The sequence below is a fragment of the Aedes aegypti genome, chromosome 2, assembly GCF_002204515.2.
Source record: "Aedes aegypti strain LVP_AGWG chromosome 2, AaegL5.0 Primary Assembly, whole genome shotgun sequence".
NCBI classification, from domain to species: domain Eukaryota; kingdom Metazoa; phylum Arthropoda; class Insecta; order Diptera; family Culicidae; genus Aedes; species Aedes aegypti.
Window position 1 is genome coordinate 86,913,904 of NC_035108.1, and position 144,179 is coordinate 87,058,082.

Genomic DNA, 144,179 nt, shown 5'->3' on the forward strand with positions numbered 1-144,179 from the left:
TTTTTACAGTTGTTACTACGTACTAAACACAAACATTTATTTTTATTTTAAGTAATATGCTGCATAAATAATATTCAAAATTAACATGTTCATAATAAATTGATTTATTTAGCTACTCTCACTGCTTCAGGGCAATATCACTTTATTATTTTACGACAATTCAGCTTTCACTAACCCTCCTCAATTGGCTTTCCCAATACGAACAGTGAAATGTCAATCGACACCGGTTCAAGTCTTACACGCCGTTTCAGTATTGCTGTCGCTTTTGTTTATTTATCCAAGGAAAAGAGCCACGGCAGCACTGTCTGTCAACCGATTCAATTTCCCGTGCCCGAAAGAGTGCATCCGCAAAACGTGCATGAAAACGGAAAATCGCCACAACCCATGCAGAAAGTTTATTGAATTTAATTTACTCTGTGCGACAGTTCTGGCAGTCCCCCTCTGCTACAGTGACCGTGCCGTCGTACCTCATGGTTTACAGTGTTGGGCAATATATTTGCAACTTTATCGATTTATTCAAATGAAATGGTCAACTTTGGGGGACTAGATCTGCGTTATTTCTGGACATAGTCTAAATATCAATATATATTTCTAAATTATTAATGGGACAAGCACCAAAATATCGCTATTTACTAAATTTGAATTCACTTAATGTATATCCGTTTTCTAAAATGTCGTAGCACGTCTGGTTTTAAAGATTTTTGACTTTTATGAGCTTCATTTATTTCATATATATAGAATTTGTAGATACTAAAAATATAAATCAACAAACTTTGTGATACTTTTGATACCTTTTTACTTTTCTAACAAATAAATATTGTATGGAGGTTGTTATACAGTTCACAATTATGATTTGACCGATACTAAATCAGGAATTTTCAACCAAACTATGTCTCATACAAAAGATCTCCCTCGTATTAGGCAATCTCAAACTTTCTGTAGACACATAATTTGATCTTTTAGACACGCGTCTTCAGATTATTTGTACATCCCGCCTAAATGTTCCCGTTAGTTTGAAAAAAAAAAATCTGATATCTAGTTCTCTGAAGTTGTATGTTAAATCAGAAATGTTGCAAATGTATTGTCCAATACTGTATCTAATTCGATGGCCATCTCGTTTGCCGACATCCACGACATTAACGACGACGAGTCAATTGGGAATGTTCTTTTCGATATAAATATAAATCTAAACAGCAAACAAACTTCCCGATTAAACTTCGACGGAGAGCCAACCGCACACACGACCGGCAAGACCCAGAGGACAAACTGCTTACTGCTTGTCGGCAGCCGTACTCCTCCGTAGCTAGAGTGAAAATGTGCGATGGGAAATTTTCTTCCGCAAATAATATAAAACACATGAATGATATGAACATTATAGAATAAATAAAACTTATTTATCAATATCCTGGCTGGAGGGCATAATAACCGTTTTCTATACCATTGCGATCGATCGCCAGACGGACCAACGACGATGCAGCTTCGCTGCTGTGGTGTTCGTCGTCGTCGGTGGGAACAAGTGTGGATTAAAGATATGCGATATTTCGAATGATTTTGTAAAATACGGCGGAAACAAGATTTCATAAAATAACAAGAAACCTTATGAAAGCTTTTTTTTTTTTTTTAATCGGAAAAAAATTTTTTTTTCTTTATCACAGACGAAACAAAACGGAATTTTGCAAAATATAGAACTTAAAAACTAAAATATACATTAAAACTTTTTCAAACCGACGTAAGCAACTTTTATTTGGCTGTAAGAAAATCAATTAAGAAGAATAACAACCTGTCTTTCCCTTCTTATCATTTTATTGTTGTGTACTTTGCATTAATTTTGAATGCAATTAGCTCACATTCGAAAACTAGGGAGGTTTCATTATTTCCCACGAAAATTTGACGACAAAATTATACACCGTTTTATTCAACTTCTTACGAAGTTTTTGTACCAGTGTAAAATCGACTCAAAAACAGGTGAAATGAACTCACCTCTTAAAATTCTGAACTACTACGGCAAATGAATTTATACCAAATTGGAATGATAGTGTAGTAAAAAAAACTTCCATATTTCGTTTCGTTATGTCATTATCAGTATTAGAAATTCCATGTATCGTTTCGTGTGAATATGCAAAAACAACATATCGTACACCCTTAGACTGAGTCTGTGGGCTGTGACGTTAGGATGTAAGCTGGAAAGAGTCCTTCCGAAGAGCACTCGTCGGATTGTTCCTTCCAAGTACGTCTGCTGATTTAGAAAATTTGCTCGGTTTGCTGGTAAGACCCCGAAGCCGTGTACTCTAGTAATACTGCACGAAGATTGCCTTTCGTTCGGTGGTTCATATCTCTGCCTCTGAGCTCCAATGAAGTTTATTAGAAAATTATTTTCTGTATATGTTTGATATTAAATCTCGAAGCGGAAACGGCTTTGCCATAGTTTCTGCTTAACTCCACCCCGTCGTCCCATCGATCTTCAAATCCTATTCGATTACTGCAAACGAACTTTTCAATCAAGCTCCACAAAAGAAACGGATAAAAGTTGGATCGTCTCGTTTGGCTTCTCGATGCCTTAAACCGGAATGCTATTCACGATTGCTATACTGCCACCCCCGCACTCAACGGAGGCAACTCAACGGGATGAATCGGTTTGGTTTGGGATATGGGAAAAATTTCCTCATGATGGGTTACAGTGTTTACTTCACTGCCACTGCAGGAACAAATCCCCTCAGGGTGAGAAGGCAGGCTTTGGTTGGTGTTCGGTGGGGAGCTCGAATGGTTTGCGGCAAATGGGTAACTATTTTGCTGGTTCGGTAAATGTGATGTAACTAATAATAAACACGCATCTAATTAGAAGTAAATTGATTTCATTTCGAGCGTGTTTTGCTTGCCTAATAGATTTTCCTTTGGGTTTCTTTGGAGATGGAGTCGAACGTTTTTTGCAGGGAACAGTTGGTGAACGTTTATTAGAAGAAATTGAAGCAAATATTTGAAGACGTCAATTTATTATCATTTTCACGATTGAATTTTGAAAAAGACTCAAACAATTTCTAGAAATCAATAATTAAGTTCAAAAGAAACACGTTTGGGCAAATTTTTAACATTTAGTCCAAATTCTGGTGATGTTTCTTGGAAATGGTGCACTTAAAAGTAGAAGGAAACAAACGGAGAGAAAAATAGAAGATACTAATGAAAGCTAAACTAATTCGAAAAGGAAGCCCTGTAATAACTAAGAGGCAGTATGGTACGTATGGCAGTCTAACACAGATGATTGACTTAGTTGAGGCAGAAACTTAGTTGACACTGAAACTAACCCGAAGCCACCCAGCAAAGATAAAAAGTAAAATCAAAATAATACTATTATGGCACTTTACAACGGATATCCTTCATCTGAGCTACAATCAAATAGTATGAATGTCTTGTTTTACGAGATAAGTCGGAGTTTTTGCAAATTTTGACTGATCCGGAGCTATTACTTGAACATACTGTTTATAAATGGCACCAACTTCTTTTTAAACAACCGTTTGCTCTCCAGTTCGTATAAATCTAACTCCAATTCCAATATCGCGGTACTTTTGGAAGATCTGCCATAACGTTAAGATTTGGTTGGCAGAGAATTGATCTTGATTTCTACAACGGCTTTTTTATTTACCCGTTTATGCTAAGTGTGTTTTACATGTTTAGTTGTTGTAACTTAAAATATTTTTTTCTCTGTTCAGATGCGCCACTGTGACCATTATTTAGATCTATTGTGGCATTACCCGTATCCTTAGTGTATTGTGCATGTCGCATTACTCTATTTCCATTGTTGGGATGTAACCGTTTGGTTAAAAATGATTGATTTTTGTTTCATATATATTTGTCGTTTGGGAATCTTCACGTTTCTCGCGTAAAAACAGAATAAAACACCACAGAAACGTTAGGGTTTGTGCCGCTGTAAATGTCTTCGTCCGCAAACCATTCATGGTGGACTGATGATTCATATACGGTCCTCCGGAAATCTAGGGGGTTGGTGTCAGGCCCTGCAAGCCAGCCGTAAAAAAACAAGCAACGAATAATCAACGAGAGAATACGAACCGGGACAATCGGCGAAGACCACAGCGACGTAAAGGGACTAGCGATTGGAAGCTCGGTACGTGGAACTGTAAATCTCTCAACTTCATCGGAAGCACACGCATTCTCGCCGACGTGCTGAAGGACCGCGGATTCGGCATTGTAGCATTGCAGGAAATGTGTTGGAAGAGATCAATGGTGCGAACGTTTAGAGGTAACCATACAATCTACCAGAGCTGCGGCAACACACTCGAGCTGGGAACAACTTTTATAGTGATGGGTGTGCAGAGGCGCGTGATCGGGTGGTGACCGATCAATGAGAGAATGTGCAAGTTGAGGCTCAAAGGCCGGTCCTTCAACTTCAGCATAATAAACGTGCACAGCCCTCACTCCGGAAGCACTGATGATGATAAAGACACTTTTTACACGCAGCTTGAACGCGAGGAGATGGAACAGCTGTGCCGGTCACAAGAAACACGCAAGTTCTATCAGAAGCTCAACGCATCCCGCAACGGCTTCGTGCCGAGAAGTGCAGGGATAAGGATGGGGGCATTTTGACGGACGAGCGTGAGGTGATCGAAAGGTGGAAGCAGCACTTCGTCGAACATCTGAATGGCGCTGAGAGAACAGGCAATTAAGGTCAGGACAACGGAGGAAATGCCTTCGTCGGTACTGCGTAGGATGGAAACCAACCAGCCCCTTCTTTGAGGGAGGTTAAAGATGCCATTCACCAACTAAAGAACAATAATGCAGCTGGTAAGGATGGTATCGGAGTTGAACTCATAAAGATGGGCCCGGAGAGGCTGGCTATTTGTATGCACCGGCTGATAGGCACATTTTGCGAAACAGAACAGCTACTGGAGGAGTGGAAGGAAGGGGTAATATACCCTTTATACAAGAAAGGCGACAAGTTAGATTGTGAGGACTTCCGAGCGATCACCATTGTAAATGCGGCTTACAAAATATTATCCCAGATCTTCTGTCGTCTGTCCTCTGTAGTAAACGAGTTCGTGGGAAGTTATCAAGCCGGCTTCGTTGACGGCCGATCGACAACGGACTAGATCTTCACTGTACGGCAAATCCACCAAAAATGTCGTGAATACCAGGTCCCTTTTCATCGATTTCAAGGTGGCACACAAAAGTATCGACCGCGTAGAGCTATGCAAAATCATGGACAAGAACAGTTTTTCCGGGAAGCTCATGAGACTGATAAGAGCGACGATGGAAGGTGTGCAAAATTGTGTGAAGCTTCCAGGCGAACACTCCAGTTCGTTTGGATCCCGCCGGGGACTACGACAAGGTGATGGACTTTCTTGCCTGTTGTTCAATATTGCACTAGAAGGTGTTATGCGGAGAGCCGGGCTCAACAGCCGGGGTACAATTTTTACGAGATCCAGTCAATTTATTTGCTTCTCGGATGATTTGGACATTGTCGGCCGAACATTTGAAAAGGTGGCAGACCTGTACACCCGCCTGAAACGCGAGGCGACAAAAGTTGAACTGGTAGTGAATGCGTCCAAGACAAAGTACATGCTAGCTGGTGGGGCCAAGCGTGAAAGGGCTCGCCCAGGTAGCAGTGTTACGATAGACGGGGATACGTTCGAGGTGGTCGACGTGTTTGTCTACCTTGGATCCTTGCTGACGGCTGACAACAACGTTAGCCGTGAAATACGGAGGCGCATCATCAGTGGGAGTCGGGTCTACTAAGGCCTCCACAAAAAACTGCGGTCAAAAAAAAATTCACACCCGCACCAAATGTACCATGCACAAAACGCTCATAAGACCGGTAGTCCTCTACGGGCATGAAACGTGGGCGCTGCTCGAGCAGGACTTGCAAGTACTTGGAGTCTTCGAACGGCGGGTGCTTAGGACAATCTTTGGCGGTGTCCAGGAAAATGGTGTGTGGCGGCGAAGGATAAACCACGAGCTCGCCCAGCTCTACGGCGAACCCAGTATCCTGAAGGTGGTCAGAGTTGGAAGGATACGATGGGCAGGGCATGTTTTAAGAATGCCGGACAGCAACCTTGCAAAGATGGTGTTTGCAGCGAATCCGATCGGAACAAGAAGGCGGGGGGCGCAGCGAGCTTGGTGGGCGGATCAAGTGCGTATCGTTTTGGCGAGCGTGCGGCAGAATCGAGAATGGAGAGATACGGCCACGAACCGAGTATTGTGACGTGAAATTGTTGATTCAGTGTTATCTGTTTAGATGGTAACTAAATAAAGATTTCTTTTTGAATTGGCTATAATCATTTATGAATATATTTGCGAAAATGCAATGCAAATTTTCAGAAATATTTGTTATGCTCACGTTTTTTGCATGATGTTCATTTTACCACCACCAGCTATTCGTTTTACCCACTTAGTACAGGTTAAATTAACATTGGCATCGCCTTTGCTAGCGATAAAAATATGTAAAAATTAAGCTTTTTTAGTTTGAATTCGTGTGGCTACTATAGATAACATCATTATTTTTGACGTTGTGCGTTAGAACTATACAATCCCTCGTTTTTTTTATCAGAAACAAGTTGATATCCTTAAGGTGTTCATTTTACCACTCCTTCTCATATGTGGAACGGAGTTCAAGAAACGATTTATTCGATGAGGAGTGGCAGGAGGTATTGGTGAAGAATGATGCAGCGCGGATTGCAGTGCAGCATGGTACGCGGCAGAACGTGGAAAGATACACAATGAAGTTGGAACAGCAAACCTGCCTATTCCGGAACAAAAAGCGCCGCCTGGAAGAGGTAGAATGCCAAGAGATGGAATTACTGTGCCGTTCTCAAGAAACACGGAAGTTCTATCAAAAGCTCAACGCATTTCGCAAATGCTTCATTTCACGAGCTAAAGTGTGCAGAGATAGGTATGGGAGCATCTTGACGGACGGACGTAAGGTAATTGAAAGGTAATAGCAGCACTACTATGAACACCTGAATGGCGCAGAGGCAGGACAGCAAAGGTGATAGTTACGTCAACACAGCAGACAGTGGAAACCAACCAGCTCCCACGATGGGGAAAGTTAAGAATGCCATCAAACAAATTAAGAACACCAAGGCCGCTGGAAAGGATGGTATTGGAGCCGAACTCATCAAGATGGACCCGGCGAGGATGGTCGCTTGTCTAGGAGACGGAATAGCTACCGGAGTGGAAGCAAGGCGTTATATGCCCCATCTGCAAAAAGGGTGACCAACTGGATTGTGAGAACTATCGTGCAATCACTACCCTAAATGCCGCCTACAAAGTGCCATCCCAGATAATCTGCCGTCGTCTATCACCTATAGCTAATGAGTTCGTGGGGAGTTATCAAGCAGGTTTCATCGACGGCCTCTCGACAACGGACCAGATTTTTTCCGTGCGGCAAATCCTCCAGAAATGTCGTGATCACCTGGTTCCTACATACCTGTTAATCTATTTCAAAGCGGCATACCACAGTATTGACCGTGTGGAAGATCATGAACGAGAACAGCTTTCTCGGTAAGCTCACAAGATTGATTAAAGCAACAATAGACGGTGTGCAAAACTGCTTGAAGATCTCGGGCGAACACTCCAGTTCATTCGAATCCCACCGAGGACTACGACAAGGTGATTGACTTTCGTGCCTGTCGTTCAATATTGCGCTTGAGGGTGTCATGCGGATAGCCGGACTTAACAGTCGGGGTACGATTTTCACGATTTTCCGGACAATTTGTCTGCTTCTCGGACGACATGGATATTATTTGAAGAAAATTTGAAAAGGTGACCAAGGATGGAAATCTAGTGATCATGATAAAACAAATGATGCATCGTGGTTGTTCTTTATCATGCGAACATAGCAACAACGACAAACCCTTAGTCGTCAAGCCATCACAACAAACTCCGCTCCGCGAAAAATGAATCGCTCGACCTGTGAGCTGACGATCGATTGTTCGCGAATCAAAGTCATAATTTTGGAGGATTTTTCCGATTGGACTCCAAGATTTGTCTCCTAGCTTGTCGTTTTTAATCTGAAAGTCAATCGCGCGTGGTATGTGAGAGAGTTTATCCGTGAATTTTGAATTTTTTTTCTTAATTCGTTTATTTGGAAGGCTCAGGTGCCGAGGGCATAACGGAGTGAAATCTTTTCTTTTTTTACATTGTTTACATTTTAAATATTGTATTTATTTTAAAAACTATGTTAGTTTGGGGAAATTTTAAGGTTAGTGAATACATTTATACAACAGGAAAGGAAAGGATTCGGGATTTCTTAAGCTATTTAAATTACTATGTTGATGGGACAGGATATCCAGATCTGTAACGAAACTAAACAGAAACGTTTGTGGGAGACGCGACTAGAAGAGGACAATTTGAAGGGAAAAACGAAAGACAGGGAACGAACGACAATCAAACACGGATATTGATACGCTTCAAAAACAGGTAGATAAAATTCATATATTCCAAATCAAGGCCCGCCAACACTTTCCTAACAGGTTTCTGCTGTCTTCCTCGGATCTGGAGAGTTTCAGTCAGTTCAGATCTGATGCCACGATGCTCACCGCATCCCCATACGACATGTTCGATATCCTGGTAAGCCACGCCGCAAACACAGAGATTGCTTTCTGAGAGCCCAATACGGTGGGTATGCGCATTTAATGAATAGTGATTGGACATAAGCTGACACATGACACGAATAAAATCATGGCTCATGCTCAACCCCTTAAACCATGGTTTTTTCGACACCTGTGGAAATATGGAATGCAGCCATCTACCCATTTCTCCGCCTCTCCATTTCTGTTGCCAGCTGATCAAGGTCTCCCGACGGGCCAATGCAAAAAATTCATCGAAGGCGATTTGACGCTCGTAAACATCGCCTTCTTTAGCGCCTACCTTAGCCAGAGAGTCCGCTTTCTCATTGCCCGGAATGGAGCAATGGGAAGGGACCCAAGCAAGGGTAATAGTGTAAGAGCGATTTGACAAAACATTCAAAGCTTGGCGTATTTTATTCAGGAAGTACGCTGAGTGCTTCACCGGCTTCATTGATCTAACAGCCTCCAGAGAGCTTAGATGTCGGAAAAAATGAAGAAGTGCTCGGGTGGGAGAGAACTGATGTACTCTAAGGTGTAATGTATAGCTCCTAGCTCAGCAACATATGCAGAACATGGATTTTGAAGCATGAAGGAGGCGCTATGAAAAACGTTGTAAACACTGAAACCAGTGATATCATCCATTTTTGACCCATCAGTGAAGAACTGTCGGCTCTCGCTGACATGCCCGAATTTACTTGCAAACATGGGAGGGATAAAATTTGAACGAAAGTGATCTGGTATACCATGGATATCTTGCTTCATGGACAAATCAAATACTACAGAGGAACAGTCGAAGTCTAGGAAGTTGTCACGATTGGTGTTAACCAAAGATGGGCTGACCTCCAGTGTCATGTACCAGTAGTACACACTCATGAAACGAGTTTGAGGGTTATGTTCAAGCAGCTTTTCGAAGTTTTCAATTACCAATGGATTGAGAAACTCGCAACGGATAAGGAACCTGAGTGTTAACTCCGCGAAACGATCTGTCAGGGGCTGTACTACTGCAAGTACCTCTAAACTCATTGTGTGAGTCGAATTCATGCAGCCTAGCGCGATGCGAAGACAGCGGTACTGAATCCGCTGAATCTTCAGCATATGTGTTTTCGCCGCGGATTGAAAACAAAAGCTACCATACTCTAAGACCGACAAGATGGTTTTTTGGTACAGCTTGATCAGATCTTCCGGATGGGCTCCCCACCATGTTCCGGTTATAGTTCGCATGAAGTTGATTCGTTTTTGGCATTTCTGTGTCAGATACGCAATGTGTTTCCCCCAGGTGCATTTGGCGTCGAACCAGACCCCGAGATATTTAGAAGACAAGCTATGAGTGATTGTTTTACCCATGAGTGTAAGCGGAAACTTGGCAGGTTTGTGTTTCTTTGAAAAGACAATCATCTCAGTTTTCTCCGCAGAGAATTCGATACCCAGCTTTGAGGCCCAAGTAGACAAATTGTCCAGAGTATCTTGTAAGGGTCCTTGTAGTTCGGCTGCTGTTGATACTGTGACAGAAACAACACAATCGTCTGCAAGCTGTCTTAACGAGCAATTTTCCATGAGACAGTCATCAATGTCTCTCACATAAAAATTATAAAGAAGGGGAATCAGACATGATCCCTGGGGGAGATCCATGTAGCTAAATCGTGAAACTGACAAGTTGCCATGAGTAAAATTCATATGCTTCTCAGACAACAAATTGTACAAAAAATTGTTCAAAATTGATGAAAAGCCACTTGCGTGGAGTTTGTCGGAAATGACATCAACACAAACTGAGTCAAAAGCAACTTTAATATCCAAAAACACTGAACCCATCTGCTCCTTTTTGGCAAAGGCAAGTTGAATTTCAGAAGAAAGCAGCGCAAGACAGTCGTTCGTTCCTTTGGCTCTGCGAAAACCAAACTGCGTATCTGACAGCATGCCATTCGATTCAACCCATGTATCCAGTCGAAAGAGAATAATCTTCTCTAACAACTTGCGAATACACGACAACATCGCAATTGGGCGATACGAATTATAGTTCGACGTGGGTTTCCCGGGTTTTTGGATGGTTATTACTCTCACCTGCCTCCAGTCATCCGGAACAATGTTACACTCCAGAAAGTGATTAAACAAGTTCAATAGGCGCCTCTTTGCGACGTCAGGAAGGCCCTTAAGAAAATTTAACTTGATTCGATCCATTCCTGGAGCGGAATTGTTACATGAAAGGAGAGCAAATGAGAATTCAACCATCGAAAACGGTCTATCCATGGCGTCCCTATCCAACGTAAATTCTCGACGCACGCGATCAACAGGAATGGAATCCGGACAAACTTTCTTAGCGAAATCGATAATCCACCGAGGAGAGCTCTCTCGATCTTCATTAACCGACGATGTATTACGCATTCTTCTTCCGACGGTCCAAAGCGTTCTCAACGAGGTCTCACGCGATAATCCTTCCACAAAATGACGCCAATAACCGCCTTTCTTCGCTTTAACTAAGCTTTTAAACTTGCGTTCAAGGGAAGAATAGCGTTCATAGTTGTCAATTGAACCACGTTTCCGAAAGTCTTTAAACGTGGCGGATTTCTCGCGATAGAGTTCCTTACACTCGTCATCCCACCACGGATTGGGAGGCTTCTTACGAACCGACGGACCTGGCACAGGACGGCGTGAATTTTGAATTGATTCGCATTAATCGCAACATATTACAATATCCGACAAACCCTTTGTCCTACGGCAAACAGTTCATCGGATGCTCGATATATCTATGATCATCGCGCGTGGTGAGGTGTTGAAATCATGTTGCTGCCAGAGCGACGGCCCTCTTGGACCATTCAGATACCGTGTTGTTTGTCGTTAGAGCTGATTTTTTTCCATCCTTGAAGGTGACATATTTGTTCACCCGCCTGAAACGCGAAGCAACAACAGTCGGACTGATGGTGAATGCGTCGAAAACAAAGTACATGCTGGTGGGCGTAACTGAGCGCGACAGAGCCCGCCTAGGAAGCAGTGTCACGCTACACGGGGATTCTTTCGAGGTGGTGGACGAGTGCGTCTACCTTGGATCCTTGCTGACGGCCGACAACAACGCATCATCTGTGGAAGTCGCGCCTACTATGGGTTCCAGTAGAAACTGCGGTCAAGAAAAATTCACCCCTGCACCAAATGCACGATTTAAAACACGCTCATTAGACCGGTAGTCCTCTACGGGCATGCTCGGGGAGGACCTGTAAGCTCTTGGGGTTTTCGAACGCCGGGTGCTCAGTACGATCTTCGATGGCGTGCAGGAGAACGGTGTGTGGCGGCGAAGGATGAACCACGATCTCGCCCAGCTCTACGACGAACCCAGTGTCCAGGAGGCGGCCAAAGCTGGAAGAATACGATGGGTAGGGCATGTTGCAAGAATGCCAGACAACAGCCCTGAAAAGATGGTGTTTGCAGCAAATCCGGTCGGAACAAGAAGGCGTGGGGCGCAGCGAGCTAGGTGCATTGACCAGATGCACCAGGACCTGGAGAGCATGGGTCGAAGTCGAGGATGGAGAGAGGCGGCCATGAACCGAGTGAATTGGCGATATATTGTTGGCGAGGTTTTATCATGTTGATTGATGTAGAACCAAATAAATAAAAATCACTAGGCCACAAATAAATATATCGAAATGTCTGATGCGATAAACTTGGTTTAGGCTTTTCGAAAATAATATTGAAGTAGATGCAGTATAAAAAAGATACGGGTATACCACATAAGAGTGAAAATTGGGTCGCGGTGGGTCATCCCTAACAGTAAATTAATGTCTGTAATGCATCTTCCCCTACGTTTTAAGCTATTAAAATTAAATGTTCATAATTTTAGGCTCCTCATAAATTGAAATAAGACGATACTGTGTTTAATTCACAGGATTTTTCCATTTCTCATACTTCCCTCACAAATTTCCTCAGGTTTGACATTTCTGTCGAAACATTCCGACAACTTCTAACGAACTTAATTAACATCTCATCTCTAGCGAATGAATCTAATTTAGTGATACATTTATTTCCGCTCATTTGAGCACACGCTCCGAAATTACTTTAATAAATAGCAATAAAAAGCCATTATACAAAACTCGAAACGCCTTCCTGAATGCTTGCCCTTCTCCCAATTCTATTGTCAGTCATTTCCCTGTCTGTGTTGATGCTCGCATTGAACCACGTCAAAGTGAAGATTCTTCAAATTGAATAAAATAATGAAAAGAGCAACGATTTCCAGCGCAAATCGTGTCCCCGTCCCTTTCAGTAAAATAAAGCACCAAACGTACGTACGCAGTCGATTCATCCTCAATCGTTTGCAAATCGAAGCGTACCTGGTCCGCAGAAAAAGAATACCGTAAAACGGGGTAAAGTTGATAGTTTTTTGGAAGAAAAATCTGGAATATGATGGCAACTCCAAACAGTGATCCTTCAACATATTGGCCACATTTTTGCTAAAAAAAACTTATGTCGAAAATTTGAAACAATTTTAGTTACAAAAAATTTGCAATTGATTGTATAAAACAGACTTTTGTCCCACCAGTGGGGCAAGAATTCAAAATTAGAATGAAACAAAAGTTTGCTAATCGTAACACAAAACTTCGTTTTTGTTATGACAGGATTACCTTCTATAGGGCTCCGCATTATCAAAGACACCCCGTTTTACGAAACGTCGAAAAATATAAATAGCGGGATAATTCCTTTTCCACCCGCGCCAATAATTGCAAGGAACCAATTCCAAAGGCCTAGCTACGAGCTCAGTTTTTTCCTCGCACACCCCAACTCCAAACCGAACATTTTGTTCTTTTTGGGTTCAGCAGCTCTCGTGAATGCGAATTCCACTTGATGCTCGCACGAGCCATATAAATAAAAAGCCACTCGATTTGCCACCCACAACAATCAAACCCCTTTTTATAGGAACCGTTGCGATGGGGTGCCTTTAGTACCCCTTCTTCAGTAATGGTGGGTGAGGCTTTGCCTTTTTGTAGGATTTTTCCTCTTCTGAAAATCCTAACGATGCTGTCGTCATCGCTTCGCCATTCTCGTGCCTGCCGTTGTCTGAAGTGATTTATTGCAACGGGGCTGTTGGGATGGTCAAAACTATAGATTTTTGGAATAAATATCCCATACATTGGATTTTGAGAATATCGAATTTAAATTTGATAGAATAATTCAACAATAATTACCAAATTGTACACTTCAGGTTGATTATTAAAACTCCAAGTCTGACAATCTTCCTGTAAGAGCTAGTCTTCGTTACTGCAGCATCCTGTGACTAATATTATACGACATTTTCACATCTGATCAACCTGAGATATTACACTTTTACAGGGATATTAAAAATCGTTGTTTGCGGACTTAATACATCAAACTTTTATAAATGGAAGATTTTTCTCAATGATTCCAAAACTCATATTCACCCATAATCCAAAATTTCTTCATAATCACTGTAAAGGAGATGTTACTTTGAAAAGACTTTTGAAAACGAACATGTTAATACTAAAGAAGCTTTCGGTGACATCAATGAGTGACGCGACAAATAAGTGTTACATTATGCAACGCTCCGAATAAAATATTTTTGAACCGAGTTTCGTTTTTTCTTTAATGAAAAATATGAAACTCTAGAATAAAACCCTGGATATTTAGTGCAAGTATAGCCATTCTGGGCACAAGGACACCTGGAACCTTTTTCAGAAGAAAAATATTAAAAAAAATCAAACGAACTAAATTCTACTCGCTCAGACTTTTCGGTCTTGGATCGGATCCTTTCTCAGGGATCTTAAATGTTCATATTTAATCATATATTTATATAAGCCATTCCATTCTAGTGGGTCACCGAATTCCGTGAAAATTTGGTATATTGTTCCTTATCCGAAATAAGGATACATGTGCAAACTTTGAGAAGAAAAAAAAAAAAAAAATCTATATGGGATTCGAACTCTCTGAAGCGGCAGCGACACGCCTGAGCTCTCTCGGTTGTCTTGCCATATTACAAGATGACTGACGAAAGTTGAACACTTTCTACCCAAGATGAATCTACCGCAGATTTTTTTCGGAGGTTGGCAGGTTCATCCAGAAGTGATAGAAAGAACAGTCAATAATGCTGAGCGTCCTCTCGATCGCATGATTGTCTAGCGTGGCTGGGATTCATGTAAATTTCCACCGGATTCAACTGAAATATAGTTGGAAAGGCTCTGGATTGGTTGACAGATGACCAGATTCGCTTCAGCTTTTGGCTATAGCTTGTAATTTTCAAATGCCTGCCACAATATTTCGTCTTTGTCCGAATTATGTGCTGCCTAATATTCATAAAGTTTTGCAGTGCAGCTCGTTTTTAAATACCTTGGACGACTTTCGAACTTTGGCCTTCATTATAACCCAAAATATTTCCACCGTACGAATTTCTGTATTTGGCGGGTTGGTGGTTTTTGGTACCAAAACAACGTTATTGCCTCTGTACCAATTCAACGTCGATCGCGCGTAATGGCATGATGACAAATTCGGCCAAAATAATGTCTCGCCTTCATGAAACCGCAGGAAACACAAGAGACGCTTCTGGAGGCACTCGGTGCGGTAAATTTCGCTGTTGATGGTACACGTTGTAATGTACGGTGTACTCAGTTTATCGCATTGGCATTTGGCATGCCGGAGCAATTATTTTTTGGCGAATTTGTCCATTTTTTTCTGTTTTATGTCTTCCAGAACATCAAAGCATGATTTGGCAACGTAGAACTCCATCCCCGGTATCTGCTTTGCGTTCAAAAAACTGGATATTCCATGCCAAATACCGAAAATATTTTTTTTGTCTCTCGCGTTACGTCCCAACCGGGAAATAGCTTACTTTTCAGCTTAGTGCTTTTATGAGTGATTCTACAATTGTTTACTAAGAGCTTTCAGCTGAAACGGGGCTTCAGGAAATCCTCAAGGAATTCCTCTAGAAAAACCTCCACGGATTCCTTCAAGATTTCCCCCCTAAAAGATTTCCAGGAATTTCTTCAGAGATTGTTCCAAGAATTTAACTGGTAAAGAGATTTCTCCATGAATTCCTTTGAAGATTTAACCACAAATCCTTCCAGTAATCCAGTGATTTCTCCAGGAGAAATTTTGAACGCTACCAGAATTTTTTGACCGGATTTGTTAGGGTTCTCCAAATACTTTCAGAAATTCATCCAGGAGTTCTTCCAGGGGTCCTACCAGAGATTTTTTTTCTAGGAATTCCTCCTATGATTATTTCAGGGAAATCTCTGCAGGGTTTCAAGTATAGATTACGCTAGGTTTTTTATTTTGACATGTTTCCATAAATTCATTCAAGAATTAACCTGGAAATTCATTCAAAATACAACCAAAACTCTTTCCTCGCCCCTAACTGGGGGAGCGTAAAAAAAGAGAGCATTATTTGGAATTGGAGCATAAAAAGAGATGGCGACTTCCGGTTTGTGAAAATCTTTTTAACGCTTCAACGATTCGTTTTTTACTGTTCGTCACCAGAGGTGTCTATATTTTTTGTGTTAAGTTTTCATCTATCTATATGGATGACTATTTGAAGTTACATGAATCGCATCATTTACCAAGGTGAATCCTGATTGTGTAGCTTCTTTTCCCTTCCCACTAACAAAACCTCCTTCCTGTGACAACCATGAAGATGCAGAGGTATATTCGGACTTTAGTAACTATGGATGTCACACTAACATTCCTTCTCATCCCAGATGACCGTAAGGACGTGGCCGGCGCCGTTATTGACTTTATAATGTTTGGTATTCTCGAAATTGTACTCTGAAGATGGTAAGCTACTCCCAAGCTCCGTCTGTTGGTTTTTAGTGCAACTTTGATTATTCTGGTCTATCACGGAGTAGCAACTACGAATTGTACGGTCGTCAATGCTCATGCTTATGCTTAAAGGCAGGTCTTAAGGCAGGAGAGTAAGTTGGAATTTTTGAAGCGTAAAAGGAGGGAGCATAAAAAGTGAGGTTCAGCTGTATTCCCCCATAAATTTCGCCAAAGATGCTTCCAATTATTTCTACAATATTATTTCAAGGAACTCCTCTCAGGAGGACTCTCTGCAGGTATTCCTGAAGCAATACCCGGTCCAGTCTTCGGAAAATTATTTGAAAGTATCTCTGGAGGGTTACCTGGGTCAATTGCTGAAGGAATATCTGTATGCATCTCTGGCTCAGTAGAAATCCCTTGGGAAATACCTGGAGAAAAAACTTTGGTCATTTCTTGAAATAACTGAAAAATCACTTCAGAGTCTCAAGAGAAATCCCTGAAGAAATCCAAAGAAATTAGTCTTGGATGAAGCCATGGGTTTTAGGAGAAATTCCTGGAGATATCTCCGGTAGAATCCATGAAGAGATTTTTCTGGAGAAATCCATGTAGACATGCATAAATTTTCCTAATATAATGCATGGAAAAGTTCTTCGTAGCCAAGTAGCTAGTAACGTCAATCGTTTAGGCGTATTGGGCTATGAATTGTGGCTTCGATTACTCCTGCAGTCGGGGAAAACTTTACAACAGAATCTTATTAAATCCTTTTCTTATACTAATTATATCACTATTTACTAATTTACTAATTCTATCACTCTCTTCTCGTCAGCTAGCGCCATCTCAGGATTTAGTTTTTCATTATAGCATTGAATATATTACAAAAACTGATAAATTGATCAAATTCAAGCATGGAACATAAACGTTATGAAAGAAGTTTTGTGCTGATCAAACGAATGCCGTCAGACTGAAAACACTTGTGACTAATCACTATCTCTATTTATAGGTAACCGTAACCGCAAATAGGAATAGTAATTCATGGGAAAAAACTAGGATATATGTGAGTAGGAACTAACCACTAACACCCCCAACATTGAAAAGGTAAGCACATATCCTATTCCATTACCCTAAAATACTTCTACAAAGGAACAACATTATCAGAGATTACTACAATTTTAATAATCTGATAGTGTCGGTTAAAGTTTTCAAATAACGTCAAGAACAAATTTCTTTTTATAACAGATCCTAGCAATGACATATTATCGGCGCGGTAAAGAATTAGAAACAGTTTATTCGCCGTGGTTAAATTTTGATGGGGGTTGAAATCCAAAAAATGACCACTTGGTTAATGGACAGCCCCTTAGTATAATCTGTACTTGTAATTGCTGTGCGATGTGCGTCAATGTTGCAGGACATTGTTTTCATTATTATGCGGTCTTCAGCCCTCGGCGGTATCATCTTAAAAAGATATATGAATCATTCCGTTGCTGGTTTCGATCATGTTACTAAGAAAATAGTGATAATATAGTGAGATGGCGTTATTGTTTCGAATAATTGTGTGTGGTTAATGGTAGTAAGCTACAAAGATGGTGATTATTAGAGTGATGATAGTTGGTGATATTGTGAAAATTAGTGATATAAGCAACAAGAACCCTACTTTCATTTTAATGAAGATAATGATATTGAGTGTTGATATGATTTATTTTTTACAGTGATTATTTTTTAATGAGAAGTTTTATACTTTAAACTTGATGAAGCAGTGTTGTGGCATGGTTATAGATGTGATGTTAATAACAAAATTGGTATAGATACCCGAGCAGAAGAAAATAACTACTGAATACCAAATTGAGGTATTCCATACCAGAAAATTTCCAATACTTACAACCTAAATGAGGTATGAATGAGCCCTACATAAGAGGTAAAATACCTCAAATAATACCTTCTGTATATTCTACAAATACCAAGCTTACAATTAGATCAGGTATTGTGATACCTAAATAATACGTGATGGATTTTCATATAAAAGTGAATTTTTTCAATAATAGTTCAATACCTCCAGCAGTCCTCAATACCTATCGAATACCAAAATGAAGTATTTTTAATTGTTTTAAACATTTTTTTCAAATACCATTATAATACCAGAATGAGGTATTGACAACTGAACAATACCTAATTATGGTATGATACCAAAATAAGGTATGCATAAGTTATTGCGAGTTATTCTCTCCTCCTTGGGTATGATGTTAGTAAAAATTTTGTTGATAATAAAGATGGTGATATCAATACCAGTGAATAGTGCTATGAAGTAATCTAATAGTTATCAAGTGAAGTGATAGTGTGAAAAGAACGTTTCCCACCAACTACCGTAACTTTCTGAGACAGATCGCAACAGTGTCTTCTTGGAAGCCATCTCTCCGTGCACGTCTGGTGAACTGCTTCAGAAGGATTACGTCATCTTTCCTATCTAAAGTCTAGTTTAGAGCTTCGAACAGTATTCACTGTATGGCTAGCAACATAAAAACAAAAAAGATTTTATGTCAGGAATTTCTCCAGACAAAACTATGTAGTGATTTATAAAGGGATTCCTTTAGCAAAATCTCTATAGTGATTGTTCTAGGGATTTCTTCAAGGTTTACTCCAGAAATGTCTCCAATGACTCCTTCAGGAATTTATCCAAGGATGCCTTTAGATATTTTTCTAGAGATGTGATTCCTTTAGCAATTTACCCAGGTTATCCTTTAGAGATTCGTTCAGCAGTTTTTCCAGGTATCCTTGCAGAGATTCCTTCAGCAATTTACGTAGGTAATCCTTCGGAGATTCCCACAGAAATTTAGCCAGAGATTGCTCCAGGGAAATCTCTACTGGGTTTCCTCCAGAAATTTCTCCAGTAATTTCTTCAGGATATTCTTTAGAGATTACTCCCTACAAATTTATTATTGGGTTCCTCTAAAAAATTTTCCAGAGATTTCTTCAGGAAATTCTTTTTCCTGCGAGACTCCTGAAAAGTTCCAGGAAATTTTGTTTGAAGAAATCTTTGACTTATTTTTCATGGAATCCGTGAGAGAATTTATGGGAAATTTTCTGGAGGAATTCCTAGAGGGGAGTAATTTATGTAACGAATAACTCAGAGGTTTTCCTGTAAGTATTTCTGGAGGAACCTTTTGAGGAATCCCTTAAAGAAATGTGTGAAGTAATATATTTTAGAGTCCTTTTGTGGAATCCCTGGTAGAACCCCTTGGAAGAGCCATAAGGAAACCTCTGAAGGAATCTTCGAAATCTTTATAGGGCTGACTGGTGAAATTTATTTTTTCGTTATGAAACATAACGAAAAAACATGTTGAAAAAACTTCAAAGACGAATTTTTTAAAACTAGGTTTCCATCACTTACACCCCTTTGCTTCTAGTTCCCTCATTTGTAACTCTAATTCTTCTCCTCAATATTACGTCCTGATTGGGACAGCGAATGGTCATCAGAGTTCTAATAGCATTTCCACAGTTACCAACTGAGTACTTTCTTTGCTAAAGTTGATATTTTTGTCATTCATAAATATATCGTGTGGAAGATAGGATGATACTCTATGTCCAGGGGAGTCAAGGAAATTTCCATAACGAAAAGATCCTCGATCGGTTCGGATCGGATTGGATGGGCTCCTGTTTTAAAGTCGCGGACTTTACACAGAATTAAGGATGGACCGTTAGGTTAGGTTGAGTTTATTGAAACAGCTTTTTATTGGTTGGTAAAAAATGTGGAATGTTGCAACAAAATGCTAATAATAGCTGAATATAGTTGTACCAAATTTGGATGAGAGTTTTGACTATTGACTCATACAGAACACCTAGTTATCTATCTATCTATCTATCTATCTATCTATCTATCTATCTATCTATATAAATAAAAATTGAGTGGTGTTTGTATGTCACAAAATGGCTTGACAACGAGTCAACGGATTTACCTGATTCTTTAACTGTTGAATTCGTCAAGGGTTCTGACGTGTTTATGTATTGAAAAAGTTTAGATTTATTCTCCGGAATGTTGAAAAATTGCCAGAAAACTAATCTGTCACTTTGTATGGGAGCGACTCTCAACAGCCTACTAGATGGCGAGACAAAGTTTGCCGGGTCAACTAGTATGAAATAAATGTATTTATTGAAATGGTACTAATAAAAAAACTTGCCAGAATATTGACATCCCTAGCGGCTCCGCGAATACCATCGCGTTTTTAATATTTTCCATTTAGAGATTTATTATGATTCAATTGAGATGCTATTATGTCGTGTATTTGAGTTGAGCGAGATGGATTTTCCAATCGTTCACTCGACGCGCAATCGTAGTCACTTGTGATTGAGCTAAAGGACGGCGGTGGTGGCTTCTAGATTTTTTCCACTTCTTCTCTCAATTCAGTACTTTTTTTTCCAGCGGCCTTCTCTTTGCATGCCCTCGTTGTCCATTTGCCGTCGTTAAGTGGATCGATTATTGTTCAATGTTGTTTGATTCCGACGTTCGGTCTCGCACCGGATTCAGTTCCGAGCCACAGAGGTCCTGCTTTTTGAACAGCTGTCTAAACATAAATTTCGTTTACTCATTTTTTACTTAAAGCTGTGACATTTTTCAAAAAACACATTATTGCGACCAAAATTTAAAAAAAAAATGCGTCGCCGGTGGTATTCCACCCCACGACCCTCAGCTTGGTCTTGCTGAATAGCTACACGTTACCGCGACGGCTATCTAGGCCCATGTTATTATTTGAAAAACAAAGTCAAACAATTATCTACGACATAGGTTCCAAAACTTTTAGAGTGCGCGATCCACTTTGATGTTAAGCGCCTGCTTCGCGATCCACCAGGAAAAAAGTCTCAACAGTTGAACGTTCCGTAAGAAATCACCAAAGAGTCTGTCAATTTGTCGAACAAACCAATGAATGTAGTGAAAATAATAACATCTGGAAAGCTTAGACAAGTAGGGTAAGCGTTGCCTTAGTTGTGGGTGTTCCGATAGTTGCGGTAGTTCGGTTTTCACTGATTTCATTTCATTAGCCACAGTACCGACACTGCCAATCGATTATTGGCTGTTAATACACAGAATAGCTGAAAAGAGCGTTCAAATTGCTTCAAAACTGATGAAATACACTAAAATTGCTAAAACTTTTCTTACTTGTACCAATAGATGCGGTAAAGTGTTCCCATAGTGAAGGATCCCATAAGAAAACAACGGATACCGCAACTATAGGAACACAAATCAAAAATTTACCGCAACTAAAGGAACAGTGTACTAATAGTGGAGGTATTATTTTTCACTGACATGTCGTGGATTACTGCGATAAAATCATTTTTGACTCGATACCGACTCATCTAACCATACTTAAGACCAAATTCCATGGTTACTATGATGGTCCCCTCAAACAGCTTTCCGAAGCTTTTCTGTTCCATAACTCGATATTTACATGAATCGATGGTCCCTTCAGACATCGACTCATGGAGGTTTGACTGTAGCAACTGGTGCAAAGCAAATCGATCATTGGGACAGTTTGTTCAATTTAATTAGAGAATAACATGAGTCGAATAAGTCGAGTCTAGTACACGACACTGAAGACGGCCTTACAGTTTAGGTCGAAATACGCGTATCTGTCAAAGGATACAAACTCTAGTGGAATTAAATGGTATAGTACTAAATTCGGTTTTTTCATCTACTTATAGGTATTCTACTAAACGGCTCGCAGATTTATTATGAAATCAGTTGCCATAATTCAAGAAGACAATCAAAAAGCTATAAAATGATTGCAGCGAAGTGTTTTTTTTTCGTGACCCACCAAAAATCAGTCTACGACCCCTCAGGGGGTCGCAACCTATAGTTTAGGAAACTATGATCTACGAAATTAGAAAGATGAAAACACATGCGACAATTTTAAAATAATTTTTTTTCATGGTTATGTGCCCATTTCCAAAAAAGCTATTTTATTTGCATCAAATCTCGTGTTAAAATTGTGTTCAGCATAAGATATCTTACTCAAATGCTCCTTAAAATGTAAGGAACAAGTGAGAGTAAATTATTTGTGCCTTCTTGTTTACCTAAATATTCCCTTTTTTGATGATTGAGAGCCTAAAATGTATGGAAAACTGCAATTTTGCTAAAATTTTGCTCAATGGCTACAAAAAAAGGAACTGTGCTCCAATTAGGATCTGCAACCCTAAGACTTGTTACTCTATACTTTTCATTACCAAAATATTTGCGTAATTTTGCCATGACTTATTAAATCTGGACCACTGTGGAACCACGCAGATGACTACTGGCTGCGGAACAGACAGCGAAGCGACACATTGCGTCTCCCTTTGGCTACTCCAAAATGCGCAGTTAGTGTGTACCGGATTCGCAAAGAACCGTCCTCATCGGTGAAATGGCAAAAGGAAATTGAAGATTTGTTCGCGATTTTCCTGACGATTATCATGATGATGATGAAAATTTTGATTGCCTTTCAAGCGATGCGGTGCGTTTGACTATAAGCTCGCTAGGACGAGAGAAAGTCAAAGGAAATTGGTTGGTGTGGGTGACGATGCTGCATTGAGTATTTTTAATATTTCGGAACCTGATTGTTGGTTGAGTGAATAAATTATAAATCTATTTATTGTGATTGTTAAAAAATTTTAATTAGGAAAATTTTTATCAGAAATAAAGGCTACGGACTAAAAGCATTGAAATTTGCTAAAAAATTACTTAATATGGGGAAACCAGCTTGTAACACATAAATAAAAATAATTTGCTGCATTTCAATTTTAGTCAATTGTCCTAATTGCAACCTTCTTCCAGTTATAATTCAGAATGTAATGGTTTTTGAATTTAAGATCAGCGAGGAGCTCTCCGTTTGAAGAAGTGCTCCAGTCATCGATATCATCATCGCAAGCGTATATTTCAATTTGCCGTATTTTCAATTATTCACATCAAATCAGATATTGTATGATGCTACAAATTATAAATTAACTATTTAGTTCACATCTGTTGGCCCTGAAAAGCGATTCGAGTAACACGGACACATTTTGACGGCGCACAGGTTGAAATCCTCCTCGCCCGAGGTTTGCGGTGGTGATGACGATGCGCGCTTCTACAAGTGGCTTTGGCTGATTTTCTTCAGGCATCTCACAAAAATCTTGCGTTAGCGCACCGATTCCTGCAGGGCTAATTCTGAAAGCGCGAGCTAAGCTGAGCGATTTCACAAATTAGACGCTGGATTTGCAGCAGCTCGATGTTCAAGAGCTCTGCGGCACAGGTAGCGATGAGCTGAGCAGGTCGGCGGAGCTCTTACCAGCTTGAAAGCGAAGATGGAATGAAGCCAAATTCGACGAAAAAGGTATGCTTCATACCCTTAGAATATCAAATGATGCTCCTCCTATTTGTATTCTTCGCTTTTTGATCTTGCAAATAGGCTTTATGAAACTGAGACATTATAGCAAGTATGAGGTAAACACATTAAGAAATATTACACAAATAACTTTTAAGACCACATTTGTTGGCCCTGAAAAGGGCGGATTAAATTGTTGAATTCGAGTAACACGGACAAATTTTGATTTTCAATTCTGGAGGCGCGAGTCAATATAGAAATCTTGGGCGATTTCACAATCCGGACGCAGCTTGATGATCAAGAGCTCTGTGGCACAGGTAACGTGGAGCAGAGCAGGTTCGACGGAGCTCTTACCAGCTCAAAATCGAAAATAGAATGAAGCCGAATTCAATAAAGGAGGTATGCTAATAATTCCGCCCCTAAATTTAATATAAAAAAGTGTAGTACTTAGAGTAGCAGATGATGCTCCTCCTTATCGTATCCTTCGCTTTCTGATCTGGAAAATAGGTTGTATGAAACTGATGTCTTGGCAAGGAATGTACAAGATGAGCATTATGCTGTGATTGCATCCTGACGGCACCGCAGCAGCGTCCTCGGAAACATCCTCAAATTGCCGTATTGTCAATTATTCGTAATAAATCAGATATTGTATGATGCTACGAAATTAATTGAGATTATAGCAAGCAAGCACATTAGGTAATATTAGACAAATAAATCTTTAGTTGTTGACTCTATGACACTACTCCGAACGCCACTACCTCGAATGGGTCACTACCCCGAACGGCATTACCCCGAATGCATAACATTTTGAGGCTTATGCTAGTTAGAGAGTGGGGAGATAATTGTACGATTCCTTATGAGTATTTAACGAGTTTAGCTCAACTATGTATTTTTCAAATATCAGAAGATAAAAAAGCAGCTAGTTTTTAGCAAATATTTTTTTCATACTATGTTTTTTTTGGATTTGTCCTCTAATTTTGGTGAGATTCGCACGGCAACATTGCAAAGCTTTGAAGAACAGCCTTTTCAAAAAAGAAGGGTGATTTTATTATGAAAATGATAGCTACAATAATCACAAAATTAAGATGTAGTAAAGTCTCTTATTGGAAATTGGTACCCACTTCTTTTACTCATTTTTGTAGGTGTCAGGCTACTAGCATTAAGATCTCCGTAAAGATTTTGTTTCGTAAACGATGGCGATGGATGATCACCCTGAGATAGTCACTGCAAGTGTTGTTCTATGGAACACGCTTAAAGACAACCTGATAGACAATCGTTCCGCTATAGCTAGGAAACGTTAATACACTTGTACATGTTAGAAAAAACGGCGGCCTCTGATTGCCACTACAGTAACAACTTTCGTTGATTTGTGGGATCATTAGTTTAGAATTTCGATGAGATAACCACATATATATTTTTTTTTTGATTCAAGACAATGAAGAAATTATTATGGCAGAAAAGTGGTGCGCAAATCCATAAGAGACCTGTCTGTTTTTAAACAAAAAAATAAAAGAAGGGGAAATTTCTGATTAGAATTATAGCAGGATTCACTTTAGTGAATGCCTTCAGGATATATTCCTTTAAAAAAGCTGTTCTATGTGGAAATACTAGTGACTAGCTTATCAAACGAATACTTGAAAGAACAGCCTATTTAAGAAAGAAGGGCAAACATCTGGTGAAATGTTTGCAACTATGACGTGAATGATCACTGTAATAACGTGATGATATGAAGAAAGGAAGATATTTGTTTAAAAACAAAATTGAATTATGAACACCACCAAGAAGTCCAAATACCGGTGATCACGCAGCTGTTCAGCAAGACCATATTGAGGGTTACGGGTTCGAATTCCCCGGTGGCGGATCATATGCATTGAACATTTCCTTGGCGTCCCTGGGCATAGAGGCAAATGTACAAGAATGGTAAATTGACAAGGAATGCTCTCAGTCAATAAAAGGCTTATTTTATAAAAAGCCCATTCACAAATTTCATAACCCTGAAGGAGGCAAAAAATGTTGTGGGTGGTTGTCTTCAAAATGTTACAGCCCATACACAATATGTAGATTTTCCATACAAAAAATGGTATGAGGGGGTGGGTAGGTGTCAAAAATGGCATTTTTTGGCGTTATAAAATTTGTGAATGAACCCCTGAACTACGAAAGTGCCCACTGAGCTGATAAACAGGCACAGTCTCAGAAAGAATTAGAGGATGATAGTTGCCAACAAAATATTTTGAATGAATAACTGACATATAAAAGAAGGGAAAATATATAATGAATATTTTACCGACGAATTTTACGCGCCATTAATAACCAAGTTTCATTAGAGACGCATTTTTTGCCCGCAAAATAAGATACTGCACTATATCTCATGCTATTCGGGGTAGTGACGTTCGGGGTAATGACCCATTCGGGGTAATGGCTTTCGGGGTAGTGACCCACTCGGGGTAGTGGCGTTCGGGGTAATGGCGTTCGGGGTAATGGGATGGAGCCCATTTGACTCTATGACACTACCCCGAACGCCACTACCGCGAATGTCATTACCCCGAAAGCCATTACCCCGAATGGGTCATTACCCCGAACGCCACTACCCCGAGTGGGTCACTACCCCGAAAGCCATTACCCCGAATGGGTCATTACCCCGAACGTCACTACCCCGAGTGGGTCACTACCATTACCCACGCCATTACCCCGAATGCATAACCTTTTGAGACTAATTTTGATTTGAAGGTGGGGAGATAACAAAGCCACACTGCAATGCTCTGAAGAATAGCCTACTTTAAAAAGAAGGATGAGTTTATTATGAAAAGGATAGTTATAATATGCAAACAATTAGGATGTAGTAAAGTCTCCTTTTGGACGCTGCTACCCACTTCCTTCACTAATATTATTTTAGATGTCAGTCTACTAGCATTGGAATCTTTCAAAATATTTTGTGGCAATTGAAGATCACCCTGATATTATCGCTGCAAGTGTTGTTCTATGGAACCGACTTTAAGACCAACCTGATAGACAAATGTTCCGTTGTGACATAGAAACGCTCATATACTTGTACATATTAGAAAAACGGTGGCCTCTGATGGCCGGTACAGTTAAAACTTTTGTTGGTTTGATGGTCATTCAGCTGAATTTCGATAAGATAACCACAAAAATTAGTTGTATTTGATTCAAGACAATGAAGAAATGATGATGGCAGAAAAATGGTGAGCAGTTCGATAAGAGACCTGACTGTTTTAAATAGGAAGATTAAAGAAGGGAAAATTTCTGGAATATCCTTTTTCTTATCTTCTTGTATTAAATTAAGGCAGGAATAACTTCAATGAATGCCTTAAGGATATCCTGCTTTTCATAAACTTAGCTGTTCCATACGAAAATATTAGAGACTAGATTATCCAACGAAAACTTGAAAGAACAGCCTTTTAAAGAAAGAAGGGTAAATTTCTAGTAAATGCTTACAGCTATGACGTGAATAATCACTTTGACAACGTGATTCTATGCTACAACCTGTATTCATAAGAAAGGGAAATCTCTGTTTAAAAACATAATTGAATTATGAACACCTCCAAGGACTCCAAATACCGGTGAGCATGCAGCTGTTCAACAAGATTATATGTTCTGGGTTCGAATTCCTCTGGTGGCGGAGGAAATTTATTGCATTGACCATTTCCTTGACTCCCTTGGCACAGAGACACATGTACAAGAATGGTAAATTGACAAGGAATGCTCTCAGTAAATAAAAGGCTTATTTTATTGAAAGCCCATCCACAAATTTCATAACGATCAAGGGGGTTGTTGTCAAAATATTACAGCTCATACAAAATTTGTTGAATTTCCACAGTGGGTGGGTGTCGGAAATGGCCATTTTTGGTTTTATGAATATTGTGAATGGACCCTTGAATTGGGTAAGTGCTCACTAATCTAAGAAACAGGTTCTGTACCAGAAAAAAAAAATAAAAAGAAAATAGTTGCCTACAGAATATTTCGAAAGAATAGTTCACATATGAAAGAATTGAAAATATATGATGAAAACCATTAAGTTTACATTAGAGACACATACATGAATGGTCAATCTTTTATAACAGTATGGTCATCATTTTTTGTCCGCAAAACAAGAAACTACATTGTATCTCATACTATTCGGGGTAATGGCTCATTCGGGGTAGTGGCGTTCGGGGTAATGACCCATTCGGGGTAATGGCTTTCGGGGTAGTGATCCATTCGGGATAGTGGCGTTCGGGGTAATGGCGTTCGGGGTAATGGGATGAAGACTAATGATAAATATAACATTGTTTATTAGGCTGATATAAATATTAATTTTCTTTTATATCCGAGACTACTTGGAAGGTACGAGGGGGGGGGGATAAAAATAAATAAAGAACAGAAAACTTAAAATAAAAAAGAAATAAAAATTATTTTCGAAATTTTATTTTTAACGATTGTTGTTAAACATTTTCCAATCGTCATATGGATCATTATTTTACCTGGTTTTTACTCTAAAAATTTTAAAAAACCTAACTGATGTCAAAAAAATGATGAATCTTTGTTTTTCTCCCCTTCAAAATTTTTGGATTTTTGAAGGGGGGGGGGACATAAAAGAAAATTAATATTTGTATCAGCCTTATTTCCTCTAAAATATTTTCAATTAACGAATCCTTTAACATCTTGTAGGTTGCTTCCAAAATATTTTGCTTAAGTCGAATCAGAAACTGTTTTAACTGTTCATGTTTCTGTCAACGATACACGGTGTGCTGGAACACACATATTATCGAACTTGCATGAACCTCCGATCTTTTTTCACTAAAAGTTAGCCATGATAGTCAAAGAAAGCTTGCGGAATATTAAAAATTCTTTCATCGGCAAAAAATTGAAAAAAGTCGATTTTGGTATTTTTACCCTTCTCGTATATCTGAGTTCATAGGAGAATATTAGAGTTACGCTAATATAATGACTTTTTACGGCTTAATGACCGATTTGACATATCTTTAACATGAATGAATTCTTAGATGTTTCAAATTAAGCATCATTTCCTACATACACTCACACTATATGGCCAGCCCATGGTGGTATACCGTATTTTGTATAATGGAAATTTCACTTTTCCTCCAGAAAAACTCATACGAATGCTTTGTACTCTTTTTTCTGAATCAAATCAGTAATATATTACGTATGCGCCATAGTTTTCTAATCAGAATTGGAATCCCCAGAAATAGATACACATGGCAGTATAGGCTGTATTCATGTGCTTATACGCGCAAAAGTCTTGAAAGAGGGTTCACTATAACATGATTAACAGTAAATGGCTTATATAGCCTTAATGCGGTCTCAAGCTCATCGTGATACAAATTTTGTGCAGTCACTAATCTACTCATTTGCAATGCGCACATTAAATTTGGGATTTAAGTGCCTGATTTTGAATAAAAGGGCTGGATTACTTCGGGTCGACATTATGTCATCACTATAATTATTTGCCATAAGATGAATAATAAATGTGGCGAAGATGACAAATCGATCCAACGCAATCCAGCACTTTTATTCACGACTTCCCACTTATGGAGGGCACATTTTGCGAAATAGACATAACAATTTCAATAACCACCATGGACACATAAATTTTAGTATCATAAAACGAGGTATCTTTGATGATGCGGGTAACTTTGATAGTGCGGGATTCGCAACGTACTAAACAAAATAACAAAAATTATGTTATTCAGTTGAGCAAAACGAATGCGAAACTAAGCATTATCAGTGTGACACTTCACCTCTGAGCTTTTTTCGTGCCAATCGAGAGTATTTGAAGCATCATATTCGAATATTAAAAAAAATGATGAGATTCTAGTACTTTAAAAACGCTCACAAACAATCTGTTTTACTATCACTATTTCATGAAATTATAATGAGTTTGATACGTATGCTTGATGGCCTAGCTATAGTAGAACATGAATCCGGTATCGAACCTCATAGCGAAAAACAGTTTTACAATTTAGAATCATTTTCGTAATCAAAGTCACAAATTCCCCTATAACATTAAAAGCCTAGAGGTATGCAACGCCTCATGTAATTTACGGGATTCATTCGATTTATACTCAGTCATGTTCCAAAAACGATTGATTTATGGTGAATTCAATGTCGAAACATGATTATCGATACATATCTATTCAGAGATATAATTTCATACCCATTATTATTAACTTATAATGGAATTTGTCATGTTTGTTTTGCCTAAAAACACTTTTAAAGGTGTTTTTTGTTCTATAAATTATGCACTTGAATTGATAAAATCTAATCCAGTTTCTCTATTAACATTCTCCAATCCAATTCAAACTGTGATGATGTCAAACAATAGTTTGTTGTGGATTTTCATGTGCTTATCTACTCTTTATCAATGTTACCCCATTACCAAAAACTGACTTTCGATTATATGAGAAACTATAGATTCATTAAGATTGAACCGTTGTGCAATCTTTCATATGCAATCGATAACTAACAAACTAGTGCTTGTTTTACAAATAAAAAACCAAATATTTAGATTTTCTCTCAAAAAACTATCAAAATTACCCCGTTTTATGGTATGTATTTAGTTTTAAGTATGTGAATGTAACTAATGATACGTTAATGATGTGATGTTTTAGCAAACGCACCCAACCAGAGGCTGCAAGATTTCAATATAAATCTGCATGACAACTTTACAAATATTATATAATATTGTTACTCATACAAGAAACATAAGACTATCCTAGATTTTTTTTATGTTCACATCTTACATTTTCTGTATAAACCCTGTATATGTAACGATATATTACAATATTTGTATGCGTTCTAGTTTTGGATGTAGATACACAGTATTCAGGTTTGCGTAAAATTTTCCTCCATCTTTCAATCAAAACAAATGTGAATAACAAGACCGGCTAGAGTGAACATACCATACAAAATTGAAACAGTACATTGCCCTATATAATTGTATGGCTGTTTATTTTAATGGTTGCATGTGATTATACAATTGTCTATTATCTTAAAAAAAGCTTCATGTTAATAAAATGCGTAAAAATGCGATGTCGTTAATAAACGGCATACCACCATGGGCTGATCACATTGTGTGAATGCAGGTAGAAAATATGCTCAATTTGAAACGTCTTGTAATCGATTCGTGTTCAAGGTATATCAAATAAGTCTTTGAGCTATTGCAATGCATCAAAATTAATGTAACTCTAATATTCTCCTATTAACTCACATATGAGGGAAGAATAAAAATACAAAAATCGACTTTTTTTAATTTTTTGCCGATGAAAGATTTTTTAATATTCCGCAAGCTTTTTTTGGCTATCAAGGCTAACTTTTAGTGAAAAAAGATCGGAGGTTCATGCAAGTTCGATAATATGTGTGTTCCAGCACACCGTGCGATATTTTACTCGAAATTTTGACTTAAGAGGTGCTCTAACTAAATATGCATTTCTAAAAAAATTACCAAATGGGTCACGCATTTTGGCCAACCGCACGCTACGGCACTGTCTACATACTTGTTTCTCTTGTTAATTCAAACATTTTTATCAAAGAGTATATTGTTCTACATCCTTTTGTTTCAAAAATAGTTCAAAATGAGAAATTTATTATTTTTCACAAAATGGGGCATTTGCGATAACTTTGAAGTGGGTGTTCAAAATTCTGTGAATTTTTCACTGCACAAATTTTATGTTATTTCCTAGTTGCGGTAAAAATTTCAGCCCAATCGGAAATCAAGGAGATTCAAGTCATCAAACTATATCATCATTTTGTATGGAAAACGGTAATATGATTTTTTTTCGCCGGTCACTGTAGCTACGACAGAAATTCAGTCCATTCTTTAACGATTATCGAGAGGAGATCAGCGCTTCACAACCGTTAACCACAATCATCAGTACCTACATTTAATTGAATTTGAGCCATGGCGAGTCCAGTCGAAACGCGTCAGCATGGTCTCCTGGAGCACCCATTTCAGTATTCCAGTTTACATTTCGCATGTTTAGTAGAATTCTGAAGTCATTTGATACCTACTTGTAGATTCATCAGCTCGAGGACGTTGACGAGACTGGACCAGCCAGCCAGGGAATCATCAACTATTGTATGTATCAGTTCGTTCCACCGAAGAATGGATCCATTGAAGTTCATCCTTAGTTGAAAGCCAGTAAAGCCTGCTTCACACAACTAATTGCAGATCTGCAATTCCATCATCATCAGTAGAAGAAAACGAGTGCTCTATCAGGCATTCAAACCGATGGAATTCAGTACCACCACCAACGAAGAAGATGGTAACCCAGAGCGGCATCCGCGACGAAGGGATCATCGTGTGTTCACGCACAAGTTTAGTCACAAACGATAAAATCGGATTAGATTAACTGTACTGTTGTGTGACCGGTTCGCATTTACACTCAAGTGAGGTGCACTTATGTACTCTAAACACTTCTAGTACTTTTACCGCCAAATTAGTCTACAATGCACAATTATCTAACAGTGATAGGTGACTGACCGCATCAGACTTACCTTGAGAAATAGTAAGAACAATCAACCGTCAAATACTTTTGAGTAGTTATCGTCTTCTCAGTGCTCATTATCGATTATGATTGTTATTTGTCTGACCGATACCGACCACCTCAAACGCTCTTATGTGCGAAAACAAACAACATGGGCTTCTTCAAAACATTTTTAAATTTTTCGAACTTTATCTTACACAAAATAACGCTCTTAAATGAATCCAAATTCCGAGTTTTTTTTATGTGGAAGTGCAGAGGACTCCTCGGCTTCCATAAAGCAAGTGACACGTCAACATATCTCTCCCATCTCCAAATTGACTTGCATTCGGACGCTGCCAGCCCAATATTGTTTGTTATAGTAATATTATATTGATATGTTGGTGATTACAATTTATTACGTTATTTTGAATCGATTTCACCAGATGTATTAAAAACATCGATTTGTATTTGCGAACATTTTCATCAATTTACTATAAAAAAACATCTTTGATATTAGGATTATTGAAAGATTTAAGTGTGATTTGAACTTTTGGCCAAAAATTTGTAATACCACTAGGCTAAAATAGGTCATAACTATTGCATTGAATTGAGCTGCGTACAATGGCTCTATATGTACCTTTGATTCCTTCAGACAGGTTCTTTTGATAGTAACCCTCACTAATACACAGCTTGCTCTCAACGAGTCAGATCCTGTCTACATCGGACGGCCTTACTTCAATTACCATAATTAGCGTAATAATGGACGCGCTCAACAATGTTTTGCCCAAAAGTCACTTTCGAAGCCATAAAATTTTATGACCCACCTAAAACTGAAAAATTAATGAGAAGGAGTTCCAGCCGACAACCCATTAGGATCGGATATAACCCTTTTTCCCCTTCAGTCCTAATTTGCTACCTCTATGCAGGATTACCATATGGAACCACCGCCAAAGTGCTACCTCGATTCCATCGTCATCGATTTTATTGCAGCTTCTTCCTTTACTCTTGCACTGCAGGTCTCACCTTTGCGAACAATACCACTGAAAATTATCCGGGAAGAGGATTTTGTGGTTGGATTAGTTGTTATCAAAACAACATTAACAGATTCAGTCCAGACGAGGTCCCATAATAAACCCACCAACGCAACGCAAATGCTAGCAAAATGGCAAAATGGACAGTATCTAGCTACGGACAGAGCTGTTGTCGAAATCCAGTGCAGACGACACAAAGGAAGGATCCGATAATTTCTTGAGAAAACAAAAGATTACAACATTGCGGGCCAGCATATAGTTTCGGAGGGCAGTCAGTCTGCCGGCTGGGTGATGGCAAGCCAAAGCTCAATGTTGATGGAAAGGATCAATAACCTTCGTCTCCAGAGGGAAAAGGTCCAAAGGCTCCAGAGCTGCTTTATTGCTCTCGCACTTTGTCTACTGTCTTTGTTATTCTTTCGCCTGCCAAGGAATGAATTTGAAATCTGCAAGCATTGAGGCTATGTTTAAGATAGTAACTAATGTAAAAAACGGAAGTGGTACGAACTGGTTTTAATAGTACATGGATGGTAATAGAATGGATTACCAACTGGTGAGCTCGTTTCGTGCTTGTGATACCACTAACTTGTATCGTGGCAATGTTACATTTATTTAATCGTTGAACAAACCATGGATGATAAGTCACTATAAGCATAGGAATAAGCGCTTATTTTTGTTTAATAAAAAATAGACACACTTGTCTATTCTTTTGTGTATCTATCGCAGTTACTAAAAATAATCTTTCAATACTTTGATACTTAAAATGTCGTTTCACATATAGATAACTCTTTAAATAAGTGTGAATCCAGATCATGTAGCTTTTGAACCCTTCTAATAACAAAACTCCTTCCTGTAAAAACTATGAAGATGCAAAGGTGATCTCGGTGTTTTGTAGCAATGTCACACTAACATTCCTTTCCTTCATCGATTACTGTAAGTGCGTAGCCGGCACCGTTATAGAAAATAACTAAGTTTGGAGTTCTCAAAATTGTACATTGAAGATGGTATGCTACTCCAAGCTGCATCTGTTGTATGAAATGCATACAAGATTTGCTGTTATTAAAATTTAAATTTTAATATTGTTTTTTTTTTTTTGGGAGCAGTCATCCTATTTTCACTAAGAATCCTTCACTTGAGTTGGATTTGGATCGTCCAACGGATGTATAATCAGAAGATAGTTGAATCAATAATTGAGAAATCCAAGGCAATTCCCATCCCTCAGATATTAATGATCGAAAAACAATAATTTGTTAAAGACAAACGTGATAAAACTGTGTAGAATTTAAGACAAATTGGTACCTGTTTTTTTTCAAAAATAGTTAAAAAAAAACGTTAGTCTTTGTGGCCAGCAAAACAGGAAAAAAAAGTATATAATACTAACTAGCAAATAAAATACGTGTATCAGCTGATAAGAAGTAGTGAATCCTAAACCTCACACTCTGTACAAATTGTGAATGACCGTTGTCGCAAGTGAAGAGTCTTTTGTAATGCTGTTCGACACAGGAAAGGGAAATGCCATCCAATCAAATAATTGCAACTCACGGCGCATGCTGAAATATTTCTCGCAAGAGAGCTCCTATCTAGCAGACGATGAAAGTTCATCGTCGACCAGCTCGAAGGACACGACTGATAAGCCACGACGACGACGACGGATGGAGGATTTTCCCCCTTGGAAGAGACAACAAAGAAAATGAACTCCGCCTCGGTCGCTGTCTTGGTGCAGAGGAAAGGTCGCCATTGCCGAGACCCTGTACCTTCGTCGCCCCGCCATCGGATTACGGCCATTCTCCATTGAAAAGTGAACGAAAGTCCTTCGAAAAACAATTGTAAGCCTAATGCCCATCCCAAACAATGCAAATTGATCCGATTGCGAGTCGAGCCGCTTTCCCCCGCTGACGAGACCTTTCTTCGGGTTTCGGCAAGAATCAGCTTGGGGCCCATTATGAGACTTACCATTAGCGAAAGAATTGCCGGATCATCGTCGGGACATTTTCAGTGCGACTAATCTACTCATGGAAAGATGTCGGTCTTATGCCTGGTCTCAGTTAGTGGTCCGATAAAATACTAGCGAGGCCATTGCAGGCTTAATGAGGTCCTCGAAGGAAGCCAGGCATCAACTTCGCCCGGTAGATTAGTCAACCGCAATCTTAAATGGTCCAATAAAAACAAAGGATTATTCTAGAATGGAAGAAAATGTGAATTGGTGGACGACTATCTTGATGCTTTCTTTGGCTGTTCAGGTATTTTTGAGTTTAAAATTAAGCTTTGCTGAGTCGTAATATTACATAGAAAAAGTTTATCCCTGAAACGTTCATCAGATGTAATCTTCATCGTGTAGTTATTCAGATGTCAAAATATACTTTTAACAGTGTCGTTTAAGAACTTATAATTTGTATTTACCCACAAACTATGTGGAGAAACTGTAGTATCGGTGGTTCAAATGAAGTAAAACATTACATTTAAAATTTTCTTATAGTACTCTTCACATAGTATCTGACAGAGTCTGACAGAGTTGCGCGACAAAAATTCTTTAAACGGTGTTTTTCTTCGTCTTTAACGATATTCTTTATCTGGTTTGCATCTGATTCCCATACACAGAATTCAACTTTGGAATGCTCTAGTTTTGTTCTCTTTCAAGCTGCTCAAGCTGCTCATTTGTAAAATTTGTGTTGCCACAAACTTTAAAATTTTTGTCCTCCGAAAAGTAAGTTAGAAACAAAGTGAAATGGTTCGAAATACAGTCTCCCCACAGTTATAGCTATCTACATATAGATCACAGATATAGATCAAAGTCCACCCGTAACGCGGGTAGATCACCTTTACGAGGTGCGTTACGGGGTAAGATCTACCATATTGTACTCTTGTTGTATCTGTTATTGTGAATACTTATAAGTTACGGTCGGAAGAGTATAAGAGAGTAACAAGCCACTAAGACCCACCTATTTGTCCTAGATGATGAGGAGGTCGAAGTGGAAAAATGGCTCAATCAGCAACTGAGGTTGGTTTCAACTCATGAGACAATTTCTTTCCAAGTTCAAGAGTTTATCATTCGATATCTAGGAGGGAAACGATTCCGAATCGGTGGAGTAGCAGAACTTTTAAATTCTAAAATAAGCTTTCTGTTTCAAGGAATCTAAATGTCTCATGCATTGAAACCTGTTCACAGTTTCAAAAACCGACTATAAACCTTATAAGTAGAAGCAATAATTTGATACGCTAGAGTACCGATGCATGGTCACAATCAGTATCATTCAACCAGCTTAGTGGCCGAACCTGATTAAGGGGCGCGCTTTTGAGAGTTTAATGGTGACAAACTGTTTTCTCCAAAAGGTATAAATAGCGGTATCTTTTTCTAAAGAGGCTCTATGCAAAATGGTAAAGAATGATATTTGTATAAAAAACGACTACTTCATTATTTCTCAATAGTAATGGAGTAGAACGACATGCACTAAACAAAGGACGCGGGTATACCACAAAAGATCAAAGAAAACTGGTCGCAGTGGTTCATCCCGAACAGAAACAGAAGATCAAAGTTGGATTGAAACAGGAATATCTCATCAAAAGAACATAAAACTGTACAGCATTGCAATCGATTCTAACATGCTTAAACATATTTTTTTTCAAGCACCAGAACGTATAATTTCACTAACACATCATTCGTTTACCTCGCAGATAAATTTCTTTTATAGTGCTTTGATCCATAATGTGAGTCGGTTTGATTCATAATATGGATCCTCCTCTCCCACTGATCCACATCTGTGGGGTGGTTATTGTTTTATATTTATTTCAAAATCGACACTTTTTGGTAAATATCCGTGGATTCTGAGGTGTTTTCCTAAAAACAACTGCAGAAAGCCTGGGAAATTATTTAGTTTTGTATAGCGTCACCGTGTTTTTCAATCATATTTTGTTCTGAAAAATGACCCTTAGTTGATCCATAACTATGGGGTGACTATAATAGCAGTGTTGAAAATTTATGCTTTACATTGATATCTCAAATGGTACATCACTTACTTTTGACAACCTCCAACTTATCAATAAATGTACATTAAAAAAAATGTTTAAAATATTTGTAGAACAACATTTTTGAAATCAAAAACTGCTATTATTTCAAACTTTTTCATCTAGCCTCTCACTTTTCGGCAGGAGCTGGAAAACTTGAAAATTAGTAGTTTTCAAAATTGAGCATATTTGTTCTGCGAGAAAAACCAGCTTAATTGCTAGAAAGGACCTTGTAAAATTGTATGAAAATCGACATGCGCTGATATTATTCAGAATCACACTATATACGGATAAGAAAAACCTGAGAGAGAGGAGACAGCTGGCTTAGATTGCGAGCTCCCAAAGTCACGGGAACCTGTCATCAATTGTCACTGGAAAACCGCACATTCGAAGGGCATAGCGTAAAAAACCGTCAAAATTTGGCCATACTAAAACTAGATATGATTGAAAATTCTGGTTGGTTTCCTGTGCTCTCCCATATAAAACTGTTGATTATTTAAATATTGTCGATTGGACTCAAGTTGCTATTGATTTTTTTTTAATTTTATGATCTTTTTGATAACAAATGGAATGTGAAAATGGTTTTGATCCAGTTTGTGCTCTCCGAATCATTGTGCACAACCCAAACATGAGAAGAAGAAATCAAAGAAGTCGAGAAAACAAGCCAGTGAGCTGTCTCCTCTCTCTCAGAGCAAGACTTGCTTAAACCCATATTTTGTTATCATAATAGAACAAGCTTGTGATAAACTCGCCAAGGGCGGAAATCCATTAAAATAAAGATAAATAATAATAATTGGACAAGCTATGGATAAAGATTCTTTGATGTTTCCCGGAAAACCTTTTCCCAGAATAACTCATTTCTTGGAAACCATATCCCGGAAACCCATTTTCCGAAATAAACAGACGTGAATATTTTTGTTATATGCGGTGTGAACGTCAGAATTGAATGGCTTACATTTGATGAAAAGAGCCCTCATATAAGTGATTCCCAAAGTGGGCGAATTCGCCCTCCTGGGGGCGATTTTCAGGTTCAAGGGGGCGAAAATTTGTAAAATGGAATTTGGGGGGCGTAAAAACTACAAAGGGGGCGAAAGTGTGAGAGACTGAGAATAACGATACTTAACAAAGTAGAAGACACCCAAGTCAATAGAGGATTATACTCTAATAATGTAAAGATTAGTTGATTATCCATTTAACTTATTCCCTATACATAATTGTTTGTACCTCTTTTCATGCTCATTTTGATTGCTTTTGTTGTTCTATTTATAAAAAAAACTTTAGATTTGGACAGCTTATTTTACGATATTTGATATCCGTTTCCACAAAGGCAAAGTTTTCAATACAATTTGTTTTAATATTTTGTTACGATCATTTTAATCATTAGTACACACTTTTTTAGTAACTAATTTCAGAAAATTTGACCAGCGAAAATTAAGTGCCAACATTAAAGTCATCAATTACCAAAGACGTAAATCATGTAACTAAAAAATGTTTGAAGAAATATCGGATTGAAACCTTGAAAGCTGCAGAAAGCAATCTGGATTTTTTCAACAAAAAATCCTTTTCAAATTATGTTAGAGTGAGAAAGGTACAAACAACTTTCAGGATTCTTCAATGTTTTTTCAAAGGTTTGGACATTTTGAAGTCGTAAAAAATTTATTATTCGATATCGAGTTGAAGAACCATAGTAAAAGTTGGTTCTCATGGCTTACTCGATGGTCTCTTGGTTTGCAATTAAGCTGATTTTATGTCCTGTAAGTCGGAGGTATCGATCGAGGTAACTCGATGATCCCTTTTATATCGAGATATAGAAAGTTGACTGTAATTCAGCAGAAAACCACGGTTGAAACCAAATTAAAAATTTCAAAACCATATCAGGGGGGCGATTTCAAAAATTTGTTAGCCTCAAGGGGAAGTCAAAAAAGTTTGGGAAACAGTGCCTTATATTCTTTGCATTATTTATATTCCTGGAGGGGGCCTAATTGGTTTACAGAAGTCGCAATAATCACGATTTACAAAAAAATTTGTAGTTTGCATAGATTTGTATTGATTTTATATGTTTGTGATTTTGTTTCAAATCGCTGCACTTTGATACTTGTAATTTTTTAAATTTCACTACGGAAAATACTCATTCCTTGTCTGATCCAGTCAAAAACATCTTTCAAGAAATTTTCCAAAAAAACTCACAAGGAATATCTTTTTATAATTCTTTGACAAATGTTGCAGGTATCGGGGATTACTTCATGAATGATTTCCGTACTTTTCCAGTGCATTTTCCGAGAATTCCTTTACCAGTTTTCAATGAGTTCCTCCTGAGATTCCCACGGGAAATCTTTGGGCTTTCTGATCTTATCAGATAATTTCTCTAAGGATCTGTATCGAATTGCTTAGAAGAATTTCTTGTAGAATTCCGAATTTCAAAATTTTTTCATAAAGGTTTGGGGTTTGGGGTGAAAAACCTCCCAGAATTGAAAAAAATATATAATATACCGTAAGTATTTTTGAAATTCATCACTTCAATCTGCAAACACTGGAGCAGTATTTTGTATTACAAGTTTTTTTTTCTCAGTAGTTGCTTTCTTATTAACCCTCTAGTACCCAACCCCGCCTTTAGACGGGGTACACTTTGGAATTTTGTGTATTTTTTCGTAGCTCGGAAATCAAAATGATTTTATTTTTGGCTTATACTTTGACTCATAACACGCATATAGGAAAAGTTTTTATGACTTTTGAAACTTTTTTGTATTTTTAGAAATTGTTTGAAAAATTGCATTCTTATATAACCTACAAATGCCTGGGCTTCATTTAACGTGTAATATAAAAAATCGTACCTTTTATATTTTTCTACGATTAACCTATCACAAACGAAGAGCCTGGTGGTATTAAAATTATTTCAAACCTGTTTTTCCGTTAGTTACACGGAAAATAAAATACGCTCCGAAAAAAAAAATAAAAATTTAATATTTTTCAAAATACCGTAACAATTAAAATTTTTATTATTGCCAAAAATCAACAACTAGAAAAGGCTTCAAGAAAAAATGGAAAAAGCTAGGGATGTTCAAAAATAAAAATTATAAACATCAAAAACCAAAATTTAAAAATTTGCGAATAAAAATAAATAAATGCCCAAAACGTGTTTAGAACGATTTTAGATAACGAAAAATAATACTTAAATCGAAAATAAAAACTTGGGTATTAGAGGGTTAAAAAGCTCTCGAGAGGTTATATAGCAACGTAATTTTCTTACTTTTACTGATAATTTTACTGCAGGCTTTGATCGATATGTTTTTCGAACATATATTCAGATTTATTTGATTTTTTTAAGAACTGATTGATGTAACATCCGAAGCTTCTACAATCTTTCAGTTGGTTATATCAAAATTTTGCGACCTTCAGAGCTGAATTCTCTTTGAAGCAATTTTTCAGTTATCAATGATAAAGAATAAATTCATAGAAAAGCGATACCGTTCCTTAATAAAAAAAATCACAAATATTTGTCAAGCTGGAAATGTTTTAAAACATACATATAATGATGATTTTCCTTCGACAAACTGCTTTTAATAATCGCAACATTTCCTTCTGCAACTTAATGCACTAGACGATCATTCTTATCGTTGAAAACTTGAAAAAGTATTTGGGGACAAAATAAGTGAAAAGTGATTGAACGCGATCACGCTAATGTAAGTTCGTCAAATTCAAACTAGTAGTGCAGAAAACGTCGAACTTTCAAACAAATCACGAAGGATAATATCTCAATTTTTAAACATGACTCTTATTCCGAAAAGAGATGATTTCAAAGATTAAAACTTATATTAATAACTTCAGTTGTACAGGAATTGATTATCCAGATTTAATTGAAAACCCATCGCTTACGATAGACTGTTTAGAATATAGGTAAATCATATTTGGAATTAAGGACAAAATAGTTTATATAAGAAAATTAAAATTTCTATGGTCTGAGTCTATTTCTATTTGAAAAGTAAAATTTCCACTTATTTTAGAAAAGAATAAAATATCCTTTGGAACACGAAGCTTGTTCTATCCGGCGTATTACGGAAAATTTTGCAATATTTTTTAATACACTCCTTTTAACCAGTGGTATAAGCTTATATGGAAAAGTATGCCTAGAGTGGACGAGAGAAGCTAAAGTTCACAAATGTTGCTTCATCTTCTTTTGAATGTTAGTCTTAGAATATATTTAAATTTTTCCACTTTGACCCCCATCCCCCCCTAGAGCCGAATGCTGGTTGCGCTGCTGATTTAGGGAATACATGGATATACATATAGGGGTAGAGATACATTCTATTTAGTTTGCACAAACACTACATTTTTTCCAAATTTTAAATACGGGGATTTATTCATATATAGGGGAATTCGGGGGATAATGGACAAATCAAGCAAATGGTGTGTTTAAGATCATACAATGACATTTTTTTTAAATTACTCTCCGATAGTTTTCAAGTTTGATATTAGTACGACGTGATACATTCATTCATAGTAATATAAATCATATAATATGCCAGAAAAGTGAGATAGGAAATTAGGTTCAAAACAAGGCTGGTAAAAAGGCATCGGGGCAAAATGAATACCTGAATGAAATTTAATGTTTCTAAAATCTTTAATATCTGTAAGTCATTCCGATGTGTAAAAGGGCTCTCCCTCTATCATAAGAGCTTAAAAGAACGTTTAAAGGTTTATTATTTTGCTCAAAAAAATAGATTCTCCAACCGCCTGCTTATATACCAATTTGAAGCAGACAAAATCTTAAAGTCAAATTTCAAAGGACATTTGAAGCAAAACATAAACTTTTTTACCGTCAAACATTCCAAATGCAATACAGATTTCAGACAGTGCATGAACTTTTGATGAAGTATGCATATTCTCAGAGGTTGAGGGGGTATCCATTTCGCCCCGGGTGTTCATTATGCCCCTAACCTGAGCAAAGTTGACTAGCAAAATGATAATAAATCTTGTTACCTGGTTATCATCATTTGATAACTGATTTTGTTATCATCTTGGCTGAATTAACAGCCAACATAACACGAATGAGAAATTTGTTTGTCGAATAACAAAGTTATAGTAAATTATGTTATCACTAACTTCAAGTTGATAACTAAATTTACCACATCATATTTTTTTTCAATTTTATGGTCATAAATAACGGAAAAAATTGAGAAATGACTGTTTTTGGATTAAACTCACGCTTCAAAAAATTTTACGAAAGTTTGTTTGATGAAAAGTCAACTTTGTTTAGCAACACACACTTAGTAAAAATGTTATGGGAAAGATGTGTGATAACATATTTTGTTATCAACCTGTTATTAATAATGTCTGTCATACAATGATAACCAATTTTGTTATCATCCGGTTATCATTGATAACAGAATATCAAATTGATAACAGTGATAATGAAAGTTGTTATCATTTTGATATCATCCAGTTATCCGCCTTTACTCGGGAATCCCCCTATTATATAGAAATCTATTCAATCTCCGTATTTGGTTCATAAATTAATCCAGGAATACCTCAATATTTTTTATATAGATTTCTTCTTACTCTACGAATCACTCCATATCAATATTCGATTTTTAGAGTTATAGAAAAACTTTTTTGGATACTTTCGCCTTAAATTGAATCTGGAAACATTTTCTCATTTCTTGTTGGGAACAATATAAGGTAAGCCGAATAAGGAACGTAGCATCATTCAGCCAAGTTAATTAAACATTTGATGTATTTGGAATAGTCCCAAATATCGAGGTTGATGTTTTGATAACCATTTCTGCAGGGATTGATGTTTATTAACCCCAGATTACCTTGATGAAGTCTCGACTAATGTTCATCTCTGTAAAACAAAGGGTATTTCAAAACATGTGTTTAAAAAATGTCAAAAACATCTGTAACGATGCTTCTTCATTTTATTGTCATTGTCAGTTGATGTTTGTAACTGCCAGACTATACGACTCAACCAGTTCCAATTTGAGAGCAAGTCTTCGAATACTTAAACTGCCGTGAATCGCAAGTCAGTCCCATCTGCATTTTGGTCAAAATTGAGTTGAGTTCAGTTTTCAACATATCTTCTAAAGCTCTTTCAGCTGCACTAATGAGATATTATAATTTGTTCGAAAAAAATAGGAAAAAAACAGCAAGTCAAATTGCCCCATAATGGAATGTAATCGCATATCAGTCCCACTACAGATTTTCGCACCGTGTAATACACACATGAACCGTATTTTGATCATCTTTATATTTTTCATGGAAAGTTATCGTAGTGAAAAACAAATTGTGAAAGTTTCATTAGGATTGGAACATGTTCCAAACCTCTGGAATTTTTTGCTCATTTTAGCCCATTTTCTAAATGCCTCCTTTTTATAGATGGGACTGACCTGAGAGAGGAGACAGCTCACTGACAGTTGGCATGTTTCCTTACCTTCTTTGACTTCTTTTCTAAATTCTTTGGTTGTGCACAATGGTCAGATGAACTTATTTTGGTCAAAATCATATTGCCTTCTTGTTGTTCACCATGATGAAGGATATGAATATAAAAAAAAATCATTATCAGTTTTGCAAAACACAACTATATTTAGGTTTTCAGCATTTTGAAATGTGAAATCATCGAAAATCACCTAGAAATTTTGATTAATTTTACTTGAATTTTGACGGTTTTTCACGCTTTGCCCTTCGAATGTGCCGGTTTTCCAGTGACAGTTGGTGACAGGTTCCCGTGACTTTTCAGAGCTCGCAATCTAAGCCAGCTGTCTCCTCTCTCTCAGGGACTGACTTGCGATTCACGGCAGTAAAGCACTGTGAAATCATTGTTTGATTCTTCAGTTTGTACAGTGATTACACTAGTCACCTAGTCACTATTACTAGCCAAAGGCAGCCAAACCAAAGGCAGCATAATAGTGGGTGACCCATAATAGTGTGACTACTGTGGATCCTGCTTATTACTTGTTGTAATAGTTTGTACAGTGAAAATTCGTACATTCTTTAATCGCAAAGTGATTCCATTACAATTCTGCAACATGATGCAATCTAACGAAATCTAATCCTAAGCACGACTTAGAATGCATTTGAATATACGTCAGAGTCACATTGACGTTGCGTGTGTTTTGCTACTCGTTTATAATATTCATTCTGTGTCGTGGGGACATGTTTCAATGAACTTATCGTTACAGTTAGAAATCATGTACACCTTTCTTAGTTGGCTGCTACATCCGCTTTATAATCAACCACATCAATAGAATGTGAAAAATGGAATATATTAACAGCTTTTATCAATCTAGTTAAAATCAAATGCGAATACGTTTCTAAACTAACATAGGAAACTTAGTAACAAAGATTAAATTAGCAATAACAAGAAAATGTATTTGGATCCGTTATTTCATAGGGTAGATGTACCAATAGTGGGGGTACTAAGCACGATTGAACTTCATTTAACCGCCTAAATTCAAGAAGCGTAATTAATGTACCGTTGTTTTCTTATGGGATTCTTCACTATAGAAAAACTTTACCGCAACTATTGGTACAAGCAAGAAAAGTTTAAGCAATTTTAGTTATATTTTATCAATTTTTCATTGATAGAATATTTTGAGCCAATTATTTCATGGAAGGTTAGACGACTATAAGTTAAAACCCTGTGAAGGAATATTTACAGTCATTCAAGTTCGATAATATCTTGGTTCCAGGTATGCGTGAGCCTATGTTAAAAATGAGGGACGAAATAGAACATTTTGCTAGGCGTTGTTAAATCAGTAGAGTGGCTGAGCCGATAAAAGTGAATTCATTAGTAAAAGTGATATTTGATTTTGGCGTACTTTGATCAATGAAAACCAAATTTAGTACTATAGTCTACTCTCCATTACTGGATATATTGAACTGTGAGGCCAACTTCAGTGTCGTGCACTAGAATCGATTGTGAAGAAAACAATCCGAAAGTGAAGAAGAACACAACTAAAAACATGAACGATTTTGTTCCTGTGCACCAGTAATAGTGGGACTCATGAATAAACTGAGTTGAAATCAAACAAGAAAACGGCTTAAAAAAATAGAAGTAAAGCTTGAACGCCTCAATATCATTGAGATACTGCCAGCTCCAATAAATGCACTCTGCCATGGCCCATAAATTATATTTCTCTTTTGTACCCATTTGAATCTCAAGGTTGATGCTTTGACTCTATAATCTGGGGGGAGTTCCCGTGTCGAAGCCCAGTCTCTCCGGAAGGTGGATCAATATAATTGAGAACAATGCACGAGTTTTATGTCATCAGAAGCTAGGCACCAGCAACTGGCACTCATAAATCGGTTAGCTGCGGTCGGAGATTCTACCTGAAAACCGCAATTTGGGAACACGTTCCATTATTGCTGACCTTCGTAATCCCCACTGAATAATCTGCCGCCCATGGCTGCCTGCTAAAGTTCGGTAATTGATGCATTAACTGTTGCCACACCTCGAACTTGGACTTTGGGGATACCTGATGGTAATGGTACAAATGTAGGAGAGGATTATCAAGTTCAACGAGAAAACTGTGATTCCACAGTAGACAGTGTCCCTACTCGGATAAATATTGATTCATCCAATGATCAATTTATTCCCACAAGCAATCATCGCTCATTATCACATCGGCAGCATGGCAGCACGTGCTCTCGATATGCTATTAGCGATAAACAACGTCAAATCACCACAACCCATGAAACCTGTTCCATTGCCAGTCACTGAGGGGGTGGGAATCTAATTGTCTTCGACAGTCAGGCCAGTTGGTGGAAGGAAGACAACAAGCTGTTCCACAATCTATGCGGATGAACTTTCAGATGAGCGATGCGCTGAGAGAGTTCATTCGGAAACTTCACCAACACAGAGACTGTGGTGTTTCCCCGATAGGAGAAGTAACACATGTTGTCATGTCAACATGAGACTTATGCTAGTCGAGCATAGGTGGGAAAGAGACCACCATATGAGTGGATTTCAGTCGATGCTGTTATGCTCGTTGCCCACTTGTGGCCCCTGCTGGATGAACAAACGGCCGAAGGAAAGGAAGGAAGAGAAAAACTACCCCTTATGCTCTGTTACTGCGTGCTGCGTTGCCTTGAGCAGGGTGAAGCCTTTTAGCTTTAGCCTTCTTCTGCCTTTCCATGCTTTTTGGTCTCCGGGACTGGGTTAATGCCTGTATTGGTGGTACGGAAAAACGTGCGCACAGCAGAACCTATACGGAGGGATCACATTTTGATTATTTTTAATATTTATTTGATGAGCTGTGGCTTGCTGCATTCAGTCCGTGGTTGACATTAGACGTTAATGGTTCATCGGTTGTTGAGTAGGTGTTTGTTCGGAGGCGTAGGTGGATTTTGTTTAGTGTCGGTGTGATCCGTGGAAGATTTCGGAAGTTGTGATTAGTGTCGGCCACAATTTGGAGGATTTTTGAACTGTATTCGACTGTTGAGTGATAATTGTGCAGAATATTTTGAAAAAGAAGAAGTCGAGCAAAGGCTCACTATCAGTGTTTAGTGATTATCGAAAGCGTAGAACAAGGATACCTCAGGCGGCGCCACATGAAAGACATGATGTCCAGTGCGATTCCAAACGATCATATCCTGCGGCCTCCGCAGGAAAGTGCAATCTCGAAACCGCGTGCCGTTTATAGTATCGATCAAATCTTGGGAAACCACCACCACCTGCGGAATACGAGTAACAGCAACAACAACCACAGCAGTAGTATCATTCATAATAACAACAATATCAACACCAATAATAATAACAACAACAACGGTAAGTTAATCAATTTCCAGTTAGATGACGTTTTGTTTAAAATTGAGAACAGTTACAAAAAAAGCATAACTGGCCCATATAACTAGATGAAAAAAAAAAACGAATTTAGTACTATACCATTTAATTCCACTAGAGTTTGTATCCTTTGACAGATACGCGTATTTCGACCTCAACAATAAGGCCGTCTTCAGTGTCATGTACTAGACTGTAGAACTAAATTCGGTTTTTTCATCTACTTATAGGTATTCTACTAAACAGCTCGAAGATTTATCATGTCCCATATGGATTTTCGAACTAAAGTTTTTTCATTGCATCATCCATGTTTTAATGTATACTTTACTATGCATATAAAACTAAACCCTTTTTTTAAATGTAGTGGAAAAATATGATGTTGGCGCAGTCCCATATGGAAAAATAAAGGCATAAACGTCTCTATAGGAACTTATAACCCAAATAGCAATCGCTAAACGTGAATTGCGTTCAAGTTTATATTTTTTGCTAATCAATAGAAGCTAAATGAGTTATCTGTGTGATATTGTGAGATGAATATGGCATGTTGAAATCCACTAGAAAATTATGAACATTTGTATGAGAAGACAAACTTCAAACTTTGAGTGCTATTTTCTCAATGCCTACATTTTCCATATGGTACAGTTATGCCATTATGGACAGAGTAGTAGAGTTTCTACCTGTGGAATTGCCCATAGAACACTAAGCTGAGAAGTAGACTGTGTCCCACAAGATACCGTTTTGATTCATATTACGGACAGCTTCAAATTCCGGACACTCTACTTTGTATGGGAAACATTTCACGCGAAATGTTTCAATTTTTGCTGTTCAAAAGTTCTCAATTTCAAGGCACGTTTTAGTAAACTTTTTCCATAAATATCTTTGAAAATTTATAATGCCCGACTACCTTAGATGTCTATTTGGTGGTTTAACGATTTCGATTGATGATTTGACTGTTCCATTAATGATTATCATGAGCTGTCCGGAATTCGATTCAAAGTGTCCGGAATATGAGGCAAAAGTGAGGAAGCGTCCGGAATAAGAATCATGAAAAGACCACACATTTTGATTTATTTAAAATTATTGAAGTTGCGGAAGCGTATTCTTCACCCACCGTTCAAAAGTAACGGGCATCCGACGTTCGATAGCGCTAAGGAATCATACAGAATGATTTATTTTGTATGCTCTATGCTGGGTTATATTTCCCTGAGTCCTTAAGTGTCCGTAATATGAATCAAAACGGTATGTCTTGGCAAGAAGAAATTCTTGCCAATGCATCTCTAGTGGGACAGAGCCTACTTCTCAGCTTAGTGTTCTATGAGCAATTCCACAGGTAGTAACTCTACAACTCTGGAGATTTTTAGACCATTTTATACAGAGCCCGTTCGATTTTGGCATAATCCGTTTTGGCGCTGTTCAAATCGAATGTTTTATTTTCAACATTCGGTTTTGCAAGACTGGTAGCAGTCACTTTCTTCATCTTTCTTCTTGCTGTGAATTTTGATGCAATATTGATGAAACCTATGAAGTGTCTTAAAGAACCTTCAAAAAATCATTCTCAGATTTCTCGAGAAAATGCTTTTTTTCTTGTGTCTTCTGCAAAGATTTCTTCTTTAATATATTCATGGAATTCTCAAGTCCTCCAGGAATCACTCTATAGGTACTTCACCAATTCTCCCAGGAATTTGAACAAGGAATGCTCAGAGGAAGTTCTCCAGTATTTTCTCAAGTGAATTTACCACAACTATTTTCAGTTTTCCCCGCTGATTTGCTCCACATGTGTCCCACGCGTGTTTTAACATGTTTTTTCCAAAGATTTGCAAAAAACAGGAGTTTTTCTAAGATATTTATTTAAGGTTTATACCACAGTTTCCAAAGATATTCCTTGACGGATTTTCCCAAAAAAAACTCCTCCAGAAGTTTTCACGCTGATTTTAGCATTTATTTGCTCTTGAAATGGTCTAAAAACTCTTCCATGGATCATTTAAACAAATTTATAAAAAGGTCTTCCAGAAATTCCTAAATAGATTCAACCACCTATTCCGCATTTATATCTTCTAGAAATTTCTTCAACAATTTCATCCATTTCATGAACTTTTTTGCTCGGGTCATTTTGGTAACATGAATTTATTGGACGTGTGGCCAGTATTGAATTGCATAAATACCGTAATCCGGGGTAAAATTGATCATGTTTTTGGATATTTCTCTTATATTTTATATTAAAAAAAAACTGACACTCAATGCTCGTGTCTATATACTGTATTTTGTTTTGTGAAGGTTTAAAGCATGTTTAAAAAATGTTTTAGGTGATTTCTTGATTTGGCTGATATGAGGTAACATTGATATTGGGGGCCCAGATAGCCGTAGCGGTAAACGCGCAGCTATTCAGCAAGACCAAGCTGAGGGTCGTGGGTTCGAATCCCACCGGTCGAGGATCTTTTCGGGTTGGAAATTTTCTCGACTTCCCAGGGCATAGAGTATCTTCGTACCTGCCACACGATATACACATGCAAAAATGGTCATTGGCATAGTAAGCTCTCAGTTAATAACTGTGGAAGTGCTCATAAGAACACTAATCTGAGAAGCAGGCTCTGTCCCAGTGGGGACGTAACGCCAGAAAGAAGAAGAAGAGGTAACATCGATCACTCATAAAAACAACGTTCGGTTATATTACAAATATAATTACTTCCTTAAATCATGGTCCCTGAAGCCTAATATGAAGGCGAAATTCATCATTTACTTTTTGAGTTACCTATTTCAAAATTAAAAACACCTTGAATTGTGAAATACGCCTAAATATAGGCATAGTTGTGAATAATGCTTAACTTAACATATTTATGAAAGTTTTGACAACGAAATAGTTTTCAGCAATGTCATTATTAGTAATATCTGCAATTCTTCTGCTCATATCGTTTCAGAATTCATGTGAGACATGATTCTTTGAGCGTGTCATCGTTGATCATGAAAATCATTATTTTCAAAAGTTGAAAAATTTAGGCATGGACACAACTCAATTAAGCAAAAACCTAAATTTTTAGTAGCTCATTAAAAGAAGGAAGAATTCACCATTCATGCATTGAAAATATTTCATCCATCAATGTTGAATTGAACTTTTTACGAGGAGGGTCATTGCGATCAATGTTGCCCCGCTGATCAATGTTACCCCAGATTACGGTAACCAGAACACGATGCTTCATTTTCTATTATTATCATACAAAAAAAGCCTGTAAACGCTAGATGGTTTATATAACTATTCTACACCACTAGCCAGATTTTCAAAAAAAAAAAACAATCCATTGACGAAATTTAATGTTACGCCCTTTTAATGGCTTAACTGTCAAAAACGTTGATTTTCAATTCATTAACAATATAATTTAATACCAGAAGCCAGTTTGAATGATTTCAATTCTATAAAATCATGAAATTTTAATTGAACTAACCATAATTAACTGATTATTTACCGGCTCAAGTGCTATAAGGCATTACGGAGCAGATTTAATTTTGTAATAATTAAAAACTTATATAATCAATATAACGTTCTCGCAGTATTTTCTATTCGAAAAGCGCAGGTTCTGGGACACAATCTGCCGTAATCTGCCCAGAGGTGAAGAATAGGTATATAAACGATCTGGCGTTTAAACTTTTGATGAAGTTTGATAATATCGGTGCTCAAGCATTATAATATTGCACTTATTCTGCTGTATTTCAACAATATTGATGCGAAATTTTTTTTATTGACCAAATTTCAAGAGCTGTCAACCAATTGAGCATTAACCCTACATTGCAAATGTTTCAAAACTTCAGTGCTGTACTAATGTTACTTTATAATTCGCTTGATTGCTCTATCTTCGTCCTTGCATTAGTTTAACCTGTAAGTGCTCTTTTCCACTTTAAAATTTCTATAATGGTAGGCTTAACCCGTATAGGCCTGAGTGGAAGCAAAAATACTAAAACCTTTACCACTTAGCGAATACTTAACGCATTCAAATATTTTTTTTGTCAGTATACTGGCCCACATATCTAGTTTTTAGAAGTGGCCAGAGGAACTCGGGAATACTCATGTAGCAGGAGTTATTGCGGTGGGTTACTGGGTCAAGTCGGGTAGAAAAAGGCGATTTTTTGGGACATGCCAAGTTATCTTTAGTTATTTCCAATGGCAATCATTTAAATTTTCATAAATCATTAAGATCCGATTTTCAACATTATAAATTAATAGTTTTGTACCGTTTAGAGTGTACCAAATGCAGCCACTCGGACTTAATGCCCTGAAGATCCGGCTCAAGATTTGTAAGGTACTAAACCGTTTCAAATCTCTAAAAGTATAGATCTAACTCAATAGTTTCATAAAATGCATTCCCATAAGCTTGTCACAGATGTTAAGATACAAATTGTGCACTTTATCATAAATTTGAGGCATCCCGGGGTCCCGAATATGGTCATTTGTAGGATCAATCAAATGCAATTGACATAATTATTCAATTTAATCGATTATCAGAAGATTTACGCTGATGCGTTTTCCTTAAAACTCCTTGATATAGTGGCTACATTATAGCCGATTCTGAAAATTATCTGAGTTATCTTGAAATTTGCCTATCTCCAGAGGCACAGAAGCACGGAACCCTTGTCTCCCGACCTGACCCAGTGATCCACCGCAATAACTCCGGCCACATGAACATTCCCGAGATTCTTTGACCACTTTTAGAAACTAGATATGTGTACGAGTATACTGACAAAAAATAATTGAAATCCGTTAAGTATTCGCTGAGCGGTGAGAGTTTTAGTTTTTTTTCTTTCACTCAGGCCTATACGGGTTAAGACAATGCAGCTGTTGTACATAAGCAATTATATAACCCAAATAACCAAGATGCATTATAATATTTCTTATATTCAGTAGCGGCATTGCCTTAAGCCTACCATTAAAATAGTTTTGGAGTAGAAAAAGGTACTTAGGGATGATACACAAATTATGTCACGCCAAATTTAGATTTTTTTGATCACCTCCCCTCCCCCTTGTCACGTTTTTGTAGTCGACCCCTAAAAAAATTGTTAAGCTTGTCACGATAAGCCTTACTACCCCCTTCCCTCTAGGAGCGTGACATAATTTGTGCATGAATAGGTACATAATACGATTGAACCACCCAAGTAACCAAATAGCACTATAATTCGCCCTACGTGCCATTATACTGCTTCAATACAGCTGACATGGCCTATATTAGCCGTAAAATAGCCTTATAAGGCCATAAAGGCGAATTAGCGCGCTAGTGGTTACTTGGATAACGACGATAAAGCAATCAAGCGTTTTATAAAGTTACATTGGTAGCTGAATAACAGTTTATTCAGCTGAAATAAGCTGCATCAACAGCATTTCAGCTGAATAAGCTGTTGTTCAACAACCTATGTTACTTGGAAGTGATAATTTGAAACATTGGTAACGTATGGTTATGCTCTTTCGCCTGACCGCTCTTGGAATTTGACAATTGAAGGCAAAGTCGCAAAAATATTGTTAAAATACAGTAGGTGCAATGTTTCAATGCTTTTGATCACTTGGGAATGCTCCCTTATTACTTCCCAAGTAATCACTAGCCCGCTTATTCGCCTTTTTGGCCTTATAGAGCTCTTATACGGCTAATATAGGGCATGTTAGCTGTATAAAAGCAATATATTGGCACACATAGTGAATTATAGTGCTATTTGGTTACTTGGGTTGGGTGTATTATTACCTTCTTTTCAGTTTCAAGCTGGTTGTTTAATCATAATCCAAAATTATTATTTTTGATTTACACGTCAAATGTAACCCAATCGTTTGTGTAACCAAATGAACGAAATTTTAATTATTATTTTTTTGGAACGACTCGATTATGGTCATTTTGCTAAACTGAATGGTATAATTTGGCAACATTCGTTTTCAACACCGAGCAAAAATCCAACCATTTTCCAGATTTTTTATAAATTGTGTCATTAATTATCAATAATGATACGATTTCATCAAAATAACTGCTGTAGGACAACTTTCTAAACCAATTCAAGCTAAATTAAACACAACAAATGAACTCCAATAAGGCTCTTAGATTTTTGCCTCGTTGGTTTTTCATAACTTTAAAGTTTTTCAATCGAATGGACACTCTATTATAGTTGAAACTCGAGTAAAGAAAAATCGCTACACAGAGCTTTCCCTATAAAATTTGCCGATAAAACAAAAACAAACATTTCAAATGATATCTTGTTTGAATGGAGTATTGATTTGTTAGATAAACGGCTTAAGACCGATTTTTTTGTAAGACTATTTCATTTCTGAGAGTTGAAAATGTAGATTTGAAGAAAATAATTATCGTATCGCAATAATGACAATAGATTCTCAAACTAAAAGATGATACATTAATGAATAATATTGATAAGCTATCAAGGATACCACCACCACCTGCGGAATATGAATACTACCAACTACAACCATACTGTCTTTCTTCACATAGTCGACGTAAGCGCCACTGCTATTTACCCGAATATTAGTAGATTTTTTCAACGCAGGAATCTACACGGGAGTTGGAACAAACGCCCATACGGCAACCATAAATTAAACAATGGAGGTAGAATGATGAAAATGGCCATGGCGCTTACGCCGACTATGCGAATATGAGCAGCATAGCAGTAGCATCATTCATAATAATAATAACAACACAGCAACGATGTGTTTATCAATTCCCCAGTTAAATAGTTCGGCTCAGCTGTTTGATCAGGCGGTGCTCCCTTTTATTGGGTCCGCGTTATCGCTGCTCGCGTTGCGTTGTCAGTGTACTACAAATAGGGGGTGGAGAACCAATACGAAATAGCATTATGGGAATCGGGGCAGCTGTACGGTTCAATTGGCTAATGATAATCTAATAAATCAATTGTCAAAACTGTGTATCTATTAACTGCCAGGGAGGGGGCGAACCATGAATGCAGTTTATTGTACGTGTGGATTGAGGTTATTATGTTTGAACGGCGGGGTAAAGGGTAAATGGGAAGAAGGTTTGCGAGTTATGGGTACATTGAAGCGTTTGAGCACTATATTTTTCGATTTCTGGTGTTGTTTAATTACACCTGGCCGGTTCACAATTAGCAAGGGTGCGCTGCTCACTTGAGTAACATTATATCGGTTAAAATTAATTGCACTAATTCGGCAATGTCCCTGTCGTTTTTTTAGGTATCTGTTTCGCAAGCCAACCTGTTAAGCTTTATTAAAAGTAGCAAACTGAGCATGAGCAACAGCAACAGCTCTACTTACACAGGAAACCAACAGGCGCTACTCGAGATCAGTAGCATCCTTAATGTGTAAGAACTGGTGCTCTCATTACTATAACAAACAATAAAGGCGCCGGCTGCGTCCGAATGCAGGTCAATTTGGGGATGGGAGAGAAATGTTGACGTGGTACTTGCTTTATGGAAGCCAATGAGGGAATCTCATAAGCTGTGGGAGAATAGTACGTCTTGGTGCTAAATATTTGGACAAAATATAGGATGAACTTAGGGCTGACCGCTGCCAGTATGCTTGCGGGTTACCAATTTCCAACAACTCCATCCATTTGTGTTCGAATGTGACCTATTTGTGCGTGATTACGGTTTGCATTCCGACAGAAAAAAAAAATCATAACACCGCCAAAACAACTTCTGTTGATCCCCCGATAATTGCATGTGAATAAAAATATTCCGGTAATTGGCTGCCAATTTGGCGCTGAATAAAATGACAACCGAAAATCTCCACCCACACATATCGAAGCACTTCGCATCGCATATCTCGCCTGTGGTGGTGGTGGCGGTGGTAACCGGTAGTCCTTTGATCTTATTCCTGCATTATTGTGGCTGAAAATAATCGACAGCCAGGCAGTGGTATAAAAATGTGTGGGAAAACGGGAAATTTGTCAACAATTGCCAACCTGGAATCGGATGGGACGCGGCGACATCGTGATGTGATCATATTAACAGTGGTGACAGAAGCGAGGAAAATCGATCGTTGCTCAGAGGTCCATTTTTATATGAAGTTGTCGAAAATCCAATTTTGAAGCATGTTATAAGTTGAAAAACAAAGTCAAACATTCGGCTACTATATCAGATGGTTAACACATGAACATTTTCAAAAAAAGTTGTTTATCTTTATGTCCACACGGCCAAAAATTCTTGGTTTAAAACTCAACTTTTTCATCTTCACCAGAACTGGTGTAAATTAATATATAAAACATATGTTTTTTATGGTCGGTAACTTTTTTTTTAACCAGTTTCAGCTCACTTGGATGCAAATTTACTTTCATCTATACTATCTGAAACATATTTCTCAACATTTGTCACGAGCAAAGTTTTTAAAATGTTATTCTTACGTAAATTTTGCCATGATTTCTTCAAAATCTGGATCACTGTGGGCTGTGTATCGTCGGGTCGGGAGAGCGGGAGGCCATTAATCGCTTGAAGGAAGCTGCGTGCTGGGGGGTTTGGTTGGTTCGGAGCGACTGCCATAAGTCGGAATCATTATCTGTGTGAATGGGCAATGTGGAATCGAGAAGGCTTTTATTGATGTGTTATTCTGTTTGATTTTCCCTTTTTCCGCCCTTTTAAGTTCGATTCCGGGAGACAGTTTTTTTTTTTGCACACTGCCAATAAGTGGCGCTGGAGATGCGAATGTGTGTGTGAGTGCTTTCATCGGTTCCGTTTCCCTGCCGGGGGTTTATATTGGCCTTGGGCAGGTAGGTTCAGGCCTGAACGGTTCTGCCGAGGGGATTTTAATATACTGATAATTAAGCTTGCACAACGCAGCGGGTGTCACTTTCGTTGATGGGTTGAGATTTGTGTTTTTTTTTTCTTTATTTCCACATGTTTTGTTTGATTCCATGTGTATGGGTGAATTAGTACATCTGTTTAGCACAGTATTTTAGGAGACACATTTTAAAGTAATTTGGTAAAAAACTGTTTTCAAATGGTTACATTTATGTGATTATTTTTGTGGATTATTGAATTCAACATTTTCGCTCAAACTCTGTAAGATTATATTACTGACAATACAAACTTCAACTTTGCAACAGTCCAGGATTTCGTCAAGCATGATCTATCCAAAATATGCTGATGAAAAGCTTGGGAAGAATCCGATCAAGATTTTTCCTCGACTAGAACCAAATCAAGAACTAGTGACTGTTGGAATGTAGAGTAAAGTGGGGCAAAAGTTCGAGTGGGGCAAGAGTTTCTTTTTAAGATTTCTAGCTCAAATCAAATCAAAACTGAGAAATGTCATGGTGGTTCGAATGCTATTCAAGTTAGAGACTTTCACTCCTAATATCATGAAAATCGATTGAGATTTGGAAAAGTTATGGCTATTTGTTGTTTTTCGACGTAAATATTGTAATATTTGGTAAAACTTTCGATGCATGGAACCAAATGAAGATAAAAATTTTTACAATATTTTATGTAAGGGCGTTTTTAGGCCTATCATAAGGATGCTCTGACGTGTATTAGTTTTTCCATAAATAGTTGGAATCAATTTTTGGCCCATAGCGGGGCAAAAGTTTGAATCTGCGGGGCAAAAGTTCGACCCATGTATGAACCCACGGAAATTTTTTTAAATTTCCTTAAATCTACATATTATCTTCAAATTTAGCGAAATTTGCCTGATCGTGCGAAAAATGTTACAAAATTTTTTGGGTGTATTACAATTAACCCTGTTTTGAGCATTTTTTGATGAAAATTTAGTGTGTATTTTTCGGCAAACATAAGTTTACGGCTGGTATAAAGTATGCCTGGCATAAAAGTATTGATATTTTGTGTTTTAGCCAACGAACTTTTGCCCCACACTAGATTCGAACTTTTGCCCCACCGGTGGGGCAAAAGTTCGTTTAAGACAATCAATTTTGAAACTGTTATAACTTAAAATGGGTAAATATTTTGACGCAAGTTTGTTCAGCAAAGTTATAGCCAATATGTTGAAGGTCCACTGTATAGTATTTGTTTTGTTTCATCTGCTATTATTTTCCTGAAAACTTTGATTATACCACTAAGGTCGAACTTTTGCCCCACCTTACTCTAATAAGTGTGAGAGATTGTTATAAAGTCCTTTCTCTGATGTTCGGCAGCTAACCAATGGGCCTATCATTCCCCTGACGGTTGATTACTAAATGGCCTGCTAAATGTTGGAATGCATAAGGCTTCTTCCTCTAAAGCAGTGCTTCCCAAACTTTTTCGACTTTTGCCCCCTGATATGTACTTCAAACATTACGTACAAAAAAATAATGAATATAAACAAAGTTTTGTTTTTAAATAGTGATAAAATTGTCCACCTGGTGTGATTTTCATCCTCGACTCGTATATCCTTTAAAATTACATGCATCTTTCAAATGCATTGATAACTGGTATCAACAAATCTAACCGAGATATTCCTATACATCTTGATAACCGACAGTTATGAAAATGATCAACTGATCATAATCATAGGAAATATGATATTTTCCTTTTCTTGAATTCAATACAACCTAATTTTTCGCAGATCTGTTGCTTGTTATTCGATGTCGCTCAGTCATATCTTCGGGTTGTTTTCAAATAGGGTTAAGTATGCCTTTGAAATTCAGTGGTTTTATCATTTATTTTTGTCTGCAAAAAGATCTTGATTTTTTTTTAGAAAATTAGAAAATTCTAGAAAAATAGAAACGTCTTTTTCTTTATACTACCAAATATGATAAACGGACGCTCTTGTTTTGTTACCGAAAGAAAACTGTTTTTTTTTATTTTTGATAGATGATTCATTCTTACTTGATCAAGTCAAATGTATTTAAAATTTACACAATTTCGATTTCTTTTTCTTGTCTGGCGTTACGCCTCCACTGGAACAGGGCCTGCTTCTCAGCTTAGTGTTCTTATGAGCACTTCTGCAGTTATTCATTGAAAGCTTTCTTCGTCGAATGACCATTTTTGCATGGGTGTATCGTGTGGCAGGAACGAAGATACTCTATGCCCTGGAAATCGAGAAAATTTCCAACCCGAGAAAACTTGTGACCGGTGGTATTCGAACCCACGACCCTGAGCTTGGTTTCGCTGAGCGTTTGGAGCGACAGTTATCTTGAACGCCATATTAGGATTATTTTGAGAAAACTGTGCGTCCAATAATTTTGTAGAAGACAGTGGGAGCAGGCCGTGAGGCCAAATGCCGTAAGGTCGAAAATGTTGTAATGCCGAAAAGATTGTTAACCCCAAAGGTCGTTAGGCTGAAATAACATTTGACTATTTAAGATAACAAAATACATATTACTGTTTCAAATGGCTCACAAATTTATCAGTGTTCTTTTTCCGTAACAATTAGTTGTACGGAAACTTGAATGAAAGCTTATTTTCAAATAGTTTATTGAAAGATTATTTCATAAAATTGATTATTGTTTTCTAAGTTTTGCAAATTTGGTAGCATAACGTATTCTTTTGAATCATCTGAGTCAATAACTATTTTTGAATTAAAAATTGGACATTTTAATTTTGAATCTCATACATCTTTTTATTTGAAATTTGAGGGTATGCTAAAATCTAATATTTCGATGGTTATACAAATGAACTTTTAAGAAGGAGCTTTTTTGTACATTGGCTGAAATATTAAGCTCTAGTGAATTTATTATTCTTCTAAATATCATCATTCTTTAAAAACTGCTCAACAAGTTATTTTATTACTCAACGATGTGAACATTATTATTCATTATTCTTTTAAAATGTCACCGTTCTTCGTTATAAACTGCTGATCTTCATCTGATGGAAGCCTTCGGAGAGAGTGTTCGGGATCTTTCTTTGATTTCCGGGTCTTGAGTAAGGTTTTTGAATGCGGAAATCAGAATTAAAACGGCATAAAAAATTTGCTTTAATTAAAACGTTTGTGGCGAAGTGAATGTTATGTGTCGGTAACTCTACTTATGACCAATTGGCTTATTGTGAAATCCAGCTTAATAACATTCTTCAAGCAAATATATGGCTTTGCTGACAGTCAGTGGCGTAGCAAGGGTTTTTGGGGCCCGGTGCGGAGTTCAATTTAGGGGCCCTCAAAGTTAAGGTTGGAAGGTTAACATTGGAACACAAAGCTTTTGTAAAATTATGACTAAAGTTATGAAACTTATGTTGATATGTTGATGTAGTAGTTTTATGGCAAAAATGTCAATTAATTTGTTCTACAGTTTTTGTTTTCTTAATTCATGATCAGAAACACATTAGTATATTAATAATTATCGAGAGGACTTCCAGTGAATTGAAATGGAAGTGGAAATATTAGCTGGCGAAGTAGCGCTGGAAAAGAATGGCTCATTACAGCTTTATATATATAGCTCTAATATTCTAAGAAAGTTTAGACATTTCCGCAATTTTGTGTTTTTGAGTCGGGATTGATTTTGAAATTTTTGATGAAAGAAATGTTTTTAAGATCGATAAATTATGCCAAGGTTTGCTTAAAATAAATTACCAAATGAACTTCAATGATTTCTTCAGGAGTTCATTTCGTGATTTTCACGGTCTTCCTAAGGATTTCGTTTTACACCTTCAATAATTCAACGTAGAACTTTCTAAGGGTAACCATAGAAGTTGCTTCAGAGATTCTATCATAAATTCCTTCAAAGATTAATTCAGATTTTTTTTTTCATGAAAATCATAAGTGCCCAAGTTTGTTATCCAATGATTTTACCATCATTTTCTTAAAACTTTCATCAACATTCTCGTTTACAACATCTTCGAGGTTTCAACTATAATTTTCTTCAGTGATTTTCTAGAATTTCCTTCAACATTATCATGCAGATTTCAACCAGAGAATTCCTTCAGGAGTTACTACTGATTGTTGCTAAGATTCCTTCAAGAATTATTCTAGAAATTATAAAGAAATTTTCCAAAGATGTCTTCAAAGAATGTTCCCAGTCATTTTCTCAGGAATATTTCCAGAAAGAGATCAAGGATTTGAATTTTTTTCAAAAAATCGGGAGATTTTTCAAAAGGAAATCACAAAGTAACATCTGATGAAATTCGATTTAGTTTGAAAACAACCCTTGATAAACTCCTACAAAGTTCTCTGAAAGAACTCTTGGGCTCTTGAGGAAGTCTCGAAGGATTTCATAAGTGAATCGCTAAAATGATTGGAATTACTAGAATATTTCCAATAGTATTAGCTGTAGTGTGGAACCTCAGATGAACTTTTGTAAAAGTCACGAAGATTTTACTTGTAAAAATAAACAAAAAATTGTTTGGAAAAACTACATGAGTAATTTCGCATGAAATGTTAGAGAAATCTTGAGAGAAATTTCTGAAGTTGCTTCATGAGGAATCTCAGGTAAAATTTGAAGAGGAATTCCTGGAAAAGTATTATAAATCCTCAGATAATCCCATGAGGAATTTTAGGAGCAATTCCCGGGGAAAATGTGGATGAATGCTTTAAGACATTCATATAATTACTGAAAGAATAACTGGAGAAAGTGGCATAGGAAATCTTGTAGATTTTTCTGTAAAAATCCACAAATTAATTTCTTTATAGTTACCACTGGGGAAATCAAAATAGTCAAGAAAAGCGTTTCCTTAAGCGAATTACAAAAAAATATCATCTAACCATCTCTTGAAACAACGCTGGAAGATTTTTAGGAGACTTGGTGGTTGAATCAATAGAGACATTACTAAAGGAGATATCAGAAGTATACCTGAAGAGATCTTCGCATAAATCACTAGAAGAATTCTTTAAGGCTTTCCTTGAGGAATCTGAAAAGAAATTCTTAAAGAACCGAAAATCTCGTGTTATTCTCTGAAGGTATCTCTAGAACCTCTTCAAGTCACTGCAATCAGAATAAAGAAAATAAATCATAAATCACTTTGAAGACATTTTTGCCTAAAATAGAGACTTTCAAGACCTACCGTTAAAAATAGAGACTTGCATTAAAATAGAGACTAGACGTTTAAGATCTTTTACCAGTCTTGAATGTGCACAAACAATGTCCCGAAGATGATAACTGATTTATTATTTCAACTATAATTGAAATGAATATCGGCTAGTTTAAGAATATGATCTGTAAAATACAGGTCGGACTTCCAGATACAATTATGGAACCCTCATATTTAGGTATTTCCGTCTGAATTACAAAATAAATCGAGTTATCGGAAATGAATTTTGAATAGGTATTTAGGTTAGGTACTCTAATCACTAATAACATTGATCATTGGGCCCCTACACATTGTCGATCAAGCTCACCTTCAAACTGAATTTTTATCTGCTTGTTTACGCGTAGTTTTCTACAAATCAATATCATAAAATTAAATGAAAGTCTTTAAAAAATTTGGGGGCCCCTTTGAACTCAGGGCCCGGTGCGGACCGCACCCACCACACCCCCCTAGCTACGCTACTGCTGACAGTGTTAAAGATATTGGGTAAATAACAGAGTTTGCAGTAGAAACATTGAATTATAAAAAAAAAATGAAATTATGCTAATTCTATGTATCGGGTGAGGGAAGACGAGTTGACTGAGGCGACAGAAGTTGGCTTGCTTCCATTTAAGATCAGCTTATCTCGAATCGCAGAACATGCCTGAACGAAAAAGCAGCAAGAAACACAAGAGGTTGATCAATATGTTAGGAGAGCGTCCATCAAATTGAATAACAAAATTTTGCCAATCGCATATACATTGTTGATAAAATGACAATGGCAATTATTTAATCACTCTTGTATTAGCGACAAAAGCTATTTAGAAACGACCCCTATCCTTTACATGAAATGTCGGTTTGACCATATATCCTATGCTTTCTGTTGCAACCAAACCTTTTCGACCAAATGTCCATTCGACGAAATGTCCGTTTGGCCAAATGTACTTTCGACCAAATGTCATTCGACTAAACGTCATTCGACCAAATGTCTTTCGACCAAATGTCATAGATTCGTGAATAATGCGTATCGGTTCGATGATATACCAAAATTGACTTCACTGATACCGAACCGATATACAATAAATTAAAAAATGAGTTGAAAGGTACAAATATCAATTTAATTCTGGATTATTTTAGGATTTTTAAGAGGTCACTAATTGCAATAATAGAGTTATACTTTAAAATTTCAAAAATGTAATTACAGTTATTTTTCAAATGAGTGTTTTTTCGAAAATCTATACATTATAGAATGGTCGACATCAAAAGATACCGCTTATGAAAATTAAAGAATAATAAATGAGAAAATCATTTTTTACGAGAACTGTTTAAAAAAAATGGAAACATTAGTCGATAGAATTTAGATTTTTTTTTCAACCATCAATGGCCAATTGCTCAGTTAAACGGCATATCCTTTTTTTAAAGTTTTTGTAGTTCAGAAATCAGTGTTTTTAATTTTCACTGAATGAACAGAACATAGAAACGCATATCGAGGTAGTTTTTAATGACTCTGATTGTGTATATCAGGAAAAAAACAGCGATTATTTGGTTACCAAAAAGTGACTGGATATAATGGAAGTGTAGTGCAAAAATCGAAATACATGAAATCATAAGCATAGTTAATTAAAGTAAAATAAAATGTTTCAAACATTCTTCGTCGTTGATGGGATATGTTTCAATGAGTAATATTTATGGAATTATGAAATGCTATTTAATTGCATCATTTTGTATCTTTTTATAGATGTTTAAATTAGGTGCACACCTCTGTTCCATTCCAGAAAAAGTTATAAATTATTTATAACTAAAACATCAAAACTAATATTATATCTCTGAGAAAAATATTTAACAAAAAATTATGTTAAAAATTTTGAAAATTGAATTTTTATGTGGAAATTTTTAAACAAATTATGTTTTATGGGAAAAGTGGTACCATCAAAACATCATTTAGGCTTGTGATAAATAAATTTACATTTTCAATCTATGCTTTCTCAGTTCGTTGATGATTGTATATAAGTTAAGAACAGTTTCACCATGACACGTCGAAACATGGTGACTAAAACAAATTAAATGTCATCGTCCCGTTGTCTGCGCCAAACATGGCAAGACCGTTATTATCCAACTAGCTAGCAAAATCAGATTGATTTATTCCTGGTCTTCCACAAATCAATCATAGTCATCAGATAAAAAAAACGCATCTTCCATTTATGCCGTAATTCATCAATCAACCGTTTCAAAGCCAAAAGCAATAGCATCTCCATGATCTGAATTCAAACGATTCATTCAAAACTAGTTATTATCAAAGTTGAGCAAAAAACCCTCCACAGCCAAAACTAGTGCCTACGATTCGGATCAATACCCACCCAGAAAAAAATGCGTCGCTAAGCTTTCGCAATGCGTTCCACATTTTGGCAATTTTTACCGGTCGACACGAATGCACAAAAAAAGCCACCATTCCGATCGGTGACGATGACCAACGACGAAAACGGCTAAGGGATTTTCCGAACGTTTCCTCCTTGATTCGCTTGGAAACGACATTTTTCGCAGGAGAAAAATCACGTATGGCCGCTACGGGTACGGAACGGAGCCCATACCGAGTAGGATGATTATTTAATTGGCCGTCATTCAACGTCTGCCGGCATCGTCGTCCTGGCGAATGTCGAATCACCGGAAAAGAGGATAACGATAGAATTTTTATAGATTTTTGGCATTATTTTTTGATCCCCCCGCTGAAAAGGATTTTCCGCGTAGCGAATTGCGCTGGACGACTTTTTATTTCGAGCTCGGGCGTACACCATGTTTCGTGCATGGGAAACGGATTTTCCACCACTTCAATTTGGAGCGGTGCACAGTGGCGCATAAGAGGACAAAACTCTTGTTCTCAAAATCACTTGTTATCTTTTTTGAAGACTTTCGTACAGTTGAGCAACGTTTTCCAAAATCTTGAGATTCAGTTTTGTTTTCGATTTTGGTCAGAATCTTTAAAATCTAGAACAAATCACCAAAATTAGTTGAATTTGTATTTCTGGTTAAGGTTCATGTTCAAAATATTATGTTACTATAAAATTTTATGTAATTATAATCATTTTATCTGACTAGACAAAAAACCTTATTATGGATTCTAGTTAAAATTGAATTTTCAATTTGACGTTTATTCCCAAGGGAATGGCATCGTGTATTGAAGAATGTTAATAAATTATCATTTTCAATCGATTCGGGGCTCTGCCCAACCTTTGCATAAAACCGTGCCACTGTGCAGCGAGCGGATGGAGCGAATTTCGTTACCGAGCGCTGCAATCGAAAATTGGTCGAAACTCAGGAAACGGATTCCCATCATCCGTCATCGTTGGGCAGAGTTTTCCGGATTGGATATTTTTTTTTGGTTGTTGCGTGAATCTGTGGATGGTGGATTGGTTTTATTTGATTTCGGTTTTTTTTCTGTTGTTTCTCTGTGCCTTGCAGATCAGGATGGTTCTTTGAAGCGGGAGGATTCACCGGTGGAACCGCACGAAAATGGAGTCGATGTGGATAACGACGACGAACTGCCCATTATGGGAGATCTGGATGGGATGGATGGTGACCCGAACGACATGAATCGGCCGAGGAAAATTCGACGGTGAGTTTCCAACATGGTATGACTAAATTATATAGGCTAGAGATACGCGTTTGTATTGATTACGTTTCAAAGTAGATTTCAGATTAGACAGAGAGACCCAGAATGTCAATGGATGTATAAAAACTTAAATGTTTTTCCTTTTTCAAGCAGATCTCGGACCACGTTTACCACCTTCCAGTTGCATCAGTTGGAGCGAGCCTTCGAAAAGACGCAATATCCGGATGTGTTTACCCGAGAGGAGCTTGCCATGCGGTTGGATCTGAGTGAAGCGAGAGTTCAGGTAGGTCTAAAACTCAAATGTTGTGTTGTGACATTGCTTAAATTTGAAACACTGTAAAAAAATCGGCGAAAGATTTTGTTGGAATTCTTATAATATATTAGTTGAAAATACTTTACGATATTTTCAGAAGTTGTTCCGGATATTCCTGATATGTCCTTAGATTTTCAGAAATGTGTTCGGCAATACTTTTATCGAATTTCCTTCAGACATTTTTCAGAGAACTAAAATTTCCCTTCGGAATGTTCTTGTTTAAGTATATTTTAGACTTTAATCAGTCAGTTATCTGATGATTCCTTGAGGGGGTTCCTTCTGGGACAATATAAGAGATGTCTTCGAAAATTTATTCGCTGATTCTTCAAGAAATGTCTCAAGCACTCTTACAAAGATCTTTCCAGAAACAGCTTGACTCTTGAGAATGTCATGAAGGATTTTATTGATACCAAATCTTTGAGTTGGTTAGTGGAATATCAATATCGAAAATCAAATAAGGTACTGTACTATTCAATTTAAACAAGAATTTTCATTCTTTTACAGGTATGCATTTAAAGATTTCAACTTTAGGGTCGTCTAAAGTGTCGTGTACTAGACTCAACTTAATAAATTCATATATTTGAGTATCCAATGTTGTTTTTCCATACATAATTCTCAATATGGGAGCTCTGGTTAATATTCTGAACAACAAACTAACCACACGGTGCCCCGACAGACCGTTATTATGTAAAAAAAATGTCCATCAAATCTGAGTATAGGACTCGATTCCTGAGGTCATCATGCACCTCTGGACCAATTTTTAAAAAAATCCCTAGGCGGAATCTCGAGAAATCCTGATTTGAAGTTTTTGACTTAAAATTTCAATATAATTTATATAAAAATTATATAATAACGCCGAGAAAACCTAAAAAAATCGTCCAAAAAGAAGTTTGGCCGTCTTAACTAGTATATAATTGTTATGGATGTTATATTTATAAATAGTTTTAACTAACTTAACTAACCAGCGTGGTTTGAGTATGTTTTTATATGGCTTAAACCAGTAAGCTTAGTTCAATGGAATGAAATCTAAAAAACTAAATTTCAATTTACTGGCGATGGTTCGTTCGAAAAAAGTAAAGCTTTCAATGATTAATATTATTTATTTACAGCTTGTTTTTCGACTTTCACACTAAGTGACCAGCCCACTGAAGTCTGCCGTATTTATTTTTCTTAATATTATTTGCTTCTTTGTACGTCTTGAACTACTCTTGATGTATACGTAAAGTTTTCCACCGAGTATTGTTCTTGAACTTTACGTTAAAATTAACGTATTCTGTTTTCTCATCCACAACATGATTTTGACTACTCGGGAAACATCATTGTCACATGTCGGAAGTATTCTAAGATTTACAAAGTCTTCAACACTTTCAATGCCTAGTTCTATCCGAGTTTCAACATCACTTGGACTCTCAATCTCTTGCCCTGCTATCATGTATTTTTTTATTATTATAATTGAAGACTGATTTTTTCGAAACACTTTTCAGTTCACTTTCTACGATAAAGCATCGCGATATCGTAAGATAGAAACATTCTAGTGGTGTTTATTATTGCGAAATTATTTACGAAAGAGAGAATGGATGATGTTAGATATAAGCTTTTATTAGGCAACAGTGTAGAACTGTAATTTGCCATTGCAAGTAACGGGTTCTCAAGCTAATTACGTAATCCGTAAAAGTTGATAATCGTAGCCAGAACAAGTGTGCACTAGAGACATAATAGGGTCCTAAAGCCATGTCCCAATTTTAGTGCCAAACGCTTAAGTTTAGGCCAAGAACACATATTTACTCATTTTTTAATGTTTTCCGGTAGTTTTAAGTCCAAAAAACATTTTTTATGTTTATTTTAGATTTTGTCACACCCCTTGGCTTAAACACAAATTTTTGGGTGTATTTTGTTTTCCGTGTCCCTTCCGAAATGTCAGATAGGAACAACCCCAGTGTTAAAACTAAAAACCCTGTGGTGTTTTGGTCAACTAAGCGAACGTCAAACATGATCTCAAGTGTCAAGGTTCATTTTTGGACCAAATTTTTAAATAAAAGTTTAAATATGATATAGCCGTTATTTGAGCGGGAAAAATTGCTAAAGTAGTTGCAGTAACATTCTCTTTCGTGTTATTGAATAAAAACAAGATTTCATTAAACATTTTAGGACCCTATTGTCACACGTCCAAGGCTCTTCGACAATTTCAAATACATCCCCTCCCCGCACTACCTCAGCCACAACACAACTGAACCTTCTTCTTTCTCTTCATGCAACCATGTACATTTGGGTAGGTTAAATGGCATCACAAGCTTATCTTAGTTGTGTGTCTTCAAGATAATGAAAGCCCGCTCAACTACGCTGCGATCGATTCCAATAAAGTCATCGCCTACAAAGCCTGCAAAAGTATATACATCAGAATGTAATGGTGACTAGACATTTCGAAATGCATTTTTTACAATTCATGTAATATCACAAACGAAGTTAACACCTCGTATGCAATCTATACACTTGATTGTATATATCAGCTTAATCAGCTTTCCCAGTTAATGTTAAAGTATTTCCTGCCACAGATAGATTTGCGTCACTGAGTCGAACGCGATCTTGAAATCAATAAACAGATGACAATGAATTGTATAAAAACAAATTACATGGTAACAAGCTAAGTAAGACAAGAACTAGGACTCCCAGTGATGTTGAAACTTTAGTAGTACTTATTGAGGTTTTTTTTATGAAGTTATTGAAAACTATGTTAATCTTGGAACACTTTTGACATGTGGGAATGATGCTCTACGTGTAGTCATAACCCTGTTGTGGCTAAGTATACAGAATTGTAACGTAAAGTACTGAGGCAATACTCGGTGGAAAACTAGACGTATACATCAAGAGTAGTACCATATGTATGAAGAAGCTAATATTTTCAAATAAAATAAATACGGCAGACTTCAGTGGGCTGGTCACTTAGTGTGAAAGTAAAAAAATGGGCTGTGAATTAATAATATTAACCATTAAAAGTTTTAGTTTTATCGAACATAACAACAACATTATATTGAAATATAGTTTTTCAAATTTCATTCAATTGAATTAAACTTACTGGTTTAAGCCATATAAAAACATACTCAAACCACTCTGGTAGTTAAGTTAGTTAAGCATATTTATAAATATAACCTCTATTATAATTATATATTAGTTAAGAACAGTTTAGCCGTCTTTTTGAGCGATATTTTTTAGGTTTTTCCGGTGCTATTGTGTAATTTGTATATAAATTATATTGAAATTTTAAGTCAAAAACTTCAAATCAGGACTTCTTGAGATTCCGCCTAGGGATTTTTTTAAAAATTGGTCCAGAGGTGCATAATGACCTCAGGAATCGAGCCCTGTACTCAGATTTGATGGACAATTTTTTTACATAATAACGGTCTGTCGGGGCACCGTGAACCACCTACAATAGGCTTCTTAACCAGTGGTCTGCGGACCTCTAGGAGTCCATGAGGACTTCTCAATTAGTAAAATTGAGTGTTAAAGTGAGTGATAATTCCCAAAAAAATCTTCATCAAACTCCAGGAAGTATCGTCAACACATTGTTGGTGGGAGTTGTTATTGGAATCTGGATCGGACTCTTGTACAAATGAATGACAGCTATTACTGGCTAGAGTCTTGGTGGACTCAGTGAGCTCCATAGGATTATAGTAGATTTTTTGCATCAACTGTAGTGGTTCACAGACGTGACTTATGGGTGTATCTATCAAAGATGTCTGTTGAATAACTATGAGATGCTTGGAAAGCTACAGAATAAACAGATGGTGAGTATGCAAGTTATACTCCCGGAATTTATCGAGGATCATTCGCAAGCTAAACATCTGGTCCGTTGTCGAACGGCCCTCACGAAAACCAGCTTGGTATTCGCCGACGAAGGACTGTTAAACAGGATGCGCGACAGAATTTTGTACGCCGAATTCAGTAGGGTAATGCCTCTGTAATTGGCACACTCCAGTCTGTGCCCTTTGCCCTTTCTTGTAGATTGGGCGTATGAGGCTATTCAACCAGCCGGTGGGCAATTCTTCGTCCTCCGATACGTTCAGAAGTACTCGGTGGATCGACAGATAAAGCTGCTCACTCCCGTGCTTGAGAAGCTCGACCAGGATCTTGTCGTTCCCAGCAGCCTTACAGTTCTCCTGCTCGCTGATAGCCTTTTTAACCTATGGTCGGTGGGTCCACAGCTTGATCGTCATGATCAATGTTCATCCTGTTTTCCGCTACATTTTAATTTTCACCGTTCAACAATTGGGTCCTAAAATGTGTAATGAATTCTTGTTTTATTTAATAATACGAAAGAGCATGTTCTTGCAACTACTTTAGCATTTTTTCTAACTCAAATAACGGCTATAACATTTTTAAACTTCAATTTTAAAAATGATTCCAAATATGAACCTTGACACTTGTGATCATGTTTGACATTCACAGTTTCGACAAAAATGCCACAGGGCATATAGTTTTAACACTGGGGTTGTTCCTATCTGACATTTCAGCAGGGACACGGAAAACAAAATATACCCGAAATTTGAGTTTAAACCAAAGGGTGGGACAAAATCTCAAAAATCATAAAAAAATGTTTTTTGGACTTAAACAAATGAAAATCATTTAAAAATTGAGTAAACATGTGTTTTTGCCATAAACTTAAGCGTTTGATACTGAAATTGGGACAGGGCTTTATGACCCAATTGCTGAAAGTGCTACTTCCACCTGGCAGTCACCGCCGTTTTATCGGTCAGCAAATTCCCTTCTCGATCATTGCACATGGCGGGCACTGGTACGGTATTGTGCCACACACCATTGATCGTTGCATAGAATCTCCGCATATCATTCCAGTTCATGCTTTCTTGAGCTTCAGCTACCACCTTCTTCGCGCTGCCTTTTCTTTCTGCGGTGAATTCGGAACAGAGTCGTTCATTCATAAAAACTGCATCACTCCCACACTACATGGTGGATGACATCGTTTGATCGATGAGTTACCTCACATAAATCGCTATTTTATTAGTTCATATGTACATTTCATTTCGTCCGGTATACTTATACAACGTAAGTCGGATCAATCCGTAGCAGCTGTCAACAAATTTTTGTTATCATAAATTAAGTCGCATAAGAGTACAGACTAACTCGCAAGAAAATCTACACACTCGCATTGCATGGTTATACGTACATTCTGAAATTATGGGTTTTCTTCGGCTCTCGCTGCCCTGTACCGTTCTCTGTTATGTCGAGTACCGGCCATAAGCATACGGCTTCTGGCGACACTTATGTCTGTCACTCTCTGGTACTTTTCATCGAACCAGTCGTTTCGTCGTTGACCAGTTATTTGTAGTTCGTCTTTCAAATTTCAGCCATTTCAGACTACCGGAAACTGTGATACAGAGCCCCAATTGGGCATTTTTTATGGTCAACCTGTATTTGATTTCTAGCTGGATGGAATTATAGGAAAATTGCGGGCAGTAAATCTGAAGAAATGTGCATTAGAATAAATGGAGAAATCAGTAGAATATTTACCCTGTGTATTATAGAAATCTTTGAAGGAGTCTACTACAGTCCCTGATATAATCTGAATGAAATGCTGAAAAATCCCTTGATGCACACGGCTAAAAAACCATTCAGCATTGTGCTTATCGGCCCGATGGGTTTCGCCGAAAAACCATGTTTAGACATGTTTTGCCACAGTTTTGTATATACCGTAATCCGGGGTAACATTGATCAGCGGGGTAACATTGATCGGGATGACTCATCTTGTTAAACGTTCAAATAAAGATTTATTGATGAAACATTTTCGAACCATGAATGGTGCCTCTCTTTCGTATATTCATAAGCTAATGATAATTAAGGTTTCTGCCAAAATTGCGTTTAGTTCATGCGCAAATTTGTCACCTTTTTGAAACTATGATTTCTATCATTTTCACTGACACTACCAAAAATGCATGTCTCACATGAGTTCTGCAGACGATGTGATCAAGGAAAATGCGGTTCTTACTAAAAATGGCATCGCCGAAAACGATTCCGTTGTCAAATCTTCCATAAGTTTATTCAATTAGGCAACATTAACTAATTACTATTACGAATGTAGAATTTCCTGAGGAAATTGCCTACTTTTAGGCGTATTCCGCGGTTCAAGGTGTTTTTAATTTTGAAATAACTCAAAAAGTAAATGATTTGTAAGAGTTTGGTCTTCATATTCGGCTTCAGGGGCCCTGATTTTAGTAAGTAACGACATTTCCAATATTAGCGAACGTTGTTTACTTGGGTGATCAATGTTACCCCATATCAGCTGAATCAAAAAACCACTTAAAACATTTATTTAAACATGTTTAAATCTTTCGAAAAACAAAATAAAGTACATAGTTAGGAGCGCTGGGTGCCAGTACTTGTTTTAGAAATATGAAACTTGTAACATTTGTATTGTGAAATGAAAAATTTAAGAAAAACTAAAAAAAATGATCAATGTTACCCCGGATTACGGTATTCATTTCCTTTGATTGAATCGTACGCTTCCTTGAAGTCAATGAACCGATGCTGAGTCTGCAAGTTGTGATTACAGCTTCGTGAATAGGGTCCCACAAGTTTTTTAAATCTCCAAAAACGTTGATTCGATCTATGAGCATGTCTAGCTGCTGGCGATACTATGCATTTACGTCACCCGTTGACAAGCGATGGATATTGAAGCGAAATTTTCGACGAGGGCCTTAAAACTGTGATACAGAGCCCCAATTGGGCGCACAACCGCAGCCAGTTTCGGTGGGAAATTTGAACTTAAAGTTGCGCACATGAAATAAGTACTTGGTCGAATATTGATGTCCATTGCTTCTTGAACAAGGACCCAAACGAACCGAAACGTTGGACAACATAAAATAACAGTTTTTAACTATTTCAAGACCGAAAAGTTAATCAAATATCAACATGAATCACGGAGAGATTTGCTGGTGGAATTTTCGAAAGCATCCCTAGGGGTGTTCCTGAATGCATTTCAGGGGAAATTTTTGGAGTAGGTAAATTCGGAATCTCTTCGTTATTGAATTTGCGAATTAATTTCTGCGGAACCTGTGGAAGAATTAGGTGTAAATTTCTAGATCATAAAGGCTTTACGGCAAGATCCACGACAAACATTCTTCAACCAATTGTTGCAAAAATTCGTATTTTCATGAAGTTCTATGATTTTTTTTTTCCAAAATCACACGCAGCAATTTACGAAGAAATTGCAGCAGAAGTTTAAGTAATATGTTAGACTGAATAAAGTATGAACTTTTTTGTGAAGTTTCGCCTTGAAATAGACATGTCGTCTGCAGTTCGAACACTTGATTTTGAACCATCCAGCATTGTGCGTATCGGCCTCATTAGTTTCGCCGGAAAACCATGTTTAGACGTGTTTTGCCACAGTTATGAATATGTATAGTCATTTCCTTTGATTGAATCGTACGCTTCGTTGAAGTCAATGAACCGATGCTGAGTCTGCAAATTGTGGTTACAGCTTCGTGAATAGGGCCCCACAAGCTTTAAAAATCTCCAGGAACGTTGATTCGATTTATGGGCATGTCTAGCTGCTGGCGATGCATCTACGGCACCCATTGACAAGTGGTGGATATTGAAGCGTATTCTTCATATTAGGGCCTTGAAAGGTACTGACGTCTGAAAAATGTCGCCAATCAACGTGGTACATTTGAGAGCAGGCATCGTGTGAAGTTGTGGGTTGATATCCCTCTGGCAGCAATTATACACTGTTAAAACAAAATGAAGATTACACGTCATGTAAACTTCATATATGCAATGTAAACATTAAATCATGATGTAAATTTAAGTGTGAAATCATGTAAAATAATGTGATATGTCCCGTAACTTCACAGGAACCTGCTGGAATACATGACAAATAATTGAAATTTACATAACATATCATGTAAATATCCATGACATGCCACGCTACAATTGCACTAGCCACCATAAGTACTATAACACTATAATATTTATGATATAATATCTCTGAATCCTTACTTTTTACAAAAATGCAGTCTTCAGCGTGTATGTAATGTTTTGATATTCTAGCAGGCTCTAGCTCATGATCCCGTTGACCTAGAAAGTTCGTGTTTTTGGCAATGTTGTTCAGAAGCTGGAAAGCAATTCGAGGCAGTCCTGTTTGGTTAGTGATTTTGCCGCTCCGTGGTTCTAGTGTGCATGTAATTTGGTTATACTCCAGTAGACTCTAGCTCATGATTCTGGCCACTTAGAAAGTTCGTGTATTCAGCAAAATTATGCAGAAGTTTGAAAGCAATTTGAGTGAGCACTGTTTGGTTGTCAATTTTGCCGCTACGTGGCGCTAGTATGTATGCAAGTTTGTCATGGTCAAGCCTTAAAACTGGTTCTGGACTTAGGTTGGCGGCTTTACAATTTTACTCCCATTTGACAGCCGCCCTCCACCCTTAATTTGAGGCAGTCCTGTTTAGTTAGCCGCAACTTGACGCCAGTGTGCATGTAATGTTGTCATGTTTTAGAAGGCTCTAGCTCATGACCATGGCAACCTAGAATGGTCCTGTTTTTAGCAAAGCTGTTAAGAAGCTTTAATGGAATTAGAGAAAGCACGGTTTAGTTAGTTTTTTTTCCGCTACGTGGTGCTAGTGTGCATGTAATTTGGTCGTATTCCGGTAGACTCTAGGTCATGATTCTGACCACCTGGAAAGTTCGAGTCTTCAGTAAAGTTGTTCAAAAGCTTGAAAGTAATTTGAGGCAGCGCTGTTTGGTTAGAAGTTTTGCCGCTAGGTGGTGGTAGTGTGCATGTTAATATGACTCTAGTAAAGCCTGTCCATAATCCCGCCACCTAGAGATATATTTTCTGCTGTAAAATGCTCAGAAGCTTGAAAGCTTGAGGTATCTCTGTTTGGTCAACAATTTTGCCGCTACGTCGTGCTAGTGTGCATGTAAATTTGATCATATTCTAGCAGACTCTAGCTTATTACCATGGCCAACTAGAAAGTTCGTGTCTTCAGCAACGCTTGGAACTATTTGATTCAGCTCGGTTTGGCGCCTCATTCTGCATGTAATTTGGTCATATTCCAGCAAACTCTATCTCATGATCCACCTTGAATATTCGTGGCTCCAACAGAGTTGGAGTTGTTCAGAAATTAAGAAGCAATTTGAGGCTGCCCTGTTTGGTTATCAATTTTATTGCTACGTGGCGCTAGTGTGTGTGTCAATTTGGTCACACTCTAGCAGGCTTTAGTTCATCATCCTGGCCACCTAGAAAGTTCGAGTCTTCAGCAAAATTGTTCAATAACAATTAAAGGCAGCATTGTTTGGTAAGCAATTTTGATATTTGGTCACATTGAAAAAAAAAAGTATAAAAATTCATAATATTTAATATTGTATTATATTATGTTCCACCAAATTTTAAATATTGTCTAAGTTTGGAAGTTTTTATAACCTTCTTCTAAAAATTCGTACTTCAAAAATATTTCTAATCGAATATTTTGTTATTTCTCTCAAAATTATAGTTTTCAAAAACCTCCACATTGTTGAATAGGATATCATCAGGTTCTCATAGATAAAACTTAGTTATTTCTGACCTGCAGCTCAAATTGATGGTAAGTTATTAAGCAGGAAGCTGTGATGCAGGTCTCCAAACTTGGCAATCCTGTATGAAAACTAGCTATAGTTTACTTTATTCTTGCCAGAACTGTAATTTTCAAACCTATCGTGCAACTTTGGTTTGCTATACCGAGAGCATCTAAGATGAGGACACCATTCTTCTAGATCTAGGTGGTAAGGGTCACAATATAAAACAATTTGAAAAGCGATAGTATGATTCAAAAAGTTGGTCAAGATCATGAGCTAGAATCTACTGGAAATAACTAAATTTACACGCACATTAGTGCCACGCTTAGCCTAAAACTAGACAACTTAAATTTTCAATCAGTTGTAACTTAACGCCCACGAGGTTACCTAGATAGAAGTTCTTTATACGAAAGATATGTTCTTGAATTAGTGCCGCTTGGGCTGTACTATTTATATGCTAAAGCTCGATAGGAGCTATCCTAAACGTAGAATTAAGTCTAAGTTTTTGCAATCTTAACACGAAAAAAAAAATAACAGATTGATACCTATCAAAATTCACCTACGGATAGGAGGAGACAGTCATGTGATTATATTTGAGCGAGGCAAGAGTTGAGGTTGAGATAGGCATAAATTCAAAATATCGCGTCTTCTCTCAAATTTGTAGCTCTGTTAAAAAACTGGGAAAGAGTTTGACGTTTTTGAGAGTGTGAAACTGGAAACAAAATGGATTAAAACCAGAAATTTATCTATTATTCAATGTAGCTATAATTCTGTTAGCTTGAACAAAATCACAATCTATTATTGTCATGACTGGAAGATTCCATCTAGACAAACATTCTTACAAACATATTTGTTCAACTACCGGAGAGTTGCTTCTTCCATTGGGGACTTACACTGTGTCATCCAACCAATTGAGTTTATTTTCGCCACCAAATCAATACACATCTCCGGGTCGTGCGCGTCTTATTTACATAATTTCCGATACTCTACACAGCCAGACCACCTGAGTCGTAAGCGGTGGCGGCGCGGTGTCGGGAGGTCAGATTTCTTGTCGGTGATTATCAGATAGGCAACATCAAATAAAATCACATTCATAATACGATTAAAGCGATACGCCGGGGCGCAATATGTTGGCGCTTAAGTTTTCCCAAAACCAGTAATCATCGCACCCCGATTGATTCGCTCCCCCCCAGGGCAAATATGCACTTACCTGTGTGTGGTACATGCCATCGTCTTCGACCGTATGCATATGAGTTTGCATTCGAAATTAAAAATTATTCAAATAACTTGACCCGGTCTGACATAATTGTCCACTTTTCACGCACCACCTTGCCAACGACGTTCCAACAAAAGCCAGACGACCCAAGAACGCTGGAGACTTCCTTCTACTGTGGCTGGTTCGGTTCGGGTGTGGGTGAGTTAAACGAGACTACAGCCGGGGAGCTCGAACTGAACGACCGGTCCAAAAGCTAATTAACTTTTTGGGCGGGTTTCCCTTCGCCGCTGCCATACGCTCCGGCAATTGCAGTGGCGTACTCGAGGAATAGCTCAGGAGGGGGTTTCTTTCACCGACCCAATGGCTACGCCACTGACCAAACCAGCCATGGACCAGTTAATCGTTGCGTAATTGTGAGGCAAAAGGGACTGATTGCCTAAGCTGTTCCTACGGAAAAAGACGGCCTCCGTTGATGGGATCGATTAGGGGTTGTGTGTTTGCTTAGGATGATGGGGAATCAAACAGAGCAGTCGATAATAGGCCTTCGGTTGATCGGACCAACATTCTCGAATCTGGGGAATCTGCCAGGCTGCGTGATGTGTGTACTTAATACGATATTATTATATTAAAAGCAGATTATGGCATAGAATTGTTTGCGTATCGGGAGCTTTTCCTCTTTGATGATGATTTCCCCATTCGAATGAGGAATTTTCTGCAATATAATGTAATAGAGGGGTTGAAGTGAGGTTTGACTTCCAATTGAATAGGTTTTGTTCCTTTTTTCGATAGAAGAAGTCCGGTTTTTGCTGTATTGAGACCTTCGGTAGAACAGGTTCTCACGGGTGGTCGTTAATTGAATATATTTGTAAATTTGCGATAGATAGTTAAACTGGTTTGTCGCAGTTGTGCAAGCGACGGTTTGATTACTGCAAGAACATTCATTACTATTAGGCTAACGAGTCACCAAGTTACTCAGTAGCTTAGTTAGAAAAGTATTCATCTAGCATACAAGAGTCGTGAGTTTGAGTATGGTCAGGTTGCCAAAGTTGCCATTTTCGCTTTCATGTAACGTGCGGCAGGTACGAAGATACTTCATGTTTAGTAAGTTCAGGAAATTTCCATTGCGAAACGATCCTTGACTGACCAAAAATCAAATCCTTCAAATCCGCACCTTTATTTTTGCTTTATAGCCGCGGACACCAGGCCACGGAAAATTCCTGAATTGTGACCTTTGTTGCCAGTTATTTATTTCTTTAACTATACAAAAGAAATAATATCTGGTTCAAAAACGTGTGTCATGCAATTGATATTTTACTCAATTGTTACATTTCTATGAGATGACGTAGCCATGGGGTACATGTACCAATAGTGGAGGTACTAAGCACGATTAAACTTCATTTAACTGCCTAAATTCAAGAATCGCAATATATGTACATGTTGATGTTGTAATGGGATGTAACGACCATTGACTTAATGAGAAAAATGATTTCATCGCAGTAATCCACGGCATGTCAGTGAAAAATAATACCTCCTCTATTGGTACACTGTTCCTTTAGTTGCGGTATATTTTTAATTTGTGTTCCTATAGTTGCGGTATCCGTTGTATTCTTATGGGATCCTCCACTATAGGAACACTTTACCGCAACTCTTGGTACAAGTAAGAACAGTTTTAGCAATTTTAGTGATATTTCATCAGTTTTAAAGGAATTTGAACGCTCTTTTCAACTATTCCGTGTCTTTACAAGCCAATACATCGATTGGCAGTGTCGGTTCGGTAGCAAATGTTCTAAAATCAGTGAAAACGGCACTACTGCAACTATAGGAACATCCACAAATAAGGGAACACTTACTCTATATGATTTTTTTTAAATACTTTTTCATTTGATTTGTTTGATCTTCAAAAATTTAAATGGTCTTGGGTTACTTTACAATACACTTATGAAGTGACAACCTCCCCTTTGCTGCAACCAGAATAGAGTCAATTTTAATAAGTTTTTCGGTCGTTTTTACGAAATAGTTTGATAAAAAATACGAAAGGCCAAGCCGTTTTCCCTATTTCCTATTTCCTATCAGAACCTTGAAGAATCCAATTTCGAGTTTGAGTGAACTGATGAAGGCGAAAATATTTTGAATTGTGTACTACATAGGAGCTGAATCCTTATATTGAAACTTTTGATTCATTTTGACAGGGAGTTTTATGACAGCTGTCAAGCTGATATTTGGTCGTATTGAAGGGTTTCTTATTGCTGAATGTCAGACAACTCTGACATATAAATTCCCCCTTGTAAAAGTTAATTATGGAAGTGCTCAGGTAGCTATAGAGCTTAGTGACATTTGAACACACGAACACTACCCAGACAACCAGAATGTACGTATAACGAAATCACCTTTAACGTTATGCGATGTTTATATGTGCAAAGTTTCACGTATAAGATGTCGCGAAAAGGCCTTACACGTATAAAAGTGGAGGCGATATATGTGCATATTTTATATGATGAAATATAGCATGCAATGCGATTGTGTAGATTTCATTGCGAACTAATTTGAACTCTTATGCGACTTAATTTGTGATAACAAAGTTGAGTTGACAGCTGCTACGGATTGATCCGACTTACTTTGTATGAGTATACGGGACGAAACAAAATGCACTGATGAACTCAGAAAATAGCGTTTTATGCGAGGAAATTCGTCACTCAAACGATTTTTGTCGCCGTTTTGTGCGGCTGTGATGTTATTTGTACAATTAAATGAGTTTTTGCGTTAATTCTTATGCGACTTTTGGTTGTCTGGGTAGCATACGCTGGTCATATACAGTTTGTTTTTGTTTTCCTCAGAAGAAACTTGCACACACTTTCCAGGCTCATCAAAATGCATATGGAAATATTACCCAATTTGAAAAAGTATTATCCGGATTTTGGGGGTTTTTCGAGGCAGAGTGCATAATGTTTTAGCTTAGTAGCTTAGTTGGTAAAGCTCTCGTCTAGCATACAAGAGTCCTGGGTTCAAATCCCAGCCGAGCACGTGGATTTCTTTCTTAATTTCACCCATAGTTTGTCCATCTTTACCACGCGTAATGAGTTAATTAATTTAATAACCATACTGATTGGATTACCGAACAGCTCAATTTAAGTGTCAATCAAGGTATATATTTCCTTTTATGTTTTTCTGCATTGGCCCTTTCACCAAGTACAGCATAATGAGTGACGTTAATATTTGGCAATGTCAACAAATATAATATCTACCAAAACCAGTTTTTCCCCAATTTCAGATTGACGAAGAGAACATTTTAGTTGCCAACAAAAGATAGTGCATTGCCGACAATAGGAAAAGCGCCTCGTGATTTTGATTACGAAATTTCGATTATTTCGATAGTAATTAAATATTACTACATGGTGGTAGGTCATTTGGCATAAAGTCGTTTGGCATAAAGCCGTTTGGCATAATGGTCATTTAGCATAAAGTCGTTTGGCATAATGGTCGTTTGGCATAATGGTCATTTGGCATAATAGTCGTTTGGCATAATGAGTCTGAAACCAAGAATTTCTCAATTTTTCGTTTTTACGTTTCTATTGAATTTTTCTTATGACATCAGGCTTGTTGCTTGATACAAAATTACACTTTATTCAACAATCATTCACTCTTGAATAAATTTGCCGAAAGTATTTATTATTTATCCAGAAATTACCCTTCTTTCAAATATTAATTCTTCTTTTGAGTTTCGCTATTGGAACAAATTTTTGCACTGAAGATTTATATATATTTAGCACAAATTTACCCTTCTTTTAATTGTTCTTTTTTTTCTAAATATGATGTTAACCATAATTATAGGTATGAAAACTGTTGATTTAAAATTTCAATAATTTTTCCTTTTTTTATGCATAGGCTGTTCTTTGGAGATATATTTTTTAAGTATTTTTTTTTTGTTTCCAACTGACAAAAGGGCGGCAATCAATAACATTGATCTGCTCAAATTATCAGCGAAATGAGAAATCGATTACTGCAGTTACTTCGATGGGTTGTGCTACTTTTCCCCAAATGTCGTTTTCCCGAATGCCAGTTCCCCGAATATCTCGTTTCCCCCACTAGCCCACTTCCTGGAAAAGTTTTTAGCACTCATAATTGTCATAAGTTTATACATTTCGAGGTGGTTAACGAACTGACCATCTAATATGCACCCTTCTTTATTTAATTGGCGGTTCTTTCGATTTTTACCGTCCTCAGCTTTTTTGCCAACATGTGTATAACCAAGAATGACAAAATACTTCCTTCTTTTAACTGTTTATCGTTCTTTCTCGTCACCACTTTTCGGGGAAAAGTAGCACAATCACTTTGATGATTCTGAACGCACTTTTCATGTCTTTTCGTTTTATTATGCCGCAATAATTTTTTGCGTCCATTCTTCTATTGGTTGAATTATAAATTCTGCCTTCTTTAAAAAATAAGCTGTTCTTTATATTTATACTGTTTCAAATTTTATTATTTTGTAAAGCTAAATGTAAACCATTATTATATTTTGTTGTTTTATTTCAATCACAAAATACTCTTTTTTCTAAGATGTAGAGACCCGTCACGAGTTTAAGTTAGTAATGCTCTCTAATTTCACAACAAGTTTTTAAATTCATAGCTTGGAAAATCTCTGAACGAACACCATGCTTGTTTAGAACCTACCAATTTTTTTTGCTATGGGCTCGGTGGTGTTGATCTCGATAAAAGCTTAAAAAATGCCGATATTTATTTTAAGTCAATCATTATGCCAAACGGCCATTATGCCAAACGACCATTATGCCAAATGACTTTATGCCAAACGACTTTATGCCAAACGGGGTACAATCATATTACATTGTGAATATCGACCAATAAATAAGGAGTGAATAAGTGTACTTCAGGTATCCCCTGCTATTTTCTTGCGTCATGATGAGTATAATTGTATTTTAAAAAGAGTAGACTGCCAAAAATACGAAAGTTTCCCTATTTCAGCTTTATTTGAGCGAACTCTGATTGGAACACAGAAATACATATTGGGCATTTCTGCTAGCTCACTTGACCGTTATGTGGGTACCGTTTTGACTCATATTCCGAACACTTAAGGCCAATAGTGACTTCAAATACATCTGATTGGCATAAATTGGCTGATATTTGAGTAAATTTTAATTTCTTCGCAAAGTCTAACTGCTAGCTGTTGGGATAATAATGTTGATTTAGTTAGTTTTAGTATTGATTTTACGTAAAAGTTTTGAACAACATTTTGATTCAAATGCCGAACACCGTGTTCATCCTGTCTCATATTCCGAACACTTTGATTCAAATTCCGAACAGCACGAATAAAACTTATTCAAATGAATAATTTCACAAATAAATTTATTTGAGCTTATTCTACGGGTCTCAAACTAGAGAATCATCACTACGCCGCGGAATAAATTATATTGGAGACGTTAAAATTAAATTGTAATTGACTGCCATTTCCTTGCAATTTGATGACATATTTCAGCGAAACATTTCAACTAAATTGCCATACAAAAAGCGAGTGTTCGGAATATGAGTCTGTTCGGAATTTGAGACAAAACGGTACATAATAAGATTTGAACAAAAAATGTTGACCATTACCGTTTTGTCTCAAATTCCGAACAGACTCATATTCCGAACACTCGCTTTTTGTATGGCAATTTAGTTGAAATGTTTCGCTGAAATATGTCATCAAATTGCAAGGAAATGGCAGTCAATTCAAATTCAATTTTAACGTCTTCCAATCTATTTTATACCACGAGAGTACAGATGGTTCTCTAGTTCGAGACCAGTAAAACCAGCTCAGATAAATTTATTTGCGAAATTATTCATTTAAATACGTTTTATTCGTGCTGTTCGGAATTTGAATAAAAGTGTTTGGAATATGAGACAGGATGAACACGGTGTTCGGCATTTGAATCAAAATGTTGTTCAAAACTTTTACATAAAAACAAAATTAAACAAGTTTAAACAAATATTTTTTTTTGGCACACCCAACAGCTAACGGTTAGACTTTGAGGAGAAATTTTAATTTTTACAAAGATCAACTAATTTATGCCTATCAGATACGTTTGAACTTACTGTTGGCCTTAAGTGTTCGGAATATGAGTCAAATCGGTAAATGTTTAATTGCAAAACCCTTAATGCATATTAACTCATTTTTGGATTTCGGATAATCTGATTTTCGGATTATTGTTTTTTTTTTTTTACTTTCTGTTAATCCATAATGAGACGACTTTGTCATGAAATTTTGTTATTTAACGCCAATTATGCGTATTCTTCAGGTATGTCTTACGAGAATTCAACTATGGTAAATTTTCTAGTTAGGTCCCATAAAAATTGCATATATTTTCTTAATGAGAATAAATTTATCTTCTTATGTTCCTGGTGAATTCGTGCAATCTATATGTTAATTGAAATCTATACTCCGACAGATTTCTGTTTCCCAAGACATATTTTGCGAGAGCTTTAACTAATTTGTCTTGATGTTTACTCTCCAGAAAATAACATCTTATTCCACGTCGATTACACCCCTTATCACTTGTGTCATGAATGTTGCCTAAAATATTACGAACTATTATTACGTTGAAGTCGTTTAAAACAATTATTATAGCTTGTAAACGATACCTATTCACATTCTCCCAAGAAATCCCCAAATAGTATTATACAGAGAAAATCATCTTTCTTCCACCAGTTTGATTAGATTCGAAGTGAAGTGCTAAAAGCATGAGAATGCTTCGTTGAAGCTCGAGCAGAAAATTCGCTTTATTCGCGTTCTAGTCGTTTTTTCGATTCAGTTTGCACGTGTTCTGCTGCCCAAATCGAAAGTTAAGTTTTTTCGTCGTCACCAAAGTATTTTTTTTTTCTTTTTATTTTTTGAGTGCTTCTTGACCCTACCAATCGAGTTCGTGTTTTCGCATCGCCGGAGTGTTTTTTTGTGCAATGAGCATGCTGATTTAAGTAGATTACGGCTGCTCTGTCAAGGATGGATGATCAGTTTGGTGAGCTCGTTTCATGCTTTTATTTTTAATGTACAGTATATTTCTAACCGTATTTTTATGATGACAACGGTAGGAATGTTACTTATACGAATTGATTTAACCTCAATTTGAGTGTGAACATAAATTCTTGTATGTGTTTTACATAACAGTAGAAACCCCATACCTTTCCTTTTATCTTATTTTAATCATTACATAAAAACAAAACTTTTGAATTGTTCGACGCTAAAAGTGTCGACTTACCCTATGCTCACGTTGTCTTTGAAGTGCTGATATGTGATTTTTTGAATTGAGGTTGCATGAATCGCATCGCTAACCAAGGTAAATCCAAATTATGCCGCTATGATCCATCCTCATTAACAAAACTTCTTCTCATGACAACCATGGAGATGCAGAGGTGATCTCGGTCTCTAGTACCAATCGATATCTCACTAATATTCCTTAGTTTCTTCGATGACCGTAAGGATAGCGCCAGTGCCGTTATTGATATTACTAAGTTTTGAGTTCTCCAAATCGTACATTGAGGATGGTATGCTACTCACAAGCTACATCTGTTGGTTCCCTGTTCAATTTTGATTATTCCGGTCAATCACGGAGTAGCGACTACGAATTGTACGGTCATTAATGCTTATGCTCATGCTTATTCGATATGAAAAGCTTAAGGAACTATGGGGAAAAGTGTTTACAAAAGCAGTTACGCCATGTTGGAATCACTTTTGCTAGAAAATCACGTGGTATTGTACATGTAAATACAATATTTTTATGCAATTTACGCAATTCATTTGCAGTATAAAGCGGACTCTTTGAACATTTTGAGCAATTATTATAGATATTTTTTATTACACAACGCTCATTTTTAATTTAAGTTATCATTGAAGGGTTAAAATGGCCTTAGGTAAAAAAAAATCACCCATATTAAGACTAAATTGTCAACCAAGCAAAAATCCTTCATTTTATCTTAAAACAATTGATATTCAAAAATATTTTTTATTAGTACCGTAATGAATCAAAATCCGGACGGTAGCAATAACCGGACACTCAGACAATATTATTTAATTAAACGAAAATTTAAATGTTATTCTGACAGTTTTCAATTATATTAACTATTAATGATTCTTCTGATCATTTTACTGATATTTGTAATCTAGTTATCATTGCCAAATAATTAATAAAAATGTAAAATGAATAAGCCGCTTCGTCTGGATGTCATTTTTTTGCATCACAAGTTATTCGGTAGAAGTGTTGACCAACAGGTTCGAATGATTATCTTGTGATAATGTGTTTCAGTTATATTGTTAGTGGAGTGCTTTCAACTGAAATGGACTGAAAATGATAGTTTTACTATTTGACAAGAGAGTGTCCGGAATTATGGTCAAATGTTTTAAAACCGGACATGACATTGAAAACCATTGGTGGATTTAAATTAACGGATGTATAATAAGTGACAATAAAGGAAAACTTGCCAAACAACTACAGAAGGCATTATGGATGAATATAATGCGATAAAACCGTGTGAATCTATCATTAATACCATAGAACCCAAAGGAAGTGCATCGCAGGTAACTCAAATACCAGTAATATTCATCATTCGTCTATTAGAAGCACTGAGGGTCACAAAAATCTTTTATATTGTGTGATATATGATATTGAATTGAAATTCAATACAGTTTTCGTGAATTTTGTGCAAATAGTCCATTTTTGCACATTTGTCCGGATTTAAAGACAACACTTACTTCAGGTGTCCGGATTTAAGGACAAGACATGCTATATTATTTTAACGATTTTCGTGATAAAATCGTTACTTTTAAGGTAAAATTTTACACCTATACAAAAATATGATTAGAAGTTGTTCATTTAGTAACAGAACTCTGATTGTTTACCCATAATTCTTATTGAAAATAGTATTTCAACATTTGTCGCTGCTTAAGTGTCCGGGTATTGATGCATCACGGTATTTGTTAAAAAATTCCTCTTCATTTTAGCAAAACTATTTTAGTGTACTGCAAAATTTTCAAATGCCCACTTTTTTCGAAACCAGTAGAGCAAAATGTCGTCATTTTTGATCAGGAGTTGAATTCTGATAAAATTGAGAATATCTCTCACTTATCGCTTTCTGTAACAATCATGATCCGCAACACATCATGAGAGTCTGTTTATCATCTTCTGCTACAGCTCAGATTTGATATTTGAGATAACATTGCATGCTTGAATCCATCGAAACAAGCTCTAACTCTGGGGGGCACCATTGTTATAGGATGTTTGGGGATTGTTTGTCATGTCAGGTAAACCCCTACCCGCAATAGTGAATTAGTAAAAAAACGGGTTTTATCACACTTCTCTTTAGGGCTCTTGTTCGCTGCTATTTATCAAGCTTGTTTCAATTTGCTAAACATAACCGATGATGGACCGCTACAGATGGAATATTTTTATTCGTTTGATTTGATCGTGCTTCAAAATAATAAGTGAGATTTGTGAAAGTTTGTAAAAAACGTTGCAAAATCCTGCAATACGATGCTGCTATCCGGATACGCCGTACAAAAAGCTATGACAAACATGTATTGTCAACCACATTCCACGCAGATTCATCGAAAAGGGGCAACATTGCTCGAAATAATCGCCATTTAATTGCATAATTGGAAAACGGAAGATTGTGACACAATCGACGCTTAATGAATGTAATCCGTCATCATCATCGTCAATAGACAGAAATATTGGAAAATTACATGTTTCGAAAACTCCGTTGGCCTCTAGCTAGCTACATATGCCACGTCGCGTTTTGATTCGATTATATCCAAATCACGTCACAACCGCACGTTCTCGGGCAACGACTACGTCACGGATGCTCTGACGGAGAACTTGTCTCAATCAAGAAGCGTGCATAATCGGCAATCAACACCAAAACATTCCAACTACTGCCAGCATAAACGAACACATTATACGACGGACTGCGGAGAATCCCATCCAATTAATCTTTTCCCGCGTGCTAATTAGCGAAGGAACATTATGCAAATCGTTGCCCAAACCGAACCGAATGTGGAAAACATACTTCGCATTGATGTTTCACATTGTGATTCAAATTTCGAAGCCACCGTTCCATCCAGGTGACGACCCCTTTGTAAACCATGTTCTCACATTACAAAATCCCTCCGGGTTCTGGGTTTCGCAGCAAATGACGATGACGCTGAGTGTGCGAAAAGAGGACAGCAGCCGGGGCCGGGGCTTGTGAAAAATGTTTATTATAAGTATATTAAAAGCGATTAATTTCATATTACAATTAAAATTAATACAATGTACATGCGTTCGAGGCCTATTATCGCTTTGGCCCTATTGTGCTTGCTGCTTGCGCTGCCTGGCAGTCCCCTTCTCTTATTTTTTTGGCGGTGTGGTGAACGGCTTTGTGCCTTATAGGGGAATAAGGCGTTATATGCACCGTATGGGCTGAATCTCAAGAATAATAGCAGTTTACACAACAAGTCACAGTTCATGTTCGACTCATGCTGTGGAAATCGAGCTCTAAACAGAGTTGCGTAAAACTTTTTTTGCAATTTTCCATCGTAATAGGCTGTTTTTCATCACGCCAATCTGTAATGAAACGGCCTACTTTCCTGCACTGAATCATACAGTGCGGTAATAGTCATTACGCAACTGAAATCAGTTGGGTAATGAATATTATGCAACGCTTTTTCTATTACGCAACTGTTTTGAGTTGCGTAATGACTCATTACACAACAATTTTTCAGAAATTGTAAAATGATGGTGAATGCATTCCGCTTTAATTTCTGATACCCTCAAGTAGTCTGCTACGGAATTGTAAAATAGTAGTTTACGGAATAAGTTGCAGAATGATGATTTTTACAGCACGAGTCGTAAATTTATCCTACGAGGCTTGCCGAGTAGGACAATTATGACGATTGCTGTAAAAATCGAGTTCTGCAACGAGTTACGTACAAATTTTTTTGCAATTTAGTAGAAGACCACTTGAGGGTATAATAAACTATATCGATATGCATTCACCATTATTTTACAATTTATGAGAAATTGTTGTATTATGATTCATTACGCAACTCAGAACAATTGCGTAATGAGAAATCGTTGCGTAATGAATCATTACAGCACTGGTTTCAGTTAGGTAATGACTATTCCCGCACTTCTTACTTCAGTGCAGGAAAGTAGGCCGTTTCATGACAGATTGGCGTGATGAAAAACAGCCTATTACGATGAGAAATTACAAAAAATGTTGTACGTACCATTTAATTCCACGTACGTAACTTGTTGCAGAGCTCGATTTTTAAAGCATTCGTCGTAATCAAATGTTCGACACGTGCTGTAAAAATCATCATTCTGCAACTTGTTCCGTAAACTACTATTTGCAATTTCTCATCGAAATAGGCTGCAACTGAAATCAGTTGCGTAATGACTCTTACGGCACTGCATAATTCAGTTCAGGACAGTAGGCCGTTTCATGACAGATTGGCGAGATAAAAAACAGCCTATTCAAGATTTCATTACTTTTGGTCATGGTGTATTTTCATAACAAGAAAATACACACTTCTCCACAAACTGATTGGTATTGTTTAGAGTACCGCATTTTTCCTGTTTACAATTGAGTTTTTCCTTAGGGGGTGCCTATTACCCCGTCTTCCCCTACTTGTACAAGGTAGGCGCGCAATTCACACCGCCGTCGAGTCCTTTCCACCGATGGTCGTTTGTCATTGCGCACAGCCCAGAGGAATAACGATTGAGGAGGGGTTGACAATATTTGAATTTCGAATTTTACATTTCTGGTATCGGGTGCAAGAGGCTTGCGAGGCAGCGGCTTGCAGGGGAGCGGATCAGGGATTAGCCGATGTTTATTGCATGCACCACCGTATCTCGGTCGGTTCCGAAACGACTCGGTACAGTAGATTTGTGTTGCCAGCTCGACGACGGATTTACCTACAAAGCTACATATGTACGTGAACGATGGATTTCGCCGTTATGGTCCAGAAAAGTGGTATGGGTGAATGACTGGTGTGAAATGAGCATTTCGTCGGTAAGGTGAGAGAAACCGTCGACGGTATAGAGTGGCTGATGGATTGAGTTGTCAATCAGGAATGTGCCATTGTGGTTGACAGTGTCTGGATGGCGGGAAAGTTTTACATGTCCTTGATTTTATCGGTGGAGATGATCTGAGATAAAACAGTTTTGCGATTCTGAATTCAGTCTTGAGGAAAAAATAGCGGAAATACGTGAACTGGTTTCTAGTGTTAAACATTTTACTACTGCGTGTCTGCATAAATCATCTTGGGATATCGTATACATAGTTATTACTGAAACTTATTTGAAACCTGTAAAAGATCAAAACTTTTTAATTTATCGCAATGATTGACTTGATGCGGCATGTGGGGGAGTTGCAATCAACATTCATCGGCAAATAAAACATCAAATTTTTTCGTCATTTGAAACTAAAGTTTTTGAAACTTTAGGTGTTACTGTTGAAACACAGCTTGGTGAGTAAATTTTCATTGCTGCCTATTTTCCTTTTCAATGCTCTGGGAAACAAGGTAATTTTGCTTCAAACTGATTTGCGAAAATTGTCTCGCAATAAGTCATTTTTTTTTGTCATTTGTGACCCTAATGCCAAACATCGGTAATGGAATAATTCACAAAGTAGTTCCAACGGCAGAATTTTATTTGATGAGTACTCTTCAGGATATTTCTCTATTCAATACCTTGATAGTCCTACATGTTTTTCCTCTTCTAGAAATCCATCTACGATTGATTTGGTCTTAATCGACTCAAGTCATCTTTGTAGTCAACTGATTACACACGCTAATTTTGATTCTGATCATGTCCCTGTTACATTTCAAATATCCCATGAAGCAATTCTCAATTCTATCAGCTCCACTATCAATTATTTCCGAGCCGACAGGAATATATGTGAAACATATATTGACTCTAATCTTGAGGTTAACATTTTTTACAAACAAAACTTGATATTGGCAATGCTCTTGACACTTAAACAAATTCCATTGCAATTCCAAAATGTGAAGTAAAATTTGAATCCGTGATTATAGACGATGATCTTAAACTTTTGATCCGTCTCAAAAACGTGAGGTGAAGGCAATTTCAACGCACTCGCAATCCTGGTATGAAAATTATTTGGCAGGATCTGCAGAAAGAAATCAAGAAACGTTTTGCACAATTAAGAAACAAAAATTTTGAAAATCAAATTTCTCAATTTACCATGGCTCGAAGCCCTTTTGGAAATTATCCTAAATTTTGAAAAAAAAAAAACCTCAGGAGCCAATACCGGCATTGAAAGAGGAAAACAAAGTATTACTAACTAATAGCATAGCATAGACTGACTGTACATGTCAATGGTTGCTACTCCGTAATTGATCGGAACTGGTAAGAATTGCACTACGATCCAAATGAATAAGGGATTGGAATTTCCGCTCACTCTCGAAGTGCAATTTTAGCAGATCTAATATTATTGATCAATAACGGCGCCGGCCAAGTCCTTACAGTCAGTTGGGATGGGGAAGGAATGTTAGGGTGTAATGATTGTTGCTTCTAGAGACCGAGAATACCTCTGCATCTCCACAATCACCACGGGAAGGGTGTTTATTAGTAAGGGAGGAAAAGATCTGCGAGTCACCTCTGGTCGGTGATGCGATCCATGGACAAGGGGGAAATATACGACTTATATTTAAAGCTAATTTTGTATTTTTGTCTCGAGAAGTTTTTGGAAAAAATACGTCAACATCTATAATGTCGAATAATTCAAAAGACGTTTTTATTAATGACGAAAACTGAAAATTACATGTATATATTTTAAATTATATGAAACAGGAATAATTCCGACACTTGTAGTGACGAACCATACATAGTTTGTTTGAAAATTACATATGAGTATTACTGTGCATTTTGTCTTGATATGGTAGAAGTTTTAGAAAATACGTCAACATTCACAATGTCGATTCAAAAGATAATTTTTAATAATGTCAAAAAGAGAAAAATATATGTATATTGAAATTGTATAAGACAAAGGCATAATGCCGACACATATTGTGACGAACCATACAAAGTTTGTTTTGATATTACATGAAACATAAGCTTTCAAGAAAAAATGTGTTATCATAAACATGAAACGAACTCACCAGTTGGTAATCTATTCTCGACTGAACACAAAACTGACCCTGACAGCAAAACTTCTTGGCGTCCCGAAAACGAACCGTCTTGCTTGGGCCTTATCAAATACCTACCCAGCTAGACGCTCCAAAACAGGGGAAAAAAAATCTCCGGCGACGAAAACACGCGCGAAACCGTGAGCAAAATCTATCGGACGACGCAAAACCGAACTGTCCTGCTTGTGCGTCATGAAGCACTCGAAAACAAATTATTACTAACTAATTGCGAAAAAGCTCAAAAACTTGCTATGCAGTTTGAAAGCGCGCACAATTTTAATTTAGGCTCACTAGTCCAATTGATAATCAAGTAACTGTTAAAGCTGGTGTTCCTCAAGGCATCATTTTGGGATCAATATTATACAATATTTTAACATCTTACTTACCTGAGTTACCTTAAGGGATGTCAAAAATCTTTGTTTGCGGATGACACAGGCCTCTCCGCCAAAGGACGAAGCCTGCATATATGTTTTCTTCATACTTGCAAAAATGGAAGATTTTTCCTAATGCTTTCAGTTCGAGAAACACTTTTGCAAGCAATTTCAAATTTACACCCAATCATACAGCAGTCAGCACACGCGTGTGAACTACGTATCCTCACATGCTCTTTCCTTTCCCATTAGCTATTAGATCCGTCCGGCCAGTTGCCAGTAAAATTCCGGACACCGAACGACTACGATAACAATGTAAACAAGTCTGAATCGTCGTCGTCACCCACCCAAGTTGTTAGGCACCCCCTTCTTGCGCCAAATTGATTCAATTGTCATCGGTAACAATGAGAACCAATCGGAAATTCGTAAATCGGTGTCTCTATCTCGCCCTAATAATATCTGTTTCTGTTTCATTTCATTACGGTCCACTCTCTGGGGGGATCACTCGGGTGTCTCTCTAGACTAGAATCTTCGACGTCAGATGAGAAGTCAGATCCAGGAGCTGAACCGTAACGAAGAAGCACTTGCGCCCGGAGAAAGGAGATGTAAATTGGCTTCTTCGAGACAGGAAATCAATTTAGGCGCTCGTCGGATGGAGCCCGGCTTCGGTTGTTCGGAAGAATTTGATTGATTTCGGGGGGTTTCGACGGTAGTGAGCAGCGAGATGGCAGATCGTTAAGGTTGGACTTCCTGGAAGGAACGTATTTCATGGGGCTCCACCGGGATCCGATGTTGGAATCTGGGGGTTGTGTATTCAAATCGAATCATCTGATTGTTTCCGGGGACAGAATTGTCGAAATTGCAAAAGTCATCCAATGAATTATGGAGAGCTGTTCATTATTATTTAGTACGGACATTCTCTTTATATGCTAAACCAAAAGCTCAACAACTATCTTAACAAACCAGCTCAGTTTCTATGCTCTTTTGTGTACAAGTGTGGCGACGAAAATATTTTGTTTTGAAATTTTAACACATCTCCTTTGCGAAAAAATTCATTCTGATCGCCTCACTTTTCTTGTTGGATTTCCATCGCATCACATTGACAAAAAAGTTTCAACCGTAAAAAGAGGGACGTCCTCAATTGGCTATTATACTCCATATCATGTCAACATCCACCCACATGGCGCTGTCATCGTTGTTTCTTCGAGAGCGACCGCATCATAACCTAATTCACCTTAAAAATGGGATTGAGGATTAAATTAATTTTCGTAATTGAAATTTCATACCCCCAGCCGAGCGCACACGGAGTTCAAACTCCTACATCAACAAAGCCACTTCAAACAACTTTTCCACTCTCGATGAACTCACTTATCTCTCGTTTTCGATCACAGAGTTGATTGCGATCGAGATGATGCGAGGATATTAAAAAAGGATTACACCCATATGTAGGTATACTTCGGTCGGATGCTCGGGCTGGCCAAGGAATCGGTCGATATGTTTGAGTTTCACACTTATAGATGTCGGGAAAAAAAGTGCACAGGGAGATGGCCCCGTCCACGACGAGGACCTTTTAAGCTCATTAAATCCGATCTAATTGACATCGTTTGATTTTTGAATCGTTTCCCCTTCCACCGCCAGGATTGCGACCCACAGGGATAGGGACGAGCGCGTGTGTGGGATTGCCTTATTTTTAGATCGCTATTTGGTACGATTACAAAAGCGATATTTTGTTACTTTCAATTAAACTGTGCGTAAAGTGGTAGGGTGAGAGGGTTCCGTTCCGCCGTTTTTTTCTCTGTATTTTATTTCAACGTTCAACAAGCTCAACAAAAACAGGCGATTATCTATTGTTCGCTCTCGAGCCAGGTTCTGAAGAGGACTAATGGAGGCAGTTAGGGAAGCTATTTACATCATCGAGACCAACGCCGCACCGCAGCAGCTGACGTCAGGATTGCTGGATTCGGTTGGGCTCATATGTACACTGAATCCTCAATTGACGTGAATTTCATTGTAGACTCATGCAAGTTCAAACAAATATATATGATCAATTATGTTTTGGGTTCAACGCCTATGATATGCAATTACTTCTTTGAATTTTTCCGCTCCAATACCATCCTTCCCAGCTGCTTTGTTTTTCTTGAGCTGTTTGATAGCATCCTTAATCTCACCTATTGTGGGAGTTGACACATCTCCCTCATCCACCGTACTGATGGAGCCATTCCTCCGGCTGCCTTGGTCGTCCACATCTGCGCCATTTAGTTGTTCATCATAGTGCTACTTCCACCTTTCAATCACCTCACGTTCGTCCGTCATGATACCGCAATCCTTATCCCGGCACATTTTGGCACGCAGCACAAAGCCTTTGCGGTATGTATCGAGGTTCATGTAGAACTTACGCGTTTCTTGAGAACTACACAGCTGCTCCAACTCTTCCAGCAGCGCTTTTTATCCCGGAATGAATAGGTTCGCTGTCTTCGCTTCTGTTTGTATCGTTCCACATTTTGAAGGGTACCTTACTGCAGCATCATCGCCTGGTCCAAAGCCTTTCGACACTCCTCGCCAAACTAACCGTTCCATCGATTTCCTTTCGAGAACTCAAAGGAACTTTCCGCTGCGTTGTTACTGGCTCCTTTAACACTACTGCAGTAGTCCGCAAGCGGGGCTTCACTGCAGGCTCTATAATACTCCTCAACATCATCAGAGTTCAGTGACATACTCTAGAGCAGCGTGCTGCCTTCACCTCTATGCGAGGCAGCGAAACAATACTAAGCTGAGAAGCAAAGAATAATGAGCGAGGAAGATGCAGTACAAAACACAACAGAGCAAAATTATATCGAAAAAGAATGCCATCGCAACTCCGCGAGGGTTATTTTGTTTGGACGGGACACTCAAAAGATCTATTAAAGTGTGAGTAAAAGTGAGCATAGCAACAAGAGAGAAAGAGTACCAGAAAAAATCTTATCATTGCTTTGTACCCTCCTTCAAACCGTGTGAGGATCCGTACTGCAATTTTTACTCCTCACAAAAATGTCAAAATCACTTCATTTCTGCATCGCGGAGGAGGTTCTGTCAAGCCTGCTATCCCAATGCGTAAGTACCGTCGACCCTTTCCAAACCGGACTTGCGAACCCCCAATTAGTTGGAAAGAATGCGGTACTTTCCAAAAATTACAGTACTATGATAAGAGACGAAACTCTTAGAACAAATTTCTTCAAAATCCACCGCCCAGTTTACACCATCATCATCTGGTGAGCATATTGCACGAAAAGATGTTTCGTGCAACAAGACCGACAGATGGCGGTAGTGTGAAACGTCAAACGGGAAGAAAAACTATGCGCGTGCCTCTGAGCGAATTTGAAATGATCGTTGAATGAGTGGTCGATGGAAAATTCGCCGATTGTTCCGGTGCTTATTAACATTGTGTACTTCCTGTACTGAGATTCTTACGGCTGGCTTATAAGGCTTGCATCAACCTCCTGTTTAGCCAGAGACCATCGTGCAGCAGACACTAGGACCATGATCAGCTGCTCCTAACATGGATAACAGACGCTCCGATGAACTACACCCTCCGAAGATGTGCATCTGCACTTGTATTACGCTCTTGACGTTTTCCCGCTCTGTGCTCTTGCACTCTGCGCAGTCTGCCAGTGGTTTGCTCTTGCATGTTGAGCAGACTGCCTTTTCATCTTCCTCCGCTTCTCTGTTTCCTTCCGTCGTTCCTCTACTTTCCTTCTCATCCTGACTACCCCGGGTCGGAGGTTGTCACCAGTACCGGTTGGGGGAATGATGGTGCCCCGACTGCCGGCAGCTGCCGCAGGAGAGATCTTCGTTTTATTTTTTCGTTAGGCTGACTCGAGTGTCGAGCTCGGTCAAACGATTCCCGTATGCTAGGTACTGCTCTCTGCCTCTCGATTCGCTGCTCTTCCTGAGAATTTCTCTGCAAGATAGACGTAATCTCCACCACCGTGTTCGCCAGAGCCCAAAGGTTAGGATCGCTTACCATTCTGTCTGCATTGAGGTCCTGTCCAAAAGCAACTGCCATCGTGCTTTGTTCCATGTTGAACTTCGGGCAACGGAAGACAACATGTTCTGGCGTTTCCTTTCTCTCATTACTGTGCCAGGTGGGACTCCACTTCGCCATGCTCCCTGTTTACCCAGGTCGACACATTCAGGATGAGTCTGTCGGTTCACCTACCTCTCTCAGAGGCATCCCATTCTTGCTGTCACTTGACCAGCGAGCCGTTTCTCGCCAATTTCCTCACCTGCCTAGTGCCTTCCCGCTAATAGCACTCGATGTCTTCTTCCAGGGTGATGTAAATCGGAATCATCCCGGTGATCACACATCCTGCCTCGGACGATATTATTCTTAATGCGCTTGCCACTCTCATGGCCATGAGCTGGAACGTTCTGTTGAGCTTGTCCCAATTGCGCTTGTTTTGCAGTGCTGTACCCGTATCTCAGTAACAACGATGATACGCTATACAGAAGACGCCTCCTACTGCTGCTTGGGCCATGAGCGTTCGGCATGACCCTTGTAAGTGCGTTGGTCGCCTTTGCTGCCTTCTCACATGCATAGCCGACGTGGCTGTTGAAGTTTAGCCAATCGTCTATCATAACGCCCGGGTGTCTGAGCGACCGCTGTGATGCTATGACATATCCTCCGACATTGCGATTACTGACTAGGCACCTCCGTTTTGTGTTGGGCTATCTTCAGCGTGACTCCATTCATCCAGTTTTCGACCGTGCTCATTGCCTCCGTGGCAAGCACTTTTACTTCCTCGAGCGTTTTGCCTGTTACTGTTAGGATGACTTCATCTGCAAAGCCGACGTTCTCAATGCCCATGGGTAACTCCAACGATAGGACCCTGTAGTACCCTTGCGGAACACCCGCCGTTACTCTTAACTACTTTTGGCCGGCGTCGGTTGCATACACCAACACCGCATTTTCGAACAAGCTCTGCAGAATCCGGCACAAATAGTCAGAAACCCGCATTCTATACAGCGCTGTGCCGATGGCCTCCCAGCTGGCGCTATTGAACGTGTTCTTAACGTCTATCGTAACTACGGCGCAGTACCGATTTCCTGTTCGTTTTTGCTGCGATGCCTTCTCGGCCCTCTTCCGGACCGTCCGAATTGCGTCTTCCGTCGACTTTCCCTTTCGGAATCCGAACTGCCTTTCTGATAATGCGTTCTCGCTCTCCGTACATGTAGCCACCCTATTTAGGTTGACCCGTTTCAAGAGTTTGCCTAGTGTATCCAGCAAGTGTATAGACCTGCATGATGATGGATCACCGAGTGGTTTTCCTGGCTTCAGTAGCAGCACCAGCACCTGAAATAGAAACAAGACATCCATTTGCGAAAAAATATACCTACCTACAACCAATCCATAGCGTAAATGGAGGTTCCATTGTATCAATCTGGCGGCAAGGACCAGGAAGACTCACACGCGTGAGCTCGTGCGACCGACCGCTCTGCTGCCGCCGCGCTGTCGGTTAATGCATTTCGTAATTTCCCTTCCGAGAGAGCGAAAGCAGGAAATCCGAAATGAGAAAATTAGCCAAGTAAATTTGCGACATTTACTACCCCTGCCTCCTGGTTGTTAGGAGCCACAGCCACCACTGCTGACTGTCGTCAGGACATTCGTTGATTGTATTGTCACTTCCGTCTGTTCCATCCAGTACACCCGCCAGCCAGGAGTACCCAGGACATTCACCGGCAATGCTTGTCGTCAACGATGTTGCTGGTGCCGCATCGCTAATGGGTCCCTGTCCTGTGCCGGTTAGGAAAATCTAAATTTAATTGCCCATAATTGCAATTAATGCCTGCTTGGGTCCGGGAGCGAGGCTTTCGCGGATAGAATGGCAGAATATGATGCTAGTAAAAAAAAAAAGAAATGATAGCTGTCTTGGGCAAGACCTGCTGGGCGTCACGTTGGGAATCATGATTTAATTAGCGTGCTAGCAATTGCACTCTCGGAAACTCTTCTGCAGCTCTTGAAGCTGAAAGCCTTAACAATTCTATATGGTGTAATTGATCGCAATTATTTCCATCAGAGGCTTTGAGAGCAGCTCTGTTGGTTAAAATAAGTAAATATCACTCAGAAATGAGTGAGATTAGACTGATTTTCATTAAAATGACTTGATATTATTAGAAATTCGAGCCCAAGAGATTAGCAAAGGTATGTGATATTGAAATTATATAACACATTAATATATGGGCTTTCCTTAGCCGAGTGGTTACAGTCCGCGGCTACAAAGTAAAGCCATGCTGAAGGTGTCTGGATTCGATTTCCGGTCGGTCCAGGATATTTCCGTTTTGGAAATTTCCTTGACTTTCCTGGGCATAGAGTATCATCGTACCTTACACATGATATACGAATGCGAAAAAGGCAACTTTGGAAAGCTCTCAGTTAATAACTGTGGAAGTGCTCATTGAAAACTATGCTGAGAAGCAGGCTTTGTCCCATTGAGGACGTAATGCCAAGAAGAAGACACTTGTAGTGATGAACAATTCATTGTTTGTTTGGAAGTTACATAAAAGTAACGCTGCCATGATAGGAATATGTTATCATAAGCATGAAACGATCTCACCAGTTGATAATAAGTCCTGACACTCGCCCAACGCAAACCGAACACAATTTATCGTGATTTAGTCGCACGCCCCACAGGAGCATGCAACAAGGTCAATAGACCAAACGCAACCCCAAAAACGCACAAAAATGAAAAACATAATATAAATAAAAAAACTTCTCTTGCGACCCGAAAACAAACCGCCTCTTGGGCTTTCCGAAGCACTGCCCTCTCCGAGATTCCTTACAGTATTCTTCAGAAATATTTATATTTCGTGGGTGAGACTGCTTCCCAGATTCAAGGCAAATATCAAAACTCCGTGAGAAATCGTCCAGGTTTCATAGTTGTCGTACGAAAAACGCTTGACTCCCAGCTTCGAGAAACCTATTTCGTCCTCCTGCTGTACGATTACTTCGGCCAGAAACGAATCACTTTTACTCAACCTATCAACATAACTCAACAAAACACTGTCACCTGGGAAAATAATCTGGTAATTTGTGAACTTATTGTTGGATTTCGGCTTTCAGTCACAATCCAGCATTTTACGCTAGTATGCTATAATTTTTGAATCACCCCTCATTGACGATTCTTGCATACACTTTAATTTTTGTAGCAAGAATCAAAGTTGGATTTGAGTAGTGATCCTTTATAAGAGAGATACGGAAGCTGACATTTCTGTCAAAGTGTGAGCCAATCGAGCAGCGAGAGCTGTCAAAGCGTGAGCCAAACGAACATGCGTTATGTTTGTTTTGAACTTTTCCTGAGGAGTAATGTAATCCGCTTGGAATTATTTCGGTGAAAGTTGTTTTGCATAGAGCAAACAATATGAAATATTTACCTTTTTTGAATGTTTGTCAATGCGATATTTAGTTAGTGATTTTTTCTGCTGTTTATTAGTTTGGAAATGTAGCTCAAAGATCTATAACGAAACAAAATACACTTTTTAGCAATGAGAAAGCCATGTCCGTGTTACAATATTATTCTTGACGCCAAGCAAACTCAGCACTGCTGGTTTATTGCCAAATCATTCCATTTCACTTCCGCTTATCTCTCATATAAAGGACCACTAGATTTGAGTATAGAAAATTTGTTTTGTTGACATTTAACGTCAAAAGCATTAATTGTTACTAGGATATGGGAATCAAAAGTGTTTCTCAGTTATCTATTTCATCTCAATTTTTTTATATTCTAGATTAAAAAACGGCCAACAACAGCTGGCATGATCAAATACTGAAACGTGTACGTCCACTGACATTTTTGCAAGAATCACGGAACTTTATGATTGAACAGTTCGAAGGAGTAGAAGAGTATTCCAAAGCAAAACGTTGTCCTGATCGCGCCCATTACAGCTCCTTACTGTTTCATTTTGACCCTGAATTAAAAATGATAGTTTGTGTTTTTATGCTGGTATGGCTTCCAATAGGAATCAAATCTGAGCTTTCCGCACCACGGTCCCGCCACTGACCCACCTTCTATTTCATATTTGAATACACAAAGTTAATGTACTTTAACAGTCCGAAAGATGGAAGAAGTGTCGGACACCATACCCAGAACATAAATGTAACAGACTGTTGAAACTTATCGCTTTATAAATACAATTTTTCCGCTCTTATTCCATGGACTCAAGTTATTTTAAAATGCCATCCAATCTTTAATTCGTCCAACCCTATCAAAGTCTTGCTCCATATGCTGCTCTTATTGTTTAGAGACATCCTGAGCTGAAATAAGCAATTGATCAACGACAACGAACGGAATTAATGTTTAATTAGCCCTATGGCTTTACTATTGTATCATCCATGGTTCTTTCTCGAAGCGCGATTAGTTCCACGTTTTCAGATACCTAAAATAGTGTAGAAGAAATGGAATTTATTTAGAAAAAGCGATAAATATTGAGGAATAGATTTTGTAACACAACGATGTCTAGCTGCAAAACAAATATTGAAAAAATTTAACATTTCAATCAACAATTTCAAATTACAGCACACTTGGATCGTACTATAAAAACAGAAGGCAAGAAACGTCAGAATCGAATCACCCCCGTCAGTTTATAGCTAGCGTAAAAACCTGGATGGAAAGCGTTGATACTATCCAGCTTTTTACGCTGGCTATAAAACAATAGGGGGTGATTCGAATTTGACATTTTATACCTACGAATTTTATAGCAAGGTCTTAGTAGGCAGCGATTTGTGTTCGTTGACTCAACTGTCAAGAATTTGCGCCATATAATTCAGTCTCGTATTTTAATAACTATATTTCATTTGACTTGAATTTTTTCATTCTATTTTAGGCACATAATCTGAGGAATTCTTCATTAACAGGCACAGGGATAAATAAACTTTTGACGATTCGCTGTTAGTCCAGTAATAACCCTTGGAAAAAGAAAAGATCAATATGAACTCTCGGCGTGGCCCTCGCAGCCCTATGTTTATACAGCCGCTCCTCTGCATAGAAATTTTCCCTTGAATTTGGAAAAGTTTGAAGAATTGCAACTAAATTGATCTTCCTCGACTTTGAAGAATCGTCTTTTTTTGGCAAGGCGAGCATTAGATTTCCTGAATCTGAACTTCTTTCAAACGGAGGCATAACATTTGTCCTAGATGGAACGAAGATCATTTACACAGTAAAACATATTTTTTGTTATTTTTCATTTAGTGTGATTAAAGTTCAAACAAAAATAGAAACAAATCAAAGTTAAGGGTAATTGATTTTGATTTATGTTACCTTTCATATGTCTCGGATAACACTTGTTCAAATACAGGTTTAAAACAAGTTCAGACTTAAACTTTTGGGAAACATTTTCCGCCAAATCAAACGTTGGCCATTCCGGTCATCACACATTATATAAATAACAGAAGTTTTCAATTAATGTATCACTACAATAGTGGCCACTGATAAACTTGAATGTTGAGCTCAGTTTTGATCATAAATGGTATCATTTGAATGATTTTCGAATCTATTTTGGCTCAACAATTATTTAGCAAGCGTTGTATTATTGAGTGGAGCTCGATATATTTCGTTGAAAATGGTCTCATGAAAACTGTATTTTTTTTTCAAACCGGAATTGCGTCTGTCCTTCAGTACGCCTAGTTGAACTAGTATGAAAAGTAGTTTGTTAAGCTTTTTAATCTAAAAAGAAAAAAAAAAACATTAGGTAAATAAAATGCAATTATTTCTTGACTACAAATGCGAAGACTTCTGACATAGACACTTGAGCCTTTGTACGATCCACGAATTTTACTGTGCGCCGTGTGTTGGTGCTGTCTCGTTCTCTCTCACGGGTAATTTGAAAACAGAACGCACAGTAAAAGTCAAACTTTTTATAGCATGCATAAGCTCATAGTCAGCATTGAAACTTAATCATGAAGCTTGCTATGATTAAACTATAAATAAATTATAGAGTTGGTAAGAAACATCAGAAGGGGTGATTCAAAAGTTATGACAAGCTAGCGTAAAAAGCTGGACTAGTTCATCGTCAACGTTTCGATCCTATGGTTTGGATCTTGTTCAGGACTCGAAGTTAACCAACTCAATAAGTGCTATAGCTTTTACACGGAAGTATGTCGGGTTAGTTAGCCCTATTTCATTATAGATTACTCCCGGCTGAAAAATCCATAAAAAGTGGTTTATTCATATATCAAAAAGTCGTACAGTACAACTCCATGCAATGGGTGGAAAAATATCATTGCAACTCCAATAACTGAGCTTAGCTAGAAAACAATATGTATTGCGAGCCAGATGCTCTCTAGCAATACTTCTTAATATCTCAATGCTATTGCTTTAACCAATTTTCGTGCTTTAACTGATTTCAGGGACTAGAGATAATCTCTAGTGATTCTTTGATTTCGGTCTCCAGGAATTTGCTTTTTTAAGATAATAAGATTGCGTATCTGTTGACATAAACTTAAAGAAAAGTCCAAGCTGACTATTCTTTTTCAGCCCTAATTCTAAACGTTACACATCTCCGACCAAAATCATCCCCACACTATATTAACCAAAAATCGCATCACCGTCGTCGATCCATATCCGGTTTCCGGACCCAATCGTACCGCATCGTACGCTTGGAAAAAAATCTCTTGCTCACTCTTTGCTTCCTAGTCCCATTCCACCCTTCAAAATTTTCCCGAATCCAGTTTTGATCGCAAGAAGAAAAGCTGGGAAAAACTCTCTGCCGAGATAATTGGCGCAAATAATTGGTTATACTCTCCGGCTGTCAATTAGGGGTTTGAATCCTTCGCCGCCAGGATGATAGGGGATGATGGCGGGAAAGATGAAGGCGACGTCTACGAGCATGAAGACGACGTCGTCGTTTTGCCGTCCGTTTCGCTTCGGCGCACTCCAATAGCAGAGGAAAATTGGATCAAATTATAGACACTTATCACTGAGTAATGAAATAATGCCATTATGGTCGGGCTTTTGGGGGAGTGGAGATAGCACTTTCGCCGCTTTTTGACAGCAATCAAAACAATCACCCCTATGATTACCTAACAACAATGCGCTAACGTGAATTCGTTTGTCTCTTTCTCCGTTAATTACAGGTATGGTTCCAGAACCGTCGTGCGAAGTGGCGCAAACGAGAAAAAGCCATGGGTAGAGATACATCTGCTTTTCTACACCACGACCAAGGTAATTATCCCGTCACCGGACACAATGACATCGTTGTTTGACCAACTGTCCAAAAGGTGTTGCTTGTTCCCATCTCTTCAATCTACAATTAAAACTCGATCAACTCCTCTGGGGTAGATCTTATCATTCCACGTGGACAACATCCTGTCAACGTTGACTAATCAGCGTATTTCTTTTCTTCATCTACAGGAATGCCTGAATTCCCGCTGGGTCTTCCCTTGCCGCACCAGCTGGCTCATCCAAGTCTTCCACCGGCTGAGTTTTGGTCGGCCAACTTTGGACTGCATCCAACGCTCATTCCAGGCTCCGGACATCCGTTGATCCACCCCAACATGGTACCGAGCTACAAGATCCCGCATTTTCACTCGTTTCTCTCCCAGTACATGGGACTTAACACGTTGCTTGGTGCAGCGGCATACCCACAGAACCTCAGCATCAATACCCGACTTAGTCCACCGGCTAGTCCAAAGGAGAGTCCCAACGAGACAGTGACTGGTGGCGCTGGAGTTAGCAATACGAGTAGCAGTAGCAGCAGTAGTAGTAGCTCAAGCAGTGCTAGCAGTAATCTCAGTGTTGGCAGCAACAGCGTTAACACTAGCAAAGAAAGTGTAGCGGAGAAATAATCGAACGGGTTGTTAGGTAGTGAAAGAGCTCTCACGAGATGCAATATTTATTGTTAATTTATCGAAACGGATCTGAAGCAGCGGAAGGAGGTCACAAAGCTGGGGAATATCGGGTCGGACACGGAAGTGTCCCGATAGGCGAAAACCGTTCTAGTCTGCATTGCCAAAGAACCAGTGCTGCCAGACTTTGTGAGTTTTGCACTTCCCAGCTTGTACCGAAGACCGAATGACGTAAAAATCTAGTGCTTACAGTATTATAATGACCGTAGTCTTGTTTTTATTTGATCGATTGAGTACAACAACAAATCATGTAAATATTGGATTAGGAATTAAGTCGAATAGCGAAAAATAAAGCATTTGAACACAATTATTCCACGAGCTTCTCTTGGACCCAGTCATGGAAGAATCCGGCATCGACGAACACGTCTGGGTGTTCGCTTCCGCAAGTGCCTTCAAAGGTGTAGCTGGCAACACCGGCGAGGGTGTTTCCGAACACAGCTGGGCCACCGTAGTCTCCGAAACAGGCACTGCTGTGGCCTTCTTCATTTTTCAAACACAAAGCACCCTCGTAGAACGCCTCACCCAAGTAGTTCTTGCATTCTTCGGTGTCCAGAACGGTGAACGAGGTATACTTCAGCTTATATGTGGTATTTTCGCCCTCAGCTGTACGTCCCCATCCAGAGAAGAAAACAGCCTCGTTCTCATCATACGGCGTCTCGTTAACAGTTGCGGCATCAACTGTTTCGCTGAACTGAGCTGGTTTGTTGAGTTCCAACAAGGCCAAATCGTACTTGAAAGTACCACGATCGAACTCCTCGTGGACGTGGACAGCCTTGACGTTACGGAATTGTCCTCCCATCATCAAGCGTTCGCTACCAAAGAAAACACGCAGCCCCTTTTCCGCAACCCTGTAAAATGAACTTTAGTCTTTCCTCTAAAACCCACACAAATCACAATACTCACTGATTCTCGCCATCGAACAAACAGTGCGCAGCCGTAAGCACAAATCGCTCATGAACAAAAGCACCTCCGCAGCGTAGTTTGCCCTTCTGGGTCAGCGCCACCTGAAACGGAAACTGGCCCTTCTCGGCAAACTCTCCATCGACGACGGCCTGAGCGCATCCAACCAAGGCGGCTACCAACAAAACGAACACCTTCATCGTTTCAGCTACTTGAAGCTTTATTGTTCACAACTGTGCTGCTACTGCTTCGCTTGTACTGCTGCTGCTGACTTTCCTCCACTCACCGAACCCGTATTTATACTCAATTCATCCGACGATTCGTGAAATCTGCTGATAAAACTGAATTTCCTCTCAAGGACCACTTGAAAAATTAATCCCGTACCCTCTTGTCGAAGTCTCGAGTCGGTGATTAGACTGTATTAGTCACATTTGTTCATCGCCATTCATCGCCGTCGTTGACGACGACGATGTCTGTGCTGTTTGAAGTCGCGAATAAATCATCCGAAAAAAGGGGTGCACTCCTCCCCCAGAACACACACAAATCGATTCAACAATAAATTCAAAAGAAGGAAAAATGAAATCACCAGATCATATCGACTCAATTAACGACTAAAGTTCTTGACGCGAGAAGCCCGAACCATTGTTAGGCGTCGTCGTCAGTCTTATGGATTTCCATCAATCGGGAAAGTATTCTCGAAAAATGAATTGGCACCTTGGCCCGTGTTGCAGTAGCTTTACCTGATTCTGAAATTTCAATTGATAAGAAGGGAAACTCGTTTCTCTGCAAAAAGGGTCGGTTTAGCGTTACTCTCGATATTTATGAGGTATAAGGTTCGTCTGCTAGGTTGCAAATTAATTTTCCATTTGTACGTATCTGAAAAAGGTTGCAGAACGAGTTGGAAGTGGAACAGATGACAAAGTGAGTGAATAATTGCTTTTAATGGGTGCTTGAAAGCTAGAATGCGAAGGTCACTTCGGTAGTTTCATATTTCAACAATGGGATTTGCTCATTTCTTATAATTTATGCAGTATTTCAGTATAAATGGTTGGCATTGATCAATTTATTTTTGTGATGATATTTTACTATTGATACTGATTCAACCCGAATAGTTTTTTCTCTTTTTAAATTCTTTATTAGTATTCCAAACATTACATTTATTTCTTATATCTAATTTCTTATATCTACAGTTGTGTTCAGAATAATAGTAGTGAAATGCTGAACTTTGGCATGCTGTAGCTTTGTTTCCATATGAACAATCGGCATGAAATTTTGGCAGTGAACTACAAATATACTCAATTTCATTATCACAAAATTTGAAAAATTTCACACTACCGGCTAAAAAGTTAAGCACCAGGTGGAATCGCTCAAAATAATAGAAGTTTTTCTTTTGTAAATTTTTGTTCAGCAACAATTGTATAAAAATTGGCTTGTTTATACATTTGTAGCTTGGGTGGAAATGGTTGAAACGATGAAGAAAGAAAAAATAAAAAACTCAAAATACAGCAGATATTTAAATTGTAAAAACTACTATTATTTTGAGCGATTTCACCTGGTGCTTAACTTTTTAGTCGATAGTGTGAAAATTTTCATATCTTGTGATAATAAAATTGAGTATATTTGTAGTTCACTGCCAAAATTTCATGCCGATTGCTCATATGGAGACATAGTTACAGCATGCCAAAGTTGAGCATTTTGTATGCAAATCGGCTTTTACTTCTATTATTCTGAACACAACTGTAGGTGTTCTGTGTTAGACAACACTACCATCCTAATTTGGTAAAACAAAATAGGGATGGTACACAAATTATGTCACGCTAAATTTCTAATTTTTTGACCCCCGTCACGTTTTTTGTATGAGTCCTTCGAAAATTTTGTAAGGCTTGTCACGCTTGGCTTGACCCCCTCCTTGACCTTGGAGCGTGACGTAAGAAAAAAGTTTTTAATTTACTTCACCTAACTTAACCTAATTATATAACGCATAAATTGTAGCAACAGAAGATTGCATCGATTTTTTTCTAAAATTATTAATAATTTTATTTGACATTTGTTCCAACGTTTCAACATTGGATATTCTATGTAACTCGTTAGTACCTTACTAGGGAAGAAGCTTCTGAATCATTTTCATTTTTTTTTTTGGATCTTCTGAAAAAGCTATCTTCTGAGAAAGCTATCTTCCTGGTATTACAACAGCTAGTCCATATTGGTACAGCATACAACATGGCTGTCCTGAAAGTTTGTTTGAAGATCAAAAGCTTGTTCTTAAGACAAAGATTCAATTTTCTATCAATAAGGGGATAGAAATATTTTACATTTTTGTTACATTTGGCTTGAATGCCCTCAATGTGATTTTCAAAGTTAAATTATTATTTATCATGAGCCCTACCCAAGCAACACCAAATACAGCTTTGAGAGCAGCATACAATAGATTCTGTTATATTGAAGGTTTAGGATTCAAACCACAGATGTTGAAGTTATCAAAATGTCTATAGATACTTAACTTTATCTGACCAATTTATTGGAACCTTTCTCATCGTGACCGAGTCTGTATCCTTATACAGAAGGTAGATGAGGCAGTCCAGCCAGCTAGCAGACAATTCTTAACATATAGGAAAAGACATATACAAGACGTTTCAAATCAGCTGATTCGGAAACTGTGCTCTTTCCACCTGGCAGCCAACATGATTTTGTTTGTCGGCAAGCTCGTTGGCATCCTCGATAACAATTTTTACGACATGACTCTACTAAGATCTTGGCGAGACAATCATAAAAGCCATCCTTCGTGTCGTCGGATTTATCGTATGTCGGCGCATAGATGTTGATTAGACTTGGTTGAGGAATTTTCTCCGCATTCTCAATACGCAGATTTGTTCACAAATCGGTTTCCACTTCATAACTCGCTTCATCTGTTTCCCGATCACTATGAATCCGACACAATGTTCTCTGCCTTATCGCTGCCACAATGGTAGAAGTTACATTTGAAAGCTGCGTTGGGGACAGAATCTATCGCCCTGAATTCACGTTCTCCAGATCTAGACCGTCTAACTTCCTGAATAGCAGCCCCGCTCACTACAAATCACGAGCCGCTTACTCAAGAAATTCGGTATGCTATCTTACCAGGGTCGCGATACCTACATCACGATGGTGGGGTTGCCACCTTCGGTGTAGCTGTCGTGATACAACATTCATACTCAGCCACTGGATGTCAGAACAGACGCTGTTTGAGTCGCACCTTCTTGGTAAACAGTCGCTCGATACGCATCTCCTCCCTCTATTTGATGCCAGAAGGACAACAGTGCCCAGGCTGCACTACCAACTATGTAAGAAACCTTAGCTGGCGGCCTTTGTCATCGTTTGATCCGTGGAAGCGTGAAGTAGGGACTTGTGAGGACCAAAGCTATGTTGGACGCTCCTTCCAGGTTGTCGACTCACCATTTCACAGCTCAATCATAAGGCGAACCGGTTCCATTTTGCGGCCCTTGCAAATTGAAACAAGTCGCATGCCATTGAAAAATAACATTTTAATTAATAGTAATTAAATATTTGTACAAAACAGTTTCCCTTGAAAAAGGCTACAACAAATGCCGAAACGTTGGGTAAAATAAAACGATCGCAGATTAAGACTGAGGTAGTCAACAATCAAACATTTATGTCCAAAAATGACTGTGTAACAGCAAACTGAAGGTTTGAAAATTCTCAAAAAAGACGATGGATATGTAAAGGTTAAAGAAGCTTCTGTTATTATAACCTCCATGAGTCGATATCTGAATTGACCATTGATCATCGAGTGATGAAACATGCTTTGGAAATTCCAAACATGCTTTGGAATCTTGTTTTTAGTATAGTACTGTGAGTCTATATCGAGCCATAGAACATAGACTCATTGAAGTTTGACTGTAACTGAAAAATTTAATAGATTTTAGACGGCTTTTCCCGTAGAACTACTTTCAAGATTTATTTCGTATATCTCGTTTCGCTCCGCATACACGTACATGATATATCGAATATACCCTTAGAAGCTGTCAAATCTGTTTTTTTTTTGTTACAAATTGGTTACATAAGGTTTCAGATCATCTCATAATTTAGACGGACGAAACGCACTGAAGGCAAGTTTCAATAAAATAAAACATACACGTATAAGCTCACGCCATGTTTGTTCAGTGAATTTAGCAAATTTTAGCCGAATTGCGCTAATTTGATGCAAACCAAATTCTAAGGTTTACTTAAAATTTCAGCTCGGCATATTGTAGTAAATATTTAAGTTTCACACATAATTTAGACTTACAGCCAAACCTCTTGTTATGCTCACTTTTTTACGCTTCCTCTTATTACGCTAGAAATTTCAAATAGGGAGCCGGATCATATTTTTGGCACTTTTTAATAAGTTCGACATGGGGCTTTTTTGAAAAATACCGAGTTCAATTTGGCCACAATATGCGTTATACTTAGGCGCTTCTTAGCGCTAAGAAGCGCAAAGTTTCAGCCTATTCGGCCGAGAAAAACCCCCTATGCCAAAGTGAATCATGGAAGTGCCCAAGTAGCTCCTCACCCTAACCCTCCCTCTTTTGACGGTCAAAACCTCTTAGAGATGTTTTAGCCCATAGGTGTCTTCGGGACATTGTTTTGAATTAGCATCCCGAGTAATAATAATAAAAAAAAATTAAATTAGACTAAATAAGGCACCCGAGCAAATATATATTTTATGAAAAAAAAAAAATTCGGGCAATCATTACTCCAGCAAAGTTTTAATTCTTTTTATTTTCCACAGCTTTGCTGAACATACTTGATATTTTTGACTTCGTTTTCACGGTTAAATTGTAAATTTAACCAATTTTACCATAAATATCAGTTTTTTGACCATTTCTATGCTCAATGTGCAAATTACGAACATGACATGTTCTACAACATTTTATATATTACAATAATACACAAATTTGCCGAATTTACCAAAGCTGTGAAGTCATCACATCCAAAGATATAATGAAATTATTTTAATATTTATATAATTTTCGACCATTTTTCTAAGCAAGTTTCTTCTGAATCGGCACTTTTTGGCAGCCATATTTAGTATACTTTGATGCCTTATTATATCAGTTAAAGCCCCATGGCAACAGAATGATCGGGTCTCACAGGGCTTATTGATTTCAACCATTTTTTTAACGAGCTTGGAATTTTGATCTTAAATAGTTTTTTTTACCTTTTGTATACTCACAGTGCAATACTTTGTATTAGTTATATCATAAAATAACATATTAGAAAACACCTTTATCACACTAAGACTGCTCAATTTTAGCATCAAATCGTAGTTGTCGACGATAATTTGGCTTCGGTCACAATGCGTGAAAAATTTAAGAACAAGTAATAATATGGTCGGTGTTCAAACAGACTGAACCAAGTGTTTTTTTAATGATTTTAGGAAAACGCCAAGCATTCAAAATATCAAAACATTTGCATTATTTGTTGTGATGATGGAACTTATCTTTTTGATGATACGTCTGAATCAAAATACCATCAGAAAAATCAAAAATCGTGTTACCAACATATCTCTATGACACCAAAATATCATCTGGTCCATTCTGTCTGAACTCCGATCATATGTATTTTATGATTTAAAGCAAAAAATATTGAGAGTAAAACATAATTTCGCCTGTTAAACACAATTCCTCTCATTTTTCAACAATTACCATTTTCAACCATTTTGTTGTGCCGGCCGAAGTGAACTTGTGTCCGAAATTGCTGATACATGAGAAACCTGCCTAGTAAATTCTCAAAAATAGTATTTATTTTAATAAAACATTGTTTTTTGATAGCTTGTCAGCTTATATAGATGTCTTCGACAAAGTTGTTAAGATTAGTGATATAAGAAATCCCAAGTTTATTGATTGCACTATGAGCGTACAAAAGGTCAAAAACTATCTGATGTCAAAATAAAATTCCATGCTTCTCAAAAAATGGTTGAAATCAATAAACCCTGTGAGACCCGATCATTCTGTTTCCATGGGGCTTTAACTGTTTTATATCAGGCATCAAAGTATACTAAATATGGCTGCCGAAAAGTGCCGATTCAGGAGAAACTTGCTTAGAAAAATGGTCGAAAATTATATAAATATTAACATAATTTCATTATATCTTCGAATGTGATGATTTCACAGCTTTGGTATATTCAGCAAATTTGTGTATTTTTGTAATATATAAAATGTTGTAGAAAATGTCATGTTCGTAATTTGTACATTGAGCATAGAAATGGTCAAAAAACTGATATTTATGGTAAAATAGGTTAAATTTAAAAATTTAACCGTGAAAATGAAGTCAAAAATATCAAGTATGTTCAGCAAAGCTGTTGAAAATAAAAAGAACTAAAACTTTGCTGAAGTAATGACCGCCCAAAAAAATTTTTTTCAAAAAAATATTTTTGCTCGGGTGCCCTATTTAGTCTAATATAAATATTATTTTTTATTATTACTCGGGATGCGAATTCAAAACAATGTCCCGAAGACACCTATGGGCTAAAACGCCTCTAAGAGGTTTTGACCGTCAATTTTCAGTTTCGTCCCACTGTGCGCTCCTGCCTGATAACGACCCACGAGAACCAATGAAGTATGCGTATTTCTGGAACGTGATCGATTTGTGAGGATTTGTCGGAAATCGATGTCTGACGCCATTTTGGAACCAAAGATAGCGACTTCCGGTTTGTGACAATTGATTTAAACCCATGCAACCCATTCTGGAACGTGACCGATGAGAAGATGACGAAAATTGATGTCCGTCGTCACTTTGGAAAACAAGATGATTACTTCCGGTTTGTCAAAATCATTTAAAATAATAACACTATGGATTGCTTTTGTCAGGATCAATAAGTAGTTACTGTAAATCGAATTCTGAAGCTATTTAGTTTTCCAAGATGTCGATTTATGATTTGCGAAATCACTTGAGAGCCATGCAATATGGATATTTACGAGACGGAACCGATGAGGAGATGCCAGAAATCGATGTTTGAAACCACTTTAAAATCATGGTGGTTCCCGGTTTGTGGAAATCAATTGATGCCCATGAAAGTTGGGTGTTTACGAGATGTGCATTAGACTGATGCAAATTTTGAAGTTTTTGCTCCCCTATGCTTAAACGATGTCAATTATGTTAAAAATGATCCTCCCAAAATTTGAATTGATTCGGAAGCAATTTGGTTGTGCACACGCTATTTGAAGATTATATGGCAATTACTATGGAAAAGGCAAACCTTTTGTGTTCAGTCCTCTAACTGTTCGTCGTAATAATCTATGGAAAAGTGGACACACTCATCTCATGTGAAAACTTCCCAGCTACAACTTTGCCGATGACCACAGTTTGATTGGAAGTAAGGATAATTTGTTATTATTGATTCCATAGTCTAAACCAGCGGTTTTCATATCGTGCTCCGCGGAGCACTTGGTGCTCCGCGAAGCCTTGGCAGGTGCTCCGCGACAATTTTGAAAATTTGTACCACTACCTTGAAATATTTAAACTTTTTGCTTAAAAACGCTTTTTATTATACAAAACCAAACAAAATCTAGAATTAACAAGAGTTTAAATAAAAAAAAAAACAATTGATAGCACTGAAAATTTGATCGATTAGTTACATTGAATTTTGCCACTGTTTTTGCTCAAAACGACCAGCTTTTGAGCTGAGATTTTGAAATTGTAAGGTTAAAAAGTTTCTGTTGGTGAAAACTTTCCCATACATTTTGTATGGGACAGTTTCAGCTTGCAAACAATTTTTTTAATTAAAATGGAAAACAACCCCGAAAGTTGAAAAAATCTAATTTTCCCCGACAGAATATTTTGAGACTTTCAGGGTGTAAAGTTTTGTTGGGATATTTAACCTCGCCGCAAAAAAAAAAAAAATAATAGATGCAACTTCGATAATAACCGAAATTTAAACAAAATGATTCAAAATTAGAAGTATTCCACGAGTTTCAAACAAAAAAAAAATGAATATATGCGAAAGTGTTGAACTTGTGGTTCAGACGTATTAAAAAAGGTTTAAAAAATATTTTTCTACAGAGACTTGTTCAGTTTTTCACACTTACAACGAAAGTCGGAAAATTTCCCTACCAAAGCAGTTCTGCCGATTTCATGCCACAATTTTCTTGAATATTTGACGAAAAATCAAGTACACATAGTTTCATATATGTATATATTTCCTGATCGTCACAGTTTAAACTTGAAACAAAAAAAGTTTGACCAATCAAATGAAAACAATTTTTTCGGATTTGAATTATAATTTAAAAATAAAATCATAATGATGAGAGATTGAGCAACATAAATCGTACTTCACGGTTTTCGTAGGAATTATACACACATAACCAATTCCGCTAAACAAATAGCTGAAAACTGGTAAAACATTGCTGAAATTCAGCTAATTGATACTGACAATAAGTATCAATATTCAGCAAGGCAAAAATCAACAAAACTTTGCTGAATTCAGCGAAAAAAGAAATGAATTTGAAAAATCCATATTTCAAAAGAAGGGATGACGAAAAACAGGTGCTCCGCGCAACAATTTTATTTCAAGAAGTGCTCCGCGAACCAAAAAGGCTGAAAACCCCTGGTCTAAACCATGCTGAGATGATCATTCAATTACTTTCAGAGCAACACTGCTTTTTTGCTGTAGAACATAGTAGCCTGGATTACTTTGATCTATTCTACCCGCTAGGAGCACCACTGTTGCCTGCCGAACAGTTGGTGAAGCATGCCACATGCAAACCAACTTTATGATGATGAATAACAATTTATTCTGACGTCCAATTGAAAAGTGGTCTTCGGCAAAGTTGTAGCTGGGAAGATTTCTCATTAAAAGAGTTTGTTCACTTTTCCATAAAATATTTTGACGAAGAGATAGAGGGCTGAACACATAAGAATAGCGTTTTCCATAGTAATCTCCATATAAAAATCAAATGGCGTGTGTACAGCCAAATTTCTTCCGAATCACTTCAAACTTAGGGAGGATGCTATTTACCATAATTTAAATCGTTTAAGCATAAGGCAGCCAAAATTTTAAAATTTGCATCACTCTAATGTGCATATTACATTTGTTTCAAGTGATTTTCACAAACCGGAAGTCACCATCTTTGATTCAAAATGGCGTCAGACATCGATTTCCGGCATCTACTCATCGGGCTCGTTCCAAAAACACTCATATTGCGTAGGTTTCAAAATGATTTTTACAAACGGGAACTCATCATCTTGGTATCCAAAATAGCGTCAGGCTATGGTTAATGTCATCCCTATTGATATCCTTGAGAAGAACCACGGATAAGCCCCATCTCTTCTCAAAACTTCTTGAGAACAAACAAATAACTTTTTCAAGCTTCTAAATATGTTTACGCTCAAAATTCGAACTTACGCTCCCTGTCTTTACGCTCTGAACTCCAAGTTACGCTCTCTCTTTTAACGCTCCAATTTTTATGCTCCCCCAGTTAGGGGCGTAAGAAGAGGTTTGGCCTATTACATACTTTAGAGCACATCAAACTTAGGAACGGTCATCTCACGTAAGTCCTTTTGGTGCTCAGGAAAACTGCCTCAAAACATTAAAAAATCAATGGAATGCCAATAAACTGCTACGCGAAAAACATTTCAGAATGGTGTCTTTGATATTGAAGAATTTTCAGCCAGAATCTTATCGTTCGATAGCTCTTACGATCGAAAACAATTTTACTTTCCCTGTTACGCTAGCAAATTCAAATGGACCATGGTTTCAAGCGAAAAGGATTCGATCGAAAGTTGGATCCGCAGTAAACGAAAATGAGGGTGATTTTTCCAAATGAAAGTTGAGTTTTTCCAATGCATACGACGCGAAGAGGTAAATGATCAAAATTCCACATATGTTTTGGGGTAAAAGTAATTTAGTTTTGTAAGTAATAGAATAACTCACTTTTAAAACTCTCAAGAGGACAAAAATCATTAATTTGACTAAATAAAGTTGAAACATCTGAATTTTTTCATCACTGGATTCCGTGGAAAACGGAACTGTGGAGTTTTGATTCAAACGCTTTTTAACGGAATCAGTCAAAATATTGCATACGCTTTGCAGACGAAACTATTACAGTGAGAGGCAAAATAAAGTGCCCACCTTACCAGTTTTCGAATTTCTCTCATTGATTTGGTTCAAATTAAAGTTAACACACCTAAATCTTTTGTGATATTTTATTTTTGATGTTCTTTTAAAGTTGCACTTACGAAATTTTGATAAAAAAAAGAATTTTACTTAAAGAAAAAGAAAATCAATTTGTATTGAAAAAAAAGTAGTGACAAAAATAAGTGCCCACTTCCTTCTTGGCCCCAGAAAAGATGATTTAAGAAAAATAAAAAGCAATTTAATAGTTAATGTGTCCTCCTTTGGCCTTAAGGACTTGCTGGAGGCTCTTCGGCATGCTTTTCACCAGGTTTTGTAGGTGTTGTGGATCTAGTTCTTCCCAGGCGCGCTCCAAGGCTTCAAAATAATTATTTTTGTTGGTAACACCAGTTTTTTCAACCCTGGCATCGAGAATCGCCCACAAATTCTCGATGGGGTTGAGGTCTGGGCTTTGTGGAGGCCATTCCAGCGGTTTAATCCGACAAGACCGGAAAAAAGACTTGGTCTTCTTTCCAGTATGCTTCGGGTCGTTGTTCTAGAGAAATATGAATTTCTCTTCAAGGTCCGTCTGGATCAGCGAAACCTCCAGATTTTCCAGCAAGATGTTAATGTAGGAATCTGCCATCATTATTCCGTCGATTTTCACGAGGTTTTCTACTCCACTCCATGAAAAACACCCCCAGACCATCACATTTCCTCCTCCATGCTTCACCGTTCCTTGGATGTGGTGCTCTGCATCACACACGAGCCCGCCGCTCTCGGTTAGACAGCTCGAGCTTCAGGAGCGCCACATCCAAGGAACGGTGACGCATGGAAGTGTGATGTGATGAAATGTGATGGTCTGGGGGTGTTTTTCATGGAGTGGAGTAGGAAGCGTCGTGAAAATCGACGGAATAATGACGGCAGATTCCTACATTAACATCTTGCTGGAAAATCTGGAGGTTTCGCTGATCCAGACGGGCCTTGAAGAGAAATTCATATTTCTCTAGAACAACGACCCGAAGCATACTGGAAAGAAGACCAAGTCTTTCTTCCGGTCTTGTCGGATTAAACCGCTGGAATGGCCTCCACAAAGCCCAGACCTCAACCCCATCGAGAATTTGTGGGCGATTCTCGATGCTAGGGTTGAAAAAAACTGGTGTTACCAACAAAAATAATTATTTTGAAGCCTTGGAGCGCGCCTGGGAAGAACTAGATCCACAACACCTACAAAACCTGGTGAAAAGCATGCCGAAGAGCCTCCAGCAAGTCCTTAAGGCCAAAGGAGGACACATTAACTATTAAATTGCTTTTTATTTTTCTTAAATCATCTTTTCTGGGGCCAAGAAGGAAGTGGGCACTTATTTTTGTCACTACTTTTTTTTCAATACAAATTGATTTTCTTTTTCTTTAAGTAAAATTCTTTTTTTAATCAAAATTTCGTAAGTGCAACTTTAAAAGAACATCAAAAATAAAATATCACAAAAGATTTAGGTGTGTTAACTTTAATTTGAACCAAATCAATGAGAGAAATTCGAAAACTGGTAAGGTGGGCACTTTATTTTGCCTCTCACTGTATATGGCAAATATTCAGCGTGCTGACTCAATGGTGTGTGATACTTGTGAACCAGATTATGGAACATGGTATCATCCCGAGCAGAAGCGAAGTTCTGACCATCAAATCGAGATATTAATTTGATTGACATAAGAGATAAAAGATCTGAAGATAATATCTAAATTTTATTCCTGGAACTTCTAAGCCATATCAAAATTTGATGTTTGCAGATCAAATGAATAGCTCGCTGATATTGGTTAGATCTTACAAAAGCTAAATATGATATGCTAATGATATTCTAGGAGTTAATTTTAGATATCATTTTCAGATCTTTTATCTCTTATATCTATCAAGTTATTATCACTTTTAGATGTCCATATCAAAAATAGCTATTGCTGAGCTTTTTTCACCTGCTCGGGATCTGACATGAAACTGTCCAGTTTTTGCATAGTTGGTTAACACCCATTGAGTGTATTTGATTTCAGGAGCCTGGATCATCAGAAGATAATGTTAGTTTCAAGCCGGTTGGAATAAGCAACAGGCTCTCTTTAAGCTCATGCGTTATGCAGCACCCTTTACAGGGTGTCCGCCAAGGGGCGGATCACTTCTGATGCATCTGATATATTGAAATTATTTCATGCATTCAAATGCATTTAAATGCACACTCAGAAAATTTGCAATTCATGGCTTGCTCCAATGTTTATTTGTTACCTGTCAAACTATTTTTTTTTGTCTGAATGTCAAACTAATTTTTCTACGAGCTCAAGAAAAAGTATTGCTCACCCAAACAGTTCACTGCATTTAATAGGTATCTCGTCTCGTTCAGACAGACAGAGAGCGGTGCAACCTGCTTGCTCATAGGCGAAGCGAAGATGATATTTTCTGATGCAGGCCACAGTGAACAAAACTCCAAATATCTTACGTTTGACCAGATCCGGAATGGCTGCTTCGAAGAAGCCTCTGACCAGCTGCTACCTCTTGGATTCTTTGGAGCATCGGATATTGCCATTTTGAGCTTTATTATCCTTTACATAAAATAATATATATCAGAATCATTTATTTTTAGAAGCATCATTCCGGTGATCTCCCATCACGAGCGTTGAAATACTTTTAAGTTAAAAAACACTACAACAAAGAAAACAAAAGGTTATCATTTATCCGCTAATTACCACGAAATTTAGTATCCAGTACCGTTATCTCCCGTCAACTTGTAAATTAGACCGCGTAGTAACAGAGTGCCCAGAAGCGAATTTTACAGTGAAAGTTGTGGTCTTGAAGACGACTCGAACTCAATTTAGCCCGTTTACCTACACTCATGTTCCTTGATCTCATCCAAACGTTGAAGTGATCATTCCGCAGAAGAAATATTCATTCTGCTCATGAGACTTTAAGGGGGAGAATATCAACGTTAAGTGCTTGAGCTCCGTTCCTTTCTTGTCCCCAAAATCCCCGGGAAAAGGAAGTAAAACAAGTTATTAGTACAAACAATATTATATTTGCTTTATTTTGTTATCCTTCATTTAAGAATCATGTGGATTTCTATTTGCCTCCAGTCTCCAAGTTTCTCGGGAAGCAAGATTCAAAGGTTGCGATTAATCCTGATTAGTTCACAAAACAGATGCCTAATATCTTGAAGGTGTAGAAACAGCTTTGATCAGGCTTGTAGTTTAATATATTTTTTCGTTTCAAAATTATGTCTAGATTATCTGAAACGAATAAAAGTTGTGATTAGTTGAAGAAATCATTGTTGAGTAAAACAATTTTGAAACTTCCACAACAAACAATGACACGTTGCTATAGCACGATACTATGGCATGGGCTGGGCTAAGTTGATGAATATGTAAAAAAATGCATTTAATGCAAACTGATGTACATTAGATGTGCATCGAACAAGTGATCCACCCCTTGGTGTCCGCAAATTATCCGTACAAACTTTGAAGACATGGCTCTATGCAATCAAGCGGAATAAATTCAGTATTCTTGCATGATTTAATACATTGACCAATTATATTATTAAGCAGTAAGTTTGACACATTTCCGATTTCAAATATTTGTGAAACCAAGCTAAATGTGTTGACTGGTCTTATAAAGAGCAGTTTTTTGAGCTTTATGGCGGGAGAGAAATTTACATAGAATGCACTGGATTTGAACCATATAATTTTCTTTTTCCAGCTTAACTTGAAGTCAATGACCTGTAGGTTACTTCAAATAATAATAGGACAGTTGTATTCATCTATTTTTACTTTTAGAGAAAAAACATCGCTAATATGACTAGCGGCCCTTAAGAAAAACGTCTCCGAAATATTTAAATTTGCCTATCTCAGCAAGAAGCAATTATTTCGAAATAATTCTAAATTCTATTTTGAGTTCACATATAGATGTACTGAAAGAGGAACGCGAACATTGATTTCTCTATTGTTTTCAATGTGAGATCATCTTTCGCATATTTTGCTGTTCGGATAATTTACGGACACCCTGTAAAGGCACTGACCTTCCTTTCTTTCCCATCGGATAGACAATGAGATAGGATATAATATGGAAATGCACAAAACCTACTAATTGATGGAGAACGTGCCTAACTACTACTACTATTACTTGACATTACGTCCTCACTAGGACAGAGCCTGCTTCTCAACTTAGTGTTCAATGAGCATTTCCACAGTTATTAACTAAGAGCTTTCTTTGCAAAAAATGCCATTTTCGCATTCCTATATCGTGAGGCAGGTACGATTATACTCTATACCCAGGAAAGTCAAGAAATTTTCCATTACGAAAAGATCCTGGACCGACCGGGAATCGAACCCAGACACCTTCAGCATGGCTTTGCTTTGTAGCCGCGGATTCTAACCATTCGGCTAAGGAAGGTCCCCGACTAAGGAGAACGTGTCTTCTAATACCTGATATGTGATAGATTTGGATTTATTTCAGTAGAAGAAATATTCCACCAACACCTCTTTGGATTCGAAAAGTTTTATAAACTCTGGTGGTGCGTTTGTTATCAGTTCCGCTTATACTGATAATATATATTTTCAAGTTCAACTGATAGGTATAAGATTGCATAATAACTGATGCGCCTAGATGAAGTGTCACTTAATGGACAAGCCTAACGAATCTCTGATTATGAAGTCTCGAGTGTTTAATAGCAAACAACCTACTCAAGTTAGGTACTTCTATTAATTCATTCAGCAACAATTATAAAAACACTTAAAACGGACAATTTATACAATAAGTGGACATTCTGTCTTCGACACTTCTAGACTAAATAACGATGTGGTCAGCTGGCTTTGCCCTATTGTTGCTGTGCATTTTGTCGCACCTTTCGATTGCATTACCATCACGCATTGTTGGTGGCAGTTTTGCGGAAAAGAATCAATTTCCTCATCAGGTTGCACTACTGAAGGATGAAAAACTTCATTGCGGTGGTTCAGTGTTGAGCGAAACATGGGTCGTAACGGCGGCACATTGTCTATTGGATGGCAAAAATCCGTATCCTGCGCAAAGGATTAGGGTTCTTGCAGGTGTTCTTGAACACAAGAACCAAACAGGTGGACAACTACTGAAGGCGAAGAAACTATACCCCCATGAGGCTTATGGAAACTTCTTCAACGACATTGGTCTGGTGGAAACGGATGGACGGTTCGTTTTCGGAGACAGCGTTCAACCCATTCCGCTGAGAAGGACTCCTCTGCCCGATGGAACTGAAATGGTGATTTCGGGATGGGGACGAACTGGCTACAATGAAGCACTGAGTGACCGCTTGCTGTTCACAACAATGAGATCCATTCCTATGAAGCAATGTACGGAAGAAATTGGGATAACCTACCATGGCATCATTTGCGTGGTTTCGACTGAAGCCGGAGACCACGGTCCATGTAGTGTAAGTCAATGAGACCTTTTCAAGAATTCCTACTCATGGGTAATACTATTGAAATCAATTTCAGGGTGACTCAGGTGGTCCTGCGGTAGTCAACAATGAGCTGGTTGGGGTTGCGAATTTTGCCCGTATCGGATGTGGTGTCAATCCAGATGGTTATGCTAATGTAACCAACTTTTTGAACTGGCTTGATAATCATACGAATAAGGTGTAATATGTTGATATAATAAAAATAAAAAAATGCAATCAAGTACCCACAAAACCTGTTATTTTTTCATAATAAACCAACAAAAATATAAGGGTTAGTGAAGGCAATAAGAATGATGATTGGATAATAAGTTCACTTTCAATCATTGCATCAAACAGAGAATATCCAAAGAGACGAAAACGTTAGAAAGGTAAAATTTTCATAGTTACGGGTTAGACACTACACATTTTAATACTTCCAGTGGGAATTTTGTTCTTTAAAGGAAGCACCACACTAGACAACCCACCAGCATGCAACGCTGGCGCAGTCGGAAAACATTCTTACTAGGAAGATTATCGGATTAAAAAAAAAAAAATTATTATTATCGGATTGAAGCGGGAATCGAACACACACTCCTTGACACGATACGAGTAAATGCCTGACGATACTAAACACAGGGCCACGAAGCCTACAGTGTTACCTCGTCATATTTGTTAATTACTGTATTCAAATTCTTGTTTGAGTGGAAATGACTCATATTAGTTCAATTAGGCGTCGTTCATAAATAACGTAACGCTGGGATTGAGAGGAGATAGGCTGGAGTGTCACAGCTTATATTTTCATAGAAAAAGGGTTATTCGCACTCCAAGAAGTCGCTGAGGTCGCTACAACAGCAACTGAAAAATTGTAAACTTTTTGGGCGGGTTGCAATTTTGAAAATTTGAAATAGAGTAAGGTGGGGCAAAAGTTCGACCTTAGTGGTATAATCAAAGTTTCCAGGAAAACAATAACAGTTGAAACAAAACAAATACCATACAGTGAACCTTCAACATATTGGCTATAATTTTGCTGAACAATTTTGTGTCAAAATATTTACCCATTTTTAGTTATAACAGGTTCAAAATTGATTGTCTTATTCGAACTTTTGCCCCACCGGTGGGGCAAGAGTTCGAATCTAGTGTGGGGCAAAAGTTCGCTGACTAAAACACAACATATCGATCCTTTTATGACAGGCATACTTTACACCAGCCGTAAACTTAAGTTTGACGAAATAAACACACTAAATTTTCATCGAAAAATTGCCCTAAACCGGGTTCATTGTAATATACTCAAAAATAGCAGTTTTTCGCAAAACTAAGTGGAAATGTAAAATTTTGGTGACAATTTTCACACGATCAGACAAATTTAACTAAATTTGAAGATAATATGTGGATTTTAGGCAATTTGCAAATTTTTTCGTGATTTTATACATGGGTCGAACTTTTGCCCCACTATGGGCCAAAAATTGTTTTCAAGCATTTATGCAAAAACTAATGCACTTCAAAGCAACCTTATGATAGGCCTAGAAACGCCCTTATATAAAATATTGAAAAAGATTTGATCTTCAATTGGTTCAATGCAACGAAAGTTTGACCAAAAATTACAATTTACACGTCGAAAAACAACAAATAGCCATAACTTTTCCGAATCTCAATCGATTTTTATGATGTTTGGATTGAAAGTCTCTTACTTGAATAGCTTTCGAACCACCATGACATTTATAAGATTTGTTTTAAATTGAGCTAGAAATCTTAAAAAGAAACTCTTACCCCACTCGAACTTTTGCCCCACTTTACTCTACTCGATAAAGCGATTCCACGCTATAGGCGGGTAGTGTAAGTCAATTCTCGCGCAATGTGCACATCACTTAATAGTCACACTTATTAATAGATAATTTTACGGAAATCTGGGTTTATGGAACTAATAAGCATGTGCTAAATGATATCTAAAAACCAATGGACTTATTAAACAATCTTACCCTGATTCTTAGCTTTGCTTAGACTGATTATACATAGAGTAAGGTGGGGCAAAAGTTCGACCTTAGTGGTATAATCAAAGTTTCCAGGAAAGCAATAGCAGTTGAAACAAAACAAATACCATACAGTGAACCTTCAACACATTGGCTATAATTTTGCAGAACAAACTTGTGTCAAAATATTTACCCATTTTTAGTTATAACAGTTTCAAAATTGATTGTCTTATTCGAACTTTTGTCCCACCGGTGGGGCAAGAGTTCGAATCTAGTGTGGGGAAAAAGTTCGCTGGCTAAAACACAAAATATCGATCCTTTTATGACAGACATGCTTTACACCAGCCGTAAACTTAAGTTTGACGAAAAATAGACACTAAGTTTTCATCAGAAAATTGCCCAAAACTGGGTTAATTGTAATATACCCAAAAATAGCAGTTTTTCACAAAACTAAGTGGAAATGTAAAATTTTGGTGGCAGTTTTCACACGATCTGGCAAAGTTAACTAAATTTGCAGATAATATGTGGATTTTAGGCAATTTGCAAAATTTTCCGTGATTTTATACATGGGTCGAACTTTTGCCCCGCTGATTCGAACTTTTGCCCCATTATGGGCCAAAAATTGTTTTCAAGCATTTATGCAAAAACTAATACACCTCAAAGCAACCTTATGATAGGCCTAGAAACGCCCTTACATAAAATATTGAAAAAGATTTGATCTTCAATTGGTTCTATGCAACGAAAGTTTGACCAAAAATTACAATATTCACGTCGAAAAAATACAAATAGCCATATTTTTTTCCAAATCTCAATCGATTTTTATAAAATTTGGATTGAAAGTCTCTTACTTGAATAGCATTCGAACCACCATGACATTTATATGATTAGTTTTGAATTGAGCTAGAAATCTTAAAAAGAAACTCTTACCCCACTCTTTGCCCCACTTTACTCTATCGATGGTTGCTATACCGTGATTGACCGGAGTAAAGATGCACAAATAAACTACCTGAAGTTCGGCTGTGATTGGCCGTAAGCTTCTAAAATGTGTATAATTCAAGGCCTCTATTCAGGTCAATAATCAATAAATGCGCGAAAACTGAAAAAAAAAATCTCCGCCGACCCGAAAACGAACTGTCTTGTACTGGCTTACCGAAGCACTGCCTGTTCAATATTACAAATATACAAATGGATCGAAATATGCTGAGAAACGAAAGAAAAACAAATATTGATAACAACATAAACCAATGGCAACATATATCAGTACTTAACGCCTAGTTGAAGACGTTCTCAATCAACGCTAGTAGGGTGCAGAACCACTTGGGCACTTCCATTTATTTTTTTTTATTTAAATTTCTTTATTAGTATCATTTCAAACATTACATTCATTTCTTACATCTAGGTGTTCTGTGTTATTAGACAACACTATCATCCTAATTTGGTAAAACAAATTTAAGATTTAATTAACATTTTGTTAACAACATAATACATTTCATTTGCCGTAGCAGTTCAGTTTTTTTTTTTTTTTTTTACAGGTCGGTTGATTTCACCTGCTTATAAGAGAAAATTTTTTTTTTTTTTAATATACTTAACCTAACTTAACCTAAACATATAACGCATTAATCGTGGCAATAGAAGATTGTAACGATTTTTGCCTGAAATTATTAATGATTGTATTTGACATTTGTTCCAATGTTTCAACATTGGATATTCTATGTAACTCATTGGTACTATACCAGGGAGGAAGCCTCAGAATCATTTTCAAAATTTTATTTTCAATTCTCTGCAGAGCTTTCTTCCTGGTATTACAACAGCTAGTCCATATTGGTACAGCATACAACATGGCTGGCCTGAAAATTTGTTTGAATATCAACAGCTTGTTCTTAAGACAAAGTTTTGATTTTCTATTAATAAGGGGATAGAGACATTTTACATATTTATTACATTTGGCTTGAATGCCCTCAATGTGATTTTTGAAAGTTAAATTCTTATCTAGCATGAGCCCTAGATACTTAACTTCATCTGACCAATTTATTGGAACCCCTCTCATCGTGACAACATGTCTACTTGAAGGTTTCAAATAAAGAGCTTTTGTTTTATGTGGGAATATTATTAGTTGAGTTTTGGAAGCATTAGGAGAAATCTTCCATTTTTGCAAGTATGAAGAAAAAATATCCAAACTTTTTTGCAATCGACTACAGATGACACGCAGGCTTCGTCCTTTGGCGGAGAGGCCTGTGTCATCCGCAAACAAAGATTTTTGACATCCCTGAGGTAACTCAGGTAAGTCAGATGTGAAAATATTGTATAATATTGGTCCCAAAATGCTGCCTTGAGGAACACCAGCTCTTACAGGAAGTCTTTCAGATCTAGAGTTCTGATAATTAACCTGAAGTGTACGATTTGACAGATAACTTTGAATTATTCTAACAATGTATGTTGGAAAATTAAAGTTTTTTAATTTTACAATCAAACCTTCATGCCAAACACTGTCGAATGCTTTTTCTATGTCTAGAAGAGCAAGACCAGTAGAATAGCCTTCAGATTTGTTGGAACGGATCAAATTTGTTACACGTAAAAGTTGATGAGTGGTCGAATGTCCATGGCGGAATCCGAACTGTTCATTGGCAAAAATTGAATTTTCGTTGATGTGGGCCATCATTCTGTTCAAAATAACCTTTTCAAAAAGTTTACTGATGGAGGAAAGCAAACTGATTGGACGATAGCTAGAAGCTTCTGCAGGATTTTTGTCTGGTTTTAAAATTGGAACAACCTTAGCATTTTTCCATTTGTCAGGAAAATATGCTAATTGAAAACATTTGTTAAATATATCAACTAAAATGATAAGCTACTTTCTGGAAGTTTCTTGATGACGATGTAGAAAATTCCATCATCGCCAGGAGCTTTCATGTTTTTGAATTTTTTAATAATAGTTCTCACTTCTTCCAAATCAGTCTCCCAGGCATTTTCGAAAACGTTCTCTTGATTGAAAATATTTTCGAACTCCTGAGTAACTTGATTTTCAATTGGACTAGTAAGTCCTAAATTAAAATTGTGCGCACTTTCAAACTGCATAGCAAGTTTTTGAGCTTTTTCGCAATTAGTTAGTAATAATTTGTTTTCCTCTTTCAATGCCGGTATTGGCTTCTGAGGTTTTTTCAAGATTTTAGATAATTTCCAAAAGGGCTTAGAGCCAGGGTCCAATTGAGAAATTTTATTTTCAAAATTTTTGTTTCTTAATTGAGCAAAACGTTTCTTGATTTCTTTCTGCAAATCCTGCCATATAATTTTCATAGCAGGATCGCGAGTGCGTTGAAATTGCCTTCTTCTCACGTTTTTAAGACGGATCAAGAGTTTAAGATCATCGTCTATAATCACGGATTCAAATTTTACTTCACATTTTGGAATTGCAATGCTCCGGGCTTCAACAATGGAATTTGTTAAAGTTTCAAGAGCATTGTCAATATCAAGTTTAGTTTCTAAAGGAATGTTAACATCAAGATAAGAGTCAACATACGTTTTATATATATTCCAGTCGGCTCGTAAATAATTGAAAGTGGAGCTGATAGGATTGAGAATCGCTTCTTGGGATATTTGAAATGTAACAGGGACATGATCAGAATCAAAATCAGCATGAGTAATCAGTTGGCTACAAAGATGACTAGAGTCGGTTAAGACCAAATCAATCGTAGATGGATTTCTAGAAGAGGAAAAACATGTGGGGCTATCAGGGTATTGAATTGAGAAATATCCTGAAGAGCACTCATCAAATAAAATTCTGCCGTTGGAATTACTTTGAGAATTATTCCATGACCGATGTTTGGCATTAAAGTCACCAATGACAAAAAATTTTGACTTATTGCGAGTCAATCTACGCAAGTCAGTTTGGAGCAAGTTAACTTGCTGCCCAGAGCATTGAAAAGGCAAATAGGCAGCTATGAAAGTATATTTACCAAACTGTGTTTCAACAGAAACACCTAAAGTTTCAAAAACTTTAGTTTCAAATGATGAAAACAGTTGATGTTTTATACGCCTATGAATGATGATTGCAACTCCCCCACATGCCCCATCAAGTCGATCATTACGATAAACAAAACAGTTAGGATCTCTTTTGAGTTTAGATCCAGGTTTTAAATACGTTTCGGTAATAACTGCTATATGCACGTTATTAACCGTAAGAAAATTAAACAGCTCGTCCTCTTTACCATTCAGAGAACGAGCATTCCAATTTAAAATATTTTAATTATTATTTGGATCCATTAGAAAAACGTAATCCAATAACAATTTGATTTGTAAATTTTACACCTACTTGGACTGCTTCAGTCATAGTGGTGGCTTTGAACATTGCATCAATCATTAGATTCAATTGTTCAGTTAGAAAATTAAAATCAGAGGCAGACATGTCATGTGATTTCCCATTGGAATTTCCGGTAGACGAAGAAGCGGAATTACCTGTGGCGGTAGGGTTTTTTCCATTTGATTTGAAACAAGTAGAATGGGTACCCATGGATCGAACAGGGGAGGAGTTCGAATTTCCTGCTACGATATCGGCAAATGATTTACCGTGGGTAGATACATTCGAAATTGAAAGATTCGAACGGCTACCCGACGGATTAAAATTAGTTTGTGAATGAGCATGATTATGATCTTCCTGATGGGTATGATTCATGATCAAGCGATCGTTAACTGAAAAATGAGCATTGTTCGATACTCTACCAGGCAAATTCCGGAAACGACCGTTATCGTAACGGATATTATCTTTCATCTGCCTGGCACGAGCCTCAATGACCCTTTTGCGTGAAGGACAATTCCAAAAGTTGGACTTATGGTTAGCCCCGCAATTACAACATATGAATTTGGTGGTATCTTCCTTCACTGGACAGACGTCTTTGGCGTGAGAAGAACCTCCGCAAATCATGCATTTAGCATCCATGCGACAATTTTTTGTACCATGACCCCACTTTTGGCACCGACGGCACTGAGTGGGGTTCTGGTAATTTCCTCCAGGTTTCTGGAAATGTTCCCATGTCACACGGACATCAAACAAAAGTTTTGCTTTTTCTAAAGCTTTAATATTATTTAGTTCTTTTTTGTTAAAGTGAACTAAATAAAATTCTTGAGAAAGCCCTTTCCGAACAATGCCAGATTGGGTTCTCTTTTTCATAATGATTACTTGGACTGGGGAAAATCCAAGTAAATCATTTATTCCATTTTTGATCTCTTCAGGTGATTTATAGTCACTTGAGAGACCTTTCAAGACAACTTTGAACAAACGTTCAGTTTTGTCGTCATAAGTGAAAAATTTGTGCTTCTTCTCTTCAAGATATTTGAGAAGAAGTTCACGATCTTTAAGAGTTTCCGGCAAAACGCGACAGTCTCCTTTCTTTGCGATTTGGAAGGAAACCTTGATTCCCCTAATGGAGTTCAAGATCTCCTGCCTAAATCCCCCAAATTCGGAACAACTGACCACGATAGGCGGCACTCTTTGCTTCCTCACTTGAATCAAAGAGCCTGGGCTAGAGGCTGCTTCGATTTGGCGTTCGGAAAATTTGTCTAGAGCATCAAACTGATTGCTCATTTCGATACAATTATTCATTTCACCCTTGGAAGAAACTTCGCATTCCGGGGAAACGTCCTTTCTTCCATTCTTGCCACGTGTAGTGACAGTTTTAAAACCCACTTTTTTGGAAGGAAGTAGTGAATTCAGAGATTCACCCTTCCTTTTGTTAGTTGTTGATACCATGTTTAGTTAATAAACGAGAAAGACGTGACCTTCGAGAGGTTTTTTCCCTAGACGGTGTCCAAGAAGGATTACCACCGCTAGCTTTCGCCAACGGGTCCAACGAAAAATCGAAGGCACGGGTCCAAACAAGGATCGTAAAGGGATCAATAGTAGAAAAAAATAGTACTGAAAAGTACTGTTTAAGTAGCACTGAAAAGTACCGTTTTTAATTTTAGCACTGAAAAGTACTGTTTGTGTAGCACTGAAAAGTACTGTTTTATTGCTCGAGGTAGTTTTTAAGAAAACTTCCAAGAGCAGAGAGAATTCGTGTACGCACAGCACGAAGGTACGATGCGCACTAGGGCACTTCCATGATTCACTTTTGCACGGGGGGTTTTTGTTGTCCGAATTGTCTGAAACTTTCAAATAAGAAGCACATCAGTATGACGCATGTTGTGACCAAATATGAGCTTTGTAGCTTTCAAAAAACCCCACTGCCGAAGTGAATCAAAAGTGCCAAGAATAGGATCCGGCTCTACTATTTATGATGAGCTTGAAACTACGCTCAAATTGCAGATTATCATTGGTCCCAATTATCAGTGCGCATCGTACCTTCGTGCTGTGCGTATACACATTCTCTCTGCTCTTGGAAGTTTTTTAAAAGACTTCCTAAAGCAATAAAACAGTACTTTTCAGTGCTAAAATTGAAAACGGTACCTTTCAGTTCTACTAAAACAGTACTTTTCAGTACTATTTTTTTCTACTATTGATCCCTTTACGATCCTTGTTTGGACCCGTGCCTTCGATTTTTCGTTGGACCCGTTGGCGAAAGCTAGCGGTGGTAATCCTTCTTAGACACCGTCTAGGGAAAAAACCTCTCGAAGGTCACGTCTTCTCTCGTTTATTAACTAAACATTGTATCAACAACTAACAAAAGGAAGGGTGAATCTCTGAATTCACAACTTCCTTCCAAAAAAGTGGGTTTTAAAACTGTCACTAGACGTGGCAAGAATGGAAGAAAGGACGCTTCCCCGGAATGCGAACTTTCTTCCAAGGGTGAAATGAATAATTGTATCGAAATGAGCAATCAGTTCGATGCTCTAGACAAATTTTCCGAACACCAAATCGAAGCAGCCTCTAGCCCAGGCTCTTTGATTCAAGTGAGGAAGCAAAGAGTGCCGCCTATCGTGGTCAGTTGTTCCGAATTTGGGGGATTTAGGCAGGAGATCTTGAACTCCATTAGGGGAATCAAGGTTTCCTTCAAAATCGCAAAGAAAGGAGACTGTCGCGTTTTGCCGGAAACTCTTAAAGATCGTGAACTTCTTCTCAGACATCTTGAAGAGAAGAAGCACAATTTTTGAACTTATGACGACAAAACTGAACGTTTGTTCAAAGTTGTCTTGAAAGGTCTCTCAAGTGACTATAAGTCACCTGAAAAGATCAAAAATGGAATAAATGATTTACTTGGATTTTCCCCAGTCCAAGTAATCATTATGAAAAAGAGAACCCAATCTGGCATTGTTCGGAAAGGGCTTTCTCAAGAATATTATTTAGTTCACTTTAACAAAAGAGATCTTAATAATATTAAAGCTTTATAAAAAGCAAAACTTTTGTTCGATGTCCGTGTGACATGGGAACATTTCCAAAAACCTGGAGGAAATTACCAGAACCCCACTCAGTGCCGTCGGTGCTAAAAGTGGGGTCATGGAACAAAAAAACGGCGCATGGATGCTAAATGCATGATTTGCGGAGGATTTTCTCACGCCAAAGACGTCTGTCCAGTGGAGGAAGATACCACCAAGTTAATATGCTCGAATTTCGGAGTAATCGTAGGTCCAATTTTTGGACTTGGCTTTCGCGTAAGCGAGTCGTCGAGGCACGTGCCAGGCAGATGAAAGATAATATCCGTTACGATAACGGTCGTTTTCGGAATTTGCCATTTTTCAGTTAACGATCGCTTGATTAGGAATCACACCTATCAGGAAGATCATAATCATGCTCATTCACAAACTAGCCGTTCGAATCTTTTAATTTCGAATGTTTCTACCCACGGTAAATCCTTTGCCGATATCGTAGCAGGTTATTTGAATTCTTCCCCTATTCGTACTTTGAGTATCCATTCTACTTGTTTCAAATCAAATGGATTAAACCCTGCCGCCACAGGTAGCATCGACTCCGCCTCTTCGTCTACCGAAAATTCTAACGGAAAATCATCAAATTTACCAACTTCAAGTGATATGTCTGCCTCTGATTTTAATTTTCTAACTGAACAATTGAATCAAATGATTGATGCAATGTTCAAAGCCACCACTATGACTGAAGCAGTCCAAGTAGGTGTTAAACTGACCAATCAAATTGTTATTGGATTGCGTTTTTCTAATGGATCCAAATAATTATTTAAATAATTTAAATTGGAATGCACGTTCTCTGAATGGTAAAGAGGACGAGCTGTTTAATTTTCTTACAGCTAATAAAGTGCATATGGCAGTTATTACTGAAACGTATTTGAAACCTGGATCTAAACTCAAAAAAGATCCTAACTGTTTTGTTTATTGTAATGATCGACTTGGGCCCAGAAAGCCGTAGCGGTAAACGCACAGCTATTCAGCAGGACCAAGCTGAGGGTCGTGGGTTCAAATCCCACCGGTCGAGGATCTTTTTGGGTTGGAAATTTTCTCGACTTCCCAGGGCATAGAGTATCTTCGTACCTGCCACATGATATACGCATGCAAATATGGTCATTGGCAAAGTAAGCTCTCAGTTAATAACTGTGGAAGTGCTCATAAGAACTCATAAGAAAAAGCTGAGAAGCAGGCTCTGTCTCAATGAGGACGTAACGCCAGAAAGAAGAACAAGAATGATCGACTTGATGGGGCATGTGGGGGAGTTGCAATCATCATTCATAGGCTATTATTGTCATTTGAAACTAAAATTTTTGAAACTTTGGGTGTTTCTGTTGAAACACAACTTGGAAAATAAACTTTCATAGCTGCCTATTTGCCTTTTAAATGCTCTGGACAGCAAGTTAATTTGCTCCAAACTGACTTGCGAAAATTGACTCAACAAAACAAAACTTGATATTGACAATGAAACTCTTGAAACTTTAACAAATTCCATTGTTGAAGCCTGCATTGCAATTCCAAAATTAGAATCCGTGATTATAGACGATGATCTTAAACTCTTGATCCGTCTTAAAAACATGAGGAGAAGGCAATTTCACGCATTCGCGATCATGCTATGAACATTATATGGCAAGATTTGCAAAAAGAATTCAACGTTTTGCACAATTAAAAAACAAAAAATAAATAAAATAAAATTTCTCAATTGGACCCTGGCTCAAAGCCCTTTTGAAAATTATCTAAAATTTTGAAAAAACCTCGGAAGCAAATGCCGGCATTGAAAGAGGAAAATCAATCATAACTAACTAATTGTGAAAAGCTCAAAAATTTGCTATGCAGTTTGAAAGCGCGCACAATTTTAATTTAGGACTTACTAGTCCTTATCAAGTTACTCAGGACTTCGACAATATTCTCAATCAATAGAACGTTTTCGAAAATTCCTGGGAGACCTTTTTTGGAAGAAGTGAGAATTATTATTAGAAAATTCAAAAATATGAAAGCTCCTTGCGATGATGGAATTTTCTACATCCTTTTCAAGAAACTTCCAGAAAGTAGCTTATCATTCTTAGTTGATATATTTAATAAATTTTTTCAATTAGCATATTTTCCTGACAAATGAAAAAAAAAAACTAAGGTTGTACCAATTTTAAAACCAGACAAAAATCCTGTAGAAGCTTCTAGCTATCGTCCAATCAGTTTTGTTTTCTCCATCAGTAAACTTTTTGAAAAGGTCATTTTGAACAGAATGATGGTCCACATCAACGAAAATTCAATTTTTGCCAATGAACAGTTCGGATTCCGCCATGGACATTCGACCACTCATCAACTGTTACGTGTAACAAATTTGATCCGTTCCAACAAATCTGAAGGCTATTCTACTGGTCTTGCTCTTCTAGACATAAGAAAAAACATTCGACAGTGTTAGGCATGAAGGCTTGATTGTAATATTAAAAAACTCTAATTTTCCAACATACATTGTTAGAATAATTCAAAGTTATCTGTCAAATCGTACACTTCAGGTTAATTGGTTGGTGTTAAGTCAGAGGGGACCAGGTACAAAACTTAGAAAAATTGGGTTATTCTTTCATTAGATGTGAAATTACCTTACCTCCATTTCTCTTTTATTAGATAACTGCGAGAGATATGTAGTGAATTTGCTTTGGATGATCAATAAAAATCTATAAAAGTATGCAGTCAGAGTTGAACAAATGCTTATTGCCATAACAGCGAAAATGTCCAGCACGCTGAGGAATGCGAAGAAATGCAAAACATTCAAGAGATTTTTCAGAATTTTCAGATTTTTCGACATCGAATGATTTTTCTACTCATTTATCAATAGAAATTCATAAATATTACTTAATTCGATGCATTTGATTTTGATTTTTGATCATTTATCTAATTTGGATAGGTGGTCAGAAATTGCAACAATTATTGAAAAGCAATAACCTGATTGATTATTGCATTTTTTTATTGGATTTTTGAGTCCGATAGAAGTTAATGGTAGATCTATGGTGTATGTATGAATTGTCCTAGAACCCGTTACATAGACCAGTATATTTTGGTCGGTTCTCAAGATTTTCACTTGGTCCCTCTGACTGAACGCATATTTGAACATTTCTGGCCTTCAATGCCCTGACCCCGCAAAACCTTAATTTTCAAGTTATCGTAATGCCACCGATTTCGGAATTGACAATATAAATTATTGAAAAATTTACGATACTGATGTCGAAGGGTCTTGATAGTTTGTTTATCTTAGAGATGTGAACCCAGTTTGACCACGCAAGCAGTACATGATTGTTATTTTTCTAGAAATTGTTTAGTCAGAGTGAACCTACTCACTGAACGGTGGTCTTTAGTTCAGTCAGAGTGGACCAAGTGCACATAGTCTATCAAAAAATCGTTTTATCAGAGGTTCGGATTATGATTTTTCATGATTATCACTTCACATTATATTGTTTGAAAGTAACACAAAGATGTGCAGAAATATTGAACCTAAATTTTAACGAGCTAAAAAAATTACAAAGCCTTAGACTTTGAGCCCATTTTTCTCAAAATATGAAAAATGTCACTTGATCCACTCTGATTTAGCGCCGACCAATAATCAGAACTCCAGGTCTGGAAGACTTCCTGTAAGAGCTGGTGTTACTCAAGGCAGCATTTTGGGACCAATATTACACAATATTTTCCCATCTGTCATGCCTGAGTTACCTCAGGGATGTCAAAAATCTTTGTTTGCGGATGGCACAGACCTCTCCGCCAAAGAACGAAGCCTGACAAGGAATATGTAGTTAATATTGATGGATATCTCCTGGCGCACCCAACAGCCTGCAATGCAACCTTATATCCGTTGAGCGTGAAAAATGCTTATTATCAATACAAGAGGCACAGATATCAGGAGCACAAACAATGTTCATGAAACTGTCCAATCCAAATAGTTGATTGTGGAACATTTCATCAACTGAAATCGATCGAAATCTATCATCTGCTCAAATTGATTCCCGCTTCTGGTTCCATACTGCGTTTCAAGAACCTTTTCAGCGCCCATTGTTAGTTATAAAATTACAATGTTTTCTCTTGAACACAATGCCAGCGCTGCAAAAAGCAGGCGAAATAATGGGTTAGCCTGAACAGTGCGACCCGCCAAGTCCCGTATGTTTGATCCTTCATAATTACTATTTAAAACTCAATATATATCCTTCAAGAGGCACTGTTCCTTCTCAAGTGCGCTCGCAGTTCCGAACCGGTAAAAAGATAATTACATTTTTCTCAATACTCAAACGAACCGATCGCCTGGAGGCAAGACTAAATTCTATCAAATTTACCAGTTTAAACGAACTCAAACACGTTTGTATAATAGCTGAATCCCTGCTCCCGGACGTAGTGCTTGTTTGCTGACATATCGGTAAGAGTGTTCTTATGTATTCTTGTATCCATGCGTGATCCCGAATTTCCAACCAAAAGTAGGGTGGCCCAAAAAAAAAACAATGCTCGTATGTATAGCTTTTTTTATAGTGTATATGAAATATTCAAAAATCGCTTAGTGGGTACGTCAGATCGGTTTATGACAAATTGTTATTTTTGATCATAGCTTCCATATATTGACGTTTTGTGCAGATGTTTTAAGGGCCTTCTTTTCTTATATATTTTTTATTTTTTTTTTGTATACATTATTGGGTAATCGTGCGGTATAAGATTTTTTTTGTATCCAGAATATTTCAAACCTATAAAATAAAACGGTTATTGAGTGCTCTCTTGTTACACAAAAAAATTAAAATATACGTCTGATTTTTTTTTCACGTAAATGTTCGTTTAACAATGTGATATCGTTTTTTGAATTACATTTATCGAAAATCGATATTTTTAATAAGTTTAAGAAAAAATGTATAAAAAAGCAAAATTTTCTAAAACGAAAGGTAGGTTTGGAAACACAAAACGTCAAAATATGACAATTTTGATCAAAAATAGTCATTTTCATGAATCGATGTGACGGAACCTCTAAATGATTTTTTTTTCGTAAGTTCATATGTTCAACATAAATGCAATAAACAAGCACACATTTTATTCTAGAGTCGAGCACCTTGATATTTCTAACATTGTTTTTTTTTTTCTAGGGCACCCTAACAAACAGTCGAACCCAACGAAACGGGGGGCCACCCGCAGTGCCATTGAAAAGGGCCGTGTCTTGCCGTATAGTTTGCCAAAAACCGTAATCTTGTGCCTTGGCCGCTGCCTCTTACTTGCCTGTGCCGTGTGGTGTAAACACGAAGCTAAACCGAATTTAATTGTGAAAACAGAAATAGGCCTTCTCTCGAGTGTTTATGATCGGATCAGCAGTCGGTGGAAATTTGTCGCAAGGGATCAACACTCCGAGGGATGGATGAACTGAGCTAGTGGTGGTTGGTGGAGGTACCTACAAATAAACTGTTTCTGTTTTCTTCGATTAGGCTGGGAAAATGTAATTGGAAGATCCAGTGTAGTAGACTTGAAAGTGTAATTTTAGGTTCAAATTCTTTAGTACCGTTTATAGGAAACTCCATTTCTTATCTAGTTCCTAAAATGTGATGATAGATTCGTCCAGGAATCTCTCAATAAATTTATTTAAACATACTTCAAATTTTTCTTTTAAACTCATTTTACAGGAGTTTCTTAAAAAATTACTCCAATACTTTTTCTCTTTTTTCATGTAGTGTTCAAGTTTCCGTCAAGGAGACCTACACAATTCTCCCAGATTTCGCCAAGGGATTTCATCTGAGTATTTTTCCAGGAAATCTTTTATTTGTTTTTACGCATTTTTTTATCTTATTTCCCTTGGAATTTTACAATGAATGTGTATAAAAAAATCAATAAATAGATACAGCAAACGCTGTATGAATATTCCTCAACGATACACATTTCACTTATGGTACTTTCAGAGAATTATTCAACGTTCTTCTTAAGAGTTCCTCAAGAATCCCCGAACTGGTCCAGGAATTGAAGCCGGAATTTTTAAGAGTTTATTTGTAATCACTTCAAACATTATTTTTCCCATTTTTTTTCAAAAAAAAAAAAAAAAATATACGTATATTTTCCCGTACAATATCATAAGAAATTGGTTATGATATATTTTTCAATATCTTTCGAAGATTCTTATGGATTCTTCTTCTTCCTTGGATAAATCAACGGATGCCTCCTTGGTTCCGTTACAAAATTGGAACCCTAAATCATGTTTCCACAAATTGTTTAGCTCAACTAGGAATTATAAATCATGTAAAAAAATGGGAAATTCTCTAAACAGGCTTATACAGATTCATCCAGAAACATTATGCATTTCCCAAATTCACGGTGTTCTGAAAAAATATCAAGGTAACTTTAATACTTCACATTTTGAAAATACCTATATTTAAAACTACCAATTGAACTTTAACACTTAACTTTTTGCAAAAAAACAAAATACTAAAATCACTAGTAAGTATTTTTTTTTTCAAAAATTGAAGTATTAAAGTTCAATTAGTAGTTTTAAACATACTCTAAAATTAATAAAAAAGTGTAGGTATATTTAAGCTTTGTTCAAGAAAATTCTCCTGAAATTCTTTTACGATTTTAATCAGAATTTCAAAAATGACTTCTTTTGCATATGCTGGCGATCCTTTTCTGATTAATGCAGTCATTGCCAGAAGAGTTCCAGAGCAACAAATCGAAGGACAGAGGATTGAAAGACAAAAGGACCAAGAATAAAAACTCAAATGGACAACATATCGAAATGGCTTAAGGCGAGCTCGAGAGGATTGAACGGGCAAAATGTGAAATGAAAAAAAAAAAAATGAATTAGATACAAAAAAAATCAAATATTGATTTTGTCAACGCGATCCGCAATCATAAAAATACAGAATCATCATATATGGACCATTTAAAAATGTATATCTATTTGCTGTGTTTTCAACAGAGAATCATTATTTTTTAACATTGGATGTTCCTGAGGTGATTTCATCAGTTGAGAATTTCCATGAGGGATTTATCAGTGAGTTCCCTCAATAAATTGTGTGTGAAATCCTAGAAATATTCCTTCTTGTGGTAGCTTTTGATGGAATATTTGCTAAAATTCATGCCTCGAGGATTTTCTTCTTCTTTGAGTTTCAAGTAATTGGATGAATATCTGAAAGAATTTATAGAGAAATCTCTGTACAGTAGTTCCGAAATCAAATCCTCCTGTTGGAGGAAACCTTCGAAGAACTGCAAGCAAAAAAAAACGAAAAAATACTCGCAGAAGTTCTTGAAGAATCCCTGATGATTGGTAGATTAATTGTTTGGGGCCAAACCGTCAGCCAATTTGACCATCACCATTTGAATCCTCAGACTTTTTCCAATTTGCCCAAAATCATAACAAGGGCTTATTATCTTACTATACAGTATGGGCGTTGATATTTCGTTTTACATTTTAAATAATAATAATGGATATAATAACTTCTGAAATAGTTCTTAGAGTTAAAATAAAAAACGAACTTTTCCACCAATCATTCGAAGGTTTCATATTAATCTAGTGAAAAAACAGTCAAAAATCTGTTGTGAGACTTATAAGTTTCGGCTATCATCTTTTAGGTAATCTTGAAATGAATTTATTAAGGAATCCTTCATCAAGAAATCCGATGAGGGAGTACTCCACATGGTTGCCAGGAATTTCTCCTGGGATTCATCTTCATTATATATTTTCTTCAGATGCTTGAAGGACTTTCTTCATAAACCATCTCAATAATTTATTCAAGAAGTTGTTCCTGATAGTAGTGGCGTAGCTGGGATTTCCAGGGTCTGGTGCGGAGTTAAATTTTAGGGCCACACAAATTTTGATCTTGTGTGCATTGGAGATTGTTGTAGTTTAGTGACAAAAATTTCAGTCGATTTTTTTTCCAAAAGCAGTCAAAATATGTGTCATTGGTCCAATGGACTAATGCACGAGTTCAATAATTTGACGTTTGAGCGGTGCCGAATTCACTCGTTACCATGGTCACATAAATAACACGGCACCGCTCAAACGTCAAATAATGAACTCGTGCACTGGTTCATACACGAGTTCACGTTGTCGTTTTAGCGTCGCCGTGTTATTTATATAGCCATGGGAACGGATGAATTTGATACCACTCTTACTTCTAATTAGTGAACTCATGCATCGGTCCATATGGTAGTTAAAAGTTCTCTGAGCTCAACAGTACAATCTACAAATTTTTTGTACCTTTTAATGTACAAAAATAATCAAAAGCAAATTTAACTCTTTGAAAGTCATATGACATAATGAGAGATCGCTTTTAATTGCAAAAAAAAACGAGTAGTATCCGATTACTTTCCACAGTTGTTCTGAACGAACATGGATGATTTATTTTAATAAGCATTTCATCAGTTCGTTGTCTAGAATATATGTGTTTTGAATACTTTTGTTACCAAAATTGTACTTGGTTCTGTACTAAATTTTCAATTACGAACACCCCAGTTTTCTTTTACTTAATTTCGGTTGCAGAGAAAGTTTTAGAAAATTTGAATGATGAAAGAGGAACTATTATGTGAAATAGCTCTGGAAAGATGTTATTCATGAAAGCTTTTCTAAATATTAGAATTAGAATTAGAATTAGAATTTCTGATTAATTTTGAACTGATAACAGAAATTATTTTAAATCCCATGAGCAATTGATGAATATAGTAGGTTTTGATTTTCTGGGAAAACTTCTGAAATAATTGATAATTGAACTCAGCTTTAACAAACATTACAAGCTTCGACAATGTTTACCAAAGTCTACTATAATCAAGAGATAATTTGAAAATTCTTTGAAATTAAAAATGTGGGATAAACCTGCTTTCTGTAGATAATTTCAAAGGAATTCATTCACAACTTCTACCTCAAATTCTAGAGAAGGATGAATTTTATTCCACTCTGGTATTATAACTTGTGACATTGATTTATTCAAGAACCCCCCTGAGTTCAACCATTGCCAACAAAACAACGCTCGAGCTTTTTAGATTACGCCTAAACTGTTTTTAATTCGGAATCCTTGTCTAGTATTTCTTGGAGCTGGGAATGGTATTGATATAACCCTTCATTTTGGAACTGAATATCTATGGTAGAATCTTTTGATTACTGTTCAAGAAATGGGAAGAAACATGAATGCTTTAAACATTTTGCTGAAGTGTTCCCACTCTCACTCTCAAGCGTTCAAACATTATTTTTTCTTCTGTTCACGTTTCGAAATGTGTTTTACAACACATGTTTTACATACTCTTACATGAATGTTGAAACCAAAGTTACATTCCAGATTTTGTTGTGAGCAAAATGGTGAACATGATAAAAATGTTACCTCAGTTATGATGTATACATGGCTCCCGAAGATTATAACTATTTTTTTCAGTCATAGACGGCATGAAAATCGGCTTACTTAAGTTCCAGACAAGATTTTTTGGGACCCACTCTATTGTATAGATCGTTTTCTACAAAACCGAACTTTTACTTTTAAGTGAAATTCCAAATACGATTTGGAAGTCTCTGGGAACCTGGGGCTCAGTGCAGACCCTCCGCACCACATAGCTACGCCACTGTCTGAGGAAGCTAAAACATATTTTCTTGACTTTCAAAATTTCTCCAGAGGTTAATTCTATTTTTTCCCTAGAATTTCTGGGAAGTCTCTACAAAAATGTCACTAAGAATTTTCCTCAAGACACCGTTAAGAACTCATCAATAGAATTCTGACGATACTGTTTTATAATACAAGAAATTAAATCATGATTTGTTTAAGTTATTCTAGGAAGTTTGTAAGGATTTCTCTAAGTTTAAGACAAAAATGCCATCTTCGAGAATCGTTCTACATATGTTAAGGAATTTTTTAAAGCATCTCGAACCGAATTGGAGATAACATCCATAAATGATAACGTCTAGGATATTTTTTTTTATAAATTTATCAGAATAATTCTCTCGGGATATTGCCTCCTAATACTCCATGTATTTTGTCATAGTTCCCATCAAAAATTAACCTTCCTAGTTTTATCTTGAAACCCTTTATCTAATGCCACTTGCAACTAATAAACAGCCCTGTCGTTCTGCTTAGTCGCACTTAGTCGACGACTAAGAAGCTTTTCTCAGATTTTTTTTAATTTTTCACCCGAAGTCACAGAAAAAAATGTGCAAAATCAACAACAATCAAACGCCCCATAAGTATCAATCGAAATTTCCAACCTGTACCTACCAACGCTTTGTTACCCTATTTTTTTAAGAACTTCATATAGAACACATTACCACCCTGTAAAAATTCCATCGAAATTTTTGAGCTGTATCAACGCCCTAGAGAAATTTCACATTATTCCACGTAGATCAAAATTGAAAACTACAAGCTGTATCAACGCCCTGGAGTAATTTTACTTTACAGCATCCTAACGCCCTGTATGACATCAATCAAAAATTCAAGCTTTATCAACGCCGAAGAGTAACTTGACCTCCCTTATGTAGACCAAGTGCCCATCTTTACGCCCCACATCACTTGAATATTTTAAGCATTATCAACGCCCTGGAGTAACTTGGACTCGTGCTATGTAAATCAGCTGCATATTAACGCCCTGTGGGACAGATGTCAAGATGTTCAAACGCCCTTGACTGATTTGACCTTGTCTCACGTAGATCATGTGTACCTCAATGACCTGCATCGATTGAAAGCTACAATCTATTGACGCCCTAGAGTGATTTGAACTTGTCTCATATAGATCAGCAACATCTTAACATACAGGGCTGTAGGACATTATTAAAAAAATTCAAGCTGTTTAAATGCCCTAGACTAATTTAACCTCATCCCAAGTAAATCAAGTGCATCTTGACGCCCTGTGTGACCTCAATAGAAACTCCAAGCACTATCAACGCCCTGGAGTAATTTGACCTAATCCTATGTCGATCAAATACATCTCATCGCCCTGTAGGATATCAATTGAAAATTCAAGCTTTATCAACGTCCTGGAGCAATGTGACCTCATTTTACGTAGACCAACTGCATCTTTACGCCCTGTAGGACATCAATTGAATATTCAACGCCCCGGAGTGAATTGACCTTGTTACATGTAAATAAGCTGCATTTTAACGCCCAAATGGGACAAATGTTAAGAAGTATAAACGCCCTACACTTATTTGACCTTGTCTTACGAAGATCAGGTGTACCTCAATGCCCTGTATCGATTGAAAATTCCAATCTGTATTGACGCCCTGGAGTAATTCGACCTTGTCTCACGTAGATCTAAGATAAGGTGCACATTAACGCCCTGTAGGACATCAATTGAAAACTCCATAAAGTATCAACGTCCTGTAGTAATTTGGACACGTGTCATGTAATCGATTCATATTAACGCCCTGTTCGATATCTATTTTCCTTGTCTTACGACCTTGTCCAATGACCTTGTCTTACATAAATCAGGTGCATTGAAAATTCCAAGCTGTACCAATGCCCTGGAGTAATTTGAGCTTATTTTATGTAGATCAGGTACATCGCAACGCCCTGTAGGACATCAATTAAAAAAACGCCCTGGAGTAATTTGGCCTTATTTCACATAGTTCAGAAACATCTTAACACTTTGTGTAACATCAATCGACCAAGCTATATCAATGGTCTTAAGTGGACCCTATTACCCCCTGTCCCAATTTTAGTGCCAAACGCTTATGTTTAGGCCAAAAACACATTTTAACTCAATTTTCTAATGTTTTCCGTTGGTTTAAGCCCAAAAAACATTTTTTTTAGATTTTGTCACATCCTTTGGCTTAAACTCAAATTTTGGGTGTATTTTGTTTTCCGTGTCCCTTACGAAATGTCAGATAGGACAACCCCAGTGGTCGAACTACAACCCCTGTGGTGTTTTTGTCGACTAAGCGAACGTCAAACATGATCAAAAGTGTCAAGGTTCATTTATGGACCAAATTTTTAAATTAAAGTTTAAACATGATATAGCCATTATTTGAGCGGGAAAATTTTCTAAAGTAGTAACAGTAACATGCTTTTTCGTGTAATTAAATAAAAACAAGATTTCAATCAAAATTTTAGGACCCAATTCTGTTTTATTCCATAAAGATCTATGCAAGATCTGGAGGATATTTACGCCCTGTTTAAAATCAATAGAAATTTCTTAGTAGTATCAACGTCCTGGAGTAATTTGACTTTATCCTTTGAAGATCAGGTGCATCTCAATGCTCCGTCATTGATTGATGTCATCATTGATTGATGTCATCGAAATTGTCAAAATAAATCAACGCCCTGGATTAATTTGTTCCTTTCTCACGTATATCTTAACGTCCTATATGCCATCAATTGGAAATTCTAGCCTGTTCAACGTCCTGGAATATTTCAAGCTTATCTTATGTAGTTCAGGCAGGTCTGTCCCACTCGGGCTCAGATTGGGTACCACTTCTAGTACTGCATTTGGTCCCTCGGTAGTGCAAAAGGTACCCAAGTTTGACAGATCGCAGTACACTTTGAACGGCATTCTAGATTACCTTATGAGCCATAAAGTTTTGGGCAACTGCAAGGGACATGGGGGTCTTTAATTTGTCTTTGGTTCAGGTGCATCTTAACGTCCTTTAGAACATCAACAATCAACAACAACATCAAAGTGGGCTTCGTAGCCATGCGGTTAGTGTCACCAAGGCACTTAGCCGCATCGTGCTAGGGAGTGTTGGTTCGATTCCCGCCTCAGACCGAAAAACTTTTCGAGAGGAATGTTTTTCGACTGTGCCACTGGACGTTGCATGCTAGTCCGTTGTCTAGTGTGGTGCTTCCTTCAAAGGGCAAATAGCCCACTGAAAGCATTAACGTGTAGTGTCTTAAAAAAAAAAATTGAATATTCCAAAATGTATTACCGCCCTGGAGTAATTTGACCTTATTCTATGTAGATCAGGTAGATCTTAATGATCTGCAGGTCATTACTTAAAAATTCCAAGCTCTATCAACATCCTGCAGTAATTTAACTTAAGTCCACACTAATGAATTGAATCGTAACGCCATGTAAAAATCAATCAAATTTTTTATTCTGTATCAACGCCCTGAAGTGATAATACTTTGTTTCACGTAGATCAGCTGCATTTTAACGCCCTGTAAAAAAAACAATTAAATTTTGTTCGCTCTATGACCTTAACTAACGTATATCAAGTGGAGAGTAGTATTTGGTACTTAAGTTGCGTCGTCTGCGCTTGTGAGAATGAGCGATGCAAACAAGATCAATGTTGATTGTGTATGCTGAGCAATTTATTTATTATTTTGGTGAGTTCTTTCCGTTTTATAGGGCTCATTCATTTATTTAATAACTCTAAAGTTGTTGATTTTGGACACCCACCCACCCTTTTGTAACGCTTTTTGTATGAACATTATTTAATTTTTGAATGGGCCGTAACATCCTTAGGACACCCACCCAGCCCCTCAAGCGTTATGATATTTGTGAATGGGCTCATACGTTGTTTATAATATCTATATTTTGTCTCATATTATATTTCCATACTATTTGTCAAACGATTTTGCTACTTTTCCTCGAAAGTCGCTTCTGCGAATGACAGTTCCCCGAATAATCCTTTTCCTCGAATCCCATTTTTCCGAATTACCTGTCACTTCGAGAAGTGGGGCAGTTCATGAAGGAGCAAAAAAAATAGTTCTCAGTGACAGAGTGCTACCAGATGACTGGCCCGTTCACTACTCTGAAATGTAGGAAGTTGTGAAATGGGATATTCGGAGAACAGACATTCAAGGGACTGACGTTCGAGGAAACGAATCAATTTGTAGGGCAAAGTAGCACAATCCCTTAATTAAATGGGCTGTATGCGCTTTATCCCAAAGATTCGGTATTATTAATTACATTGTTGGTTAAATTATCTCGAGAGATCCTTCGATAACAGCACGTGATTATTAAGAGGCTCTAGACCACTCTCGAAGTTTGATGAAATATGTTAATGTTTAAAGCTGAAAACATTTTCAACTTATATGTTCTTAAGACAGACAGTTCATACCCTTGTTTATTTTGGACCAATAATTTTCAAGTGAACTTTCATAATCAAGTATGCAAAAAGAGCAGCATTTTCGTGTTATTAAGTTTGACAAAATTCTTCAATTCTTCACTTCAAGAGCGATATTTTATTTTAATTTAAGCCAGCCGTAGCGGTAAACGCGCAGCTATTCAGCAAGACCAAGCTGAGGGTCGTGGGTTCGAATACCACCGGTCGAGGATTTTTTCGGGTTGGAAATTTTCTCGACTTCCCAGGGCATAGAATATCTTCGTACCTGTCACACGATATACGCATGCAAAAAATGGTCATTGGCACAGTAAGCTCTCAGTTAATTACTGTGGAAGTGCTCATAAGAACACTAAGCTGAGAAGCAGGTTCTGTCCCAGTGGGGACGTAATGCCAGGAAGAAGATTTGGCTGAAAATTGAACACATTTTCTTAAAGTTAAAAAAAGTTCGAACGTTCTAGATGTCCTGCTTTTAGAAAACTCAAAAAAGTCTTTGTTAACTCAATTATTTGATTTATTTTTTTGTAGAAAAAAATATAATATTTTTCTATATGTATTATTATTTGTATACTGAATACTTTACGTGTATATGAATACTTTACGTTCAAATATAATCAATCATTTGAAACATTGAATCTTAAGTATTTATTTATTTATGCTTAACTTTAAAACTTTTCTTTGCTTCCTAAAGCCTGTCCACGATAAATTTCGGACACGGATGGCGGGTGTACCACAGAAAGTTCGAGAATTTTACAGAAAGAAGGATTAACATCCTTGTCAACTGTTTATTTTGTAGATATAACTCTTTTATTCTGAAATAAACAATTGTTTTTGTTGAATTATGAGTAACTTTTTTTTGCTGCCATTATTTGGGTGTCCGAAATTTAACGTGGACAGGCTTTAATCAAATTTTCTTAGTCTGACAGGACTGAGAATACGCATAAGACTTCGTTAAACAATGTTTCGAGTTATGGTTGAGTAATTATATAAAAAAAACCCTCATAATTAAAAAACAAAAAATAACTCAAAATGCGGAACCCTAGGCTTGACAGTTTGCAAAAAGCTCAGTTTTTGACATAAAATCTATGTATTTCCTCACGTATCTTTCTTCTCATATATTCCTTGAAACACAAAGCAATCTTAGGGGCATTTCGAATTCGACTCCATTTTGAACTTTATCAGAAAAACTTGTTTCACCGTTAGCGCTTCGTTTTGACTTCTGAGATAAGCATCAAAAAGCTTATAAAAACCTGAGTTTAAGCAGCTGCATGAACTGTCCAATAATATTAACCGAATGAACGAATTTCTGATTAAATCCAAACATCATATTTTATACAATGCCATTCGAACACAAAAACGTTTTCAAATAAACGGTTCGATGAGGTTTTTGAATTTGCACTCGATGATCCGTTTTACATTGAGTGATAGGTTCTAAAAGACTGAGTTTATTTCATGGATTGAGATTAATTTTAAAGTACACATCGTAATAGTCTTAGTTGTTAGACTCTAATAAATAGTCACAGGCATTGTTATGGTAGTTTCAATTGGTACAAGGAGTAAATAATTTTCACTTTTTAAATTAGCAAATTTATCAACTAAATCATTTTAAGCCCATGTACTTGATATCTTCGTTCCATATTTTAATAGAAATGGAATACAAACTAAATACGTGCAAAAGCATATTAGTTTTCGTTTGTTAGGAATGTATATTGAAGTATTTGTGATGTTTAAAAATTTTATATATTAAATGTTGCTAAGGGTTTTTGGATTTCTGTTTATGACCTGTACAGACTAAAAGTCGAAAACCCAAAGCAAATATAACCTCCGTCATCCGGAAGTCGAGTCTAGTACACGACACTGAAGACGGCCTTACAGTTGAGGTCGAAATACGCGTATCTGTCAAAGGATACAAACTCTAGTGGAATTAAATAGTACTAAATTCGGTTTTTTCATCTACCTCCGTCAATCAACTATATACTAAAATATGTGTGATATTTCTTATGAGAAAACATCATAACGCCTGGAAACAGAAGCTCCCTCTGGGCTATAGTAACGCCCCCATAAAAAAGGGAGGACTAAGAAGCTCAAATTTTACGACGACAGGGCTGCTAATAAAAAAGTTTGTTCATCTGGGAACTTGTTCAAGAAATGTTTTAGATTTTTTATCAGGTTTCGTTTTTCTGGAATTTTGAAATTAAAATAGAATTTACACCAAACTAGGAATAATACAAAGCACATTATCAAGTAAATCCCTAGACAGGGAGTCTCCATTAAGTTACTTTCATTGAAAAAGCAAAAATACCTCAAGTGTAATATTTTGATATACTCAAGAACGTTCCACATTTATTTGTCTATTGATTAACCCTATGACTTCTCTTGGTTAGAGAGTAAAAGTCTGTTTTATTTTTTGTTTGATGTAAAAATTGTAATTCTTCTATAGAAAACGTTTTCGAAAATGCCTGGGGGACTGATTTGGAAGAAATGAGAACTATTATTAAAACAATTCAAATATATGAAAGCTCCTGGCGATGATGGAATTTTCTACATCCTC

At 37.4% G+C, this 144,179-nt stretch overlaps 3 protein-coding genes across 4 annotated transcripts; 2 read left to right on the plus strand and 1 right to left on the minus strand.

The window, feature by feature from the left end:
- Nucleotides 1-46,400: 46,400 nt before the first annotated feature.
- On the plus strand, nucleotides 46,401-101,975 carry LOC5571827 (retinal homeobox protein Rax). 2 transcript variants are annotated; one of them, XM_021841460.1, is made up of 5 exons: nucleotides 46,401-46,920; nucleotides 64,258-64,411; nucleotides 64,559-64,691; nucleotides 101,144-101,231; nucleotides 101,421-101,975. In XM_021841460.1, exons 1-5 carry the CDS (start codon nucleotides 46,704-46,706, stop codon nucleotides 101,852-101,854), a joined length of 1,026 nt encoding a protein of 341 aa, XP_021697152.1. In that variant the 5' UTR covers nucleotides 46,401-46,703; the 3' UTR covers nucleotides 101,855-101,975. The 2 variants fall into 2 exon arrangements, with proteins under 2 accessions (XP_021697152.1, XP_021697153.1); XM_021841461.1 differs by having other exon boundaries at nucleotides 64,562-64,691.
- Nucleotides 101,976-102,100: 125 nt separating this feature from the next.
- Nucleotides 102,101-103,098, minus strand: LOC5571828 (chymotrypsin-2). The gene is made up of 2 exons (XM_001659911.2): nucleotides 102,818-103,098; nucleotides 102,101-102,762 (listed from the first exon to the last, which is right to left on the minus strand). The coding sequence occupies exons 1-2, from the start codon at nucleotides 103,012-103,014 to the stop codon at nucleotides 102,222-102,224; spliced, it is 738 nt and encodes a 245-aa protein (XP_001659961.1). The 5' UTR covers nucleotides 103,015-103,098; the 3' UTR covers nucleotides 102,101-102,221.
- A 14,568-nt stretch (nucleotides 103,099-117,666) lies between these two features.
- Nucleotides 117,667-118,595, plus strand: LOC5571830 (serine protease SP24D). Its single transcript, XM_001659912.2, has 2 exons — nucleotides 117,667-118,336; nucleotides 118,401-118,595. Exons 1-2 carry the CDS (start codon nucleotides 117,728-117,730, stop codon nucleotides 118,545-118,547), a joined length of 756 nt encoding a protein of 251 aa, XP_001659962.1. The 5' UTR covers nucleotides 117,667-117,727; the 3' UTR covers nucleotides 118,548-118,595.
- The last annotated feature ends 25,584 nt before the right edge of the window (nucleotides 118,596-144,179 follow it).

Excerpts from the sequence above, each read along its gene's own strand:
- LOC5571827 (XM_021841460.1), top strand. The coding sequence starts at position 46,704 with ATGAAAGACATGATGTCCAGTGCGATTCCAAACGATCATATCCTGCGG. Across the intron at positions 46,921-64,257 it reads TAATAATAACAACAACAACG|ATCAGGATGGTTCTTTGAAG; the intron begins GTAAGTTAATCA and ends TGTGCCTTGCAG. Across the intron at positions 101,232-101,420 it reads TTTTCTACACCACGACCAAG|GAATGCCTGAATTCCCGCTG; the intron begins GTAATTATCCCG and ends CTTCATCTACAG.
- LOC5571828 (XM_001659911.2), bottom strand. The coding sequence starts at position 103,014 with ATGAAGGTGTTCGTTTTGTTGGTAGCCGCCTTGGTTGGATGCGCTCAG. Across the intron at positions 102,763-102,817 it reads TTGTTCGATGGCGAGAATCA|GGTTGCGGAAAAGGGGCTGC; the intron begins GTGAGTATTGTG and ends TTCATTTTACAG.
- LOC5571830 (XM_001659912.2), top strand. The coding sequence starts at position 117,728 with ATGTGGTCAGCTGGCTTTGCCCTATTGTTGCTGTGCATTTTGTCGCAC. Across the intron at positions 118,337-118,400 it reads GAGACCACGGTCCATGTAGT|GGTGACTCAGGTGGTCCTGC; the intron begins GTAAGTCAATGA and ends AATCAATTTCAG.